Here is a 116257-nt window from a genome sequence, read left to right as displayed (position 1 = left end):
TGCTAAACCAGTCTCTTCTGGAAACAGTTCTTGAAGTATGTGTGTACGTGAACATGTATCTGACCTTGAAGCTACGGGACCTTGTTTTCAGGTCATTTAACACTGTGCCCTTTAGACTCCTGCAAGGCGTAGCTGTATGAAAATGAATCTTGCATTGAGGCTTGGCTGTAGCTACTGACTTGAGACAATGTCCTTAATATGGTAGCAGACACACACATATCAGGCTGATCTAAAAATGAGAGTTGCCTTTAGTCACGTAAAATTACTTTGACACAGGGGGAGGGCGTATTCTGCTCCATCTGAGGTAACGCTTTATGGTGGTGCTTTTTCTGCCGTTTAGTGACCACTTGCCACTTTGCCTCGCGTGGGCAGGAGGAAATTGTCTAGCTAGTTTTTGAGGTAGACCCTCATTTCTCAGAAGCAAGGACCAAAGCCTCAGTGTGTATTTAATACACGATTCTTTGCAGTAAACCTTCTGCTAATGGCATCAAAGTCATTTTGTGGAATTGATTTACCTGCTTTATGCATCTTATGTTCAAAATGGCAAATTGTGTGAGGTAAATTTCAGCTTTTGATCTGAATGCGTGTGTACTTTCTTTTATTGCTATTTATTTAACTGATTTGACAAGTCTGGTTTATAAAATGCTAAAATTCCCATAGTCTAAATTTTCAATAATGTGGATTTTTGCCACAAAGGCAGTAGGTGTGCTGAGCCCTTGATATTCTAATGAATCTGTAAGCCCTAAGAAACAAAAATACAAGTTACATAGTTTCACATAGCCACTGTAAGGACAATATCATCTCTGGTTTCTCTCTGGTGAGAGCAGGAAGAGCGCAGTAAGAGACCAATGCACAGTACACTCAGTTGGCAGGTCTTATATTTTTACCTGTAAATTGTCCTTAACAGTTTAAACTCCAAGGAAATGTGCTAGATCTTAAATCTGTTCTCCTTGCTGTCATTCTGGATATGTCAAATTGTCGTTGTTTATTCTCGTGTTTGTCCAGGCTGTAATCTCCAGGGTTTTTTCCAATTTAAAAGAAAAAAGACAAAGGACTGAATAAATCTTGTCTGTAGAGGAAAATATTCTCACTGGAATTCAATTTGAGAAGAGAAGGGCTCTTGGACTATTAAAAAATGTTGGTTGTCTTATTTTTATACTAATTACCTTTTCTTCTTCTAAAGAGAATTGCTGGCTTTGGGTTTGCCATAGTATTCCAAGCAGCTGTCAGCAGCCTGTGGTGAGTAGTGAGATGGATATCAAATTATCAGCGTCATAACTTCACTGCTGGATAATACAAGTGTGAGGACACCTGGTAACCTTCACACGCAATCCTGCAATGGCTATAAACCAGAGCTTCCAAATTCACAAGAAGCTGTGCCCTAATAGCCACATGAAACCTGCTAATTCTGTTTAGCATATTCTGAAGCATTTTAAAGTCTTTCTAGTGTCTTGAAGAGAAGTTTTTCAGGATAATGTTTTTCACGGAAAAAATAATCAGGGATTTTTCTCCTTGTGCCCACCTGTGGAGTAATGCTCAGCAGACTTGAGCTTCTAAAGCCTGTGTCATTTACATGGTTGCTAATGATATATAAAGAATATATATACAATTTTATTTAAAAAAAAAAAAGGAGGGAGGAAAGGGGCTGATAAATAACTTCAACCAGTGGAAAAAAAAACCAAAAACAAGAGATGTTTGAAAATGTCCTCTGCAAATGTAGGACATGAAGCATAACTTCAGGAATCACATGGGTTTTGGTGCATGTTTCCAGAGATAAGTTTCTGTATGTTTACATGGTAGGGACAAAGTAGCGTAAAGTCTTTTTTCGTTTCATTCCACAGTCCTCAGCCATGCCATGTTGTCACTGTGACTGTAGCCCAGCCCCTTCTAATCAACTGTGTGGTCCCTGAACGTAGTTTGGCTGTAACAGCACTTACAGAGTGCTTTTGTGCCCCTGGCTGGACACCGGGTCTCCACAGCATGCAGTTGCCTCTGCAAAGGTGCATGCTCAGGACTTGGGGACGGTCTTCCTTTGAGCAGCGTTTTCTTTGATACCAGACAAGAAACCCTTGTAGAGCAAAGTCTGAGTACATAGATGAGAAAGAACAAACCCCCTTGTTCTTGGATTGGGGTCACCTGTGACTTGCTGCTCTGTGGGGTTGCGGGGAGGCCTGACTTCGGGCACTCTAAGTGCAGGTATCTCCTCTCCTTGGTTCCACTACTCAGGAATTTGGGCATGTATGGTTTCCTTCTGCTAATGGGTGCCAAGGTGAGGCTCTGGCCTGATGAGAACTCTGACGGACTGTCCTGGATGTAGGTTGCACATGGAGAACAGAGAAGGAAATGGAGGCTGTTGCTAAAGCCCCCTTTGTAACCATAAATAATGCACCTTTGTGTCACAGTACAGAAGTTTCCTACTTGACCTTGTGTTGTAATAAGCAGCTGGTACACTTTAATCCAGGTCACTTAGAGAGGCTTCTCTTGCATCTCAAAGCTGACAGCGGAGCACCCAGCAGAGGGGGAGGGATGATGATGGTGTGATTTGACTGGCACATGAAGAAGTCCGATGGGCTTTGTGCCACTTGCCCTGTGTAAAATGGGGTGGGTTTGTGCGTGGCCATGTAGCAGCCTGGCACATATCACAGGAGATGGGGGTAAGAACATCTGAGCTCCAGCCAGTGCCTCACAGGAGGCAAAGGAGGCGTTTATAAGAGTTATCCCACAAGTGCAGCAGCTCCAGCCCTTCCACTACTGGATCTTTTTAAGCTACTTGCATTATTAGGCCATACATACACACAACTGTCACAGCTTTTAAAGTATCAGGGAAGACAGTTCAGTACATTTCACTGGACCAGCTATTTTTGGGAGGCCTGTGTCAGAACTGGGATCTGTCTGGTTTTATTCTGCTGCTGTTTCCTCCTTGTTCCTCTGAGCTGGTGCTCATCACGCGGGCTGGGCTCCTGCCACAAGAGCAGTGGAGAGCAGCTGGATGCCAGGGCTGAGGTTTGTTCTCTGAGCTCTTTGCCTCGTTTCTGCCTGTTTTGTTCCAGTACTCACTCGCTAGTTTTACTTGTCTACTTTTTATTATCCTTGTTAATCAAGCCTGTTTCACGGTATCAGGAGCTGGATAGAGCTACTTTTTCCAGCTCAGGTCCTGTCCAATGTAGCATCCAATTCAGGTACCTTCCTCAGTCTTCCAGTTCCACAACCTTCTTGAATGTTAAATATGTAAGCTGCAAATGCCGTTATTACCTGTAGAAGGCTTCCTACTGTTGGTTTTAAGCCTTCCATACTGAAATTTGACACCCCTCCCCCCCTTACTCTTTGTCCATTCTGGGCATGGAGAATAAATTTCTTATCTCTCTCTCTCTTTTTCTCTTACATCCTTGGCAGCTGAGACTGCTTCATGTTTCCCTTCAGGCTCCTTTTCTAAACCACCCCAATGAGTTCAGCTCCTCTTTGTGCGGATGGTTTGTCCCATGCATGTCCTGGGCACAGAGCTCCAGCTGATGCCTTCCTACCCAGCTGAGCTGAGCCTGAGGATGACATCGGCCGGCTTTTACTCGGCATATCCTGGTAAGGGATTTACCTCTTAAAAACAGGATGCCACTTCTGACCCAGGAGAATGCACTGCAAGTTGTATAAACTTTCTATGGAACTGTCTAATTGTTCCCAAGCCTGCACTTGCACTGTAGTGTAGTGCTGACAAAATGTTAAATCCTGTATTAGAGTGACTTTGGTTTAATTGTTTTACCATCTGTTTCTGTGTTTAGTCAAGTTGTTTTGAACTCCCGTTGTGTAGTGTATCCAGAGCCTTTTCTTTACCTTTTTCTGGCACCAGCACAATTCTGCTGATTAGAAACACTGAATGTCAATGGAGCATGAAGAGACCTCTGCAGAATCTTGCTGCTGCCGAATGATGAACTAGTGATAAACACTCTCCAAGCAGGATTTCCAAACAAGATTTGTCAACTGCTCCAAGCAATTTCAATTTGCACTTTGTTTCCTTAGTTTGAGAATACCAGTATCAAAAGCCTCATGAAAATCAACATATGCGGTATCTGCTGCTTCTCAGCCGATGGTGTATTTACAGTGTTGAAGGGAAATGCGCTGGTTTGAAATGATCTGACAAATTTATGTTGGCTTTCATTTGTCATCATGCTACTCTTCAAGCACTAAAACATTAAAACACCTCACATACCTAAGTACTATGTGGCAGAATCCCTGTGAGTCCCTACGAAACTGCTGGTGGTAAATTTGGTAGGGAAAATGGTGGGTTTATGCTGCTGTGCTCTGTCTTTGTATAGTGTTCTCGTAGAGAAGGTTGATATGAATCTAGTCAGAAGCTCTCAAATGTGTTGGGCAAAGCCTTTACTAATATTCCTTCAAGTACCTCTTGGGGAAAAAGGAGGAAAGTGCTAACCCATCACCAGAGCCGATGTTTGTCAAAAGACCTTAAGGAGAAATAGGGAAGAAATTAGATAAACCTCTGAAGTGTTTTGTGATATCCTAATGTCCAGTGCTGAGAAACAAGAAAACAAAGTCCTGTCGAAGTTAGACAGGCGAGGTGGTGTCCCACCATGTCCCTCAAACACAGGGTGAGGGCTGCAGCTCTCCCCGCAGCCCAGTCCACTGCTGGCTCAGCCATAGCGAGCACCTTGCAGCTCAGGTGGTGTTCAGGCATCTAAAATGTTCAGTGAAGGGACTCCCTCATATTTGCTCCTGTCCACCCCTTGGATTTACAATAAGGACCTGACTTCTTCTGGGTCTTAGACTTTAGTCCAGATCAAGCTGTTACTCTCTTCCTCACAAATGTCACTTAAAGCCTCCCCATCCTGGAAAGCAGGCAGGCAAAGAGGCTTTCTCATCAAGAGGATTCCCATCTTCAGCTCATACAATGTCATCCTGTGCCTGAGGGTGACAAAGCCATATTGGGAACATCATCTGTGCACTTGTCTCCAGGACTCATTTGGCTCTACCTGATCCTTGAGCAGAAGGATTAGGGTTCACAAGTCTAGAGCAACTACTTTGACCACTACTTTTTCTTCTCTTCAAGCCTTTCCTGGAAGTACCTTAGTTCAGCAGTCACGGTCACTTGGTGAGTGACCCCTGGCTGTTGTCGTGCCTCTCCAGTGCTTCTGAGGCTTGGGTGCCAACAGAGCCCCCATCTCCCAGGCAGAAGCCCTTCTGTCACATCCAGCTGAAAGCTACCAGTCCCTGCTGCTTTTTCCTTGCAATGGTGGCTGTGAAACTTGGTGTTTAGGTGAGAAATTTGACATTTTCTGTAACAAAGAGCGAATCCTTACTTGTGGGCAGGACGTTGGAGCAGCAATTTAAACCATCCTTAATCTGGTGGCTGCCTGTTAAGAGCCGACGCAGAGGAAGCCTGCAATATGTTCATTTTCTTTTTCCTTACCCTAGCAGACAGAGTGAGCAGTGAATCCCTTTCTTCATACCAATATTTTTGGTATGAAGACTATTACCATACCTCTTCTTGGTTGTCTTTTATTCCTAGACTAAAGAAGCTTCACGTTCTCTCCTCTGGACTCTCCATCTTTGAAGTGCTGTCCCCAAGAGTGAAGGCAGAACTTCTGTTAGGGCTTCACTGGGAACAAAACCAACAGAATAATCATTTCTTTTCCATGTCATGCTCTCGTTAATGTACCTTACAGTTGATAAAGCAAATCTTCAATCAAGTTGCCTCTGTCAGCATAAACTTTGGCCATCTCCCACACAGCAGCATGGCCAACTGCACCAGGCCTGGGCTAGACTTTATGAAGGATTTAGATGTTAATGAATTTTATTTAGGCACCTGAATAATTTTAGAAAACTGATCTCTTGAACATTCTGTGGAGATTGTCACTTTGTAAAGGTGTAATAGTCATAAAAATGGCTTAATGGTTTTTCTTTAAGACCCTGATGCCTTGATTACAGATAATCAAAAGCCACTTTTTTCAAGACCTGAAGCAGGCAATTAAGATTCAATATCGGCTCCACTTACAATGTCACTATCTTGACATGAAATCCTAGATGTAGCGCTGTGAAGGAGAGATGAAAGGCGCAAGCTTTTCCCTGATTTCCTTTGCACTTCAATAATCTTTACATTTACACTTCCAGTGAGGTGTCAAAGATTTGGATGTTATATTTTTGGATGAGAATTGAAATAAAATACTTCAGGCAAGAAGTTAAGTCTGTGAGCCTGTATCCTCAGTGGAATATCAGCAGACCACAAAGAATCAGAGACATACTTCACCCCAACAGGTTTCCTGTGCAGTGAACATATTTTATACAGTGCTAATTCAGTGTAAAGACCCCACTCTTGTCTATAACTAATAAAAAATCCAAAACAAAACACTAAAATCAAATACTTGTTTAAGATAAAAAAATTAAAACCAAACAAACAGGAAAACCCAACCCAAAGCTTCACAAATCCCCACAAAACCCACTCCACACTGCCTTTTTAAGGCAAATGATAGCATTTTCCAGGGCATTTCAATTTACAGAAATCTTGAAAATTATGTGGGGCAGCTCCTCATTTCTAGCTGACTTTTCCTAATTAAAACAAATTCAATTAGTAATTCCTAGGTTGTAAGTTGAAAGCATCAATAGAGCTTGCCCTTCAATGCAGCAACATTTGAAGATACCTTTAATCTGAAGTAATTAATTGGGAAACGTACTACAGTTCCCCCTAGGCAGCTCCCCTAGCAAACAACTGGCACTACTTAAAGCCTGTGTCTGCCTGAAAGTGATATACATATTAAAACATACACTCCAGATTCTGTAATAGCTTTCACTTAAGCCACAATCCTTTCTGCTTTTTGAAATGTGCAATAAATCCCTGTGCAAACACAATGCCATGCTTTCCCATTTCAGCCAATAATCTCAGAAACAATAAATCTCAATTAAGCTTCACTGCAGAACTTTCTCCCACAGAGGAACATAAAAGGCTATTTCCGCTTCAGAAATTCATGAAATGGAGTACAGGGAATCCAGCTTGCTGACCCAAAATCTGTCTCATAGTAAGGAACAAGGCCAGAATGGCCCATAGCGCGGGTCCATCCTGAAGAACAGCCCTTCCCTGCAGCAAGGGAAACTATTTCTTTTATTGGGATTGCGTTGGGCTTCATCTAGTGAATGTGCAAAGGTGTTTCCAGCCTAGGCTTCAGGATTATTTGTTCTCCATAGCTAAAATTCTGAGCAGGTTCACCCCTCTCTGAAGCACCGTGATTGATATACACCATGAGATCTGAAAAACATGAACGTTTGAGTACCACTTTATTTTCTTGGACCTCCACAACATCTTTTTTTTTTTTTTTTTTTTGGAAGCTTTTGTCTGTAACCCGAAGAGCTGGAGGCTTTTTCTCTAAAATAAATACATAAATTGCAGTTTGTCATACAATCAGAAGACCACAGGAGTTCCAGCCTTAGGAAATACAGCAAGTGCGGGTATTGTGAGACTGGCAGGACTGCAGTGCAAAATGAGGCTTGCCACCTTAACTAAGTGTTTTCTCCCAGGGTGAAACGCTCATCTACTGCAGAGAACCCACAGAAGTAGTTTTGCATCATATTACCATATAATTATATGGGCTTATTAAGAGCAATCCTAGTTAGATCTGAAAAACTCCTAATTCCCATCTCTGTCGTGAGCACACTAGTGAGTGTTACCTCAGCTGTGCATGCAGCTTCATTTCAATGCAGCAATTAGAGGAGAGCCTTTCATGAATAGGTTTATCTGGTATTTGGCTTGCAGAACAATTTACTTTGATTGAAAAGTTGTCGTAAACTGTTGAGTTTACAGCCACATGCAGCTTTCTGTAGGTTATGATCTGATAAGTGAACCCTTTTTTTCTCTCCTTCAACATATATCCAAGAATTCTTAAAACTACGTTTTTTTCATTAAAGACTATGTCTTCCTCTTTTTTGAATCTCGTGATTTCCACAGTGTTCTCAAACAGTATGTTTAGAGGTGAGAAAGTAGCTCTGCTTCAGGTCAGATGTACCATTGATCCAAATTGAGTATGGCAGTCTAAAAAAGGTTGTACCATTTTGGTGAGGTAAAGTATATATTAATCCTGTCTACCAGTTATGTTCTGCTTGTGGCAGCAATACTGTAGTGGAGCTCCTCAGTTCATCTGGCAGAAGTGTAGTAGAAAGCTAACAGCAGAATTCAGATTGGGTAAGTATTGAAAAAACGTCTTTTCTGTATTCTCATTCCATTCGAGCAACATCCTCCAAAACACATCAATCTGTATGTTTGTTGCCCAGTCCTGGCCTAGAAATTGTTCTTTGAAATGTAATGAAATTCAGCACTGGTCACATGCATGGAGGATGTGCTCTGAATGCATTTTCCTCTCTAGCAGGATTTCTTGTTATTTGACAACTACAACTGTACTGAGTCAAGGCCACGCACTGTGCTACAGGCCAGGTCACATTGTGCTAGGGGAGCTACAAACATGTGTTGGGAATATCATCACTGTATAGACAGTTGAGGATAGTAATTGATGATCTGGAAACCTGAGCTGAGCGAGTACCATTTGCTTCCAGCAGCTTTCATCTGCAGATGTTGACTGGGAATATGAAAATAAAATGACACAGAAACATCTCTTGTGCTAAACCAGGCAGTTTTCATCTCTTCATTAGTCTATTAAAGAGTAAGTCAAAACTATCTAACTCAGCTCTAGTTTGGAGTTTTGGTATTCCAATTTCCTTCACAAACTAATTGAGCAAGTTTTAGCTCAAATTTATTTGTTTTCAATAAAATTCACAAAGTATAAAGTGAACACTTATGTTTCAGAATCCAAATATTATACGGCTGTGTGGTTCTAGCGCACAAAATTGATCAAAGGTTTAGTAATATTGCTTGAAACAAGTGATGTTTCTCAAATGTTCCTGAAGGCAAGCAAACTAAATGTTCCAATTAATTTCAGAGGGCTTTATTAGGAGGCTTATTAAGACAGTCTGAAAGCAGAGTAATGCTCATCTTCATTGTCTTGGTCATGATAATGCAATTACAAGCCCCAGAGCAGCAAAGGTCGTTGTGCAAATTTCATGTGGGAATTACTTAAAATCTTCCCAGATTTCACCTTCGATTGCTGCACAACTGAACCAAGACAGTGAAAGATCAGAAAAGTCTTCCAAACTTTTTTAACTGCAGGAGGAAACTGCACGTGGATGCATCTTGAATATGATCCGGCTTGTTGATGAGGACTCTGGCGTCACTGAGCTGAACTTGAGAAAGATCAAATGGGATGGTGTTTCCTTTCTAACATCTTGTTGGCCTTGCGGCCCACACCCTGGCCCAGAGCCCTGTCTTCACAGACTTTCTTTTAGGGTCCTGCTACATGTGCTTTTGCAGCTGTACCTGTGGCTTCCTCTGAGTTGTTTTTCCCTCTCTTGTGCTCCTACCTACCCCTACTTAAGCAATACCCAAGTGAGATTTCTGGCTTAACCTTGCCCTTAATCAGATTCACAGGGGGCTTCCTCTTTAAACAGATGCCGCTTCCCAAAACACATCAACTTTACTACAACAGTACTCTTCCCTTGTTAGATTTGTTTTAAATGGGGTAAATCCTGGTAACTGATGGAAAGAAATAAAATAAAATTGTTAAGGCTTGCTGGGGGGCTTCACGTGCACTTTCCTTCTGAAACTGTGCCCTTCCTTTTAACGTCCAGCCCTGCATCTCAGTGTGTTTGTTTCCTGGTTCAAGGCCCTTCTAACAGCCAAATAATCTCATTTAACCTAATGGTATCCTATTTAACTCAGTGGTTCCCACTGTGGGTTTACAGGAGAGCAAACCATGGCAGAGAACAATGATCATCAGATAAAAGAGCAGTGCCAAAGCACACCAAACAGCACCTGCCTTTCAAAGAAGACCCTATTTCACTGGCAGTAGTGAAGAGATGGAGAAAAATGCAACTGTAAATTAGTGCACAAAAAGGGTTTTCAAAAATGTTTCATTTCAAGTCACTTAGGACCACTTTTGTCCAGAACATCTGTTGTTGATTCTAATAATCTCTCCCTCTTTAATTTTCCATTTTTTTTACCGTGTATTTGTCTCTCACACTATTAGTGCGAATTGTTTGTGCCCTTTTATGACCACCGTATGTTGGAAACCTGAACTCTTTGGGGAACCTCAGTCAGCGCTGCACAAGCTGTGCAGTGTTTGAACAGAGCTGCTGGAGCTCTGCCAGGGGAGGCTGCTCTGCACCCGTCCTGTGGGATTCCTCTGGTTCCCAGAGCCAGCAATGTTCCTGATAGCTCTAGTGATCAGGGGAGACACTCGGGCACACACAAGAAAGAGTCAGTTCATATAATCTTCACAGATTTCCACCAATTGAGAGACTGAGCTGGAATCTGATATCTGTGAAGTACTCCAGGGAGAAATTTTCCAAGTTTATGTGCTGCTCTGTCCAGTTGTTGTTTGATGTCCAACTCAGAAATATAAAACACTTTTTGTCACCAGAAATTCTTTTGATGAATATCTGAGAGTTATTTCTAGCAGAAACACTATTTCCTCTGAGGTTTCTATTAAAAAAAAAAAAAAGGCAAGTTATTCAGAAAACAAAGTAAACCTCTTGCATGTTATTTTAATCTGAAGCCCCGTCAACTCCCAATGTTTTTGTACATATTGTGTCCTGAAAAATTTTGACTATTTGCATCTGGGATGCATGATTTTCTGCCAGGTAGCTTCTCTGTTTTCAGGCTACAGTTGCCCTGCGGGTGATCTCGTGCAGCTCTGTACAGCCACAACTGTCTGAAGAAGCCTTGGACCCCTTTAAATAACAGAGACCGTAATTCTGCTCTGCCAAAGGCTGCACAAGCTCTGACTGTCTCTTAGATGAAATGTTTGACAGAGGTACAAATAGAGCACTAGGGTGATGATTTTGGATGTCAGACATCCCTTCATGTGCATCTTCTTTGTGATGAGTGCTGGCAAATAAAAGGTGTGGCAGCCTAACAGTGGTGTTGACACTGCTTCTTTCAATGATCTTGCTCAAAGCTATCCTCACTTTGGCCATTTGCATGGACAGGCTCAGAGGGTCTGGCCCCATTGCATGAAAAAAAGGCTGTGTAGAATGCAGTTGTATAAAAAGAAGGGGTTCCCTTGGTTTTGAGAGCATGAAGGAGCTCATCCTGACCAACAAATGTCATAAGGAAGGCAATATTCACCCCTTCTGAATTACCAGGGGATGTTAAGTGATCAGGGCACAGTGTGATATGGACTGTCACATTGAGTGGAAGTATCACATGAGTGCAAATAAAAATCAAACTTCTCCAGTCAACCAAATTGAAGGTAGAGAGAAAGAAACAGCCACAGAAGGTGAGATGCCAAATAGTTCAAATCATTTTTTTTCTTTCTCATGGCATAACCGGGTACATCCAAAAAATACTGAGAGTATGCTCCAGGCTGAACAAAACCAGCTCCATTTCTCTGCAACTGCAAGTTAAAATAACTGATTTTTGGTGTGCCTTCAGGGTGCGTGTTGCTCCAAACCACAGGAGGGAGGATGTCATCTTCCCCCTTTAAGCTGGCTACAGACTGGATTGTGAGCACTAAAAACAAGACTCTATTGCAGCATGATCCAGCTGCCAGCTTGAAGAGGGACATTGTCTTTTTTCATATTCTTCCAAACAGGTAATGAGAGAGGTTTCAGATCGTCATTTGCGGGGGGGAAGAAGAAGTTCCTGCTGTGGAAGAATTCTTGGGGAATTGCATGACTGACACTTATTCTTTTTTTTTTTTTCCTTTTCCTCCTTTTAAACATTGTTATTTCTGTGCCTTTAAGCAGCTTTGCACTGTGAATCACATCTATTTTGAAACCCAGAGACTAAGTTTTGTATCAATACTAGTTAGGGAACCTGAATCCTTATCAGCAAGACTCAAATCCCCTTAGTATTGCATTTTGCATAAAATATTCAAAATGAAATATATATATTTTGTAGGGCAAAAGAGGAGTAAATTAATAAATAGGCAAAAAAATTATGTAGGAAAGCATGGCCTGAAGTGTGTATCTGAGACTTGGGAAGTTACACATAATTAATGGGTAAGTGTGCTATTGAATTTGTATATTTTCTGTAGGTAGATGACAGAAATTGCACAGCACTGATGTGTAAATAATGTCCATACACTTACTAACTCTGACCCACTGCTTCTGAAACAGAGGGAAATGTACCAGGAAGAGCCTGGCAATAATGCTCAAAATAAGTCTCTGCAGCACATGAACACATCCAGCTCCCAGCAGCCATGACAAAGGCAGACTGACAGTTTGGGAGTCGTATTTTGATTTCTTCTCCCCTCCCGTCCTAACCCTTCACAAGGGGGTTTTTGTGTTTGTATGGATGGGGGCTTCCAATGCATGACTTGTTCAAATACTGAACTTTTCAGTTGCTAGAGGGTAAATTCACATAAAATGTGTGTCCTCTTTGTGTGCTACAGAAAACAAGTACATATGCGGTCTAATTTGTTTATAAAATCTCAGAGATGGACATGTGCTGTAGATGAATCTAAAAGAACAGCTGGCTCAGGCTAGATGCTGTGGTTTGGAAATACTAATTAATGTTTTTCTAAAGGCTGTATCTCATACTGCAATTCAACCCAGGACTAGGGAAAAAAGATATTCACAGCAAGAGACAACACATTGCAAGTGTTTGTATGCTACGGAAATCTTCACTCAAAAGCAGCACACATTTACCCTGAGCAGTTCCTCTCCTTCCACATCCCTAAATGGCTCTTTGCTATAGATCACAGTGTTTCTATCTGGGACAAAATGATTGTAAATATAGAATGCAATAGGCAGTTAGTTTTTCTGTATCACAATATCTTATCTGCTCTGGTAATTGCAGTGGTCTGGGCAGTGGAGGAAGCCCCAGGTAACCCTACCCAGCAGGAGTATGAAGAATTGTGCCTTCTCAAAGCAGGACACCTGCTGGGAAGTCTTGCTTCAGCCCTCTCTTCCCCCTCCATCCCCATATATTTTGGTGAGTAAAAGTAACCAGGTCTTGTGAAATCCAGAGAAAATAACTCCTCTGCATATTTTTCCAATTACAGAGGAAAAAATAAAACAACATTTTCCTTGTCTTTGATGTCCACAGATTAACTGAGGGACTTAGTTGAAGCCGAGAGTCTTCGTCCAGTTGACAGCAGTGTTCTGGTCTTTATTTCAGCCTCCAGCCTCCGAGGCACCAGGACTCCTGCCATCCTGGAAAACCCATCCCAAATAAAACAATGCTGTGGCTTCGGTAGCCTCCCATCAGGCTCTTTATTGCCTCATGGGCAGAGTGTCCCTTCCCTGCTGTTTGCTGAAAAAGCGTCAACAACCTTTCTCTTACCGTGTGTTCGTAAGACCAATGGAAGATCTTTCCACAATAGAGAACCCAGAGCTCTGTCCCTGTCCAAAATGCTGTCTAAAAAAAAAATAAGGAAAGAAATCTTCCAGTAAGCATCTTAAATAGATGTGATATTCATGTTTGGAGATGAGGTATGTTCTGCTCAGGATATGGAAAACTAGCTCTTGTCCAGTGCATTCAGAATGGATAAACAAGTTGTCACACATAACTTTAATGGTGAAAATAACTTTGCGTGGGTGACAATGAGGATAAATGCATTTAATATAAAATCTTGCTATATATATGGACTCATAGGCTGTATTTCTCATATACAATAGCATAATTTCTAAAGCATTTTTAAAGTTTTTATAACTCCATTTCTGCTCAAAAGGGAATTTACCAGACTGTGTGGAAACTCTTTCCCTTCTTCAGTGGCTTAATACGCGGGCAAAACAGGCAGTTGCTGAAGCTAGAAGCCTGGCAGGGACAGCAATAACCCTCTCAGAGGCAGCCACCACCCCCTTTGCCTACAAGAAGGGGACTTGCTTCTGTTGGTGAGGGTTTTGGCTGTGTGGGGTGAGGTTCGGGCAGCTCTGCCCCCTCTCTGCAGTGGGGGCTGTATTGGGGAGATGGTCACGGCTGAGAAACAGAAGTTCAGCTTTGTCTGCTCCATTAAGAAGGCTTCCATCAGCCTTGTCCCATCCTGACCCCTGTGAACCTGAACCTCTGTGCAGGATGCGAGCCTGCCTTTGTAACACAGCACTCTGATCTCAGCTGAGATTCTCCAGTGTTGTGGGGGGAGCAAATAGAAGCACAAAGTGGTGTCTAATATATATTTGGAGTCTTCTGCCCTAATGTCAATGGCCATGACAGCTGCACGGTGTCATGCTGAAGGCAGCTTTCTCTCAATCAAAATATGACGAGAAGAAAAAGCTCTCAGCGATGCTGATGCTGTAATTTTACTTCTAATGGGTATTTTATTATCTGAAACAAAAGCTCAGCACTGCCAGAGGGCTCTTGCATGGTTATGACTAATATAAATAAGTATTCAAAAGTGATTCTTCCTTTGCAAGCTGATCCCATGCTGTATTTACCTAAGCCATTTTCTTCTGCGAGTAGCTTGGTGACACACTTCAAGAATAAGAATCACTAAACTAGATTTAGTCATGCATACTTGAGTCACAGTCTGGTGTTACTTAATTTAGTACAGGCCATTAAATATTTTTACCTCTGTATTAGGGTCAGGACAGGAGAACTAATCAAGTGAGATTCACTGAGGCTTTGTATGTCATACAAAGTACTCAAGCTAATCTTCCACACTCAAACTTACTCCCCACTACATATGACTGAGACAGAAATACACAGGGGTTGCGTATTTTATGTAGATACACAAATATTTAATTACAAGTTTGGTGAGACTAGTGTGCATTTGTGCAAGGGCAATATTAAACATTAAAACCATCTAAGGTGACAATAAAGATGTTCAAGGTGACAAAGTGCAAAACCCCCAGCCTGGTCTGAGCTGAAGATGTTTTGTTGGCATGGATACACCAGGAATGCACAAAATACTGCTTACTTCAGCGTGGCTACCTTGATGCAGGATATGTTCATTGGGGTTTCAAAGCACAAGATTTATTAATATGTTAAGAGATAGTTACACCAGTGGAAACATACTTGCTACACAGAGGCCTGAAGTAAAAAGACACATTTGGCACAATCATTTTAGAAATCTTAATCTATTTAGCCTCTTTAGTATTCATCTTGTTAAACATGTACAGCACTAAATAAGTTGGTGCTACTCAAATATTTATCAGATGTCTCTCTGCATGTTTAAATAGCAAGCAGGCAGGCAGTCCTAAACATCGACATTTTTTTTAACCATCCCTCCAGGTTAACCTATATTCCTTCTTTTCCCCTCAAAGGCTCAGCATCACAGTCACTCTGGTCCCACTGGGCAGGGTCGGGCAGGCTGTTCGGGAGCCATCTGGAAGGCTGGGACAGAGCCTGGGACCTGGCTTGGGGCTGGAACCCAAAGCCACGTCCCAGCAGTGGGTCTCTGTCCCAGCAGTGGCTCCCTGTCCTGGCTCGGCCGCTTGATCGATGCCCCGGTGGTGTTCGCAGCACTGAGCAGGCATTTCAGCACATCTGTGTTTGGAACAAGTTTTGTTTACCTACGCAATTCCAAATCTTGCTGTGGCTTCAAGCTGTTGTATTATTATAACCTTTTGCTGCAAATAAGCTTAAAAAAAATGGTTTGTATAATTGCCCGGAATCTTAAAAGAAGAAAGGGAAGAAGTCAACTATTTTAATCTGAATTACAAAATCATAGCAACAACCATTAACACAGATTCATCCCACACCCCATTTCCACCAGTGACTTTGGTACTTTTTAACAGTGCAAAAGTTTGTGCCAGGTGCACAGAGAGAATTGTGATTAGAATTTGTTTCCTGCCATGTTTCACACAGTGCTGATGCCGGCCAAGCACAGACACATGTCCTGCTGCCGAACGCTGGAACAGGAAATCGAAGCAAAGGGTCCTGCCAAGACAACAGCACAGTACAGATCTGGGTTCTGACACCAAGAGTGTGAGTCCCACAGCTTCACTGGGTTCAGCAGCGTTAGTTTCAACTAGGATGAGTGATGACAGGGCCACATACACAGTCATTTATATTCTGCACTTCAGTAGCATCTTGTCCCTGAGAAGCCATCCACTTCACAAGCTTCTTTTTTCCCTTTTATGGACAAGGAAATCAATGAAAAGAGAGGCTATAATAACTTTCTATCAAATATATTAAAAGTTGGGGACAACATGAACAAAGAAAATCAAAACTCTTTGACTCCTAGCTTTGTACTTTTACCATAAACCATGTTTAACCCTGCTCCACATGCAACCAAGAAAACTAATGGCATGTTGGTCCTTTCATTGTATCCAACAGAGCAGTTAGATACCAATAGTTCAGTGTCAGCCTCTGAAGGCACTTCAAGCGGGGTTTTCTGGGACCCAGTTCTGTGCCTTCCAATACTTTCCTCAATTATACAGATAAGGGAGTGGAGGCTGTCTTTACAAAATATGCAACTGATGCTATTTTGAGAGAAACAGCAAGCATTTTGGAGACAGAATTATTCAAAATAATCTTTGTAAACTGGGAAAGTCCCAAATCAAATATATGAAATTAAAGAAAGCAAAGCAAAAAGGAGAAAAAAAAAATCAAACACATACACAAATAAATAAATTAAACAAGTACTTGCCTGGGCATCAGTACTGTGCAAGGGATTCTTGATATTGCAAGGACAGACACACACACATTGAGTATGCACTAAGGCGCTAAGGATGGGATGCTTTTACCAAGAAGGCAGATTTGGCAGCATGTGCAGACGAGGCTGTGCATGGTATGGGAGCTCATTCGGTTGCCTGCCTCAGGAAGGGAACCCTCAGCTGGAGTCACATGTTTACACAGGGAAACTGCATATTTTAAAGGACACAACACAAATTGGAGGTCACAAGACAGAAATGAAAATGTGACCCTTAGGATAGCTTTGAAGAACTGGGCTTTGATCCAGAAAAAAAAAAGACCAGGGGAAGGACATGGTAACATGTTCCAGTGCATGTTCCAGCATTTCAAGTACTGTTATAAAAACGACGACAATCAATTACTCTCCATGTCCACTGAGGGCAGGGTGAACAGAAATGAACCTAATTTCCAGCAAAGAATATTTAGGTTGCATATTAGGAAAGCTTTCTCATTATGAGTGCAATTAAGCATTGAACCGGACTGCCTGAGGGATGCAGTGAACCTCCCTCCACGGGAGGTGCTGGACTGGAGGTTGGGCAAGTGCCTCAGGATGCTTTGGGCAGACTTTGCAAGTGGGACAGGGAACTGGGAGCCCTTCTTACCCTATTTCTATGCCTGTGTGGCACTGCTGAAGCTCTGAGATCCAGTGCCCAAACAAAATGTAATATTCCTGACACTACTATCTGTCTTAACATTCACCTGGTCTTTGTAGCAGCTTCTAGAGTAAAAGACAGAAATTATATGTTTGCTCCAACTGGTTAAGCAATTGAATTGATAAGACTGAATAGAAGTGCTCCAGAGATTTTTTTTGTTGTTATAAATAAGTTTAAAATTACTTCATATTACCATCAAAGCACCATTAAATCTGTGCTAAACCTCTTCCTGCCCACCGAGAAGAACTGACATTCTGCAGATTTGAAATACAGCAACTGAGGCAGCCTGGATACAAAGGTTAACCTAGACAGATTAATATTAGCTCACATAAAGCTCTTAATGCTATTCCAAATGCTAATAGTGACTGACATTATAGGGTTTCCTGGAACTGATTTAGAAAGACGAGAACTGTTTGCAATAAAAAGTCTGTTTATCTAATAAGATGAGCAAAAATTCCTTAATTAACCAGCAATTTAACCAGTTATGACCTCATTTAATAGACAAATAATTTTTAAACATGGCGTGCATCTGTCTGATTTCCCAAGACACTGCAGTGTACCTTACAGTGCTCTTCGAACAGGGCTGAAGTACATGCTGACAGGAATCTGTGAAAAAAGCAAGTTTTATTATGACCATTTTGCCAACGAGTAAAGTGAACTGCAGCAAGTACAGTGTTCTTCTCAAGATGAGAGAGGGAGGGACAGACAGATTCATAGAGAGGAGTTTCATCTTCACAACGTCCGTCCCCTGGTCTTTTGTTCCCAGCCTTGGGATATGCGCCTCCTGGTGAAGCGGTAAATGATCCTCTGCCCTCTTTAGCACGCAGGTGCTCTATGGAGATGCTTTTGAAGATTTTCAGCTGTGCACATACTTTTTCTTTTTTTTTTTTCTTTCCTTTTTATTGAGATAACAAATGTGAGACTATTGTGAATCTGGCAAAGGCATAACAGGAATTTTGAGAACCTCAGGGAGCTGAGTCATTTCACTGAGAGTAATCTTAGCTCACAAATAGAACAGCAGTCCCTGCTAGTATTGCAAATCCTGCTTCAGCAGCAAAACATCTTAGAAGACTTTTTTCCCTTGTTAAAACCGGTGAGAAGATGTATACTTAAAATCTTTAAGCATCCAATTATAAAAATACTATTCCCTCTTCTCCATCACAGAAGAACTTCAATATTAAAAAGTGAAGATCAGAAGGCAAAATATTTAATTTATTATCTTTCAGATGTTGCGAAGTCACTGCAGAAAAGAAATATCAGAATAGTTTAATATACACAAACTTAGGCTGGAAATTCAACTGTAAGGATTTTTCAAGTGCATGTGGTATGCTGTGTCACTAAGTACAAACTAATAACATTTGATGTATACCAGAATTCAGATTTGGCTGACAGCTGCACACACATATATCTCCTCTTGATGGGTTCAGTGTAAACTGTATTCCCATCCCAGGCTAGACTTTGTTTCCTAGTTGTTCTGGGAATTTTCAAAGATTTCACATAGACAGGAAATATTTTTCATGTGATCTCTCTGCTCTTGTTTTGGCAACTCTTGGATGGAATTACTGTGCGCACTTTTTTACAATGTTTTGCTGGGTTTTGCTCTGTGTATTGAGATATTCTGCAAGCTACTTAAATCCAATTACAAAACCACTCCAATGTGGATGTTTGGTAATATGAAGCAGCTGCTGAAGAAACCTTAAATACATCTAATGAGGAATTTTTAATTGCATGCCTATATGCATCAACTCTCAGATAGGTCATATAGAATACATAGACTAATACGTGTTACTGCAGTCTGTTGTGGATTACTGTATATGATGATTGCTTCTACAACTGAAACATGATCAGAGTATTTATTTCTTTTCCTTACTACAAATAGCAGAGGGTAAATACTACAAATCTGCAAAAGCAAATATTTAAGCCTGTACAGAGGCAAATGCCAGGATAAGTAAAGTAGAACAGAAATCAAGATCTGGTAGTCTCGAGAAAGCTTTACCAAAATATGGTGAAAATTCCTATAATTTGGACTTGTAAAGTTAAATACAACAAAAAGCCCACGAAGTCTGTAAGTTTGTAGGAATAATCTGCCTGGCAGGTAGCTGCCCTTGATTGTCCTGTAAGGTCTTTTAGTGGGTGCGTGTTCAGGTGGGCAGGATGAAATGCAGAGGAATTAAATGAAGTTTCCATTTAGTAGGAGGAGTGGGAACAGGAGTTTGCAATCTATTAGGCTATTAGACCTCTGGGACTTCAAACGTCTGTAATTCAGTGTTCAGAGAATTAAAGAGACGAAAGACTGCCACAATATGAGTTAAGTTCAGATTTACAGATAAAGCATTGGAGTAACAAACAGTGGCTTCCAGATTTGTCAAAAAAACATTTATCATCTTAGCAGCTGTGGAAGATTTGCAGGTTTCATACACTGAAGACAATACTGCTGTTTTCTAGTTGGACTTGGCACCAAAATCCCCATCTTTTATCTGTCACATCCACTTTGGACCACTGCCTCTTCCAAGCACAGACCCTCCTTTTCTACACTGCATAGCTTGTACCATACTTGATGGCAGGGAAAGCCAACAACGTTCAACCACAGGCCCTATTATAATCAAGTGGGCAGGCAACACCAGCACGGGTGGGTGCTAAACCACGTTCTTTAATATGGTTCTTTCTAACATTTAGTTCAGAAAATGAGAGAAAAGCATGAAAGCTATACTTCAAGAATGATGCTACACTATCATAACAGCTTTAGTTTGTGACACCAAACAGAGCTGGACCAAGATATGAAGGGTAGACCTGAAGATTAGTATCACCACTGAATGGTACCACATCTAATTCTTTGGTACTGCTTGGTTCTGGGAAGTCACAACATTGATCATCACTACTGCAAGACTGTTCGAAATAGTAGAAAAGAAATCGCAAGCTGAAGTTAGACAACTCAGATGAAGGCTAAAATTTTAATTTTTAATACTGATAGATGGCCATTCAGAGAGTTCACAATCCAACAAAGATCCATTGCCACCAGAAACCTAGGTATCTGTCTGCAGAAGTCTGCCATACCTGATGAGCTTGTGAATCTTCATGGTTTTGTGTATGTTGTGCATATGAATCATGCGCAAGGTGATCAGAACAGTCCTCTCTCACTTAAACAAACCAAACCAAACCAAACCAAAACAAAAAAAACCCACCTATGAATCAAAGAGCTTATGAAACCACATTTGATCATTCATTTCTTCATTGGATGTAGAACAGATCAAAGAGCACAGGACTTGCTGCAGTCCCTTTTATGAAAGCCAGTGATGAGCAAGTACAATAATGAAACTCGGGCTTTGTTTTGCTCAGATTATGTGTGCAATGTCTCTGTTTTCTGTGCGTGTGTGGGTCTACATCCCCAGGCCGAAGGGTGCAGACTGTGGGACATGCTCAAGTGAGCGACCTGCACCCCAGGCTTCACTGTCCCTTGAATTGTCCCACCCTGGAGACTACACGTGAACTGATACTCACACAGCCGGAGGCTGGAAACCTGAGCAAGGAGCAAACCAGCACGACAACATGGATGGGCCCCCAGCGCCACTCACTAGCACGGCTGAACTCGAGCACAGAGAGAAGCTGTCACCTGCAGTGGGGCAGAACTGAGAGGTGCATGATAGCTCTTGGAGAATGAGGCTGATTGTTGCTCTGCTGCCTGCACAGATGCCACTATGGACTACCTCTTACTCAGGCTGGATTTTAAGACTATGGTTTAACTTTAAAGCAACAAACCTCAGGTATCCTCCAACACCCTTCTTGTTCTCAAATGCTTAGTGTTGCCATTAAATACTTACAATATGGTAAAACATTCAACATTCTGACGCGAAAAAGGCAAAGGAGCAGAGTTAAAGGTCAACTTCTGGTTTTGTGTCTTGCATGCTTCAACAGTAGAAATATTTTTCCCTTTTTTTGTCTCTCATTCTTTAATCAGCAGGGAGGTAGAATTCAGGAAATAATAAATTAGTGAGTACCTTAGGGGGAAGAAAAACAATCTCCTCCATAAAACTCAGAAAACTCCTTCCTTGACCAAAAAAAAAAAAAAATCAATCCATTATACTACAAAGGTAAAAATGGCATTTTGCTTGGAGTATGTTACCATCAGGGCCACAGTCTTCTGCTCAGCTGTAATGAACATTTTTGTTCCAAACCTGAGAAGACCAAGGAGGGAGCTGGAGCTCTGAGATGGCAAATGTGAGAAGATGCAATTCTGTTTTGCATGATAACAGCTTGTGGATAGTAGGCTGCCATCCCAGCCATTCAACATGGAGGTTTGGGACGGGGAGGGACAGAAATAGTATGCTTTTTTAAAATGTGCAGTTTAACATTAGGAGAGGGAGGGAAAAGTTCACCACCTAGACAAGAAGCATGGACAAGATAAAAATAATAATTGTTCTCTACCCACTCTTTAAGAAACTTAGGGATCAGATAGTCAGCACATCTCTGTGAAGGGCATATAAAACCCAGGCCTCTTACTATCCTGGTAATAAATTTTCAGCTGAAGTACAGTTTGTGTAAGATAAATTGTTATATCTTCTATAGTTCATTTGAGGAGACTTGCATTAGGTGTAAAGTTAATAATAGAAACTAGAGCGAAGGGACCCTGTCAGGTTAATCCTGCAACGTGTGTTGTTTATGTGCCTCCTGCGAGATGTTCTAGGTGGTGGTGTCATTCTCCCTGAACATATAATGAACGGATGCCTTCCTTTCTTGTATCTTGTTGTGCTACAGATTATTTTATATGATATTAAAAATAACCTTCTTCCAATCTTCTTTACTCATGTCAGACAGAATTTACTCCAGAGCAAGCAGACAAAAGAAGGTCACTGCAGCAGCTAAGCTCCTAAGGTAGGATTACATTTTGTGGGAAGCACAGGAGAGTTAACCTGTGCTGAAGGGACTTCTGCTTATCATAGAGTCACAAACAGTGATGAAAACTAACTTTTTTTCTGTTTTCCTGACAACTGAGTACTGAGATCAATGACTCTGCTTCTGCGCTAGCTTTCATGGGTGTACTTGGTTTGACTGATTAATTATTTCTGTAGTGTTTTGTTCCTACTGACATACAGATAGTCTGATTAGATTAATAGCTCATTTCAACTGTATATCACAGCCTCTTGGACTGTTCATGTCCTAGCTCTCAGAAGAGGTGAATAAAAGCGTTGATTAAAACAAAACCAAATCAAATAAATAAGCTACAAGAGAGAACGCAGAACCTACCAGTCCTAATCTCCAGGTGTCCACGACTGCAGCCCGAAGCGAGGCAGCAGGCTCGGTGCTGCACTCTGCATAGCTGCTGCCACTTGCATCACACACATACAGGTGACATCACTAGCCAGGACTCAACTTTGTGACTGTGCCTGTGGGACCCAGCCTGGATGAAGCCCCTCCATGCCTCCACTAGATACCAGTATATCATAAGAGACAGCCATGGTGGTAGTCAGCAATTAACTGGTCACAAGCAAGAAATCATGAGTAGCAGAGAACAGAGGTGCCCCACGGCCATACCCTCGTTTCTGAGGGGAAAGGCACCAAACTGTATATGCAGGTTCGGTAAACAGGAGCATCCTTATTTAAAATCTTTCTTTCTACAAGGTGAAAATACACTTGTGCAGGAGGATTTCAGGACTTCATTTGAAAGCATTTGTTTGAGGCCACAAGTTGGTTTCTAACGAACTGACAAGCCCTTGCTGATATGGCCACATCCTCTGTCAGGTGGCTCATTATGTACAGTTCCCACAGAGGGAGAACCTGGGAGCTGCTGTCCATGTCCTTTATGTCACCAGAGAAGCATAAGGTGCTGGAGCTGAAACCAAAATCTGGGGTGGTAGTTGGCCACTACTCCCCAGTCTGATATCAAACAGCATCAGAACCAAGCCATACTCCTTTTGTTCCAATGTCAAAAAGAGACATGCCTTTCTCATTTGAATTTCAGGCGTTCCTGACATGGTAATTTATCAGGATGACAAGCATCAAAGCTTGTGAGTGGAAATAAAACACAGAGATGATGGAAAAATTGGGTGGCGGGAGCTCATAAAAGAAGCTACAAGCTCCAAGTACATGCATCATGTAATCCCTGCCATTTTGTATCTTTGTTTAGCTGTGGAATCTGTTATAGCAACTACTAGTGGTTTCCTCAGATAAAAAGAGGTGAATATAATTTTTAAGTTCTTTGACGAGTTGTCATGCAGATCTATCACAGTCACGAGAAGGGGGCACAGCAGAGTGTAATGGCAAGACATGTGTAGCTGACAAAACATCAACTCTCTGAAGGCATCCTAAAGTGAAATACAGCAGGATAAATCTTCTGTTCAAATGAAGGCAATCCTCCCTGAAATCATATCTTAAACTGGCATGAATCAAAGGTCTACAATGAAATGTCATGTTGTTCTCTAAGTTTGAGAATGAATGTAAGGTTGTCCATTTCCTTTTATTTATTTTCCCTCAGGAGTAAGAAGTTAAGCAAATAAATGGCAGGCTATAGAATACAGCAATTGTGCTGTTTCCCACCATTTTTATAGATCCTAATTGTTCTTTCAAATTTTACTTGTTTTGTGTCTAATATACCAACACATTCCTCCTGCCAGCTGTAATCCCAGTCCCCTGCTCTCCCAGAGCCTGGGCTAGTCTGGCTCCAGCCTAGAAAGAGATCACAGCTCAGAGCTGGGGCTGTGAACTCGCACAGCCCGTAATCCCTTAAGCCTCACATCCCACAGGAGAATTAAGGACAAGGAGGGATGCAGCTGTGGATGTCGGAGAGAGAAGAAACAGTGCCGACAGGGAGCTGAGCAGAAGGAGGGCACGGGGTATGCAGGGAGCTGGTGGGTGCTGCTGGGCAGCATTAGCTAACTGGGGGGGCTGGCAGAATGCACAGTCCTCATCCAGACCAAAGGGAAGTATGGCATCGGGTGGCAGGAGGGAGGGCAGAGCTAGGCAGGTGCACAGTGGCAGAGGCAGGGAAGGACTGGGAGGTTATAACCCACAGAAAACTGGGCAAAGTGGGGAGGCAGTGGGCTAAAGAGCAGAGGTAATAAGAGGGTTAAGCAGATTGGCTGGATTTTGGGGTGTTGGCATAATGCAGTCTCAGCCTTGTTCTTGGCAAAAGGTGTAAATGGCTTTTCTCCATAGCCCTGGTGCAGGGAAGGCACGCTGCTCCTCTCCACCACTTCTACGCACCCTTCTCTTCCTGAACGCATGCTCAGGGAACAGCCAGAGGAAGACAATGCAATATAAGAGGTTTTCTACCTTGACCTTTTTCTTTCTGGGAGGTGGAAAGGTTAGAGTTATGATTTTAGATCTCTTCCGGCAATACTATGCCTGGTTTAACTCCAACTAATGAAAAAGGCTATTTATCTAATAGACCTTTAATCACAAGCTCTACTTAAAAATCAATTACATGATACAACCATTATAGTTAAGCTCTAAATCTCATGTATCTTCCTGTTATCTGAGGATTTTCCTCTGAGATAACAGAGATGATGGATATGCAGCCAGATTTTCAAATACTCACCACAGAGTACAGGCCAGGTTTTTTCATCCAGCTGTTCCTACTTTCGATGCTTATAAAACAGGTTTTCAAAGGCCTTAGCACCTACTGCACTGTGGTTTGGAAGAGCGCTTCCTCATTTATGTGAGCAATTAGGGGTTTAGCTGTCTCAGGAACCTGACTGCAGCTCTGAGTGCCGGGATAATTTTAAAGTTTTGGCCACAAAAAATAAAGCTAGAAGGCCTCTTGATTTATTTTAGCCCAATCGCCCTAAGGCACAAAGGACCACAGATAAAAGATGGTACAGGCCCTGGAGGACAAGGCTTTTTTATGCTCTCTGAGCCTGCTAAAACACCACTCCATTTTCATGCGTTCTGCTTCTCTAATGTGACTGTGTTACACTGTGCATGCAAACCACCCACCAGCACATCGTTTGCAGTGCCCTCAGCCAAACGTCAATCAAGCAGGTGAGTGTGCAGCAAAGCAAGCCTGGACACAGCTGTGATTGGGATGGCAGGGAGAGCGGGATTGAAGAAAAGGGCTGCAAACTGATGCAGTGTTTCCCAGTTTGAAGTTGTCCACCTCCACCTGACATGTAGTTAGCGGAGAAGAAACATCAAGGAAAGGTCAACAGCTGCTCAGAGCAGTTTCAGCTTAGACATATACTTGGCATTGCCAGTAATGCAATGAGAGGCAGCTGAAGAGGTCATGCTTCCATTTAGCATCTCACAGTGACAAGCTCTGACATTTTAACTAGGTACTACTCAGAGAACACATTTTCAGTACCTAGTACGATATAAGTTATCTTAACTCAGTCACTTCCGAAGACCTTAGGCAAACTGCTTGTATCAGTCTGGATGCCAATAGTACAAAGAAACTCAGATGTGACTGGAAAGCTTTCTTGTACCTATAGCATCATCCATAAAAAGCAGAAAAGCTGTTACACATGGATAATACTGATGAAAAAACAGGTGTTGGCTTAGTCTACTGAAGAAATGCCCCCATTAATAGTGTTGGTCTTGATTTAGATTCAGTTCTTCTCTGAAAGTTACTATCTTTTTCCTGTAACTCTAGTTGCACATTCTTGTTTATGCAAACTACAAACATTTGTCACCTAGAAGTCCTGTGGTAGCCTGCCATAAACCTCTTACTTGTATAAATGGGTAATACAAAGGAAAATGTTCATGTCTCTGGCTCCAGCAAGGCAGGATGTCCTGAAACTTCATTCCATGCTGTTCTCTTCCACAATTCTACAGACTATTCCACACTTTCAGTTATTTATCACTGTAGCTATATGTCTTCACTCTGCAGTTTAGAATCAGTCAACGAGGCCAGTGAAATTTGGCCTTTCCGTTTTAACCCTGTATGGAAGTAAGGGAATCAAATCTACCAGATCACCTCATTAGTAGCATTGAGCACTCACAACCCATTATTTGGAAGGAATATTCTCTTGTATTTAGAACAATTTCCATCCAATGCTTAAGACAGGAGCTGTACTTCTGGATTTGAGGGTTATCTGGCTAATTTAACACATTTGTCCTTTTGTCAAGATGTTGTGTGTTTTCCCCAAGACTACAGCACTCCACCTCTTTGACACATGGCTTAGGGTGCATATGTGAACTGTAACAACCACTAGGGAAGGAGCCTTCCTTTGAGCTGTGCTGCTCCATTCTGGGTTGTATCACTACATATCTTCCTGCTGAAGAAGACCAGGATTAGCTATGGTCAGAATAATTGTTCTTTCTGTGCGCAGCCAATGTGGCAACTTGCTCTTTGATATGCATTGCTGGAAAATGCCCTGAGCCTAAATACAGGTAGAGGTCAGCAACACCAAATACCATTTGTGGGAAAACTGTTCGATGTTTGGCCAAAATTGCATTAGCAATGCAGACTGCTGCTGTAGCTGTAGCCTTGATTTCTTTCTGCCTGCCAAAAGGGAGAGCAACCCATCTTCTGCATCAGTGTTTTAAGGACTTCCAAAGAACCAGCATGACCTTGGATCTCCAGAACAAATTCTTGCTTTGCCTTGATCTGTGATGCTGAATTGCGCAGGGCCTAGTAAGAAAAGTAAGAATCATGTTTATGTTTTAATATTGCAATGGGGGAACCATATGAAGATATCAAAGCTGCAAATAAAAATCATGAAGGGCAAAAGGAGGAAAGTGCAGTAGCCTTTGAAAGTGTATGTTACTGTATTGCAACCTGTAGGAAAAGTGCTTCTCATTTTAGCAATAAATCACTGGCCCTCACAAACAAAACCCACTTAGGACAACAGACACCAGCCCTGAAAGAAATTATCACCCCATCAGGAAATAAGGACATCGCTCAGGAAGGGCAAAGCGTGATGTTTTTCTAGAAGCTAATGGGGTAAGTCACCTTGATGCCAAAAGCAAACCCGCCTGAACTCAAATCAAACGCTAGGAGAAATCGCGGAAAGATGGCACGGCCACACTGCGGGGCGAAAGGAAGGATGTTCCTCGGTGGGGGCCGCCCGGCGCTCCGGGACACCTTCCCGGCCGGGACCGGGACCGGGACCAGCACCAGCCTCGGAGCCGGCCCAGTCCGGCTAGCAACAGGTCGCCGATCGCTGCGTGCTGGTCGCCGCCTGCCCGCACGGTGCAGACTCAGACTGACCCGCTCGGCCGCGTTTAAATAGCCACAGCACGAAGCCTTTCCCCCCCTTCCCCAGCTCCCGCTGGCCCGGCGGGTCTCTCCATGGTTAAACCCCTCACGCTCCTCCTCCTCTTCCTCCCCGCTCCAGCTCCAGCCCCAGCCTGCCGGGGTGGTCCCGCGGCCCGGGCCCGGGCCCGGGGCAGAGCCCGCCCTCCATAATCCATGCGCGGGCGGCACCAGTCCGGCAGCCACGGCGCTCTGAGGTGGCAGGCGGAGTGGGCAGTGCTGTGCCGCGCCGTTCTGTCTCGCTTTCCCCCCTGGGCCGGTGAGTGCTGCCGGGCGGGGGATACGTGAGGTGGGGTCCCGGGCACCGCGGCGGGGCTGGGGCGGGGCAGCAGGTGGGGGTGGGGCTCGGGCTCCTCCGCCTTTCGCGGCTGCTCCCGCTGCGGGCGGCAGAGGGTCCTGGCGGGAGAACGCGGCTGTGGGAAAGGAGGGCCCCTTCCCCGCGGGAGGAGAACAGAGGTGTCGGCGGGCGGGGGCTGCTGTGGGAAGCCGGGGATGGGGGGGATGGTGGCCGTCGAAGGAGGAGGCTGCCCGAGGGAGCGGGGCTGTCTGCCGGGAGGGGTGGTCGGTGGGGATCCCGGGGGAGCTCAGTCGGGGCTGGGAGAGCGATCTGTGTGAGCGGGGACTGATGGCATGGAGGCACTGAGAGGGGAGTCCCGGCCCTGAGAACGCGGGGGCAGAGGGGCCGGCGCCGGGCTGGGCTGGTTTGTGCTGAGGGAAGCCGGGGGAGCGGGCTTGCGAGCAGGGGCTCTGCGGAAGAGACTGGTTTGGCCGGGGGGAAGGGGCTGCGGCACAGCGGGGTGGTGTGTGGCGGCCCGCGGGGAACAAGGGAGGGTCCGTCCGCTGAGGAGAACGGGGCTGCGGGCGCGGCCGCTGCGAGCCAAGCGGGTTTTCTCCCCGGAGGATGCGTGTGGCCGGCACGGCCGAGGAGGGGTCGGGGCGGGGGGGAGGCGGCCGAGGAGGGGTCGAGGGGCGGCTGTGAGTGTCTGGCCGCTGAAGAGAGAGGAGTGGCGGCAGCGGGGAGAGCCCCGGACATTTCCGGGGAGAGGGGAACCTGCTCCGCGGGGAGGAGGATGCTCGCTGAGGGCACCTGCCCGGGGCGAGCAGGGGGAAAGCGGGCGGTAGGGCCTGAGCGGCGCCGAGGAGGCGGAAGGGGAAGGGGGCACAGTAATGGGCTCCTCAGGGGCGGAGGAGGCGGGGAGGCGAGCCCTGCTCCGGCTCTGTGGTGGAACCGCAGCGGGGAGAGGGGCCCGTCCGATCCCGCGGGGTCCCCGCTCGGCACGGCAGCGCGCTGCGGCGAGCGCCGCCTCGGAGGAGTTAACCGAGGCGGTGCTGCTGGTGACTTGCTGCTCAGCGTGTACCTGCACACATCGCGCCAGCCCGCCCCGGGTGCTCAAGGCTTTTTCTCGGCAGGGATGAGCTCCGCCGTGAGCTGGGGACCCCCTCCGAGAGCGGGGCAGAAGGGGCAGTGGCGGCGAACAGGGGCTGTGCCTGCCTCCACACACACGGGCAGGGCAGCGGCTGAGGAGACCACCGAATCGGTCGGTATTCCAGCAGAGACAGAGCACCCGTGCAGTTGGCAGCGTGCTAGAGATCTCTTCAGTTCTAGTAATTGGAAAGACGACGTGGGAAACACTTGGTCTCAGCTGCCAGTGGGATTATGTGGATTCGTCGTTCCCGTACCTGGGTACTGGGACAAGTACACAGCCCTCATCAGTTCACATTTGTATAAAAAACCTGCCTGTTTATGGGCTGGCTTTACTGTGTGTTAAAATTTTCTCTGTGGTGCTGGAAAATGTGCTCACAAGGAAAATTGTCTATGGACGCCAGGGTAAATGCACCACCTAAAATCAAGTTATATATTTATACTTCTTTTTGTTCAGTTAGTGAAAATATACTCTAAACATTTAAGGAGACATCTGAAAATCAGACTTGCTGATGTTCTGGGGAAGATACGTGGAATTTTTACAGGTCTCTTATTGTTTGCAAACTGCTATGACTTATAAAACAGTGCAGGTTTTTTGCTGTTGCTTATTTATTTATTTTAAAATTATTAAGTAGCCGCTCAAAGGCAACCTGGGTTCTGAATGTTCAGTTATTCAGACCTGAGCACTTACTTGTTTTGAGCATGTAGCAAGCGTGTCAGTTGCATCCTGAGGCTACATTGTGTGGAAGATTCTATTTGTTTTTTGTCAGTGCTGCCAGACTCTGTTCTGCAGTCCCTAGTGCTTACTAGCTTTATGTGCTTTCCACTCCATCTATGGCAACAGGTTATAATTGTTGGTAGGCTTAGGACAGTTTTGTAACAGAAAACTGTACCTTTTTAACTTGCCAGCACTGAGCTTGGCTTTGCTGTATTATGTCTCTTGAGTGGGAAGATGTTGTTTGTAGGTTGGGGTTTTTTTGCATGTACCTAGGAGTTGTAGTCTACCTGTAACTATCTGTTTTGTGGCTGTTTTAATTCATTTCACTCTAGTGGTGCTTTGCTCTCATTGGAGCAACCTCACTGAACAGGATTATGGACTTGCATTTTCAAATGGCTGATTAAAAATTGTAACAAATGTAGCCAGATTCTTTGTGCTGGTTTCCTATGGACAACGGCATCTTCAACCATCCCATCCTGGTTCACTGCTCCAGGCTCCCACACTGAGTTTTAGTAGTCTAGCCTCTGGTTGACTGAATTTCAGTTCACAGGGTTAATCATCGTTGTATCACTGCACTGCACTGTTGTATTTGCATGGAGTGACGTGAACAGGAGGAGGCCAGTCCTGTGAAACAAAGAACTGAACATCATGCTGTTCCTGAGCTCTGCTATTTAGAGTTGATGTATCATGGAAGCAGTTGCTGAACTTAGGCATCTCTTTGTTTCTTCTCCCCTTCTTAAACTTAGAGTGCAGTTCCTAAAGCTTTATTGTTTTTGGAAAATATTACACTACTTTCAATAATAAGTAAGATATATCAGAGAGATGATAATACTGCAACATACTTGATAAAAGGGTGATGGTGTTCTCCACAGATAGTAGTTAAAACCCCAGGAATTGTTTAGTGACTTGTATGTGTAGATTAGTGACAGCTCCAGAATAAAAAGCAAAAGATCTAGTCTCTTAAAGATGAATACTTGCAAACCACACAGAAAATAAAATAATGCTTTCATTATTATGTATCTTATTAAGTACTTAACAGGGTTTGTGGTTTGTTTTATTTATTTTTAATGGAAACATAGTAATGAAAGGGATATATTATTTGATAATTAATGTAAGCACTTCAAAGGTTCACTCAGCTTCTTTTCAATGGTTGTTTACTTGAACTTGAGGAGAGTTGTACAGGCAGTTACTGTAGCTCACTGACTGCAGCGATACCACGCTGGTTCTGAGGAAATGAGATGGCCACATGCTGCAGTGAAGAGCACCATGAACTGCTATGCAATTCACTTTATATGTGTCACTCTTGTGTATGTCATTCTTGCAGCTCTCACAATTGCAAATTTCATGGATAGATTTTTTTTTTTTAAATGCTGTTTGTCTAGCATACTTCACTATTGACATGCTCCCAGCTAAGTTTATTTTAAGATAAGGATAACTACTGGGGGCTTTTTGCATCTGAGTTATTTTTAGAAGGTTTAATACCTATTGAATGCTCAGGTATCCTGAGTTATAGGTTTATTAGTTTAATTAATGTAATCTTGAAAATATATCACTGTTTTATGTAGTATAGGGAAGATTTGGTGTCAGCTTGAAGGAATTGCCCAGTAAGGTCATATATACCACGTTTATCGTTTTATATGTTTGTCAGCAAAGGAGGGGGAAGAGAGTGTGGTTAGAATTCTGCAGGTTCTTTGATTTGCAGGAAACCCACCTGCTTTGCTGAAAAAATTCTTATCTTTATAAAAGCTTAACTGAAAATTATGTGGAGTTGGAGACTTCAGCAGTGTCTTTGGAATTGAAAGCTGTTTTTTGCCTACGCTGAGCAGGATGTTTGTATCTGCAGTACAGGTAGTGTCCTTGCAATTTCAGTAATGTCCTTGTCTTAAAACTGGCAACTTTCTGTCTTGGTTAGTACATGACTGCACTGTTCTAGCAGGTGTAGTGATTGTTTTCGTAGATTGGGAGAACATTTTGATGGTGCTTTATTTGCCTATTTGTACAATTAGATACACTTTGATTGTCCTTAACCTAAAATCTGAGGAACATTTTTTAAAAAGTTGTATGTACTTTCTCTTCTGCCCTCTCTGTAATACAGAAGAACACACTACAGAAAACATGGTGTCTTCTAACTTAGCCCTAAGACACCAGTTAGGGATGCCATCTTCCTCTCAGTTTCATCTTTCACAAACACACCAAACGTTTCCCTGTATTGTGTGCTTTTGTACCTATTTCCTTAACTCTTGGAATCAAGGCTTTGTCACCATGTATTTAAGAAATCTCCAGAAAACTAAATTATATTTAGAAAAATCTTCAAACTTTTTTTTTTTTTCCCCTAAGAAAACCAAGTTGAACTGTATGGTATCAAACTTGCACCATCTTCAGTGTTACGTCATTAGTGCAATTATTTTTTTCCTGTTATTTGTGGTCTTGTGATGTTTGCCCTGTAGAGTTTTTGTAGATTTGATAATAAACTGCAGCTTAAGCAGTCTTCAGTTTCTGACTGTTTCTACACTCAGCAGTAGAGTGATAGGTGCTTAAAAGAAAATTCTACTGGAGAATATATTTTAGGCTGGAGAAAACTAACTAGTCTCAAGAAAAAAAGAATAAAGGAGGAAAAATAATATTTTGGAGCTGGACTTTTTTTTTCCTTTCATTATTCTTTAACAAAACATTCTTTTCCACATAGGAAAATACTCACAGTGTGATGTGTTCTAAATTTTTGTGTTCCTGTGTTGAGCATTGTATTTCAGAGTGGTTGCTAACATTGCCTTTTTGAATAAGGCTTGGATAATTCTGCTATTCATACCATTATTATTGTTCATTCTTCTTAATTTTCAATAGCCATGAGGGGCAAAGATTTGAGTTTTTTTCGTAACTCGATTAGACTTCAGGGAAACTAAACTGTCTATAGCGCTTTGATCTGCTCTTGTATTCCTTTGTTCCATATTTTTCTCGATGTATCCTTTGAATGCAGCACAAACTACTAAACAAGCATGCAGCATGGTTTCTTGCAAGTCAATACCAATTTTCAGAAAAGCAGCCTGTATTTTACAGACACTGTAAAGAATGGGAGAGACTTAAGTCTTGCCTTACTACTGATTTTAAGTCTTTCGTCTTTAGAATCTCTTTGACTTGGAAGCAGCCTGGAAGTCAGGGTGTTGGTGTAGCAATGTGCTGACTGAGGTTGTGAGGTGCTTGTGTTATTTTCCTGTAATTCTTGCAAATAAATGGTCTGAACACCAAAGTGGAGATCAAAAACACTTATTTTGGATAATGGTACTGAAAAAGGCAACAGAGGCACAACTATGTGAAGCAAAGGCAGTTCGTGCTGGATGCTGCCCAGTTTGAAGTGGGCAGCTTGTCACGAGCAGCACATTCTCAGGCATCTCCACCACTGGCACTCTGGTGGGTCACCAAAGACATTTCAAAGATAAGCCAGTCTGATGGGTGGGAAAGTCAGGGTGGTGATGGCTGGCACACTCATCAAGTGTGTGTGACTTCCAAAGTCAGACAGGCGCAGCAGTTTTTCTGTTGCCTTTTGCTTGGTTTTGTGCTCTCTTTCCTTGGTGGCTACTGTGGCCTGTGCTGAAGTCATACCTAGTCCCAGTTAGATGAAGAGGTGGTCACTTGTTTTGTTGGAAACTTGGGGTGGGTTGTGTTTACACTTCTTAAATGCTGGTTGATTAAACCGCTGTGATTTTGTAGATTCTGAATGTTCTTAAAAATGTGTAAACATCTAAAGTCATCTTAATGCCACTCAGCCTGAGCAAGCTATGAATAAAACTCATGGAGTTGACTTCTCCAGTTCCTAAGGAGAGCCTTGAGATAGTTTGAGTTAATAGAAAGTAATTACTGACACCCACTGTCCCCTGTCAGGAGGGTGAAGTTTTGTTTGGTTTTTTTTTGTTTGTTTGTTTGTTTTTGTTAACTTTTTAGTGATTAACAATTTCCTCAGTCTTGGCAGATGGTGGAGAGTAGCAGACCTAAGTTCTTCCTTGAGGTGGAATCTGTGGCCTTAGCTGTGGAACAGGTGTCAGAAGTGTGTCATCTGCTAGGTCATGCATGAGGAAGGAAAGCAGAGTCCTGTCAACCAGAAGGTTATGAATTAAAACTGGAAGATTTTACTGAAACATTGAGATGCTACGAGATATGACTTATAATGATTGCCATCAACTATGGTAACTTCAGGTGGCTGATTAGATGCATTGTGTGACTGTTGTGACCTGACATATTGTATTTAGTCAGAAGTGCAATTCATACATTGTTCCTTTAGTTTTGTTTCCCTTGGAGCTGTCCCAATGCTTTGCTTTGTTTGTTTTTAAAAACTCGCTGACCTGGAACTATGCATAATTGTTTCCCCCCTTGCTTTCAAGTACAGGGTATATAATAGACCATATTATTCACAAATCTCAATTTTTTTTCATTTCTATCCTATCTGGCTTGCTTTCACAACTATTGATATGTTAAGTTTTCGCAGAAGATTGCAAGTTATCTTTGACTCTCCTGTTTACTTGCACAGACATTAACAAACTCTTCCTTGTTTTTGCCAGAGATGGTGCGCTGAGTCACTTCCATGAGAGGCTTCTGTACCACTCCAGAGCACAAATCCATTAAGGAATCAGAGGCGTGAGGGTGTACCAGTGTTCTCCCGGCTAGAAAGTGAACCCCCAAGTGAATGTATTGAAGATTTCTAGACTTGGTGGGACAAATATCTCTACCTCCAATTTTATGAATACTGCTAGCTATGGCTGTGGAACTCTGTCTGCTGCTGCTGCTGTTTTGTGGAAGTACTATTTCAGAGGTACAGACTATATACAAACCGCCTCCTGGGACTTTGGATTTTGGATTTGTACCATCCAAGACGTATGATACAGGTGCATACCATGAACCTGGGCCAATAGGAATTTTGTTTAAAATAGTACATGCATTCCTGTACTTGGTGCAGCCAAATTCTTTTCCTCAAGGTAAGCAGATAAACTACTTTTTTAATGGAGTTCTGTTATTGATGTATTTGTCCTATTGTAGATATGAAGACCATAATCTCGAAGTAAATGATATGAAGGCGCTTGCTGGTAGCACATGTTATGACCTGGAAATGCATGTAGTTCCATATGAAATAACATTTTTCTGCTAAGCATAGTGAAGGGGAGATTGTTTATGAAAATGAAATGTTGATGATGTTCACAGAACTTTGCTTACAAATATCAAAGCTGTCATTGATGCATTTGAGGCTTTTTTTTTCTGAACTGAAACTTTTTCCTATGTGTGCTTAGAAGCATGACATAGGAGTAAAGGATAAACTGCTTTGTATTTAATATTAAATCCATCAGAGACAGCTCTCTGAGATTTGCATATTATGATAGACAGGTGGTTATAATATTGTGAGATCTAGCCTGGAAAATGGAAATTTAGCAATTTGAAAAAAAAAAATCATGTGTTTCCACATTTGCACATCCAGTTGAGTTTTATATAAGGGCAGTTCCATTACACAGCCACATGTAACTTGTTCCTTTGTAAGCTGAAGTTAAGACTTGAAACTACATTTGTTTTATTGAGGGTTTTGTTTTGTTTGGTTTGGTTTTGTTTCTGTGCCTTTCCTACTAAGTTGTTCCTCCTTCGAAAGGAAAAGTTGAGATATCAGAAGTGCGTGCTCATTGAGGTTGCACGGATTAAAAGGTGGTTTTGGGAACTGTGTGTTTGTTGATGTGGTAGCTGTATCAACTTAACTTTCCAATATGCTTTTTGTTTCATTTAGCTCTTAAAAGAAAATGCTAATGTGTTTGTATAAGATTGGCATTTAAAATTATATTGAGGTGAAACTTCAATAAAATCTAAGAATGGTTTGTTATTGATTCCTTCTGGTGGTTTAGCTGTAACTGTGTGTATAAAAACTATTCATATAATTTTATAGTACATCTTTCAATTTATATATTAAAACTTTTAGTAATTTAAAGTTTTAAATAAGTTATTAGCTTGTGTACTGGTATGATATTTGCTTATATTCTTGACATTTCTTCTATAGCTGTAGAAGAATGAGCTCAAATGAACTTGAATGAATGAATTCTATTTAGACAAGTGCCCGAGTCCTGGGTCTTAACAGGGAGAGTAGAAGCCTGGCCTGTTCCCTGAAGGATCTGTCTTCTGAGCAGGTCTTACACAAGGTGTAATGAGGGCAATTGCAAGAAGCTAACAGTAATGTCACCTTCTGGAGGAAATGTTTCCAGATATCTCTACTTTTGTGACTTCTTTCCTTCCATTAGATATGCAGATGAACTGTTTGCCTCTCTGTGAGACCTGATATGTTCAGATTGTCATCTGCATTCAACTCTTAGAAACAGGCCTTCATTCTACCTAAAGCCCTGCTTGAATTTTTTTATTGTAACATCAGAGGAAACTTTATTTCAGTGAGATGTTAACTGTGTGTTTATATTAACAGGAATTACGTCTGTAACCTTGTAAGTCAAACTTAATATTGTATGTCTTAAGCATGTAAATAATCGTTTAGTCTAGAATTTATGATCAAGATTATAGTACACCAGTAGGTGTTATGAAATCCAGCATTGAACAGAAAGGAGACATCCAGTAGTAAATCACTTGTTCACTTTGAATATTTTATACTTCTCCTTCCTTCCTTGCACATATTTTTTTGCTAAATCAGTCCTTTTAGAAGTTTGTCTTCCATTATTTGAATTAGGTGAAGTCCTTCTTCATGTCCCCACATACCTCACTGCAAGATTTGACGGATCATGTCTGTTTGAGTTATACCATTTAATTGGTTAATCCCTATAATCTCTTTTGCCATATGCTGTTCTATTTTCACCTTCAGTGTATTGATGGTGTAGTTACATATTTGAAATGTTTGGGGTTTTTTTTAACCGCCAACTTGAAATAGAGTTAATTCTGATTCAGAGATGAAAATAAACATAATCACAAATGGGCACAGAAAGCAAGCCTTTTGATGTTTCTGACTCAAAACTTCATCATTCCAGTTGGGCTGGTGCTTCAGAAGAGTTAGCTCCAGGTCGATGCCCTGGTATATTGCATATAACCATAACATACAGGAGAGGCGTGACTCATGTGCAGGAATTGGTGTCAATCACTTAGAATTTTGATCTTAGTATTTTTATTTTATTTTTTTTCCTAATACTTGGAAGCACTTGTGTAGTTTTCCAATCTACTGTTAGTACTCTTAGCTGGGAGGAAAAAAGTGACAGGATTGTCTAATTGCATGTATATATTCCTGCATTTGCAAGTCATTTTTGTGCTTGCAGTAGTGCTCTCATGGAGCTGAATATGTTACAGTATAACATTCATACTGCTTCAGTCCCGAAGAAAGTTAGTAACATGAGGCAAAATGTGAAGTTCATCAGTCTTTAGGAAATGTTGTTCTTGAAGTATTCGCATGCTGCTAAGCCTTAACCTTTATTTAAAGGTTCTTAAATGTTACTTAAAAGTTGAAAGGAATCACTTCATTTAAAGAAAAAGAAATTAGTCAAGAAATATTTTGTAAGTTTTCTTTTTGTGTTAAATCTAAGCAAGTAATTTACTCCTAAATTTGTTCACGCCATCTGGTTTGTGGACATACCTGTTAAATCTAAACTTAGATTCAGTTGTAAGTTATTAATGGTATTAAATATAGTGATTTTGTGAAGCACAGTAGCAGAACCAGGGCAAGGAACTGTAACTCATTAAGTTTTTTAAAATTGCTGAATCTTTAAGACTAGCACTGTGCTATTTGGATATGGTGAGAAACTAGTTTGAAAAAAGTGAACTAGGATATCTGATTCAGGGAGCATAAATAGATTTTACTTTCAACTCCCACCAGACAAATATTTTGTCCTCACTAGGTGAAGTACTGGTGTAAATGGGAGTGAATTTATTCCCAAGCATAAGGGAAGCAGCCTCCACTTTGAGTTCATAATACACCACAGTGGAAGACTGTTTGATCACTAGTTTGCTACCTGAGGCTCAGCAGGTCTTTCATCTTATTGTGCCCTTGTTCCTCCAGTTGTACCATGAACATGATAGTGCTACTGCTCCTTTTTTTGAGGACTGTGTAGGATAGGGAATCATTAGTCTTTCCTGTTAAATAGCACCACTTACAATAAATAGATGATAATGGGAAAATGACAAGTTATTTCTGTTGGTCAGCCAAGGGGACATCTAACAAAACAAATTGTCATTTTTTTCTCTTACTTAGTATCTATATAAACCAAAGTATTAATTTATTAATGAAGTCAGTTCATGATTGTGACATGGTGCATGTCACCTGTTGTGTTGGAGACCTTCAGATGTGAACTTGGTGTAGGCAGGGCATGGTCAGTATGATCCTCTGGTTGCTATGAATATCTTATCATGGCTTTGTCTTTGTTCCCATGGAAACCAGTTGTTAGTTGCAGTAAGATGTTAATCTGAGATTCCACTTGCCAGCATGATGTGCACAACAAATCTTTGGCTTCACAGCTTGTGTCTTGTAATGAAAATATTAAGAGTTCACAAAGGAAATAAGCTGGCAATAAAGCTCCTACTCCTATTTTTTTAAGTGAAATAAGACAAAAATTTACAGGCCTGTTTCCTTTACCTGAACGTATTGCAGGACAACTGTGCCACTTATGTTAAGTTACAACTGCTTTGTTGCAGCTTCTGCTTTTTATTATGGATCATCTTGTTTCTGCTGAAGCAAGAATAAAACTTTAACATTAAAATCAGCTGTTGAGTGCTGGTACTTCATGGGGAAAATTTATCATGAAGAGTTGAATGTACTATTTACCTGTGGAGAACAAGAACAAAACTGGTTGTCAGACCTGGAGTAAGTCCCTTGATTCTTTATGTTTGTGGAGTCTCACTTGTTGAACAGCTTGAGTGTAAGACTGAGGATCATAACTTCAGTGTTTTAATGCAAAGTCCTGTCTCTGACATTGATTGCTGGTCCTTTCTCTGTACCTGGGCAGCCTGTAAAGCAGCTGCAAATTGTGGAGTTCAGCAAGTTAGTCTTGTGTTCCCCGTCTCTGCGATTAATATCTCATGTGAGCGTATTCAACAATTAAAACATTTTGAACATTAAAAACAAACAAAAACCCCACATAACTTGATGTGAAAATAAAAAGTGTATTTCTAGCTAGTATAGCTGTAATAGAAAATGCATATGCAAAACCCTGTTGTAGGTAGGTTTGAGCTTCTGGGATATTGACTTTTTTTTAATGTTAGCTGTGTTGGATGTGAGGTTCTAAAGCAAATAATGAAAACACTTTATCACCCACTCAGTTAAAAACTCAAGAATTTTTTTTTTTCCTAAAAAAGCCCAACTTCTTTGCCTTTAGTAACTATTTAGTTTTTGGTTGCCCATTTTTACTTTAGTGTTGCTTCCTGTTAGTAATAAATCTTCCACAGCTCCCATACAAAACCAAAAAAAAAACCCCAAACAAAAAAACCCTCACGTCTTGGATGTTGCAGCACTGGAGCTAAATCAGTTATGCGTGCCTGGTAATGTTTTTTTTGTTTTTAAACTAGAGACTTTCCCAGGAACATCGGGCATATCCACACCAGCATGCGGTGAAAGGATCGTGCTCTGGCTCTGACTTGAGTTCTGACTTACGTGCAGATGCTGCAGTTCAGCAACATCTCAACTGCTCAAGTACCCAAAGCAATTATGACCTTTTATAAAAACATAAATGGCAATATCCTTTTTTCCAATTGTGTGAAGTCTTAGTTTTAGTCTGAGTGTGAAACTGCACTGATGGGGTAGACTGCTTTATTGAGACAGTGTTTGACAACTACAGTTCTGTGTGTGTGGGTTGGTTTTCTGAAAGCTTATGTCCTGGAGCTGGGTTGGAAGTACATCAGCCATTGCTGGTACAGGAGCTGAGAAGTGGGGAAGAAGAGCAAGACCTGCCCTTCAGTGAATTAGCTGTTGGATTGGCTGAGCCGTATTGTGAAATTGCAATTTCACTAAGCTTTGAGTCAGTGCCTTCACCACATCCCTGTAACTGTTTGTGGGGTTTGTTTGTTTCCCCAGCACTGTGGCTAAAGCTGTGATGTGAATTTAGAGTAGGATCTGAAGTGTGTATATAAAAAAAAAAAATGCAGGTGTTGGTGACAGGTTTGATACGGCAAGTAGTGGTGGTGTCATCTGGGTAGAACTGGAATGAAAGGGACTTATAGTGCTCCTTTATTTGGTAATATGGTGTACACATTGAAAGAAATGCCTAGTTTCTAATGTTGGAAATACTGGGGAAGATGGGGCAGTAGGAAGACACAAGATAAATCAGCCTCTTCTGTTCTCTGCCCACTTACATACATTTAAGGAAATAGTGTTTAAAAAAAATCGTTGCTCATTTCATGCTGGGAATTCAAGAGATGCTCTGCATGATGACATACCCATGTAAACAAGGAACACCGAGAACATTTCTGAAGCAGATTTAAGGCCTGTTTTTTTATTTTCTTAGGCATCAGAAGAGTAATTCCTTTTTCTCTGAACTCTTCCAAACTGTAGATTATCTAACAGGTTGCCTGTCGAAAAGATGATTTTTTTTTTTTTTTTTTTTTTTTTGTGGACAGGGAGGAGACAGAGATTTTACGGAGGGGAGTCTTATACGGATTATCCACTAGAGGCTACCACAGAAAGCTACAGAAGACTACAGTTGCAGACTTTAACACTTCTCTGATGTATTCTTGCCCTCTTCTTGATTATGTAAACAAGGAATCTCTTTTGCAGACAGGTGTTATGTGGAAAAAATGGAAGTCAATTTTTAATCAGTGTAGCAGAACTGATCATTTGAAAATCTTGCGCTGTATGCACATCTGGAATCTGTTCTCTACAATATCCTCAGTGCTTACCCTGAACTGGTTTAATACTGCCTACCAGCTATACCTAGGAGAAAAAAAGATGCCTTGACAGTGACTGGAAAATGACAATCCAGCTTCACAATTTCAACACTGTCAGAACCAGAAGGGGGAAGGCAATGAAAATTAACCTCAAGCAGAGTTTGAGGGAGACGGATTCCTTTCTGTGGGGTGTCCCAAAGTGTCATCACCACAGAAAGCTGTGCTATGGGCTAGAGCACCTCAGGCAGTGCTGCCTCTTGGAGGTGAGCTTACAACAATACATAATGTGGGCCTGCAGCTGGGTGCTATTGAGACCCTACTTATGTTTCCCAAACATAAACTGCCTTCCACCACTTCCAGTTTAGACAGCTGTGTCCTTTCTGTCTGTTTGGAATGCTTCTTGGCAAGTGGGTTGGACATTTTGGGCATTTTCTGGGTGAGGTATTGAGCTGGCTCCGGAAACCTACTGATAGTTACAGCGTGGGCAATGTCAGGCCAGTGCTTGAAACTGCCTCGACCCCATTGTCTTTGTGGGTGTTAATGGGAGACACAAGGTACAACCAGAGCTGATCAGCAGCATTCCCTGCCTTGGTGCGTAGGGGATGCGTTCTGGGCACAGCTAAATCCAGGGCTGCCAACTACAAGGAAGGGAAGGGTTGGAGATACAGGATGGTGTTGTGATAGAAGGTGGCCTTGTTGTTTGTTTATTGTTTTAGGTAAAGAAGCTTCATTGATAGGGTTTGTATATCTTTAAAGAAAAAAGCAAAGGTACCATATCCTAAAAATGTGTGGATCTAGATAATTAGTACTACTGTGTGGTGTGTGTATTGGGGGTGGAGTGATAATGTCAGATATGCTGAATGTAGCGTGGTGTCTGTGTACTAGAAATTACGGTAAGACACTGATTTAAGCTCTGCGTGCATTTGTTTTTCTTAACTTCTCGAAGAGATTGGCCATCTCATTGAGTATCATCTCATAGCAAAGATAAGCAACTCAGGCTTTGACCAAACTGATGCCTGAGTTTTGCCTTTCAGATGCCAGTGCACAATCACAGTCAGAGGAAGACAGTTCTTTGTGTCCCTACCTCTGTAAACAAAACTAGTCATGAAATGTAAACCACTAAAAGCATGAAAGCTTCTTGAAGACTTGCAGAACATACCTGCAGCATCTTGTATGATGAGAAATGGGATGGAATAGGTTTTAGGTCAGCTGTATTCTCTGGTAACATATTGTTTGTGAACCTCTTTGCAATTTATCTGTGAGTGCAGACACCTTATGGGTTTTCAGGCTGCTCTGCTGAGGCTCCATGATTTTTTTCTGATTTAACAATGGCAACTACTCTGCTGTCCATCCTCCCTCTTCATTTAATTTTTACAAGCTTATCTATCCACATAATGTTGAACCTCATTGTCTTTTTTAACTGGTAGTTCATGGAACTGGTGGGGAGAGGGGGTATGTCACTGACCATGCTGGAATAATGTTTTAAGAAGTCTCTAAGGGACCTCTCAATTCCTTCATCATCTTGTCTGTAATGAAGCATTTTATGTTAATCATGTGAGATACTGTACAGATACTGCCTCTTATTGGAAAAACAGTCATTTGACTCTTGTCTTTGCTATAGACCATCATAATTAGATAACACTAGCCAAGCCCTCTCATTTTTTGTCTGACAATTTACTTAGGTTGTCGTTTACAGAGCAACAGGCTCCTAGGTCTTGTTCAATGATAGCTTCTTCTTGAATGATGTCAACCAAAGTATCAAGAATTTGATAGATCTTCGTAACAAGTTTTTCTGCAGTCCTCATATTCAGCATTTAATACATTTAAATTTATGAGAATTAGAGTTTTTTACTCTCCTTTTTCTCACTCTTGTTTTTTTCTTTGCTTCTCACAATACTTTGTGTAACTTTTAGATCTTAACAAAAGTGATGTGTTTTTTTTTTTTCCCTCAGTGAATATGCACTACTGAAAAGTTGCTGGAGCAAAATAAATGTACAAGTATTAATTTTTGTTGTTTCTGTCATCCTTTTAACAGTATTAAATCTTTCCACATTGAAATCAAAGCTTTTGACTGTGCTACTTCCTTTTCCACAAGTGAATTATCATCTTGCTAGAAGGGAAACCAGTTGCCATGAACATCAACTATTGTAGTTTAAGCTGACTAATATATCACTATACATCTTAGTGTAAAACAAACAACAAAACCACAAACCTGCTTTGACACTTTTTTTTGCAATATGCAGATACATTTCTTCTCATCTAAACCCAGTTCTGTGACTAAATTGTTACCTATATTGGATTATAACATAGTCAAAATCCCTTGTACCAAATTGTTTTGGTTTTGTGAACTTCCAACAATGATTAAAGTTGTGAATGTGAATATGCTTACTACTAGTACTACTAAGTGTTGCTTTGGCTGCTTAATTCAGCTGAAAGATGCCTGGGTGCTCCTGTACGGAACAAATATAAATTGAGGCCTAATTAACTTTCTTCAGAGTAGTGACATTTACTTCTGCTTTGGTTTTTTTGAGATAAGTAGTGATCTCTGTAGTACCTTGAACCAATATGTGTGCCACAGTTACTGAACATACGTGGAAAATTGTGGCTCTTGCAGAAATGGGAAAACAAGGAGAGGGAATTCTGTGGAATCTCAGTGAAGCTGCCAGAATGCCAGTCACTGAGGTAGTTATTAATAAAAGCTGGTGCCAGCAGGGCTCCAGCATGTCACTCCCAATTATTTCCAATAACTCAAGTTATGCAAATGAGAGAGGATTTTCTGTGCTTTCCTCAGTTTACAGCAACTTTTGAAGAAAGGAGTAGGAAAAATGCTGTTGTTCATACAGTCTAAATATTTGCTGCTTCGATCAAAGTTGCAAGTCCAATATGTCTACACAACCCACATGACCAAGAAGTTGCTCAGACTCTGCAGTGTGTTAAAACAGACAAGCATGTACAGTGCATCAAGTTAAATCTTTGCCCGTAATCTGTTGTAAATCCTTACCAGATGGTGGCCTAGAGAGAACTTTAGGTAGCTACTGCAAACAAAGTAAGTGGCAAAAAATAGCTGCCGTGGCACAATGTGCTATGGAAGTTTTGTTGCCTTCAGAGAATGAGAGAATGTGGTTTCTGTGTGGAATACTTCTTCAAAGCTTTCTACTCGACTTTGTCCCTGTGTGATATATGCAAATTTATTGCAGCCTCTTAAGCAAAGATTTTTCTAAAGGCTTTTTCTCTTTTTGTTCTTTCTCCAAAACTTCAGCAAGAACAGAACTTTCTTTGTAGCAAAGAACAACCCTGCAAAGGTTATTTTCAAAGGAGAAATCCTTCATTCTGGGTGTCCTGTAACAGTCAATATTGCGGCAATTTCTTTTTTTCTTTCAACCTTTTCCTGAGGAGGCTCTTTAATGTGGTCAGTGTACGTTGATGGAAAGCAGAATGTGCCTAAAGAGAAAGTGTGGCTACACTAAGAGAATGAACTCAAGTTTGGGGCAGCTGTAAGATGTGAGGATTTTCTGTGGAAGACTTAAATTACCTGTTTGGTCTTCCTGACTAATAACCTCGAGGCAGCTATAATAAAACTTCCATTGTTTCATCCAGATTTGGAGGAAGTTAGGGAACTTTTTGTGTGTGCAAATCAAGTTCATTGACTGTTACTATTATCTGATCCACTGGTGTGTAATTTCTTCAGTGGATCAAAGGTATTTTCTGTGAGGAATGGTGCAAAGGGGATCTCCTTAATTTCGTGTTCTGATTACTGTTGCCTGCTCATTCAGCAGCTGTAGCTGCTCTGCAATTCCTGCTCTTCAGCGGTTGCACCGTGCTCAGTCCTACCTGTGCTCTAGTTAAATCTCAAGCTGTTTAGGCCATTCCTACAGTTTCAGTCCTGCTCATAGCTGCTCATCTCTCCATTACCTATTTCGTATTGCTGCTCTACTCTCTCATTGCCCCTCCATTGCACCCAGTATAGGTGAAGATTTATTTCTGCGTGGTCTAGTAGCTTGTCCTTTCAACTATGAATAAAGCAGTATGTGCTTAACAAGTCTGCCAAGACCATAAAAATGCGTCTACTATGTTTTTGCTGGTGTCAGATTGTGTTTTCCTGGATTTTGAGACCAAGCCAGAGTACTGTAGGATAAGCAAATTTCTCTTGCTTTTGATCAGCATGTGATTAAAGAATGTGAAGTCAAACTGGAAATGGATGATGATTGTGTTGATGAGAGAAAACAGCATATTGAAGGCAGAAGAGGGTGAAAAGGCAGATTGCTGTAGCAGATGAGATGAGAAGTTAAAATACTTAAACAATTTAGTATGTATTTGTCATTTTTTACCTCTGTTCGAGCAAGTTCTTCCAGCCATTGTAGAATGACAGGCTGTAAGCCTTCATTTTGTATATCAGTGGTGAGGTACAGCGGCAAGGTTCATTTCTTGCCTTTTTTCTCATCCAGAGGCATGGCTGATGGTTTAAGGTTATATTTTTTGCCTATTATTTCTTTAATGCAGGTCAGGTGATTGAACAGATAATTTCCTTTCACTGTCTCTGTAGTTTAACTACTTGATCTTGGATGTGGACTTCAGCAGCGAGGGAAGGTGATTGTCACTCAGGAGTTGTGCTTGAAGTGAAGGCCAGAATGGCCTCTTGTGAGGAGCAGCAGGGTGGAAACCAAACCGGCCTGATGTTCTCAGGAACTCAAGGAGACAAAAAGGGGAATTATATAGAGAAATAGCTTGCCTAAAAATTGTAGGGAGAACTTGGCTGAGAAGGCTGGGGTTTTTTTTCTTAGTTTGGGGATAAGGGTTATCGCCCAAGTCTCTCTGAGGGAGATGTGGAGAGAGGAGTGAACCTTTTGAATCTGGAGGTGGAAAGGAATGGTCTAGACTATACAAGTAAATGCATGGATTAGACTCCTCATCTGTGGACTGAAGTGGTCTCTTACTGTGTGGGAAGATCTCTACACATCTGAGACTTCCCACTTGGCCTACAGAATGAGTTTTCTTCTTGCTCTGCAGAAAGAGGACAGACAACACAGGGTGGGCAATCTGGCAGGGCCATTTCTGCAGTCTCTGCACGAGTGTTCATGGTGGATTCTTTGGTCACAGCTTCACCAAGCTGCCAACCATGCTCTGCAGTGGAACCAGAGCCAAGTGATCCGCTGTGTCATTAGGAGCAGGGAGAGTGATTGGGGCTGGTCAGTAGGAAAGGGGAGTACCCTGGGTTACCTGCTGAAGGAGACCGTACTAAAGCCTAATGGCTGGAGGCTTTCTAACCTTGGGAAAGCAACCAAAGCCCCAATCTAGTCAAAGCAAGTGTTTTAAAATGTCAATAAACTGAACTTGCAGTAAGACTTGTTATAAGATTTTTGTCTGTGATGGTAAGTCTGAAATGCTAATAAAACCTTCCTGTTTTTCTTGGGCTTGCAAGAGTTATTCATTAGTCTGAGCCATAATTAGAGAGGAAAAAAACCAAGCTTGAAGTAATTTTAATTCATTGATTTCAGACTAATTATTGCTGCTTGTTTATAACACTAAATGGTCAGACTGACCCATATTCAGAAGGATGCTGAACTGTTCAGTGTGTGTATAGTCCATTGACTCTATGTTACAGATGAAGGGGAATGGGATGAAATACTATGATATGCATTAGAATGAGATGGCATTAAAGCAGTTATTAATTTATCATGTATATTATCTATGTAATTCCCCCCTGTTGTTCCAAAAAATCTCCATTCAGTGCAATGTGAATGCTTCGGTCATGGTTCTTATTGGTTTGCTTGAAGTCCTTTTCATGATAGAAGCCTAATATGTTATATTATGCATAAAAAGATAAATTAATTTTTGGCATAATTAGATTAATGCTGGAGTTGCACTATAACTTAACAGGCTCAATGGAATTGTTTGAGTGAAGATGAAGCATAGCATTCCCAAAGGTTTTACTCCAGCTGTTTTCCTGTCACCTAGATTTGAAAAGCTTTCTTAGCAGAAGAATTTGTAACTAATTTATGTTGGTACTTAATAACCAGATAGCGAAAATAACAGAGATTCAAAAATAAGCTATCCTTTTCTGTAGATCATTTCTAAGAAGCAAGCCTGGTGCTAACCTCATTTTCTTGTCTGGGTAATGAGATATTGAGTGTATGCACAATACGTGTGCAGTGCAGGAGTTGGTGATTATGTTTTCTTAACTGGGGCTCCTCAGAGGTGCTTAATATTTCATCACAAATTGCATTGGTAAATTAGCAGTTCATCTGGCTAGTTAGATTTACTAGGGCAGATGGCATTTTGCATATGTGATGAGGGCAGGAAGGAGACAGAGCAAAGCAGTAATGTAATTAGCTGTGTAAATGAATCTCACAAGGTAAATCTCTTTAACCCCAGTGATAAAATGTGTTCTGTGCTAAAGCTTTGGATTACTGGTCCTGTAAAACAATGTGTGCAGCTGGTCAAGCTGAGATTTCAGAAGTAATCCTGTTAATTTGAAAATAGAGGACACCACTTTTTATCCCACCTTCCCAGCACTTTTATGTTTGAAACAGAAATCAGCCTCAAGGGGGTACTTTAGCAGTAAAGCCAAAGAGAGTTGTGTGGACTTAGTTCAACTTTAAATGAAAACTTGTTTGAATGCTGGACATGAGATGTTCTAGCGAGGGAGGAAAGATACTTCACTAAAGCAAATGAAAATCACAGGCTGAATTAAATGTGAACTGAGGTGTCTCTGCACTGTGCTACAGGGAGCAACGTAGAAATAGGTGAAAATATGATGCTTGTGTTTCTGCCGCACCTGGCACAGGACATTGCCATGCTTAACCCTTAAGTGCTGCAGTGGTAACCATGATTACTGTCAATGTAAAACCTAACAGAATCACAGGATACTTTGGGTTGGAAGGGACCTTTAACAATCACCTAGTCCAATCCCACCTGTAATGAGCAGGGAGATTCATGATGCTGCAAAACCGCGTGTTTGTGCTTACAGATGGGTGGGTGAGTAACTGCAGGTAACCTCACATTCAATTATAGCCAAATGTATTTTGTAATGGGAATACATATGACTTCCACATTTCATTTGTGTCATGGTTGAAGTCCAACTGGAGACTCAGCACCACGCAGCCACTTGCTCGCTTTTCCCCAGTGGGACGGGGGAGAAAATCAGAAGTGTAAAAGCGACAAAAGTCATGGTCTGAGATAAAGACGATTTAATAAGTAAAGGAAAAGCCACGCACGCGAGTTAAGCAAAACAAGAAATTCATTCATTGCTTCCCATTGGTGAGCTGGTGTTCAGCTGTCTCCAGGAAAGCCAGGCTCCGTCACTTGTAACAGTTACTTGGGAGGACAAACGCCATCACTCTGAACATCCCTGCTTCCTTCTTTTTCCCCAAAAATATATACTGAGCATGATGTTATATGGTATGGAATTTCCCTTTGGCCAGTCAGGGTCAGCTGTCCTGGCTGTGCCCCCTCCCAGTTTCTTGTGGACCGGCAGCCTTCTTCCCAAATGTCTGTGGCTCAGTGCGAACATTTGAGGTTCTCAGGGACATGGTTTGGTGCCAGAGTTAGGTTATGGTTGGCCTCAATGATCTTAAGGGTCTCTTCCAAGCAAAATGATTGTTATTCTGTTGCTTGGAACAACCAAAACATCAGTGTATTGTCAACATTATTCTACTACGAAATGCAAAACACAGCACTATACTGGCTACTAGGAAGAAAGTTAACTCTATCGCACCTGAAACCAGGACAATTTAAAATGAATTAACTGAGATTATGTCTAATCCAGTTGATACTGCAGGCTATTGAAACAGTATTTTTGTGGCAAAGACTGGTCAATCACTGTGTGCTGCCTGGTGATTAGAACACCCTTTTACTTCTAAAAAAATCATTACAAAGTAATAGAAGTAGTAGATCCTTATTCAGCAGGGAAAACTCACATTCTGGAAAATTAAGGAGGAAAATGGCCTGTGTAATACTGGCTATTGTGCTAGGTATGAAACCTGTATTATTGTCACTGTTTGACTTATTCAATCCATGTGGGAAGTTTTTGTACTTCTTTTCAGGCTTTCTTGGTTATAGTAAATCTAAAGGTGTTTTATTTTCTGATGAACAGGCTTTAGAGCCTCTAAATTTCAAAAGCACATTGAAAAGGCTTTTTCCCTCATCAATTTGTTATAGTGTATTCAGGTTGATTTCTGTCTTTTTTGTTTGTTTTTTGACTAGCAGGCTATATATTATGGAAGCAGTATAAATAAAAACAGTATTAGGAACATTCTTGGCAAGTAATCAGAGCAGGATTTTGTTTTGGTTTTGGATGAAGTATTGGATGTTCTCCTTGGAGATACTCAATATGTGACTGGACATGGCCCCAAGTAACCTGCAGTAGGTAACTCTGTGCTGAGCTGGGGGTTGGACTGGATGATCTTGTGCGTCCCTTTCCCTGTCCTCTATTTCTCTTAAGTAGTTTACATATGTGTACACATACACATACAGATATCCCTAAATATACATGTGTTTACAGATGTATGTAAAACAATGTAAAATGCTTTTTTGTTTCATTTTCGTTCTTGTTTATGAGGGGACAGACACTCAACTAGAAGAATGGATACAAACTTTGGACTTCTGTTTAACAGGAAAGGCTAATGTTTTTAAAATGTTATCTTGTACTGGTGCTTGACAGTAAGAAATGTATCAAAGGAAGCTTTTGTCAGTAATAAAATTTAGCTTTCTTGCATGCTTCTTGGCAGTGCTTTCTCTCCTCTATTAAATAATTTATAATAAAAAGTCAGCATGATTATAGGGTAACTTGAGAATAATTTAAATTAAAAGAGACCTCTGGGGGTCATCAGGTCCAATGCTCTTCAAAAGCAAGATGAACCTCTGAGTTAAGAGGAGGCCGGGCTTGGATTTTTTGAGAGGCGAACAGCCAGTTTGGAACCTACAGGCCCTTTATTGATCCCCAGGATAGGTAACTTACTGGATTTCCTCAAGTATATTCAGTTGCATATGGGGAGACTAATGTTACGGCAGTAACACCATGAAGTGCACCTCTGTATGAACGTGGGAAGCAGAGTGCTCCTCCTTGAGGTGTGCACTGTGTAGTGTCCTCTTCATCAGGGGAGACCACAAGTTCAGTCTGTCACTTCTCCCAAACTTCCAAACACTGCTGCTTTTCCACAGCCCGGCTCAGAGCATTCAGCGCTGCTCATGGCCCTCAGAGGCTCTGCAGAGCTGGGGGTTCCTCCCTTCACATGCAGGGGGGTCATGGAAAGGGGTAGGCGTTCCCAGCACAGATCCCATAGCATTGGCAAAACCTCGATAAGGGTAGGCTGCGGACATCCCTAAAAGGGGATGCATTCGTTGCAGCTGCTGGTGTTTACTGAAAGGAACGGGTGTGGTACAATTATATTTATAATGTTAACTGGCACTATTTGTGTTAAATTCCTACTTTCTTCTTTTTTTGGTGGTTGCTGTATTTTGTCTACATTGTGAACAAGTTAGAAATGAGTGTGTTAGATGGAGATGCATGCACAGTAAGTTGGCACGTGTTAGGCTTTCTGATTAGTAAAAAAAATATTGGGGTAATGTTGGCAAGAATAAGGACTTTCTTCCTTGTAGTCATCATTAACATTCTTGTTTTACACATTTTCTATTAATTCCGTGTGTGTGTGTATATATATATATATATATATATATATATATATGCATGTGTGTATGTACTTGTCATAAACATGAAGCAAAGCTGATATCTGAACTTTGTTCAACTAACTGAAAACGTTTGGGATTCACTTTTAATAATGATGCTATGGTACAGAGGATGACTTCAGAAAAACGTTCACTGTATTTCAGCAGGAATTCATTGATAATCTGTGTATCTTCCTGTCAGCTCATAAAATATACAGTTGGTTAAAAATGTTGCTACTAGACAGGTTTATGGAAACAGTTATATGCTTACCTATGCTGTTGATATTTGTTCTTAGTATCATCTTGCCTGCCTAACTGTAGAATTCATACTATCATCTTTCCCCCATTTTTATTATTTATGTTGTTTAAAACTCTGGAATATTCTTGCTTATTTTCAGATCTCATCAGAAAATTAGCACAACAGAAGTTTGGAAATACACAGGGCGATTATCAAAAGGTAAATTGTCTATCTATATCTGCATAAAATAATGAAAACAATTACTTTGAAATTCAGTTTTGTTTCTAAAATAGGAAATAGTATTTTAGAGTTATAAAAACAGGATGCAAGAGTGAAATTTGTGAATGATGTGTTTGATGGTTTTATGCAAAATTTGGGACCAAAACCTTTCAAAAAAATATTACAAAGAAAATTTCTTAAACCACTGTAAAGAAGCTACGCATAGTTAAGGCTCACTTATAAATTCTAGCTGTAATGTGATTGTGGTGTCTGTTGCGCAAAGATTGAAGACTCTTTGTATAGAAAAATACTGCTTTTATTTAAAAATGATTAGAGACAACCATTACTGCTTAGCTCTTATGTTAGCTTCAGTTATTGTCCTCAAAAAGCAGAATTTGTATGCTGATTCTGGTGGCTTTGTAAAATGAAGTTTCCATAGCCTACTTATAAAGTATATTTTAGTTTACATAGTGTGATAATCACATCAAGGGTGTTTTCCCTTCTGTCTTGAGGTTTGTGATTAGCCTGTAACAGCTGAGATTCAGAGGGTAGCAAGAGAAGGTAGAACGTAGTGTGGATCTGATTTGAAGTAGTTCTTAAGGCTGGTACCCCATTTTGGAAGCGGTGTCACAGGCTGAGTGCCTGCAATAGGACCCTTAACCAGGCCCACACAATGGACGTGTCCATTTGTGTGAGCTACTTGCTTGTAGTCCCTGCAGCATGAGGTACCTGCCAGCAAGATGCATATGGAACTCAGCATCCAGGCGCTGATCCTGGAATCAGGATGACCTTGAATGGTCTTGGGATTTGAAGGGGGAAAGCCTTGTGCTTCCTTGTCTTCCTGACAATGAACCTGTTACTCCAGAAGCTCAGTAACCTCTGCATGGCCTCCAAGCATGTGGGTCTTGCCATTATGCTGCAGCAAGTTACTCTTGCTGATCCCACACGCGTGTTTGATGGGTTTCGGTGAGCCTGGTGCATCACGGGGTGTGCCCACACAGCCAAGGGGGAACACAGGGTGGTCTTGGTTGGCGGAGTCTTTGAACAAAACTGTTAGACTGTAGGTGGTATGCATGCGTGCGAGTGTCATCTTTAGTAACTACTATGAAAGTTGTGAGAAATTTGATGCTAATGACAACTGTAATCCTGTGTAGTGGAGATACTTGTTAAAATACTGTGGGATGGCAAATACAACATTAGGTGTGCTTAGGATGTAAAACAGACACAGGCCCTGATTTTGACCTGAATACAATGCAAAAATTTAAATTTGGAAAAGAAAAATCTATTTAGACAAGTAGGAGAGTCACTCAGAAGACAGAAGCATCAATGAGAAGTAGCTGTGAAGAGGTCAGCAGGACTGTAGATGTGCCCCTGGAGGGATTTCCAGTGGGGCAGGGAGATGTGAATGTCACTGAAGGAGGCGGGTAGGTAGTTAGAAGTGTTGCCTGTGGTTTTGATCACTCAAATTCAGAGAGAATTAGCTCAGAACAGAATGGGTTCAGAAAATGTCTATTAGAATGATCTGGGAAAACACATGGGTCTTCAGAGGAGACTGGAGGAGTTTGCTTAGTTTAGCAAAATAACTGATAAGGGAGTTGGTAACTCCTTATAAATACATATGGAGAGGAAACACCAGGAAGAAAAAAAGCTGCTATTTGGGCAAAAGATGGTGGTGTCACAGAGGCAAAGGGGCAGAAATGGGCCACATGTACATCCATGTAAGAAGACTCCGCTCTGTGTACAGCCCTTCAAAAGCAAGAACAGGAAATCTATTTCTGATATGTCCTGTTACATTTCTACTGTTGCTCCTCTGTACCTTTTTTTTTTTTTTTTTTTTTAAACGTATTTGTGGAATGTTAGTGACCCAAGAGGCCCTTAAGCACTTCTGTGCTACATGTCCCAGTGTGCCCAGTTGGACTCCTACCGTCCCGGTCCCCCTGTCCCCGGTCAGGGGCAGCAATCTGCCAGGCCAGCCCAGCAGCTGCCGTGCCAGCCCAGGGGAGCCAGCTCGCTGCTGCTGCGGTCGCTTCACTTCTGCAGGGACACGACCTTGCTCAAAACGTTCAGAATCATGCTCTCTACCAGATTTTTAAGGGAGGGTAAGCATTTGTTTTTCTCCTATTAAAAGTATAGTTCCAAACATGATTTTGAACATTTTAAGCATATCGTTCAGTAGGAGTTTCATAAAGGTGTCTGTGACACTGAAAAAAAAAAACAGACAGGGTTTCTGATTCTGGGGTTGAGGGGTCTTGCTGTCTTTGGCTTGTCAACTTTTTCTGTTTAGGAGAGAAGGGAAAGCATTATCAGCTGTCAACTTGTCATACAGTGATGAGGGTAAAAAAATACAAGAAATTCTGTTTCCATTGTGGAAACAAAAGAGAAGTTTGGTTCTTCTGAAATTCCTGTTTAGTTTTCTGTATTTTTCCAAAATTACAGATAAGAAATCAGTCAAGAACCTGACAAATAGACTTATTAAGTCTTTCTTGAATGCTTTTTCTTTTTTACTTTTAAATAATTTAAAATAAACCTCTGCATAATTAGTTTAAAGTGAGGGTGAATTTTCTGTGTAATGTGTTAAGGTCCCAAAACTGTCACTAAAACTGCTGCTTTTATGCCAAAATAGAATAAGCCTTGAAAAGAAAAAATTAGAAGTATCATGAGTTAGTTATGACAGGTGGAATTTGTGGAAAAAATTGCAAAACCACGAAGTAGTGCAGCCTCTGGCCTTCTGTTTGTGAGATGTGCTAGGAATTATATGAAACAGATGCTCAGCGTAGAAGTGACTGATCTGTTGTTTTAATATGGAAATATGTGTGGGTCAAACCCTAGATTCCTTTCATTTACCAAAGAAACCAGAAATTATCTGCTATGTATTTTATTGTAAATAATTTTCCATAATTATTTAATGGTACTTCTATGCATTATTGTACTTCAATGGCTTTTTATTATTGTTTCTGTGTTGTTAATTGTTTTGGTCATGGTTAATTGTTCATTATTCACGTGATTTGTTTTTGTGCATGCTGCCTGTGTATTATACACGTTCTCCATTTGTTTTGACTTCCACAGCCAGAAAATGTTGTCCTGACTCTTCAGGTAATGTCTTATGGTTGATGTGCAGCTTTGAGATGAACTAACTGTGTCTGTCTGCACTACTTCTATTAAAACATCCATGCCTACTTTTAATTTATTTAAAATGTGTTTTTCCATCTAACCTATTTTAAAATTTGTTATAAAATAATTTCTGAAGTGTTCAGCTAACCAGAAAACAATAGTTCTTTTGCAAAATCTAGCCAAGTTCTTCTAAGCATCTAGTTTTTATTCTTCAGAAGGGATAACAGCTTTTAACCACCAGTTAATAATAATAAAAAAATAGGTTTCATCCTGGAATTGGTAATTAGGTCAGAAATTTGCAACTCTGCTAATGGTGATGGTTGCTGTATTTGGATCAGTTGGTAATTAGGGATTGTGAGGAAGGACATCAGCAAAGCTGGAACTGGAGCATGATTGATAGCTTGTGTGAATTCGTAACTTATTTTGCAGGACAATATACGGCCTCAATTTCATCCTTTCACTGCCAAGCTGCCCTTGCACTGGCAGATTAGTAAAACAGAAGAGGACTCAAAGTACTAGTGTGAGAATTAGTTCTCCTAAAACTGGAAAAGGGAGAAAAAGAGATTCATCAGGGAGGAAAGACCACTGGGGCCTGCCCACGTTGTGCTGTGTGCCCCCTGGGCAGGCACCTGCACGATCCACTGATGGATGTGCTGGGTGCACTGGGTGCGCTGCCTGGTGCTGGGTGCTGGATGCGCTGGGTGCGCTGCCTGGTGCTGTTTGCTGGATGTTGTGCCTGGTTGCTGGATGTGCTGCCTGGTGCTGTTTGCTGGATGTTGTGCCTGGTTGCTGGATGTGCTGCCTGGTGCTGTTTGCTGGATGTTGTGCCTGGTTGCTGGATGTGCTCCCTGGTGCTGGGTGCTGGATGTGCTGGCAGGTGTTCGCAGCAGAGTGGAGCAGCGTGGCCAGCTCACAGCTTGTCTCCTGGGAACCGCATTGCCTCGCATGGGGCTGTGCCAGGGCTGTCTGGCCCAGCTTCTCTGTCCTGGGGCACTTGCTCTGCTTCCAGTGTAAAAGCTAGTTAGGGTATTGCATTGCATCCTTCCCTTTCATGCCTGCCAGCTTCTGAAAGCATCCTTTTAGTTGCTGCTTGCTTCACTGTTTGGCAGCAGAATAAATGCCTTTACCTGAGAGAGCTTAAAACCCACTCCTTCATGCTTTCCAGTCCCTGAACCGTTTTTACTTCAGCCGTTTGGAGAAACCTCTACCATTGTAATCGAACATCCAGTGAAGTGTGTGTCCCTTTGCAGTTCATATGAGTCTTTGCACTGCTTCAAAAGGAGAGCAATCTAAGCTTCCTTCCTCACTCCCAGATGCAGGGTTGTTCTAGTCAGCCTTGCTGACCTTCCTGAAGCCTTTTTGGAAACAAATGTGAGGAACAGTGAATTTGTGGTCCAGGAAATCAAATATGTTCATTTTTAACCTATTTCAGTTGCACTGATTCACGTTTGTTTCTTGTGAGCATAGTTTTCTCTTAGCACTCACTTCTGTAGTTTACCTAGCTAATATTCTAGCTAAATATTTATTAGCATTAGTATCTACAATGTTACCTATCTTTTTGTTAGAAAAGTTGTCAATTATTGACAAAATACACAAAGTCCGTAACCTCAGTAACTTAGTAGATAGTTTAGTCTGTAGTTTGACTTTTTAAATTATTTGCTCTTTTTTGATTGCAGTTATTGTGTGATATCTGCTATTACCACTATTTTTGTCTGAATTACAGGCCATCTACTATGAAATCGGTTTTATAGTCTCCGCAGCCTTGGGATTGGTATTTATTTTATTACTGCCTCTTGTGGGACTTTGCTTCTGTATGTGTCGTTGCTGTGACAACTGTGGTGGGGAAATGCATCAAAGACAGAAGAAAAATGCTGACTGTCAGAGGAGCTGTTTTGCAACATTTCTTTTTGTTGCTTCTTTAATAATAAGGCAAGTGTAATAAAGAGAACATTATGAAGCTTGGTATAGCATTACGTTTGCAGTGTCATATGACATGATGTTACTGTATTAGCCTACAGGTGCAAAAATGATTTTATCAGACTTAAGTAATATTGCTTATTAATGAAAATGTGACTGCATTGTAAAAACGCTGCTACCATTGCTATCCACGGGTCATTATATGCACATTAAGATGAATCTGGGTGTGGAACAAAATAAAAAAATCAAGCTTGATTTTGGCAAATGAAGTTTTTGCCAGTCTCAAAATGGCAGTTGCAGAATGTTACGTTAAACTTACGAACATAAGATACTGTGTCCTATGTTCAATGAGGATCCTATGGGGAACTTGAGGTACAGCATACTGCTGTTTTCTGGATAGTGTAGTAATGATGAGAAAAGCAATTGTGTGACCTCCCTCAGTATTTACCGTCCTCCAGCTTTTCTTATTTGTTCAAAACAATGGGTTTTCCTTTGGGCACTGATTTGTTTCACCCTTATGTGCACTCGCTGCAAAATCCTGGAGTTCGTTGACATTAGTGTTAGGAATGCGCTCCTGTTCTTTGCTGGGTGTGTAATGGCTGATGAGGCACTACAATCCAGACTTTTCGCTGTAGGTGCTTTTCAAATACTTTGTTTGCTTTCAGCTTTTTATTTTCCTTCAAATTCTTAATATTTTCACCTGCCTACTCTTCTTATTTTGTGATTGTATTTTTTTTAAATTCAAGTCTTTTGATCTATACTGTGTGATTTTCAGTCAGGTGAGACTTTAGATTACAGTGAAATGATAAACTTCAGTTTTTTTCATTTTACTATTGTTTGTCATGACAAATTGAGACCTTGCCCATGCTCAAATGTAGACCACCCTAATGTCAGGTGTGGGAACATGCTCTTTTCTCCCAGGCATTACTAACAAAAATGATACTTATGTAGTCTGACGACCAGAAAAGCAAAATAGTATTGTAGGTGATAGGTGCATCCCTGCCATGATAACAGGACAAAAGTTTCTTGTAGTACAATGGTGCCTCAAAGAAAGTAAGTTATTAAAATAGCTCTCAGGATGCCAAAACTGAAGGTAGCTCACAGAGTTTGCCAGGCATCTTTACACCATGTTGGGGGATGCTGTGTTGCAGGACACTATGTTGTGTTTATAACGGCTGAGGAACATTGTCAGTCAGTGGAGAAATTAAGAAATCGCCCACCTTGTTGGTCTCTTTACCTTGTGTATTTGCTGCCAGCTGTTCTTGGCATATATAGCATTGGAAAAGGCTTCTTCCCAGGTCAGGACTGGGAGATCAGAGATCCCTAATAACATGCTTTTCAGGATAACGGAAACTGCCTCTTTAACTCTTTTTTCTTCTTCTTTCTTTTGGGTAAGACATCAGGAGTATCAGTTGCTTACCCAAAGGGAGGGCTTGGCCTGAGCTCTGCCTGCAGGTTTCCACAGGTGGAGATAATCTCATATGACTCCCCAGCTAAGTCTCTAATGCTGTGAATGCTGTGCAAGGCCAGACAGGACTTTACAGGGCTAATATTGCTGACCCCTGCCTGCCCGAGGGCTCAGGTCTCCCGTCTGCCTCTGTACAAAGCAGGATTCTGCTGCCCTTCCTGGATCGTCTTTCACGAGGGAAGAGGAGATGCCAGGCCTGGGTCTATTTAAGCTCATGTCAGCTTGCTTACTGCTGTGCTGAAACACGGAAGGACAGTCATCTTGATAGCCATTGCTCCAACAAAAAAATTGGAAAAAGCCTGAGATTTACTTACAACTGTTTCTGTGTTTCTTATACTATACTCATACTAAATCTCCTTGGGGATTTATTCCCTACTTTTCTCCCAAGTTACCATGCGATTTCAGCTTAGGTGGAAGATTTTTCTGTAGTTGTACTTCCCAAAAACCACACATCTCAAGGACTGTGCCACAGCTCCATACATAGAATGTGACAATAATCAAGAGTTTAGTCCCATGCAAGTAAAATGCTTATGGCTACTTGCAGACAAAGCCAAAAGAACAAAAACTTGAATGGTCTCTGCTAATACAGGGTTACATCAAGATGTGCCATGAAACCACCAAAGTGGGTCCTGACATTATTTGGGTGTATTTTGAGGTTCATGCAGCATTGGGGACCTCCTTTAGGAGTATGTCTCACAAACCCTTGCCCGGTGACTGGAACGCTGTAGACTCCTTCACCAAGTGCTGCGCTGCTTCAGAAAATGCATTTAGCAGGGCATGCATCCATCAGAGCACCCCGAACCCACATCTCTGCCAGTGGAGCTTTGCTTTAAAGACCTGTACGTGTGGAACGGGAAGGATTTCTAGGAGATGGACTTCTTCAGGGTGTACCATCTAAGTGTGTGTTCTGCATCTCCTCTTCTTCTTTCTTCCCCCTCTTCTTCTTTCTTCCCCCTCTTCTTCTTTCTTCCCCCTCTTCTTCTTTCTTCCCCCTCTTCTTCTTTCTTCCCCCTCTTCTTCTTTCTTCCCCCTCTTCTTCTTTCTTCTCCCAGGGGGAATGTGCCCAAGCTATCTTTCCTTGACTGGGAAAGACAGGTCAAATGCATGTTAGAGAGCACTGGCAGTGGAAAGGTGCTGAACACAGAGCTTGTGGTAGGTTGTGTGTGTATAGGCAACAACTCCTGAAAACTCTGGTAAGATAGGGATGGCTTTTCTGTGTGTCATCATGGAAGTTCACACTGACATATATATGCTGGTAATGTAGATTTTGGAAGATTTCAGCTGGTAGTTTTTACTCCTGAGGAATCTTGTTCCTTCACACTTCTGCGCTGATTCAGTGCTCTGGTAATTATGATGAGATTTTAATACTAAGTTTACTGGTGATAGAAAGTGTCCTGGCTGTAGGTAAACATAGTCAAGTTTTCTGTCCTTCCAAGGCAGTTTGTGTTATCCACAACTTCAAGAAAGAACTTACGTTACTGTGTATGAAGCTGGGGAAAGCCAAGTCTGAAGGGATCTGGGCAGGTACCTCATGCAGGATTCACAGACAGCCTCTTGGCTTTCTGAGGTTGGTAATGCATATTGGTCAGAACGTGGCAGTTGACATTACCTGAAAGAATTGGTGAAAAAGTTGATATAGAAGTCTCAGCCCGTTATTTTCTTCAATTCATTAGCTAGTAGTGAGGAAGGTGGAATTTTCCCAGTGTGTAAATCTGTTCAGGGTTTCTGTTCTGTGATTTGAAATTTTTTGCACACACAGCTAAAGGAAGAGCTTGAGACCCCCCCCCACTGCAACTGCATTAATATCATTTATATCGGTCTGTGAAACCTGACAAGAAATTAGGTGTGGAATATATGCCTGCTGAAGAGACTGTTTAAACAGTTCTCTGATCTGTTACAGAAAAGGCTTGTCCTTTTTATTCTCACTTTATGCTTCTCTCCTTGTAGCTGCTTATTGAGTGTTGATTCAAGGCTCAGTTATATAATAAATTGATTTTTTTCTTCTATCCTTTTGTGTATTTGTTTAGTTACGTTCAGAATGTAGTCAGAGTTGTTCTGAGTACCGCGTCTGCTTAAAGCATCTCCGCTATCTTGTTTCCTCCCACTCCTTCCATTTAGGAGACTGAAAGGAAAAATGATCATGCTCAAGGCTTACAAAGTACTGTTTTGTTAGCTTCCAATTGACCTTTCTGCTCTGTGAGCATAACATTGAAAGGACATAAAAATACTGGCTGTCCAAAGAACAAGTTTGTTGTTATAAACTCTGAACCTCAGAGTAATATACCCATGTTTACTTTTCCTGATAGCTTGAGATACTTTGTATTTTTTTCTTAAAAAAAAAGAAGTTTTAAAAACAATTATCATCACTGTAGAGTGAAAATAAATAATATATTGTGTATGTCCAACATGAAACCCCTTGCTGCTGCTTTTGTTGAAAGTTACTGAGTTTCTTGGCACCTTAGGCATTCACATAGTGGCTGCTCGAGTGTTGGTCACAGTGGACATAAAACTATGGTATTTACTCATAGTTAAATAAGTAGTAAGATAAATTTTGATGTCCCTTCTTTCATTAGTGACTTCTGGGAAGGTGGTTAATTGCCAGTTTTGAAGACATAGCTGTGAATTTTAGGGTAGAGAAGTAATCTCTTTATGTCAAACTCTCTCATCGTGTTCTGAATCTTTTTTGATATTGAGAAAAATATTAGTGAAGCAATCCTAACAGACCAGCACCTGTGGTGTACGGGCTTGCTGTCTCTTCCTGTATCATGCTCTGAAATCAGAATTTTCCTGCTGAGAGTGTTTGTCAGAGCAGCAAAAATTCTTGTGCTTGAGACCAGTTTTACCAGGAGAACAAGCCTTTACCTTGTTTGGGAAAATTGAAAAAGGAAAAGCAAAATAAAGATGAAGGTTTTGTTTTGGGTCGCTGATGAGAGGAGATGAGCATCATCAGAGTGTTTGCTCCCGTCTTGCCAGGGTATGCAAACTGTGATATTCTAGGTGCCCATGTGCTCCCCACCATCTCATTCTTCATTTTTGCGGCTGCATTATGACTTCCTTCAAACATACATTCTTTGGAGCAAGAATTATGCTTACCATATAAGTTTTGTCCATAAGGGAGCCTGTATGGGTTTTCTCTAAGTCTTATTTAAAAATATTAGTATTTAGGTTGTCTTGACCCCCCAGCTCAGGAAGCTGGCCAGTCTGGGAGGAGGACAGTACCGTTTGTGTCAGTGACTCCCTTCTCCTGTCATTTGGATGTCTGTGATGGCCTGTCGCGATGCTGCCTCGCTGATATTGAGCTGTTGCGCTACAATGCAAAATGAGAGACCCAACAAATGTGCCATCCAGGAACTCCCTGTGATGTTTTTGCCCTTGGAGGATGTCTCGTGCCTCTGCTGAGCACGTCTGTGCTGTCTTCCAGTTAAACCCATGGAAAGTGAGTGGGTTTGTAGTCAGCCTGCTTTTGAGGCTGTTACCACTCTGATGCTTACTCTTGGGGTTTTTTTGTGCTTGTCTGAAAGGTCAGCCGTTGTGAATGTGAGATGTTTAAGACCAAAAAGTCATCCCTCTGTTTAAGTCTATTTTACACTTAAACTACACAAAAAACATTTGAAGCCTCTCATGGGACTTTTAATTGCCTCTTTACTTACTGTTTGTGCAGATCTGCTATGCTGTAATTAGAATTTTATAGTGGGGAACAATCAAATAGAAAACAGTCAGCAACAGTGCTGACTGGAAGTCTAGCTCGCTTTACACCTTTTGTTTTACTCTCAGGAAATGCTTATATATAATTTTAGCGTTAATAGGGACTATTCTTGTGCTTTTAAAAGATCTATGCCGTTACGTAAATAAATTGGGCCGCTACGAGTAAATGTTGCTGAAGTTTTCAAATGTAAAATATTTCTTTATACACTTGTTTTATGAGCATTTGCTTGTAGCTTTGTCTAGGTTAATGTTACATGTAAAAGAGCCTAACATTTCGAAGTATTGTAAAATTTACCTAGGCTATACACATTTGCTGGCAGTATCAATGCAAATAGGTAGCTGTATGTTAATAACTTCTGAATACTTTGTGTTAACATCACTTTTTCCCTTATTTTTTTTTTTAAGTAGTAGCACAATATTGGCCCTTATGGCAAATTCCTCTACTCTGCCTTGTGGTGCATGTGAGAACTTGTAGTAATGTTTTGATAATGGTGATTTTTTTGCTGTAATGTTTTGGTTCTGTTTTATGTCAGAATGGACATTTACAGTAATAAAGAAATATCTGTTATCTATGTTTTTGTAGTGTTGGAGTCCTGTGTGCATATGCTGCCAACCAGCATTTAACTAACCAAATCCGAGGAGCAAAGAAATTGGTTAACAGTAATTTTAAAGATCTGAAAATTTTCCTTAACGACACTCCAGCGGTAAAGAATTTTTTATTTGTGCGGGATGGGGGTGGGAGGAAAGATGTGCAAGTAAGAAGTATTGCAGGAAAGAATGGTTACTTTCTATTTGGTATAAATCACACTTGCAGTATGTTGTTTATTCTTTGTGTGTCAGCCTGACAAAGTAGCATAAGTGATGCAAGGTAGGATGTTTTCACGTAGCAGTAAACATTTGGAAGTTATCCTGATAGACTGGCTTTCACTGACCAACTTTTGAGCTGCACTTCTGGAGTATTCTGTGGTGATGTTTATAGGCCCTTTTCCTCCTACTGAACTAGTGTAGATCACTAGCAGAAGGTGAATCATTTGGAAAAAATATAGCTTTAAAAGGAAAAAAAAAAAAATTACATGAAAACTTGGATTCCTTCTTGCTCTTTCGATTTCCTTATATTTTGAACTTAGTTGTAATGGCTCTGGGAGTGAGCTACAATAACTTCTTTTCCAGAAGCATTTTTGACTGTTTTTTCTTTAAACCAGTGTCACACTGTGCCATACTGAACAGGAAAGATTATCTCCTTTCTACTTTCAAACTTTCATTTCAGTCTCAAAAGCAGTCCTCAGCTTACCTTCTTGGCATTGGAAGAAATGCTACTAAGGAGGACTTGTAAACTTTCCCATATACAAATTTCAGTTCTTTATGGATCAGAAGGAAAAAAGGTCCAACAGGAAAAAGAAGTCCCATCTTGTCTTTAATGAATTTTAATTAAATTTGATTTAATTAGTCAGTTTTACTTGCACAAGACTGAAAATTAGAAAAAGGTGGAATTAACACCATTCTGTGGGATCCTCAAGTGTGGCAGCATCCCAGTCACCATCGCTCTGGGCTCCCGTAACCCATGAGCTGTTTTCCTGCTGACAGGACTGTATGAGAACACAAGACATCTGGGGGGTGCCATTGACTGTTTCCATTTCTGGAGCCATTCCCTGTACAATTATTCATTTGCACATGGTGTTGTGACAGTCCGGTGAAGGAGATATATGGCAGGAAGTGGAGGTCCTGCCAACAATCTCTCCTGACGCAGCGTGTCTTTTGTCAGGCACATAAAGATGTAATCCCCTTGCACCAGAAACCACTGGGCTCCCCTTCACAGCGTGCTGGGTGCTGACAACTGGAAATGTTGGAGTAGAAAATCTGTTATGCAGAAGTAACTATCTTAATAGAGGAAAATATAGATCCTAGCTAAAAAGTTACTAAAAACAAGTGAATTATTAAGTTTAAAAGTGTCAGGACTTGAATGTTTGTGCCAAGTGTTCCTCAAAGTCTCAGTTAGGTAGAAGGCTTTTAGTCTCTGTGCGGGATTATCAATTTTTCTTTTTTAAGGCTTGATGACACTTAATGATGCAGTAATCAGATATATCTTCCAAGTCGCTTTGACAGGCGAGGTCCATGGATGTCATGTATACACGCATATTTGTAAGAATTTCTTAAAGATAGGGGAAGGACTTCAGCTTCTTGGAAAAGTTCTAGAAGCCAACTAATTAGCTCTAAAGCTCTGAAATCCTAACTGGTGTCCTTGACTCATCAGTGTAAGGTGTACAGCATATAAGAGGATTTGTAAAAAGAAGTCACATGTTAAGAGTACATGTCATAGAAGATTTGCAGACTATGAGTAATGAGTGATAACGCTATTAGTTATACAGAATCGCCTTTTTTCTGTGACATTGCTGGACACAATGCAAAACCTGTAACCTTGCAAAATTTTAATCCTTAGGTTAGCCTAGGATGACAAAACAAACAAATATACCCACAGCCTTCTTAGTAAGAAACTCGAATTCATTCTACTTTTTTAGAAACAGGAGGTCTGCTTCATACTTTGTCACTTAATTGCATCCACTGCTGTATGATCGATAGGTAGGTTTAGGGTGGTTTTTTGTCTGTTACTTCTTAATTTACTCCACAGAAAGTCTGAGACTGCAAGCCTGATACACTTCGGTACACATTTGAGTCAAGTTTAAGATTGGAACCGCTTTTGTCAAGTGTGTTAACCTTTACTTAACTCCATCAGGGTAGGATTCGTAATGCATTGTTTCAAACATCCAGAAACCAATTTAGGTTATTTGATGTCTTTTCAAAATTAGTATAGTAAGATTTACACTTGTCATGGTTCTTTGATAGCATTTTGTCCAAACCCAGCATCTGGTGATAACTAAGTTGCTGTTTTCATATTATTGTGGTGTCTTGGTTGAGCCCAAGTTGTGATTGGGCCAAATCGGCCTGGGGGCAAGGAAACCATTGCCACTGAGACAGACCAGGCAGCTCCTTCCTGCAGGAGAAGCTCTGAGGGGCTGCCCGGACACAAACCAGTCTGCTTCGTGAATTGCTTCCAAATTGCCACCTCAGCAACCTGCTACGAGTCTCTCCATGAAGGAGGAATTGGTGCCAGTAGAAAAGCAAGTAACTGAGATGAAGACGTGCAAAACCTTATTGGCCTGACTGACTTGAAGCCTTCATAAGGCCACAGTTCCTGCTTCTTAGCACTTTTAAGCTGAATAATTGACCCCAGAGGTGTTCCAATTAAGTAGATTTCCCAGTTAAACACATCTTTTATTATGTGTGGTTCTGCCAAGCAGGGTTTTATAGTACTTAGTTAACTGAAAACAATAGAGAGCTAGGATTTTGGGGGTTTGCATAAGTATTTTGATTGTTCCAAAGTGGCAGTTTGACTCATTATTTAAAAGCATTACTTTTTTTTCCAGTTATTTTAATAGGGTTTTTGTCATCTTATTTTCAGCAAATTGACTACTTGGTGAGCCAGTACAACACAACTAAGGATAAAGCACTCTCTGACCTAAATAGTAAGTACTTTGATTTAAAGGGGGTTAGCGATGTGTATTTAAAGACTTCAATAAGATGATTTAAATAGCTCTTAATGCAAAGTAAATTTTTATTTTTTGAGAATAAGGTTTTCAAGCAGAAGTGCTGTTCTCAGTGGTAAATGAGACTAAAACCGAACATTCTTTTCACGTAAAATGTCTCAGAGCTGGTGTAGTGTTTATTATTTCCTGAAATAAAAATATTTTATTAAATTGTTTATACAGTAAGTCAGGCTAATATTTTATTTTCCTTTTTATAGTTCAGTAACCACTAATACTTAGTGCTTTTTTAGAATATTGTTCCTGAGTTTTTAACTGTAGAGCCAAATGTCAAAGAACAGGGCTACTATCTGTTTTGATGCTTCCAGTGAGTGAGAGATCTGTGTATTTGTTTACTTTTGTTGTTATACCTTTGTCCTCTACTCAGCTAGAAGTTGAGGTACAAGCTTATCTTCATTCTAAAGCTGCTTAACATATTTGCTGTTTCAGAATGAGCAGTTGAAGAGCAGGAGATAAAACTTGAAATACAGCTGCTGCACTTTCCCCTTCAGCACAGTTACAGTAGGAGGCACCACCTTTTAAAGCTCTCAGTAAACAGAAACAACCAAACCACTGTGTTTTTTTCAGAATTTAAGCATCGCTTTCCAAAACTCATGATAATAGAGAGGGCTGACCATATTCAGTGCAGATTACAATTCAAGATGCACTATTAGGAGGTGTTAATAAACGTGTACAAGCCTGCTTCTCAGACTGAAGTGAAATATACAAATAACAAAACAAATTTTCAACAGGATTATTGCTGGGATTGAACTATGCAACTGTGGCAGCATGCCACTTATCATGAATTGGCTTATCGTGCCCAGAATCCATGCTTCTGTCTAGGTTTAAAATGTATTTTAAAGGTAGTTCTCAATGCAGCCAGCTTGGCATACCTTGAGGTCAATGTGTCCTAGAATCATAGAGTTGAGCAGGTTGGAAAATATCTCTAAGATCACCAAGTCCACCTCTAAACTGTGTCCCTAAGCACCTCTGTATGAGGCTACTACAGCACATCGGATGTGGTTGCAAAGTAGTAGTCTTCCTCCTTAATTCTAAGCAGCAGCACTCTGGTCTAAAAATGTGTTGTCTTTAAGTCTGTAATAACAATAATAAAAATAAATTGACATTTGCATTTCAAGTACTAGCTTGTAGCTTCCCAGGCACTCCAAACAAAATTTCAAATCAAATATTCATTTATTCTCAATGCCAATTTAAACATGCTAGCTATCAGGAACCTAGCTGTGATGAGAGTGCTCATCAACACATAACGATAGCTTTGCTTTTCTTGAAATACCAGAATTAAGTGTGTGACACATGGGTGCAAAAGTATTTCATTCTAAGGGAATCAACAGTAGAGAAACGTAGATGAGTTCAGTTTGTCCACCCTAAGGAAATGCTGAAAAGTGTTTTCTACTTGATAAAAATTCTCATCCCAAGCCAGACAAGACAGTGCTGACAGTAATGGATGCTTCTGTACCATACAGTATTCCCATCTCATCAAGAGCAAAAAACTCAAAAAGCTGTTTACCGTGATCTGAAAATGGAGGGGACCCAGTGACTGCCTGCAAGATTTGTTACATTAAGATGCTTCACCAAACTCTGCTCAGCATTTGTCTGACTTGTTGCTGAACTGAACTGCTTCTGTTTGTGGGCAGTGAGAGAGGTTTGGAGGTGGGGACAGCAGTGGGTGAGCATGAAGGCAACACTGGGAGGATCAGTGCGGAATTCACGGCCTGAGGGGATGAGGACTGGCAGACATGTCTCTAACATGCTTAAGGGATTTCAAAGAGATGACTGGCAGGTCTGGGTTGTGAGTGACCTTGACATTGCTGGGTACATGAGGAATAGGAGAAAGGAAAATAATTCATTTTCTTGTTTCTTTTGCACTACAAAAACATAGCGTGTAGTGAGAGTATGCCAGAAAATTCCTGTCCGGATGTGGGAAAAAAAGTCTGTTTCCAAAAGTAGTAGTTGCAATGAAATACGTATTTTGGAGCTTGTTCAAATGTGATGTGTCTTTACTTATATGGTCAAGTGCTAGTGAATATTCTCTGCCATATTTTGTTTTGCTTCTTTCATTCATAAGCCTATAACTAGCTAAAGGAGAATGGCGTTCCTGCGTTATCTTCTGTCACTGAGTTCTCACTGCCAGGTATAAGAGAAATTTTAATAACATATGCATACTTCAAGTAGGAGTCTGATGGCAGCTACGCTAACAGGTAGTTCAAACTGAACTAGTGTGTAATGGGTCCTTTATCTCTCTATACTACAGATGTTGGACCTTTGCTTGGAAGTAGAGTTCAAGAACAGCTGGGAAAAGAAGTGCGTCCCGCACTTGATGCAGCTCTGACAATGGCAGGAGGTAAGGATGGACATATTGCTGTATTATTGTTCTCTTGCCACGGTAAGACAGGTATCGTCTTTCTGGTGCACAGCATGGGATGGCTTTATGCAGTACTGTGATTCAACTTACAATTTTTCTACATGCCTTGTTTGTTTCTTTTAAATTGGGGATTTCAGATATTTTAAGGCTTTTAAATATATTTAAAAACTAAATCAAGATTTATGTGCCATTGTTGATACCTAATTTAGCAGTCACTGAAGAGAGAAGAAATCCAAATTCTCTGCTCCAGGTGGTTGTCTCTTGTCATTGAATGTAAAGGAGACCAGAAAAACTGCTGTAAGAACTGCGCATAGGTCTGTGCAAGTCAGGGAATGAACATACAATGGCCTGTTCTATACACTGCCAAGCCTGAGAGTGCTGACCAGCATTTCTTCATTGCATCTTTGAGTTTAGCATTGCTCATGCTTAGTTCTGTTTCCATTTAAAGAAAATATTATTTTATTATTTTTTTCTATTAAATGGTTTTTTCAGGAATCAGATACAGTTTATAGAGCAAAGGGAAAGGGATCCCTGAACTTGAGTCACTTTGTTGTTTGTTGTTTTTTTTTTTTTACCCATGAATTCTTTCTCATTCACTCGTCATCATTTTCCTTTTTTTTTGCTTTATTTCTCTTGTTTGTCTTGAAGTCAAAGTGGAAAGGGCTATCAAAGGTAAAAATTACAGTAAAACCTTGTATTGTGTGAAGTGCACTTTATTTTTGTAAGTGGCGTATTTTTTGTTGTATCCGTGTCTTTTTCTGTCTGGTTGTGTTTTTTGGTTTGGTGTGTTTAGGATGAAATTTAAAGCCAGTGAATGTTGAAGACTCATTAAGGCTTGCTGATGCAACTTGATCTCTTTCCCTTTCATCTTCCAGCTACATAATTTCTGAGTTGGATTATAACCAAAATACTGAAAATACTGATTTGTGGGTATGGGCTTTCTTTTAATTACTAATGATCAAGTGTTAAAAGTTCTTTACTGAAACCACTGGGTAAGCAGATGTATGGAAAGGGTAGAAAAGAGTAATCTGGAAAGCGGATAGACTAAGAATGTTTATATCATAGCACTCCCACGTGCACTTTCTCTTCATATCTGTATCTATAGACTGGTTTCTAATTAAAGTTTTTATAAAACTTTGCACCTTGCAGCCATCAGAGAAACGAAAGAAGCTCTGGAAAATGTGAGCGTCTCTGTAGAGGTTTTGCAGGAGGGAACAGAGAGGCTTCATGCAAACTTGACAGATGTTAAAACACATCTAAGCAACACCCTCAGTGATTCTGCGTGCTCTGCGACTCAGGCTGCCTCGACTTGCAATATCATCAGGAATTCATTAGATCAACTGAGCATCAATGCCAATTTTAGTGGGGTAAGAGAATATTTTTTCAGACTCTTAGAGTGTGATTGCCTCAAATAAGCAGAGTAGTATCTCTGCAACTTAATGGGTCGGTGTGTGCTGTCACTTGTGAGATAAGTGACCTTCCCTTATTCTGAGTTTCTGCGTAATTCCAGTCACTTTTTTAATCTTCTGTGTAGCAAAGGATAAAAGTGTGTGTCAAGCAGCTACATTAAAGTGCCGCTCTGGGCAGTGAAATAATCTACCCTCTCAAAAATACGAAGGTTAAGTGTCACTTCAGTACAACAAAGGTTTCGAGAGTGCGCTAGGAAGATTCTACTACAAATTGTGCTTTTACTACTGTCTTTGAAATATTTAGTAAATTAGTAAGACTTACTACTTTGATGTGACTCAAGAATGCTTTTTGCTTCCTAGCTGCCAGGAGTGAGCTCACAGCTTGCCAAGGTCAACGATGTCCTGAAAATAGACCTTTCTAGTCTCGTTCAAAAGGTATGATTCTTGACTGTCTTGTAGACTGTTAATTAGTAACCTGGGATGCTTACATATTGCTTGTTTTCCCTTGGCTTTCTCAAGCAGAATTCTCTTGTTTCCACCTCATCCTCCTCATGGTGGATATCTCCCCTTATTATTCCTTTGTTTGGGCAAGATTTAATATTTGAAAGTATGAATATAGTGCTTTATATCCCCAGGATACTACAGATCAAAAAGGTATTGCTAATTGTCTGCTTGAAAGAACAATCCTTAAAAACCAAAACAACAGAAACATGGATCTACTAGCATGCTTTATATATTTTGGTTCAAACTAAAGAAAAAATATCCATGCTTTCCTAATTAGTTGTATTCCAGCTATTTTGAAATATGTCTTTCAAATTCTTAATGTGCAGATTTTATATTAAAACTGGTGCAATGGACCTAATGTAATTACTGTTAGTATCCTTGCAAGACTATCCACAAAACACCATGATTTTCACTTAGAAAAAAATGGCTTAGTTTGAGCAGGTAAAACATCTAGCAATCTGAAAACATTTGCTAGGAATAGAGGAGTTTTCTGAAAGCCAAGACTGTGTGCAGGGGCCTGGGACCCCTGCCTGCCTCTGAAGCCATCAGGCCTGCAGGAGGGAAGGCACCAAGCATCCGCTTGAGGGGCTTCTCCTTTCTGTCCAGATGGGCTGCGGAGCTGGATCCCTGCAGTTTAGACCCTTTCTTTACCCTTCTCACTAAAGCAAGCATTGCAGTGTCTTCAGAGGCAGCTGGATGTCACTGTTTGTAACCAGGATGTGTTGACCAGTACACAGTGACGCCCTCCACTCACTGAGTCTTCATTTGTGCACTCTGTTTTGTGCGAGAACTGACAGGCAACAGTCCTATAAAGTTTGAGATGATTGTGAATGATGCGTGTATATTTAAACGTGGATTTTTTTTTTTCAAGGAGTATCTTGGAGAGCAAACTGAATCTGAAATATACTTGAGTTCCTATTTTGCTTTGAACTTTTCTAATGTGCATTGATAAAAAAAATAGTATTACCATGTGCATTTTAGCATGTGTATACTCTTACTCCTTGTATAAAAGGGAAAAATGCAAGTAATTTGGCAATGAGAAACTTAGTATAATTTTTCTGACTTTTGTTCTAAGGGTTATGCAGCATTTAATGATACTCCAGACTTAGTGGTGAATCAAACCAGGAACATTTTATCAGGTGAGGACAAGCTATCTTTTCACTTTGATTATGGTCATGTTTTTACATCACTTACTGATGTTTTTCTCATGCTTATTGATAATATTTTTTTCTGGGCTAAAGGTCGGTAAAAATGGAAATGTAAAACATAACTCTTTTTTTAAATTTGGTGCCACAAAAAAACTATAAAAAGCAACTGTGTTTTAATGAGGACCCAAAAGTAAATCTGAAAATAGACCATATGGAATGTTATGGAGGAATTTTATTTGTTAGGCTTTTTACTGCTGAAGTAATGAGAAATCTTGGGACCCCAACTGCACATTGATACTTCGTCTCTATTTGGTTGAAAACCTAGTTTTCCTTGGCCGATGTGTCTATGATGTATTTAGGAGTGTGATGTTAAAAAATTAAACCTGCTTGCTGCTGTATTAAAATGTAGTGGATGGCAAAGAGGAGGTAAAAAATATGCTTTAAGGATAATTTAGATGTTTTCATTGTTTTGTTACTTGGGCTTTAAACTGTTACTCTTTGGCGGTACCTGGACATTTGACATTTGAATAAAATGTAGTATAGTATATGTATACTAATCTGTTTTAATTTTTGTTCTTGCATTGTGGACCTGTTCTGCATATATAAACAGCTGTTCCTTGTAAGTTTTTCTTATCTTTTTTTCCCCTGGGCAAAATGAAGCACAGTATGTGTACAAGCATAGTGTACTGTGTGAACTTGCCTAAAATGAGCCAGTTTTCTGAAACTGATGTTATGCCTTTCATTAAGAAATCTAATGCAGTTTTACTCATTTTCAGTATCTGCTGATAGGCATAAACACAAATGGGCCATCTTAATTTATCTATTTATAAATTCTTGGGGTTTTGTTTTTACAAAGACTGAGTTTGAGTTACAAATCAAATAAAGATACAGTTTTACTAGGAAAAAAAAAAAGCATTTATTCGTAAACTTATAAAAGAAGAGTGTTTTGGTACCTGTTTGAATTTAGAAGAGTAAGCATCAAAACAGCCAAAAACTTGTCCAGTTGTTGTTTGAGAAGGAGGGAGGTGTTGCCTACTACCAAGTAGCAACCTGTAGTTTTGCATCCTGCTGTTTCAAGTATGTTCCAAGTTGAAAGAAGGGACAGAGTAAAGAGAAATTGTGTTTTACAAATAGACAATGTGTATAAGTGGTGAATTCATCATGTCTTTGTGTATCTAAATAGTGTGTATCTAAACTGTATTTATAGGGTAGCGTGTTCATTCGTAATTTGAAGAAAAAAATGGCTTAATTGATCATTATCTCAAGAGTGTTACTAACTAATTGGAATGTATTTAAGTTATCTTTTTTAATAAGATTGAAAATTACTAGTATAGATTCTCAATACAGGCAGTCTAATTTCTTTCACAGTGTTGTGTTCCCAAGGGATGGAGTTTGAATAGATTTTGATCTTCTCCTTCATAAACTTAGTGACTAATTGTCTTGCTCTCTGTTACCATTTGCAATATTACATGAAAAGCGAGATTTAAGCTGGCTAGATAAAAAATGACACGTTCGTTGTGACGAAAGGAGAGAGAGAACTCTGGCTCAACATCTACATCTTTCATCATTAAACTGAATGCTAAAAATAAAGTATTTAAAATGCCATTGTGTTACTTTGAAGCTCAATGTTTCTGTTGCGTGCTTGTTTCTTTCTCATGCTTGTCTTCATGGCTTGCTTGTTACGTGGCAAATGGCTTAATAGCATTTCATAATACATATGTGGAATGTAAATTTCTTCTATGAATCTGTAACAGTGCAATGTGTTTATTCTTTTAGACATCAAAAATGTGCTGGATTCCATTGGTTCAAATATCACTACCTTCACAAAAACACTCCCCGTTCAGAAGATTTTAGCAGACCTGACAGTATATCTTACACAGAGTGAAGCATACGTTCAAGATTATTTTCCGATAGTGGAGCAGTACGATTTCTACAGGTACGTACAGGAAGTAAGGCAGGAGTGAAGTGCTACCTGTTGTTAGTAATGTATAAAATTTTAATGTCCTGTAAAGTTAAACTATTAATGGTGTTTCACACAGTGAAACGAAGACAGTATATAGCAATTGTTTGTTACAGCTGGGTGCTGTTTAACTGCAGAGCAAGAGGTAATTTCTCCTCTGTAGGCTTTCAGGTCTTTTCCAGGAAGGACAGACGTAGGTAGATGTTGAAGAAGTCATGCATAAAGGAATGGGTTGTTTCACAATGCCAGGCTGACTTCTTATTTGGGGCTTGTTTTTACTGAGTTGCAGTTAAGTTGTGAGACCGTGGGACTGGAGAGGCCTTGCAGCCAGTCCCCTTTTATTGCACCCTACCGGAGAGGAGGAGTAGCAGAGATACTGCTTCACATCTTGTTAATCTTTGCACAGCTCTTCTTGTTCCTCAAGGTGTAGTACTTGTTCTTGTGAATGGATAGGTTTATTGTACCTTGAGAAAAACACATTCTTCCTATTTGAGACTTGTGTGACTCCTGTAGTTGAGTAATAATCTCATATTTTGAAGCATTAAGGTTTTCATTTCATGCCTTTATCCAGTTTTTGTCATTTTAGTACTTGAGCTCATCAAGTTCTCCCTGCAGTTTGACACTTAAGTTGATCCTATATTGATAGTTGCTTCAATCTTTGTGTCATAATCAACAGAGGGAATTGGGAGAGGATGAAAGGCTTGAGTGAGATATAAAATGTGTGAATAGATGGATGTGCTCCAGGGGTCCTCATGGAGAGCAGGATGACCATGAGCCAGCACTGTGCCCTTGTGGCCCAGAAGGCCAATGGCATCCTGGGGTGTATTAGAAGAGGGGTGGTTAGTCGGTCGAAAGAGGTTCTCCTCCCCCTCTACTCTGCCCTGGTGAGACCATGCCTAGAATATTATGTCCAGTTCTGCGCCCCTCAGTTCGAGAAGGACAGGGAACTGCTGGAGAGAGTCCAGCGCAGAGCCACAAAGATGGTCAAGGGAGTGGAGCATCTCCCATATGAGGAAAGCCTGAGGGAGCTGGGTCTCTTTAGCTTGGAGAAAAAGAGACTGAGGGGTGACCGTATTAATGTTTACAAATATATAAAGGGTGAGTGTCAGGAGGATGGAGCCAGGCTCTTCTCGGTGACAAGAAATGACAAGGCACAATGGGTTCAAACTGGAACACAGGAGGTTCCACTTAAATTTGAGAAGAAGCATCTTCACAGTGAGGGTGACAGAGCACTGGAACAGGCTGCCCACAGGGGTTGTGAAATCTCCTTCTCCGGAGACATTCAAAACCCACCTGGACACCTTCCTGTGTAACCTCATCTGGGTGTTCCTGCTCCAGCAGGGGGATTGGACTGGATGACCTTTTGAGGTCCCTTCCAATCCCTAACATTCTGTGATTCTGTGAAACAGAACTGCTATGTGATTTATTTATTAAAAATGAAAGTTGAATTCCTGTCCAACATCTTTCTCCTGATTAAGTTCTATTAATTGCCTCATACATTGAAAGCATTCCAGCACAGACACACTAAACCTAGATTTTAATAGCCTTAAATACAGTTATGTAAAATTATAAGCCTAACACACTGTGTGCAAAGAGTAGTAAGCCTTCCAGTAAGAGCAATTATGTACTTTATAACCAATGGCCAGTCCACATTCATAAATTTCTCTCTTGCTTCTTGGATAAATTACTGTTTGAGCATCAGTCTCCTCTGAGTTGTTTGCTCCACTTGGAGCATTTTAACTCTTTGATAGAGTCCACCTGCAGGGAGCTGGGAACAACTTGATCCTGTGATGTTTGTTCCCCAGCCCTTCAGCAGCAACTGTCTATGATCCAACAGCAATTATGTTCTGGTCCAACATATGTGCTAGTGTGGGAAAATAATTTTTTCATTGCTAATGTTATTGCTCAAACAGAAGCAGGAGTGGGCCAGTTGAGAATGTATTATTGCCTGATGGACTCTGCAGGTCTCCAGTGTGTTCTTTGCATGCTAATAACCGAGCACTTTGACTTTTTGTTCCTTAGGTGGCTGGGTTGTCTCATTCTGTGCTGCATGTTAATCCTGATTCTGGTCTTTTACTATCTCGGACTGCTATGTGGCACCTGTGGTTATGATAAACATGCTTCTCCAACAACCAGAGGCTGCATCTCCAACACTGGAGGAAACTTTCTTATGGCGTAAGTTTCACTTACTGGTGAAAAATAAAATAAAGGTACCTGTAGAAGGTTGCTTTTATTGATTTTTGAAGGACGTTTATAAAAAGAATTTGTTTTGTTAACTGTGTATATACGCTGAAAAAAAAACAAACAGCTTGCGTACTTTCATTAAGGGACCAGGGTATCTGGGGTTGCTCTTTCATTGAGGATCATAGCTGAAGGATACAGCCTCTGAATCTACAGTTTTAAGGCAAGTGCTGTAGCTAATGAATTTCTATTTAAGCCCATTTGGAAATAACTGGGAATGGATGACTGAAAATATAAATGGAATTCATAGCTCTTAGTACACTTGAGCACTTGCCCAAAAAGAAAAAAAAAAAGCCATGAGAGGAAACACGAAACACTTGACTTTCTGAGAGCACTTTAGGGGGCTTGGGGCTGATCTTGAGAGTTCCCAGTAGTGGTTTAATGTAATGGTTTAATGTTGGGTGCAAGAGAAGGTTGCATCTAAAGTCTGTCTAAAACTCTTTCTAGAGCACAAGGCTAGAGGGTTGAATCTGAACAAGAAAATAGTATGCTTTTGTGGCTCTTAACTCTTTTAAGAGTTTTCGTGCCCAATGCAAATGTGAGAATTTTAGATGCCCTTTAACTGATGACTCTACAGGGCTGAAATGTATGAGATGTTTTAGAGGGCAAGAACACATTTGGAAAACAGAATATTTCAGCCATGTGCCAGTTTTCTTATCTCTGTTACAGCTGATTACTGTTGGCTTCACTGTTGCCCAAAGTATATATATTTCGATGTTAAAAAGCAAAACCTTACTCAACTTTTCTTTTTCAGTGGTGTTGGATTCAGTTTTCTTTTCTCCTGGGTGCTGATGATTGTAGTGGTGCTCACTTTTGTCACTGGTGGAAATGTAGAAAAACTGGTCTGTGAGCCCTTTGAAGATAAAACTTTATTCAAGGTGAAGTTATTTGAGTTATTAAACAATTAATAAAATCCCCATGAGTCCCGATGTTCTTGTCAGTTAGGTATGGCATATTATTTATTACGTGACACTTCAAGTGAGTTTGGATCTGGTTTTACTTTCCCCTTGCACACTGAATAGAAACATTCATCCTTTCTTGGCTTTGCAGAGTAAATACTGCATGCCTGTCTTCCTTGGGAGATAAAACTTTCTGTGATTCAGCATTTCTTGGTGATGTGAAGCTTTAACATTCACTTTCTGCACCAGAGGCTGAATTCACTGTTTTGCTTGTATTTCCATTAGTGGGTGATAAGCTTAAATATGGGTATGTGTCAAAAGATTGCATATGAATAAATTCATTAATTGAAAACTTGGAATTATAGTAACATTACTGAATTTTGTCTTCTAGATTTTGGATACTCCTTACTTACTAAATCAGCACTGGAAAAACTATCTTTCTGGCATTCTGTTTAAAAATCCGGATATTAATTTGACTTTTGAAAAAGTGTACAGGTATTGAACTAGATCTTGACCATAATTTTAATTTGTACATATTGTTTTTGTGGTATCTTCCATGCTTCATATTTCAAGCACATGCAGAAATCACACGTGTTTCAGAAGACATTCTGATTTTCTGGTGAATTACTAACAAAAGCAATTTTCTCCTATAGATGAGTTATTAGAGGTAGTCTTAGAGTAACATTGTATAGAGATACTACTTGAGCTCTTTGAAAAACTATTTTTCGTCTTTGAGACCAGCAGAAATTGTTAACTACTTGCTTTCTTATAGACTAAACTTCAAAAAATATATCCAAAACTCTTTTTTTAAAGGGCTGCTTTTCTTAGAATATGAAAACATTTTTAATCATTCTCTCATAACACGTGGTCCTTGGGGTTGTTTTTAGGCTGATATACATATTTTTATTTTTATAGTGATTGCAAGGAAAACAAAGGAATTTATACTTCTCTTCACCTAGAACACCTGTTCAATATCAATGAATTTTTAAATATTAGCATGGTAAGTAAAGAAATAATGAGTGAATGAGTGATTGTTTTTGAAGGCTGGAGAGGTGCTAGCACTTCAACACAGTGTAGCATGACTGGGTTTTATGGGATTATTTTTTATATACAGTGCCTCATGAAAAGTGGCAGGAACTGTCCAAACTAATTTGAAAGAAAGAAATCTAGAATTCAGATGTTCTTTACTGGTCTCAGTGGGCATGGAAAGTTTTCTGAGTTGGTTTTTTTTGTTTGTTTGGTTGGTTTTTGTTTTTTTTTTTTCTTTTTAATGGGTGCTGATGATAATGTTGTTTTTCATTTTGAAGCTTGCATAGAAGGTTCAAGTCTAGTATCTTCCAAAGGTTGCTTGCAATGTTTGAGAGTCTCATTCTTTATATAAATGCCTTTCCTGGTGTGTTCTTTTCTGATTCTGGTCAGATTCATGTTGATCCAGGATACGCTGTGCTGACCTCCTAAGAGTGGTTCTGATTTCAGTAGAAGGGGGTTGGGATAAAATAAATTCTTTTCAGTTAAGCTGTAATAATATGTGACTACACTGTCATTACATGACTGTTCATTACAGCAACTCCTAGGGGACCCTCGTTCTGTTCTCCCAGGCACTGTGCTGACACTTAATAGATGCAGTCCCTGCCCCAAATCACATACAGTTAAAATGAACAGGGGAGGTTCATTAAGAGGGAAAATTATTTTGAGTTTCCACAACAAACTAATGGTGGAGGCTTGGAAGGAAATCAGGTTTCCTGATTCCTCATCTATTGCTCTATGGCCTGTGCAGGACATGTAACATTTTAGATTTGGGTGCAAGTGCAGGAAGACTTCAGGTAACAATAAGTGAGTCACCTTTAGTCACCACTGAACATATTTAGAGAAGCCTTATCCAGTCCCGTGGCCAGTACAGCAACTACACTACACTACCCAGACACTACACTACAGCAGGCAGTGCCTGTCCTGGCCACAGCTGAGATGCTGAATTCTCTAGCTTTCCTTGATTAGGAGTAGGGGTAGAACTTAAAATTTTTAAGGTTAACATTTCCTGGAGGGGGAAGACAACTTTGTTTTATCTTAGTCTGCTCTTAGGAGAGACTAACACCTATTCAGAGAAACCTGCTTAAAACATAACGGGAGGCAAGTAATTCATTGGTGTGAAAGATGTAGGTTAGAGCATGGCATGGCTGGACTGTGTGGATGCTGCAGAGAGGAGGAGGTTACCTGGTGGATTCTACCCAAGTTAATTGAATTAAACTGATATAAGCAAAAGTCAATGTGTTCTTCTTAACGGAAGTGTTCAGTCAGCAAAAGCACGATGCTTTATAGAGGGAAGGGCTATAGAGGAATATGCACTGGCTGCAAACTACTTCTGTGCTATATTTTGTTTCCCTTTCAGTACACAGAAGATGTAGCACTGAAAATTGAACATATTCAGATAAACCTCAGCAAAATCATTCTGCTGGATGAAATTGGGAAGGAGAATCTTCTGAATTTCAGCTCTTCAGGAATAGAAGGGATAAACTTTGCAGGATATCTGACAGAGGTGAGACTGTAGTAAACTAGACACAACTGAGAGAAAAATACAATTAAGTGTTTCTCTAACAACGGGAAAACCAAAAAGATCTGCTTTTATGTGAAAGGGTGTGTTTTGAAGAATCACAAAACTTAGGATAGAAGCACTTCAGAAGTTCAAGTCAATAAACATGTAAAGAAATAAAGGGTAGACAAGTAGGCGGTGTGGTTAAGTGCAAACTGTCTATATATGCAATAACAACGTATTCCCTTTCCCTACTGTTCACATCTTGTTTCAGATCAATAAAAGTGTTACCAAGGTTGATCTTCTGTCATTTGCTAATGACTTAGAAGCAAGAGCAGACCAGCTGGTAAGTTTAATTAACTAATACAATAGTACATAAAATTTATCCTTTGTACATCTATAATTATAAATACGTAGCCAACTGTTTAGACTTCCTGTGGGAGAATTGTTGAACTTCAGACACTTACATACATGATGCGTTGCTACATAAGGGAAAGCTTTAAAGACCAATGTTGCAAATGAGCTGTATTTTAAATATTACTAATTACTGATTTTTGTATGCTGTTGTATAATTTCTGCTTTAGAAGTGTAATTTCTTAAATTCCACTGTTTGCTTAAGAAATTAGAGGAATATTCCATTTGAGTATTTTCTGTCCTGTCTATATTTTAGGGTCTCAGCTGGAAGAAACATTGGTTAGGTTATGATGGAAAAGATTATTTGAATTAATTTTCTTTCAGTTAGTGATCAGAAGATTTTGCAATTAGCAATAAAATTAATACTGTGGCAGCTAATAAGGGCTCTAATGAGAACTGGGGCTCCATTATGGAGGGAGAATGCACAAAAGAGATCCCAGCTACTCTGAAGGGCTTTTTGAATGCAGACACATGGACAATGGTCAGAGGGTGTAGCTACAACATTGCCTGCAAATGAATCTGCAGAATGACACAGCTGTATTAACAGACAGTGAATATTCAGTTGATATGTTGGTATGCATGTCAAGGTCACTTTCTAATTATTTTTCAAAATAAGAGTCATAGGTTGGACACCAGCCCAAGACGGATTCCTGCATTGCGATGTGGGAGGCAGAGTTATGCTGCACACATAGTAAAGTCACTTGGATCACTAAGGGACACAGACAGCAGACTGAGACCATGCCGATTAGAATTTATCAAATATCCATCCCTCCTCCAGGGACAGGATGGCACCAGTTAGAACCTCCTGGTGTTTACTCCAGCTTTTTGCATAATTTGATCACACCTGTTGTATTTGTTTTTTTCGGCCATGCATGCACTCCTGTCAGGGTTGGACTGCTTGTGCTTTCGTTTTTGTAGTTAGCATCCTCTCCAAGCACCGAGAGCTGCACATTGCGTTTTACTCATATAAGTTGTCTGCTGACTTAGGCAGATACCAGTAGCTTCAGGCACACTTCACTTCCATTTTCACTTTTTACTGTGCCATGTTGAAGGTTACATGGGTGAGGAGATTTTGCTGTTGTTTTGGGGCTATTTTCTAAGAAGCAGCTGAGGTTCTTCAAATATGTTGTATCTTACACAGAATTGCCTCCGAGATGTCTCTTTAAAGGTATATCCTATATAGCTCCATAAAGGAAAATGTATTATGCTGGTAGATTTCTTTTTTCTTTTTTTTTTTTGTAATAGAATCTAAAGAAAGCATTAGAATTTAAAATAAAGCAGGTGGAGTAGTTTCTTCATAAAAGAAGACAATGAAAGGTGTAATACTAAATGTATTCTCTGTCACAGAAGGGTGTGTTTTTATTTTTGCCTTGTAATGCTATTAGTGTAATCTATGAAATGACAAACAAATACCCACAACAATGTGATGTATTACAAAAGTTAGATTGTTTCTAACGATATTTTATAATCCTACTTTGTTGGTGATAACTCTTAAAGTTCACAAGAACAATAAAAAAAAGCCTAAAAACTTTTGGTGTCAATTAGCTTTGGGTATATAGTTTGCATTTTCTGATACCTTACACAAAACTGAACATATTGAAGGAGCAAATGGAATGACACTTGTGAGAAACCAAGGGGGCAGGGTATGGAGGAGGGAGCAATACCACCCCCAGGTGTTATTAGGTAGGTGGATTCTGAGCACTTCTGTGAACACTGCACAGGAGGGAGATGCGTCTCTCAGCACTGAGGGCTGCCATCGTTCCACTTCCAAAACAGAGTTAGCAGTCTGTAGTCACTCCATATTCAGTGAGTATGCAGGGAGCCAAGTGGTTTTGCCACCAAAAGGAAATGGAAAAGAAATTTACTTGGGAGAGTAAAGTCAAATTTTACAGTGTTTTTGCCACGAGTGTGTGAGTCAGGCAGACATTTGGACCTGAAAATCAGGGCACAAATTATCTTCTGACTTAAAGACAGGAGCCACAGCAATGAAAAACACCCTTCACAGGCACCTTTTCAGGTTACTGGCTGAAAATACTTTTGTGCTCCTCAGAAAGCAGAGAGTGCCTCAGGGTGATCTCCACAGTGCCCAAAAACACCCAAGTACCCATGCCTGGGAAATGCTCGTCGTAACTGGGGTGCCGTGCTGCGGGGCTCTTGCGATGAGGTCTCGCTTGTGGCAAGTGATAGGGGGACGTGCTCATTCTTCTGTGTTTAAAATGACTTCGTGCACCATGTGAAAATTCTCTTCAGTTAAGTCTGTGCTGCTAATGCTACAGCCAGAAAAGCAGTATAATGTATCTGTTTTGTGCTGAGGTTTGAATTATTAATATGGTGATTTTTCCCCTACTTGTGTTGAGGAATACAATTTGCCGTATCCCGTTGTTAGCATCAGCTGTTCTGCAGTGGATGATCATAACGTGCAACTACATTGTTTTTTGCTTTGTTGGAAAGCTTGGAGACTACTGAACAATACTGCATAATTGCTTTTTTTGCAGCCAAAAGGAGCACTGGAAAATGCCTTAAAAGGACACGCAAACAGCATTCGAATGATTCATAACCAGCAAGTCGTTCCACTAGAGCAAGCTATGGTAAAATATTAAAGTCATATTAAAACATATTTGTAGAAAATATTAATCTAACTCTCTTAAATACAATTTAGAAAGGTGGACTTTTGCTTTTATATAAGCACAGATCACATTTGCATTGTGTCACTGAAGATTCATCTGGTCAAAGTATGTGTTTAATAGTTTTCCTACTTGGAATACTATAACATTACTTTATAACACTGCCTAAAATCAGGACCTTTCTCTTCCCTACTTTTTTTTTTCCCTGTATCTATTTGTGATTATATATGAATAAAAGAGGAAGCAGGGGAAAACTTTAGAATGAAGTCTAACCCTAAGTCACTCGTTTTCTTTTTTGCTTACCATTTGTCTTCAGTAGTAGAAGCAGCTATTACTTTTACGCTGTATTTTTTTGGAGTTAGCAATCACCTAACAGTATTGGAATTGGAAGCTCCTGACAGTGGTATTTAGAGCCAAAGAAAAATCTATTTTATTGATGCCAAGAGAGATGTGAAAGGGCTGCTTCTCCCTGATTTCGTCAGGCATTAATTTGTATAGTATCAAGCTGTGCATCTCATACATATTAGGTGTGCTAGGTGCTCCTTTTTCCTCTACATGACATGAAGACTTTTAGTTTATCCTGGCATCTGAATACAGTATTTCTGCCCCTATCAAAGTCCTCTGGTAGAAAAGGGCTTCTGTTCCACTCTAATTCTATGCTGTTCTTTCCTAATTAACTCCTCATCTCTTTTTTCCTTTTTACAAAACTGACTGTCAAGAAATATGTTAAAGCTAGGGTAAGTGCTTTTTCCCTTCTTAAATTGCACAATATACAATTTTCTGAACACTTGATTTTTTAACTGTTACCTGTTTCCTCCAAATAAATCTTACTCAGTTTATTGTTACAAGCTTTAGTTGAATCTGAAGTCTTCCAGTACACAATTCATAACTACTTAGTGTTGTTGGTGAAATACTGATTCAACCATTAAAACTACAATGCATTAGTTTTAATACAACTGTTGTTACTACACGTAATGTGATATGATGTTATTAAAACCAAAATAATCTATAGAAGATCAAAGCATGCATATCATGTTAAAACAAGTGGGCTCTTACCTGTGTTAATGACTAAATCTTTTTTCTCTCCTTTCTAATAGAGCACTTTAAATCAGAGCATTAGGTTACTGAAGAGGACATCATCTGAACTTATGGTAAGCTTTTCTTTCAGGCAAAAGGAACATTTTTATGTGTTTTAAATCCATTGGCCACGTATGTGGGGCATATATTTTTCAGTACAGCTTTTTCTATTTCTAGCTGTTACTGGAAGAGATAGTAATGCATTGAGATAGCAACGGGGATTTAGATCTGTCGTCTGCACAGCTTTTTCTACCCTGGTTTTCCCTTCCTTACAGAGGACAAAAAAAATAAAAGTTTGAGATATTTTTATGAGTATTAATTGTAAACTGAATTGCCATGTGATAAAACAGACTTCAGTACAGTTCCATATATTGTGTTATTCATGTTCCTAAAACTGTAGTTGATTTTTCTAGAATCTTTGAATGCAAAACTTGAAGGGGGAACAACCAAGAAACAAAAAGCAAAAATACAGCTGATAAAAGCGAGTGTTGTGATTCACATCCTTAACCACCTCTTGTCCAACGTCCAGCTTGCACCAGGGCCTGTTTCTTTGGCATTATTTTCATTACCTTCCTGCTCCTACAGCACCAGCCTCACTGTGGGAGCCTGGTCTGGGTAGAGGCTTCCCCAGGGCACGTCATGTCCCTCCCAGCAGCAGTTGGTGCCCACACTGCAGCGTCACTGGCTGCTGCACGCTCTGCTGGGCTCAGGAGAACAAGTGACAGCATGTTTACTTTTCTGGCAGCAGAGCTTTCTGTGGCCACCAGCCTGTCTTGGCTCTGGGAGCAAGAATCCAGCCACACCAGCTGGTGCTTGAGGGTCAGTCACCACAGCTTGATGGGCCACACCAACCTCAGTTTTCACCCATCCGCAGGCGCAGACCAGCTAGGTTTCTTTTAGAATCTGTGATTTGACCCTGCATGGGGAGGTAAGAAGCCATGAAATAAGATGTTGATAAGAAAAGGATGATGTTAGACCCTTAAGCGTATTTAGGAGACATCTCTACAGTTTCAGGCTGTATGTATGTTATCCTTTCTGTGTGTTCTTTGAGAGACTTTATGGGATTGTACATGTAGTGAAGGTGTGTCTCAATTCTTTTGGATATTGATTAGCAACATATTCTAGCTGTATAGAGTCATACTCCAGTAATAACAGTTGTGATAGTATATGGCCCGCTGTTTTCTTCCTGTGCCCTGTGTACATCTGTCCTGTATATACGTACATTGATGAAAGTATTTCTACACTTAAGGAAAGAGAGTGCTGATATAGTGTATAAATTAGTTGCACAGGTTCCGGGAAAAGATACTATTTGTAACCACCAATACCCTGCTTTTTTAGTAGCGAGAGTTTTGTCAGATGATCCTGAATCCTTAGGCAGGCTAATGTTCTGTCTGGAATTGTGTGTTTTTTCAGATTTTGGCAGGAGAGTGACACTGGTTTATCAAAAGAATACATTCCTGACAATGGCTGCAGAGCTATTGGAACAGCCTGAAAGGGGTTTATTTATGTTAAATACTGTCTCTTCCTCTCCAGGTTAAGGTGAAAAATGTCATTAGCGCTGTTAATGCTGCCCAGCTTCTCATAAATAACAATGCGTCTCTAGTTATTGTCCAGGTAAGCTTTATTTGATTAAAGTACATTAATTTATGATGTCCTGGAGATAGACATTCACTTACTTTTGTTCACTTTTGTCTGTTTCTAGGAGACAAAAAAGTACATGGATACCATAGTTGGCTACTTCGAGCAATACATTGAGTGGGTCAAAGAGTCGGTAAGATGCATTTAATGAATCGAGAGAAGCTGTGTTTAAAAAACAGAAAAGAAAGCACACTAAAAAGCTAAATAAAATATCTCAACAAAGTTGTAATTATTGTTATAGTTTCAGTTTGTAAGACATTTGTATTTATTATGGAGGGGAAAACTTGTCTTCTATAAATAGTTTTGTTGTATTTTAAGTAGAGTAGAAATGATGAGTTGTGTTGTTTGGAATAAAATGCAAGTATAACATAGTATTATTTTTCCAAGGCTAGCCTGAAATCTAGCATTTGCGCTAATGTTGCCATGAGCCTGACTCTTAGTTCAAATTGATGTCATTAGCATCTTGTTTTATTTTTCTTTCTTCAGCTGCAGCCTTTGAGAAAATAAGCTGATGTTTTAAAGATGTGTATGTTCAGTTGCTAGTGTATCCCACTGGAATTCAGTTTGAATTTGAATAGGGTGAAATATAGCAATTTAGTAAACAGTATCTGTAACTCTGAGCAGGTTTTGAGATTCTTATTTTATTCTGTTAGATACTTCAAACTGTATTTTTTTAATGTGTCTTTCAGATTGCTATGGAGGTAGCAGCGTGCAAGCCTATTGCCAATGTGATAGATACAGCAGTAGATATTTTTTTATGCAGCTATGTAACTGATTCTGTGGTAAGAAATATTTTCTATTACTTAAAATTGGGGCATCAAGTGGAAAATTCTTTGAACATAAATCTGCATTTAATTATTCTGACCAGACTATGCCGAAGTATTATAGTAAAGTGTCACATCCAAAGTTATGCAAGGAAAAAATGCTCTGATCTGGATCAAGCCTAAAGCCAAACCAGCACTGGACTTGTTTTAGGTTCCCATTAAGCTTAGGCTTCTATTAGCAAGAATGCTGTAAAATGAACTGTTCTTACTAAATTTCTTCCAACTTGAGTTGCAAAGTAAATACAGTACTACTAGTTGGGAATAAAAATTCCAGGAAGGGCAGGTTTCAGTTTGATTGAGTCTGAACGACCTTGAAATGGAAAAGCATAAAGATCTGAAGTTTCAGGTGTAACCATTTCTAATGTAAGGGGATGGGGCAGAGGCAGAGAGGAGTGAGAAATACCAAGGAAAAAGTTTCTCAATTATCTTGCCTGGAATCTAGAAAAACCAAATTAGGTTTTATCACTTGACTTGCAGCAGGCAGATCTGGATTCATTCCTGTACAGTGGAGACACTGAGCATAACTGGTAGCAGTATTTAAGGGAAATATTGGCTTTTTCATCTTGCCAAAGGAGCTTGGAAAGAGGATAGCGTGTCTTAAAAATAGAATGAGAAACCACATGCCTGGAAATCACCTAAAACATCTCCTAGCTATTATCTAGCTTTATGGCACTTTTAGCCAGGTTCTGATCATCCAACACTAAATGCATGTGATCAGTCAGAGTCAAAGCACTCTAACCTTGGTAACCTCCTAACCTTCCAGAATTATGTTGTGCTTATTGATTATCTCATACGTTACAGAGCTTCTGTTCTCCTTTGGGTAGCCACTAACCACCTGGTGGGAGATGGACCATGATTTTCCTGGTGATAGAACTTAGCTGAGTCACTTATAAGTCAAAATACCTCCAGCCAATACAAATCAAATTTGAAGTATCATCATTTTAACATTTGGTGCTAGCTCAGTTCAACTGTATGATAATGGAATTAGTTACACAAAGAGGCTGCAGTTAATAGGTTAAAAAGTACCTTCAGAAAGCCCTGGAACTTCGGGTTTTGACAAGAACCATGAGAAAGACAAATACTTTAAAATATCAAGAAAAGATAAAGAAATAATGTTGCTAGTAAATTAGTGCTGAGACACAAGATTACTTTCTAGACGAAGGTAACTTAGTGTACTAGGGCTGTGTAGCTTTGAGCAACTTTGGACACATTCCTGTTTGGTTACATTTGTAAGACAGCAGTGTTCTGATTTAGTTCACATTGACAGTGAAGAATGCTTAATGTGCCACATTCCACACTAGTATAGGGAACCACAGATAGTCCACGAGATCAGTGCCGCTAATTTCTACTTTGTTCTTCCAGTAACAATGCTTAGAATATAAAGGATTCAGTACTTGTCTGATAAATTTTCTCTGTGATTTTTTTCCTGGATTTTGCTTTGTTTCAGAATACCTTCTGGTTTGGTTTGGGAGGCTCTTCAATATTTTTAATTCCTGCCATAATTTTTGCTGTAAAACTCTCCAAATACTATCGTAGAATGGATACAGAGGATGTCTATGATGAGTAAGTATATACTCCTAAGTGAGCTGCATGGCAGATGGGTTGAAATGTTTTTCTAGTGTCTCTCATAAAGGCACTATAGTCCTCAAACCTTGTGTGCTGTCAGATTAGAACTGCATGTTCTTGTGAAATATGCTGCAGGTTTGGGTGGGTAGCTGCAAAGCGCTTTGTGCAGGTGGGTTTGGTTGCCTTGACTTGCCGTGGTTCTGTGCAGAAATTGCCAGCTCTGACTTTGAGAAACTTAGTTCAGAGTGAGGTCTTTAGAGCTTCATGTACAGCATTTATATAAATATCTTCCAAATGTGCAAGTGATTAGCTTCGCTGAGTAACCTGTTAAGGTGAATTATGTCTGCTTTGTAATCTCCTTGAATTAATTGTTTGCTTTCTTACTGTCTTAGTTATTTCTAACCAGTCTTTCCTTTTTCAATTGCAGTTCCTCTGTCTCAGGGACTTGGCATTTTACTTTATGATAACTGTTCTTACGTATTTTCCCATCACTTTTTTGGTTTTACTGTTTTCCGCTCTTTGTTTTGCTCATTGCTCAGGCAGCCTGTGCACTGCATTTCTCAAATCCCACACTGGTCGTTTTTCATTGCACATTGACAAGTTGGGAGAACAGAAACAAACATGTACAGCTAAAATTACTCACTTATTAGTGTCTAGTTAATTACTTCTCCTTTTCTGCGTTTTTTGGTGTCAAAACTATACCTATGAAAACATAAGACATTTTTGCTGGTATTTGTTAAAATTATTTTATTCAGGTGGGAGGGTTTATATTTTTAATGTAACTTTTCACTTCAAAAGTAGTAACATGATCTGTTTCACCAGACTTTATATTAGAGTATCCAACTCAACAAGAATAGCAAAATACATCACTAATTTTTGGAGAATATGAAAACATTAAAAATGAAAAATTATAATTATGCTGTAACTCCTGAATGTTAGAAAAGTTATCTTCTGTTGTACAGACACACTTTCTTTGCATATAATACCATCATCCATGTACATGTCTTAAAATCCATACTGTACATAGTGCATCTTATAGTTAACATGGTCTTTCTTGGTGTATTTATTTTATTACAGTACAGAAAATGGTAATAATGGTTATCATAAAGAGCATTTATATGGTATACACAATCCTGTTTTTACAAGGTAAACCAAGTCTGAAACTGCATGCCTTCATGTGTTCTTACTTAATCTACTATATTAATCATCTATCCAATCTTCTGCACATTTTAAAGTGAATCACTTAATTCTCTGTTTTTTGCATGATTACTCACTATAGCAAATGCTGTATGATTTATATTTCTCAAATATTCTTTACATAATAGCAGATATTGTAGTAATTTCCAACAATTTAACAAAGCGATTACCTAAATTTGATTTTAAAACCCAGGTAATTAAGTATTTATCTAGCACAGTGGGTGGTCCTAAATTGATAAACATATTAAAATACTCTGGTAGCAGTTGAAAGTAATAGGGTGGGATGGATTCTTACTGCTGAGTTGTTTTATTTTTTAAATGGTGAGAAGAGCTTTTCCTGTGCAAAGGGCAGGAGATCCAGGGTGTGCAGAAAACATGGACAGCAAAAATGAGCCTTTTTGCCTGGCTAGAACTAGTGTAATATCACAAAACAAAAAACAAAAACAACAAAAAAAATCAAGTTATGTTGAAACAGGAGGAGATCTGGGTTCTTTTCTGTCTCCACAACTTTTATGCTGTAAAACCGTAGCTAGTTGTGAGACTTTCTATGTAGGATGTCCCACAACTTCAATATGTGGATTTCCAAAATATCAGAGTTGCTTAATGGTGCATCTAATTTACAACAGAAATCCAAAGCTCACTGTGCATCAACTTGCAACTTCATGACTGAAAGTCTAGACTGAGTATTGGCAGAGAAGTAAGATGTTGCCATTGTGTCAGTAATGGGTAAATACCAAGAGAGCTCAAAGTTGGGAAATCTTGCTCCATCAGTTGTATATTATTATTTACTAGAACTGTATTTTACAATAATTATTTACTGACAAAATCTTATTTCCTTCAGAGGCAAATGTGGAATCATTCATATGTAACGATGTTTTTAGCGAAATTTGTGATCACGTATGTCATGGTCTGTTCTGCAGCTTAACGGCACTCCCTGAATTAAACTACAAGGTGTTTAATTCAAAAGTACATTCCACTGGTATATCTAAAGATTTTCAGCTTTAAGGACTTTTGATATTTTACATTAGAGGCAACTAATAATCGCTCAGATCTTAGAAGTCTTTCTGATCCTTAATCTTTAACATGAATGTTAATACTCTTGAGGTCCACAGCATGTTTTCTGTGATATTTCAGTGATTGATGAATAGTTCCTGAATATGCTAAAAAACACTAACAAACTAGTTTAGTCATGACTTCTTTTTCCTAAATTTTAAGTTACTCAAAATGGGCTTTCGTAATAAAATGTAAGAATTCTGTTTGAAGCAATGCTGTCTTCTAATGTGCTGAGATAATTTGAAAAACTGCTAATAATATGAGATATATGCTTTGAATTTCTTAGTCTGATATTTCTATAGCAAGAGTCTTGTTTTGCGTTTTCATTTCAGCAAGGTCTTTGCTTTTATGCGATCCTTGTTTTTTCTTAAATCCTTCAATTTTTTGGTGAGACACTTTGAGATATGGGACTTTGAATAGGTCTTTGTACACCTGTCCTATAGGAGTTTTTTTGTCCTTTGAAATCAGCTGGATTATTTTGCTGGAAAGAGATGCAAATATCTTTCTTTATAAATATAAGATATGTAAATACAAGTATGAGATCTACATGAAGTGTATTTGGTACAGGTATCTCACACAAGTGCTTTATATACATGTTGAAGATAAAATTAATCTCAAATGCAGCCACCATTTTTGTGAGAGCAAAATCGGAGGCTGGATTCAGTTCTCAAAGGAGTGGTGTTGAGTAGGTAATCCAAGAATTTCTTTCTATCGTGAAACAAAGATAACCAGAAAGGCTGGTGGTGAAGATCGTGAATCTATTTCCTCTTGTTTGAAAAATTCTTGATTAAATGAGTAAAAGTTTGAGAACAGTTTGTGCCAACTGAACTTGTCTCACCTTAGTTAAACATGGTGTTTCTGTTCAATTTGTGGGCAAAAGAAAATGATGGGTTTGGTTTGTGTTTTTTTTCTCTCATATAGCTCTGTGGAACAGTGGTAACACATACTGGAAACATTAAGGGGTAAGTAGTAAGCTTTTAAAGTCAATTTAAAGTCTATTACTACTTTATTACTTTTAAGAAAGCTGTTCTGCTTTCTATAACATGATTGCTTTAAGATTTAAAAATAAATTATTGAACCATATTGATGTTCATATGAAAATCTATGCCTTCATTCTGCTTAAATTATATTCAAATTTTCTGTAATTGTTTTTGTGATTATTTCCAGGCTGTGTAAATGAGGCTCAAGATTCTTCTGTGGGAATATATCATCCTTCTTCCAGGTGTATTGGCATTTGCGTTCATCTCACAAATCCTGAGCCACTTGTTTTATGTCACCTGTACTGTAAATCCCAGATGTACTATTGAATGTTATACCATAAACTACTGTACAGAATATTCTGTAATCAGGGCACTGCCTCTTGAATACCACTGTTCAAGGCTTGAATTAAAATGGGTTTTGTTTTTTACTTTTTTTACACTGGGCTTTCTACCTTACATCACAGTATGTAAATTATTTAGATTAACAGCCTTTGCCTAGCAATCCTCTGATAATTGGTCAAGTCCTTATCTTAAATTGTTGATTTCTGTTAAATACAGTACTTACACGTTTACATAAAAACACATTTTGTATACAGAGACTTTTGTATGTACATTTTTCTTAAAACTTATAAGTGTTTAGTTAAGATTTTAATATTGTATAATATTCTTCAAAATGAAATTACCAGCATGATCAGTGTTGCTATTTGGTGCTCCTGAATGACCACTTAAGACTAAATTTGAGGTGTAATGGGATCCACAGTGTCTCCTTGTGTCTCTGAAAAGTTGCAGTTTTGTTTTCTCCCTCTTTTTTTATTTATTTAATATTTAGTGGTTTTTGCAGTAGAGACCTAAAAGAGATTTTCTGGAGAAGGCTGGTTTAAAACTGTGGGTGGGAGGGTTGGGGGTGTGTGTGATATATAATATAGTGAAAAAGCTAAGCTTTCTAGAGTTCTGTAGTACTCAAAAAGAGCATGAGAGACATCAAATGTTGGTGATTTTTAGAATGCTTGACATACTCTGTCTCCCTTTTCCTCATTCACACTCACTTCTGTAATGTCCTTAAGAGTATCACTGTTAAGTTGTAGCTCTTTCAGGGCGCAGTGATACTGTTTTGCTAAATAATTGCAAAATATGATTTTTAATATTAAAATTCAAATGTGTTTAGCAATTGGAACTAGTGTTTGTACTACTAGAGTTATTGCCTTGAATTTAGGCATACACTTGCATTGCTGAATTAGTTAACAGCAGAATTCATCAACAAGGCCAAAAGTATCTGTGTTACATTTTGCTGGATGAAGTAATTTGGTATATTGATTTAAAATAGTGTCTATTCATTTATCAGTATTGCTACCTTTGTTTCCAACAAGGTTAATTGGCTTCGAAGTAGGGATAATCCTGTAAATTGTTCATATAATCCTAAAGAAATGCTGAAAAGTTATACCAGTCTTTAATCTGAAATAACCTTAATTATTTCATTTTTAGGTCATAAATTGAAACATTTCTAATTGACATTATGTAGCATATGTGTATATGTAATGTTCAGAACTGCAGATTTTTAAAAGTTTCTATTTTTAATTTGAGAAAATGTTCCCAGTTCATTTCAATAAAAAAGAACTTGCTGAACTACCCCATGTTTGATTCTCAGTTGTTTTGTTGTGTAGACCTGTCTTGGAAGGGTTGCACTGAGTTAAAATCTTATGAAAACGTATTTTTTTACCCTGATTAAAAATTTTGGCTGTATTTGACCGTTACTGATGATTTTAGTTTAAGGAAGATAAGACACCAAGAATTGGACCAGGAAGGACAGAAAGAACATTGACTCTGGGTTGAGAGAGCTTCTGACTTCCCAAAGGGCGTGATTTGTGCACAGATGGTAGGATTGGAGTTAATGAGTTGTGGAGGAAATCCACATACCTGCACATGCTCGAGGTTTCACCATGCGCCTCTGTCCTTGGAGCACTGACAGCAGAATTACGTGTTCGCCAGTTCTTCAGCTGCCACAGCTAACTGCTGGCATCCTGGCCCCACTTGTAAAAGGACAATTGTTTTCCACTGACAGACCAGACCGGGAGCTGTTTCATCCGAAGTGCAGGCAGACAGAGGACACAAATGTCAGATGGGAGTGAGACAAACACTTGGCAGTAACAGATTAACTGTGATACATCAATATACCAGAGCTCTTGAGTCCAGGCTCTGCTATTTGTCCTTATCCTTGTCGTCTGATTTGTTTTCATGGTTACACTTTAGAAACTTTCAGAACAAGATATCTGAAACTACTAGAAAGTAATTTAAGTAGTTTTGAACTCTTTAACAATTATTAGAACACAAGAGATGAATGCTTTTAGTTTCTACTGTAGGAACTGTCAGTGCCATTGTGCATAACCAAATGTAAATAATACATTTGAGGTCTTTGAGTGCTTGGAGTAGAGATTTTGAACTCCTTGAAATGAAGTGCAACATGGGCAACAAGATTCTTCTGTCTGGCTGGATGACAGGTGAGGAGACGTGCCAGAAAACAACAGAAAACAGAATTGTAAATCTTAAGTAGGCTCGTACCGTTGCTGTTTCTCCTAAGGCTTGACTGGAGAGCCACGCTGCCCGAAAGGGACGGTCAGGAGGGACAAACAGCAAGGAGCCAGAAAGGAGACCTCTACTAAAAATGTTACTAACATAGCCTTAGAGAGAATGAAAAGAAAACAATGTTGTTCTGTCCATCAAATGGTATTTAGTCGTAGGGAACTTTATGACCTGTTCACAAGGTTCAGGCTGCTCAGAATGGCTGTTCTAGGTGGTCCATGGTCAGGGAAGCAGCTCTTGGACCAGCTGGGTGCCACAGCAGCTGGGGGCTATTGTCAAGCATTAAAGAAGCATTTTTTTTTCAATTTTATTTTTTTGTTCTGCTTCACTGTTTGGGTGAAATTAATGTTTTTGCCTTTGTATTTTCTTTAGCAATACTTAATGAGCGGCTAAATGCACAAAATGACATTCCATTCCATTATGCATGGCCATTCTTGAACCTAGGATTTCCAGCACCCCACAGTTATTCAGGTATACTTAAATAATAGATTCCCCTTCAGAAGCTGTTCAGGTCAGGGGGCTGTAGCATACATGTCTTTAAAAAAAAAGTCTGTTGGGGTCTTATTAGCCAGAAAAGTGCTGTGGCTTGTAACAGTATGGAAGGGATTTTTCCTCACAACCTCCTGGATGCCCAGGGAGTTGTGATTTTCCATAGTTTTGCTTTGGGTTAGTGCAGCAGAAACTACTAGTACAGGATTCTGCACTGAAATACTTCTCTAGCTTTTTTTTTATGGCATTTTTACAGCTCTTTTGTTATGAACAGGAAAATATCTATTAAAAAAAAAAGAAAAAAGGTGAAAAGTGATGAAGCACGAATATCTGCCTGACATACTCCGGCATCTCTTCCCTGCTGTTGAAACCCATGATAAGGTCATTCTGTTTTCTTGCTGTTGGCTGATATGACAATGATGATAAAACTTGCAAAAGTTTGGTTTGTATTTAGGCCAGTAGTACCTTATTTTGCTAAAGCTTTATTCCTTATCTTGCTTAAATATTGCCAGTCTAAAAATCTTTCATAGCTCAAAGAATGTGCAGTTAATTCTTCCATGTGTCCCCACCGCATGTTATGTGCTGACAAAATGAAGTGCTAAAGTTGCATCCTTACTGTGCAGATCCACAGAAAACTCATTCCACAAATCAGCCTTTATTGGTAGGACACATTTATAATATCACCCAGATGTAGCTGCATAGATTGCTTTGGCAATTTTATCTTCTTTAACTTGCATATGATCTTACAAACTCTGGCATGAAGATAGCTAAAAAGCAGCTGGAGAATGGAAAATATCTGTTAAAAATCAAATATGACATGTTCATTCTGGATAGGAATGTGTTTCTCGGTTATACAACCGTCGTTCTGTATTTAACTGCATTTACAAGATTTGTCTTGTTACCTTCTTGTGAGTTCACAGGTTATTTGACACTCCCTCAGGCCATAAATTACAGGCACATGCCTACTGGAGTGTGATTTATAATTTTATTTAAAAAAAAACCCAGACCTCACTTTCTATATTTCACTGGAAAGAGGCTTCTTTGTGCACCAAGCCTTTAAATTGTGAGCAACCACTTCCTCGCTGCTTTCACTTTTTCAGATCACGTTGCTCAAGGATCTCAGTCAACTTCTCTCGCCATGAAGAGTTTTGCTCTTCTTTTGCTAGTACTGAGCTGCTGCAGCATGGGAGGATTAGGACAGAAGCTGAAGCCAAAGAAAAGAAGCAATGGTGAAGAAATCAATTTTCGAACTAAAACCAAAGATGTTTGCACAATGAGCATGAGTGGGGATGAGGAGATGAAACTTAGAATTGAATGCAGAAGCCAAGGCATGTCCTACTGGTGTGAATTCGCTGGCAAGCCGTCAGTCTGTCGGGCTTTCAGGAACAATCCAAAGATTTACTGGAATCAGATCGCCGTGGAACTCAGAAAGCTCCCACACGCTTGCGAATCCACGCAAGTGCTGAAGACCACCATGTGCCAAAAGGCTCCCGCGGAGGCTCTCATGAAGCAAATAGCTGCTGGTGTGGAGCCAGAAGATCTGGCAAACCAGGACAGATCAGTCCAGAAAACTTCCACTTCTATGAGGGGGGCAGAGAGAAGCTCCGTTAATAAAATAGGGAAACCTCCAATGCTACCCCTTATAAAACCAGCCCAACATGGTCAAGGGTCTGAAAATGAAATGGAAGCAATGAAACTGGCACAGGAACATTGCTGGGAACCCCTGCATGATGTCTGCTCCTACATTATTGGCATCTTTAGAGGTTAAGGATTTGCTTCAGGTAAAACTTCCATCTTGAAGCACAGCAGAATGTACCCAAGTGTAAGCCTGTTGTAGTTTGGATTTATTTTGATCTTGGGGGTCTCTCAGGGGTGTGGACATGGAGATTCTAGACTTGCTTACTAAAATCTAACATCTAACACAGCCTGTACTGTGGCTTCTGAGGGGCTGGAGAGCTTAAACCTGGTGATGGCTACTAGTTCAGGACTCCCTGGAATCCTCCTGTGAGGTCTTTAGTATGTACTGAGATGTTTGTCCTATGGGTTATCAATCCTGTGGTATTTCACTTCTAACTGTTTAAATTGGGCTTGTTTTCTGCCTACTGTCATTCCTTCTCTCTTGTGCTGACTTCTGGATTTAAGCCAGTGAAGTCTAAGATAAATAACAAATACATCAGCTCCAATAACAAATGCATCAGCCAGAATGATTTAAAACTCCATTCAGAAATCAAAAGCATAAAGCTTGTACATCAAAACTTCTAGTTAATAATTAACCATCTTAATTTTTAAAGTTAGTTCATAGACGATCTCTAGAAATTAGTAAAACTGAACGGACTGTCTTGGTTTAAGGGTCTGTTTCTGTAGAGGTGACAGGGATCACAGGCAGGCACTTGTCTGGTAAGTCTGGGGTTTTCAGCCAGGATTTAAAAAGGCAAAGCCCTTGGAAGTGGTTGGTTTTATACCCACTTCCACTTTGATTCGGAGAGAAAGGCAGGAGCTGCTGACTAAACCTGGCAAATTTTTGACATAAATGGGAATATATGGAGCATGAGGCAGCAAGTGTTTAGACTGCTAATTTTCTTGTGCTTAATACAGCAAAGTGACTAATTTTTTTTTTCTTTTTTGTTTTGCAGAGCAGAATTTTTACAGCTGAAGAAGGGTCCTTGCAGTAGTTTTATAATTTAGATGTAAGAATTTTGGTTTAAAAATGCATCATCTCTGTAGATTTTGTATCTCTTTTCTCTCTGCAGCCCTAGAATGAAACTTTTTAACAGCCCTGAAACATGCATGAAACTGGAGTGATTGTACTTAGTGTTAGGATGATGTAGCTGTTCCTAGGTCTGTTACGCGTCAGGGTGTACTGCATTTGTGTTACCAACATTCCACTTCAAGAGTTCTGACCTTCAACAGGTTTTTGTGTGTTCTGATTTCCTTCAGTTTGTTAGAGATGAAAGCTGTAAATGGTGCTACAGTTGGTACAAAAAATAAAAGCAAAATTTTTGAAAACGTACTCAGTGTGCTTTCTTAAAATTCAAAATGGTGCTGCTTGTATCAAGTTATGGTATTTGATACTTGTTTCAGGTCTGAGTCATTACTTTCTCACTGTGAACATGTTTTCATTAGTATTTTTAAAGTAATTATCTTTATATTACAATGATAAGTTTCAGCCAGCAGGGGGAAAAAGAAAGATTGGAGAAAAAGAAGATTAATATAAGAATACATTTCTGAACATAGCAGATTAGAAGTGTTCATCTGTGCTGCATCTGCAGACTTCAGTGTTATTAGGATCTGTTAGTAGTTTTATTAATGTTTGGGTTTAGTGAATATTCTGAAAGGTAACTCATATCTATGCACTTGGGCACTTGCATAAATCTCATCAAAACACAAAGCAGGACCTAATAGCCTGTTATCAGAGATTACAGCACATTTACATTCAGATTATTTTTTAACAATGACCCCCTTTGTTCTCAAGTGAGCTTTGCAGCAGGGGTATTATTGGAAGAACTTCGTACCTTGTAAATTAATGATGTTCTGTATTTGCTGTTAAACAGTTTCTGCAAAGCGTTGTACACTTCAGTACTTCTCAAGTTTTACTCAAGATTTTTAATTCTCACTTTGTAATTCCAAATCGTGACCATTCAATCAAACTTGAAATATTTTTCTGTCACAAACTTCTTGAAATATGTGGAAAGGAACAGCAGGTGATGAAGATGGGATCTGTGCAGAAGATTGTATGTACAAGGCAGAGATACAACTTGAATGCTGATGAAATGCAAACTCAAGCAGGTCTGATTTTGTCAGCCATAAATCTAATGTGATTAATCTTCATTTGTAACTTCAGACATCCCTGTCAAGCTCTTGTGCTGTGGCTTTAAAATGTAGTAGTACACCTATTTGCTTATTTCTGTCATAGAAATTAACATAATTCTTTGATTTGCAAACATGCAAAATGCATTAAAGTGATATTTGGCAACTATTTGGAAATGTTAGGGGGAGGTTGAGGGTTTTCTTGAGGTGTGTGTTTTAAATATTTTAGAACTCCTCTTGCGTGTGATGCACAATCCACACTGCAGAGCCAATATTTTGCAGTAGTATCCACTACAATGGTAATGACCTCAAAAATGAGACATCAGCTTGCATTTAGGGAAGTTTGGGAGAATCAGTCACCCACCATACTGATAGCAGGAGAAAAGAGGAGGTTGCACCAGTTCACCAAAAGAAAATTTTCCCCTTTGTGCGTTTTTCTGTGTATATGCACCGAGCACAGAAGGCAGCAGAGTTAGAGTCTGCTTGGAGATAGAGTGTGAAATGCGTGGCCATCATTGATTCTGCTCAGGAGAGGACAGGTGTCACACAGACTTGTGAGTGCACAATGTCCTAGGGAGCTCATCCCTCGTTTCAGAGGAGCAGAGCTCTGTGCCAGAGGGGTCCACGCTTGCACTGTCTTGTCTGGAGTGACCACCTGAAACTTCATGATTGAAGTGGAAACTAGAAATCAAATAGTCTTGTGTCAAAGGCCCCTCTTTTATGAAATGCTTTTTGTAAAATATCCAGGACCCAAAATACATAGCTAAGGACTACATTTTACAAAAAGGTGAAGATTCTGGTACCAACGTGATGCATGGCTTGAATTGCATTTCACTACACAACACTATACACCCTCAACAAGTCAGTCAACTATAACGATCTTGCTTTCAAAATGTTTAAAAATTGGATGTTAACTGAAGTGCTGCACCTTGTGTAACAGCACTGTGATTTATCAGCTACATTACCATTTAATTGTGTTTAGCACTAGAAACATACAGTTGTGAAATTTCAGCTACCCTCTTGATATGAAAGTGCTATTCATTAATCAAAGGATGAATTGAGAAGTGTTTGTGGTGAGTTTAATGCAATCTTCAGGTACCTTGTGAATGAATGAAACCTGCTGTTGAATTCATTTCAGGTTAACGTGTTAGCCCCCATATTTGTAAATACCTCAGGAAACTCACTCGAGTGGAGATGGAATTTGTCTTTATTTTCTTGACAGAGGAACTGCAAGCAAGACTGTTGGGATTCCTGCAGCGAGGGAGACCCCTGACATCCAGGCCTGCTGCTCCTGCTGCTGATTGAGTACACCAGCAGGCAGTCCCCCTGCCTCAGGATCCTCACCTTTAGCTTTCCACAGAAGCGCTGTGAGTATTCCCTACTTTGACAATGTAAGCCTGCAAGAAAAGCTAAATGATGCATTTGGAGAACCTGCCTGTAAAAGGATGTGTATTTAACACACATAGTTAAGACCCAAGAAATACTGGGGCGAGTCGAATGGAGAGCCACCAAGATGGTCAGAACTGGAGCACAGTCCCGTGAAGAAAGGCCTTCTGACCTCAATGATCCTATAATTTACGATGGAAACACAGAAGAAAGCTTAAAAGGTCTGGTTCTTTAATAATGAATACCTCTGATAGCATCTGCGTCTCCTCAAAGTGCAAAATATACTCTTGGAGTAGCCATTCTAACTATATCAAATTGCATAAGACAGTTTCCTCAAGTATGTTCTGATGGCAGTCCCCTCATTAAGTCAAATACATCGTCTTGGATAAATAACATCATGTTAAGCGCCTGTCTTTTGGCACATATTTTTATTTAGCCTAGTTAAATCAACAAGAAAATCAGGTGTTAAGGAACAATGAACATTCTGTCTGTTTGCCTTAAAATCAAGTATCTGAAACTAAGAAAATTGCCCTTTGCAGTGCATAGGTTGTGTTAAAGTAGACCCAATCTACACCTCAATAATGATGATATTGCTTAGTCTGCCTGTAACTATGCAGTAGTGCACTCTGCTGTTTTCTGAGAGAATTGTTGTGTTCTCTGGCCATTCTTGCATGGTTTGCAGTTCTACATTTTGCATTCTTGATTTTTCAATAGATGTTGTAGTTGATAAGGCACAAATTTGAGGAACAGAGATCTTCCACAAAGTAAGAAGACAAAGGAAAAACTAAAATTTCCCAAAGTTGCCCCTTGCCAATTCCTGCTTCTTTAGGATTTTTATGGTTGTTGATTTCTTTTTTCTGTTTCTCTTTATGTTACATTTCCTAATCTCTGCTTTCTGAAGAGAAGTCAGATGCAGCACAGGAGGTTCCTTTGGCTCTCTCTGCTTTCATCAAGCTTCACAGATCACTTTACAATGGCAAAAAGTATGTGATACATATATGAAAACAGGAATAAGAAAGCAAAGCGGCAGAGATGCAGACAGTATGATGACAAGACATTGGCGTTATCTCAAGGACATGTCACATCAGACATCCTGAGAATTTGTTGATTTCATTTACGGATCTTACATGCTAAGTTAACTGCAGAAGGCCAAGTGCTGAATTTCCAGAGTAGCTTTATTACAGTGTGTACAGACTAAGAAAGAAATGAAGCTGATATCTGATTTGGAGCAGAAGTTTGTGTTCCCTGCCTCCCTCTCCTCAGCAGGTTACAGAAGACTTTGCAGACCCAGCGCTCACCATGGGTATCCAGCCCCAGGACTCTTCCACTGCTGCCGGCCTCACAATGGTTGTAGTCAGGAGGGGAAACAGAGGTGTCCTTCTGGCTCTGCTGCCTGCAGACCTAAAAATCTGTGTTACTCTGTCGCTGCTGCCCATAAAAATTAATGTGCAAGCGTGAAACCAGTTGCCCCTTTTATTTGTCTTACCAGTGTAATGTGGTGTGTGAAGGGGCCCTCCCTTCAACCGCAGATGTATTGAAATTAAGAATTTGCCTGGGAACTGAAAAAGGCCAGAAGCTTCTTGTGGAAGTAAAGGGTGAGAAAAATCCAAGCTCTGAACTCTGGCAGAGCCTGGAGAGACACTGTCATCTTTCACGTCGTGTTGGTGACCTTGGGCCATGTGGTGGTGGGTTTGCGCCAAGGGTGGACGCTGGAGCAGGCTGTGGAGATGTGGTTTGTCAGGACAAGGTCTCTGTCTTTCCCCAAGACCTCCTTCAAATACTGCTGTCCCCCGTGACCTATCCTGAGCCACTTTCTCTCACTAGAAAGATGTTCCAAGACCTGTTGTTAGAACTTGTGCATAGAAATCCACGCTGCGCCTATCATGAAGGTAAGCTATGCCAGGGTGACAGAAGATATTTTTCACAATATACCAGACAAGAAAAGGTAAGAGTCATCAAGGAACATCATCTGTAACCATCTGTTTCCTCTGTCTTCTTGGGCCTGAAATCTTTTACATAATTGAAATCAGTTCAGCTGCTTTTGATTTTTCTTCACACCGATTGCATGGCGTTTGGACAGCTTCTTGGCACAGGGTTAGTGAACAACAGAAAGAAATCAGGATAACTGTTTTCCTTCAGCTTAGGGAACTATAAAACTTTTTACAGACCACTACATATTTCACCTCAACAGGAGCAGTGTCCTTTGGCAGGAACACACTTCATTTGAAGTATAATAGGTCAATCACAGTGATTTGATGGAATGGGCAAACTTATTTTCTCTTCCTCACTATTAATCTTTTTGTTTTATTTTGTTTTGGGGTAGTTTTGGTTTGGTTTGGCTTGGGTTTTTTTTACCTTAAATCCTTACCACCAGAAGACAAGTTATTTGTTTCGATATATCATGGTCCCTTTTAAACATCTACATATTAGCTGAACTCAAATTGCAAAGAGAAGTGTATGACTGCTTTGCAGCTTCAGAATAATTTACATGAGCAAAGAAATATGAGCAAATAATTTACATGAGCACAGAAAATATACTGTCAAAGCTAGAAAGCAATGTAGAAAAGTGACTGCCTTCAGCATCTGCGAGAAGAAAGGCACCTTGTTAATATCTGAGAGAGGAAGAGATCCAGCTGAAAAGAAAATCCTGGGGCAATTAATTTTCCATGTAATCATCATGTCTGTGTTTTCTCTTGCATTACCTATAAGTTATTCAAAACAAAAATAATTGTTGCTATTCAAAGAGACATAGGACAATTTAATTGCTAGTGTGCTTTCTACAACATCTTTGTGTAAGTGCATTGCTTGTCAGCCTGTAGACCTGGAAAGTAAAACTGAATACAACAGAATACTGAACTCAGCTAGAACTTAGGTTCTCAGTTGTAGATTTTTTTTTTTTTAATTGAAGTACGTTTTATTTCCACATTGTCTTCTATTTGTACATTTCTGGATGTTAAAAAACAAAACAAAACAAAAACAAACAAACAAAAAAACACCAGAAATATGAAGGTAACTTTCTTGCATCTTTCTGACATAGGCAAGTATTGTTACACACCTCTAAAAGGTTGGGAAACAGAGGCACATAAGGGGACTTCTGACAGCAGACGTTTCCACAGAAGCAAGTGTAGTAAACAGTACAAGGTGTGTATTTAAGCAGGAACAAGAAATTGGGCTTTTAGTGGTGCTGAAACGAGGATGGACTAAGGTTTCTTTGCTGAGCTCAACTATACTTCAAAAAGCTATAAAACACTGTTCTCGAAAGGAATTGGCTAGCTCCATTTATTTTAAGATCTGAGGTCAAAACCTGACCTGAGCTAATACAAAGAATCCCACAACCATCCCTACCTTTTCTGAGACCTGGCTTAAGGAAACACTTCATAAAAGCATCAGGAAAGACTGCTTTACCTTGGGTGAGATCCTCTCTTGTACTAATTGCTAGTGGATGTGAGTTCAGACCGTTGGACACATTAAAAGAGGGGTTTGCCGGCCAAATCTAGCAGCATATGAAGTCTCTTTTCCTTCCATATTTTCTTCCATTTCTCATTCAGCCTCAAACCTCCAATCAAAAATGTTCAAAGGTAACTTTTTCTAAGTTACAGACATGCATTGGATACCCTTGTGATGACTGAAAGCTGTCTGAACAACCTTTGAGAATACTGGCTGTTTCCAGTTCATCTGTGAAGGGACAGGGGAGGTACATTCTCCCTTCAACCTGTATTTGTTCCTCCTGGAGGGGTGCGAGGGGGTGGTGAGTGCCAGCGCCTGCTCCCCAGAATCAGGTCATTCCTTATCTTTTCAGTTTGCCACAAGCTTCATGCTTATTAGTGTTTAATGAAGTCGTTTGCACTGTGTCATCAACACGAAGATAATATTCACTATGTATTAAATAATTGTGAGGTAACCAGGATATAGGTCATCTTTACCAACATATAAGAGAAAATCCCCAAATTCCTTCATGGCGTGAAGTAGGATATACATGTGAGATTCCTATACAGGCACACAGGAACAAATAGGACTAAACATGAGTAAAAGGTTAGTTTGTGTAAGTCATGTGATAACAGAGGAAAAAGGGTAATTTAAATCACAATTGGAATTGTAATGCCACAGCATTAGCAGTGGCGTTCTGATGTGTGGAATTACTGTCCTGCTTTTCACCTGTTTTCAGAAAATGGGTTTCTGGCTGAACAGGACTGAATACCTCTAAAAAGTTCCTAAATATTTAGAATACAAACCCATTAAAAAAAATAAAATAATAATACCCAGTATTTAAGATTATTAATTTATTTTTTGTTAATGTTCTCCACATGGAGGAGCTGTAGAGTTAGAAATGATCCAAAAAAACCTGTAAGTTTTGAAAGAACTATATAGTCATAGACATCATATCTTGTTTAACTGAGCAAACCCCAAATCTATCATAACTGCTGAGGAGTCTGTGTCCTTTCAGCTTTTGCTGACCATAACAAGTTGCACTAGAACTTGGAAAGATGGGTCAAGAAACCTTTTTCCTTGTTAGTGGCTTCTATTCACTGCATACCCAAACACACTGATCTCAGAAAAATGAAAACGGCAAGTAAGATTTGTCCATTCCTTTTGTCCTTTCTCTGTGCTTTCAGAGGCTTATGTCAGATACGAAAATGCCGAGAGCCACCATGCCACATGGCAGCTGTGGAGTGCAGACCTTTGCAATCACTCTTCTGACTTGCTGAGCTTTCAGCAGGGCTTTTCAGAGCCCCCTCCAAATATGAGCTCTTGAGTCGTAGGACCCAAGTGCATTTTAAGGATGCTTATACCGTGTTTCAAGGATAACCCAAAGATTATGGAGGATAAACCTTGTAGCTAATCCTGTAAGTTATAGGTCAGGCTATGATAGCTGACACAACTTGTGGAGACACAGCTTGTATTAGCCCAAGATCACTTTTTCGATGTAGGTGAAATAGTTTCTTCCAGTGTAGTAATGTACATGAGCAAAGGATTTGTCACAGCTGTGACTGTACCTTCTTGTCTTTGCTGTGATAACTGTCATGGCTTAGAGGCATGGAGTCAAAGTGGGATCAGTGTAGCTTGACCATCAGCATTTTTAATGAAGGGGAAGTTCTGCATGTGGACTGAACTCTCTGTTGGTTTCTTTCCCAGCTGGAAGCCACTGTAATAACAGTTTATGTTGGTTATTTGTAGGATTGAAGTCTCTGTGGTGGGTTGACCCCAGGCAGAAATGAAGCACTCACCAGCCACTCACTCCTTCTCCCCAGTGGAATGGAGCAAAAGAGTGGGAAGAGCAAAAGAGAGGAAAAAAAAAGTGGGTTGAGATAAGGACAGCTTAATAAGTGAAGGGAAGAGGAGAAAAAACCCACCGAATGATGCAAAGACATCCAGTCCACACCTCTCACAAGCAGGCTGATGCCCAGCCAGTCTCCGAGCAAGGGCTACTCTAGAGAGACCACCCCCAGTTTTCTTGCTGCATGAAATGTCATATGGTCTGGAATATCCCTTGGGTCAGCTGTCCTGGCTGTGTATCCTCCTAATATCTTGCCCACCCCCAGCCTACTGGAGAGGGAGCAGGGTCAGAAATAGAAAAGGCCTTGATGCAGTTTAGCAACAGCTAAAACATCAGTGTGTTATTAGCACTGTTCTAGTCACAAATTTGAAATACAGCACCCTATGGGCTACTATAAAAACTGAATTCCATCCCAGCCAGACCAAACAGTCTCCTACACCATAAATTCCCTGTTTTTCCATTCCTGGTTTCATTTTCCTGGAACAATTTATTGGTTCCTGTTTCCAGTTTCCCTCTGTGTTTAAAAAGTGTATTTGAAATGAACACTTACTCCATAGCAAGTGCTAGAAACATCTTGCTGTGCTTGGAGCCAGTGCTAAACTCCACAAAATTACCGGGCACTGATAAACTCATAAAAGTTTAAGCATAATACTTTCTTAGTCACAGTGGGTCCACCTGTTCTTTTCTCTCCACACATGTATATGCACCCTTTGTTTCAACAAACATACAAATAAACCCACTAATATTAATGAACTTTATTGGAAGGGAGAAAACTATTCAATACTTGTATTATATGATATGGTATTATATATACATCTGTGTATATATGCATATGTGTATGTGGTACCGCTTAATTTATTTACAGAACAGCTTTAAGCTTTATGGAAAGGATGCTGAAAACAGACAAAAGACCAAAGCTACCATTGATATGAACAACAGACTTTCGAAAGTCCATCTATTTTGACCAGGACTACGTGAGGAAAACCTAGAAAGGAAATTGACGTTGCTTTGTTTTCTTAAAGTAAAAAAGTAGAAAAGATAATTCCTGCATCTTCCTTGATAAAAATACTGTTGATTACATCTGTTCAGATCAGATGTGGTTTACAGAAGCCCAGGCACAACCTCAAAATAAGCAGTCAGCAGCTAGAAAGGAATGTCTCTCTAATACACCACATCTTGGCCCATGTATACTCTGTCTTCAACTCCATCTGTGTTCATCCTGTATCACTGCAGCCACACCGACCTGTGGAAGAATTTCACCACTGATCTGGTCAATATTTGAAATGTTCTGAACTACACTATAACACTCAGCAGATCTTGGTTCTCCTCACCTATGCAGGATCAATTTGTATTTTTGCTGCATGTATAGGAACTAATACAGTGGAGACCACTGTGTGTCCTTCAGGAAAAAAAAAAAAAAATAGAACAAGTGCCTAAGTAATTTAAAATTCCCACTAAGAACAAAAAATCTTACCTTTATCAGAAGGTGGATTAGAAGCAGAAACTAATTTCTTAACCTTGTCTGCCTTTAGTAACTCCACCAGTATTGCCTTAACACAAAGGCTTTTTTCAGCTATTCACCTGAATAAGCAGATGGGGAATTTTTTTAGTGCAAAGCTTTAAAGAGAAATAAGGCATTTGTGACAGCTGGAAGTGTTTTTTGGTTGGAGCATTAAACTCAGTGCTTATGGTAAACAGTGCTGCTCGTAAGATGATCCCTTGTGTTCTAGCAATACGTGTCTGATGATTTCTTTCATGAAACATGTCAAATTCTTCCTTCTCATAGATATGTGTGACTTGCTATTACCCTGAGTAGACTCCAGTCTAATGGCAAGCAGTAAGTTACAATGTCATCTTTTTATTAGTTTGCTCATTTTATCTTTCTGTAAGAGAGCAATCCTTTGCCTGATTGTATTTCTGAAGCTGTTCTCGTCAGACAGGCAGGCTCTTGGATTGCTCTAAGCTATAAAAATCTCAGCAGGCTAAATAGTTCAGAAGGCAATTAGTCAATAGTTGTTTCCCCCAGCTGCCAAAACAACTTGAGCATGCCTTGCATATAGTGAATCTGTGCTAATAAATCGAGCAGCGACCCTGCTCAAATAAAACCCCAGGACAATGAAATGATTGTGCTTGGAGTATCTTTAGCTGTGATTAAGACAGAGAAGTGACAACTTCCATTAGAGCTAAAGTTAAAAGAAAATATGTAAAATTCAGATGTTGAGGTTAAGTTCTTCTTAATATTGAAAAAATCAGTATGACACACACAAACACACCTTTCAGTATACTATCCCTCTGTTTTACATTATTTTTCTTTCAAGTTTGGATTTGTGGCATTTGTTTTGTTTGCTTTTTTGTTACTTTGTTTGTTTTACAAAATGTAGCCTTTGTATTCTGTGAAAGCCAAATTCTAAAGAAAAGGAAAAAATAGATATATTTTTTTTTCCTATCTATCTAATCCCATCTCTTCTTTGGTGACTCTGTAGCATTAATCTACAGGGACCAAAATCCTAGGATCTGCTTAGATTGAGATATGTTTTCCACTAACTCTTGTACAGTAACAATCATCTTTATCATGGTGTCAACATTTAACATCCCGTGTAGGAGAGGGTAATCATGTTTAGTTAGCTATGGCAATTATTTATACTTTAATTTTTTTCAAAATCAAGGCAAACTTTCTTTAACATTGGTTCAACATAATTTCACAATAAAATTAAGGGAGAGGAGTCCTCTCAAATTTTCCTATCCTTGTTTGAATTTGGAAAGTCTCCTCCTGCCAAGATGGAAAACTCTTGTCAACTCCATTTGGCATCGAAGTTTTCTGTCTCCTGTATGCATGTGGTCTGCAGAACTTTCCTCTGTATTATCTAATGAAACAAGAGAGATTTCTTTGTCATTTCAGAACCATATTCCTAATGGTTGTGCTTCATCACTGACTTGGATCTCCTTGGCTTAATTAAAACCACTTCCATTTTTCTGAAAACAATGCTGTCCTTCCCCACCAAGGAAAAGGAATACTCAGAAAGTTTACAAAAAAACCTCTCCTCCTTCTGACGGCGTGTGAGAGGGTGTTCCATAGGATGAACCGGATGGACCGCTGCTGACTGCCAGGTATGAGCTGGGAGCCAGGAGGGTCAGACCCCTGCTAAAGAGAAACTACGCTTCGGCAGTAATGAATTTCAGGATATTTTAATCAAAATGTTACCAATATAATGCAGCAAGTAAATGAAGAATAACACTGTGAGTAATAACTACTGAATTCATAGATGAGGAAGGTAATCGGTACTACTAGGGCTACGAATGATGGATCAAATGATTAAGCTGTTAGTTTCACTTGTAGATAACCACTGTTTGGAGGAGTATAATTTACTGAACTTAACTTACTAGCGTTTCAGGAGTATAGTTCTTAATGGAAATGTCTGAGCATCTGCAAATGGGAACCTCAGCATGGAGTTTGCTAAATAATGTTAGCATTTAGTCTTGTAAGGTGCTCTTATTTTTATTAGCTTATAATTAATATACAGAAGCCCTATGGTTTCTGTTGTTCTGTGATTATCTTAATGTCAATATTTGTTTGGATTAGATTGTTTCTTTATTATTTGGGTTTCATGATACCAGTTTTCACTGGGATGCTGTTCTGCCAAGTTCAGTCATCAGTTCTGGCCAGTTTAATTAGACACTGTTAAAGACTCAATGAAGAGAGAATCTGGTGCTTTTTTCATAGTTATTTAATATGAATTTAACTGTAGGTCAGAAGCAACTGAAAATTATTGTTAACTAATGAGTTTTCTTCAATGTTCTTTCAAATAATTATGCCTCCACGTAAAATAGCTGGTAAACAGATCTCTGTGCAGTGAAACCATCACCACATATTTAATTGACTAGTCTGTTTCAGAGAAATGCCAGTAGGCTGTGGAATGTTCGTTTGAAGTATTGGGCACTGGCGGCGATACAGAAAGGCTGGCGTTGGTGCCACTGCCCGTGTGACAACGTTTGTGTTGCTGTGTAAAAGGGCTTCGGCATTCAGGGCTGCCTGCTCACTGTCTTTTGTAGACACAAGATTCACAGAATTAAAAAGAAAATAAAGTCAGGATTTCCTTGCCTGAAGCTTGTTTACCCAGGGATGAAAGGTGCCAGAGAACAACCCACTGGCACAGTAAAAACAGTTTTGCACTTGGAGGTGCAAAATGGTGTACACCTACATCCTGTGTGTGATTACATTTCATTAGTAAACAGTACCTGAACAGGCTAGTCTGTTTTAATTATAGTAAGAATTTAATATTAAAAATGTGTGTACCTGTACACTCAAAATGTCTGATTTATATACATCGATGGCATTCTTTTACTCACAGTGAACACCTGGAATGCTAGTCACATTACAAACAAACAAACAAACAACCACAAACAAACAAACAAACCACAAACGACCCCTCACCCCTGGAAGTAACTGCAGCTTAACATCGTCCATTTTTTAGGGCTGGCAATTTTTAAAGGAACTCTAGGTACAGAGTGCCTAATATAGTTATTTCTTCAGGTCTTGTAGCAAATATATATTCACTTCTGGTGTATATGTAAAAGTAGAAAGGCACACACGTGCCACGTAACACACGTGCCTGATCCTGTTCTTTTACCCAGGTTGTCAGCCTCACTCTAGAGAAGTGCAGCGAGGGGTGGTGTGTGCCAGGGACACAGTTTTCAAGGCAGCCTGTGTGCAAACTGTTGAAGCTAAAAGGAATATTGTGACAGAGGGACTGATTCTACACACGTCCCTGGAGTCTCATTAAAATCAAGTTCTCCTTTCATACCCTTGGAACATCACCTGATGCCGTGAGTCACTCTCCATCCTCAGGACTGCCTGAATGCTGCAGAACAGTACTCATGGATGTTCATTTGAAGTGTAAGCAGCTGTTCACTTTGCTGATGCTGGATCTTTTCTAACTCCCTTTACCTGGGCATATGCAGAGAACTGCATCCTGGTGCCTACAAGTATGACTAACAAATAGCTGATATTCTTACACAGTGATGTATTTGTAGGTGGTCAAAGGAATTCATTGATCATTTACTATTTCTAAATTAAATTATGTTTAACTGTTTGTATGTAAAATTAACATTTTGTTCTGTGGGGGGAAAAAAACTATAAATGAACAGAAGCCTCACATTGTCACATAGATGACACCACAACCATACTGCAGCTTGCCAAAAATGCACCAATGCAATTTCCTATTTACAAATCTGTGTATTTGTGAATAATATATAAGCAGCAATAAGGACTAACTTAGAAGATACTGCACTTCTTCCACATCAATGAATCATAACTAGGAATAAGGATAAAACCTCTTCCTCTCTTTGCTTGAACATCAGAAAGACACCAGCTAGATTTAATCATAGTAGTTCTAATTAAAATTTTAAAATGCTGGTTAGCTGTCTCGTTTCAGTCAAAAAGCAGCAGGAATATGTCTGGATTAAGATTTTCAATACAAAACTCACATTGAGATTTGGGCATCCACGTTTGTAAATGTCAATGATTCCTTTTATTTGGTAATGTTGCCAAGTATTTTCTGTGCCTTTCTATTTTAATAACTAAACAGCACCCCATAAATCTGATCTTGCCAAACTAGCTGTTCGGGTTTGCCATATGTTGCACAGACCAAATTGTCTTTCAATGACTATTCTGCACTGTTTGTTCTGTGGTAAAATCTGTGCCCACAGTTTACAAGGAAACAGCATTTCAGCTCAGCAAAGGGCATGATATAGGTGTGCTTTTAAATATGCATGACATAAAGAAGAAAAAAACCACTTCATTCAAAATTTTATTATAAACAAGTTTTTGCAGCAATTTTTGTTGACAATTAGGTGCTAATTAAGCACCTAAGAAATGGAGATCTGACCTTAATTTTGTGTACATTCTTTTCAAGATGAAAGTTGAAGAAAAAAATGTGTTCTGATCACCTGGCGACAGTGATGAGGCAGCTCCCAGCGGGATTATTGGGGTACAGTATGTATATACACTATATGCCTAGGTAGGTAAAAGGCATCCATAAAATATAATTTCATGTCTAATTAAAATGAAAGAAACATATATTAAAAAAAGAAAAATAAAAGGAAACCCCACAAAACAAAACAGAAATATATCCAGGCCAGTCTCCATAGACTGAGACTAAATTTTATGTACCTAAATAAGTAAATCTTAGTTTACTGTGATTTTGAAATCATCTAAGCAGGTTAGGAAAAGGTTCCAGCTAGGTCGTGATGGATTGTCTCAAAGATGTAACCATCCATATCAACAAGCACTTGGCTGCAGAATTCTCAACAGAAGTTTCTGGATGCTAAAGATGGGAAGAGCTGACATGTGTCCACTCTGCCACAACCTCAGGGAGGGAATATTGAAGCGGCAGAAAGGGAAATCTTCTCTCGTGCAGCCTTTTCTCTCCTTGTCCTCCCCCATTTTTATGAAGCAGGAAGACCACACAGATATGTCCCATCGACAGTGAGGCAGCTGAGCTGAGACTGACATCGAAACTTATTTTGCAAGGCAAAACTAGGCAATTTTGGAAGTGATGAATGATGGAAAGTTTAAATATTTTTTAATATTTTAAAGTATTTTCAATACATTGTGATTAGTTTCACCAGTAAATGGTATTTTGTAACCATCAACAAAAAAATCGTTGCAACATTATCTAAAAGAATAAGCATTATATTCCCTTTCCAGGAAAAAAAACCATCTGGCACTTCCTAGTGAGTATCTCTAAGAAAGCCTGTGGCAGAGCTGGGACAGGAACATGCAGTTCCTTACTGTAAACCTTGTGCTTGGTCCCATTACCTCAGGTTCCTTACATACTTCTTGTAACCTTTCTTTTTTTTTTCTATTTGTAGAAGTTGTTCAGTCACAGTAGTGCGGTGCATTGGTGGTTTGGTGGTGGCATTTTTTTGTGATAGGAATGAACCAACCGCCTAATCTATCACGCAAAAATCAGTTTATAGTATGCTTACACAAGATAATGAGGCATGATAAAGCCATACCTGAATTAGTGCCAGAACCTGAGGTAGTATAGCCACTTCAGCTTGATGCTGTTCCAGAAGTTACTAGCCCTGATGAGAGATTCCTTAGCTAGGGCACACAGCCACACTAATGCAGCTGCAGCTTGGAGGATCCATGCTAAATACTAATACTCCAGATGATTCTGTGGATACTATGTGGAGTTGAGGATTCCTGAGCAAGGCAGTTCCTCTCTTACAGTATCCTTGTTCTCTGATTCCCATCCAACCTGATGAACTGCTAAGCTTTTTCTGATCCCTGAGCCATCCTTGCCCCTATTGATGAGCCCTTGCCAGTGTTAACTACAAGTCTTTCACATTTAGTGGACTGTTACAAATAGTTTCATACTAACTCATGCCAATCAAAGGTGCACAAAGCAGATCGGATGGTTCAAGTTGATCAGAAAGCGTCAAAGGTAGCTGAACATAAGTAGATAAATTAGGAGACAGTCCTGGCACACAGATCAGACCATTAGTATTTCAGATAAATTATTCCCTTTCCTCACACTTCTGTCTTTCACTCATTGCAGAATTACACTTTTTCTTCCCTTTTTGGCTCCTAATTTTTTTACAGAAAGTTAAGTCTTCTCATCACCAAAGCAGTCCAGACAATGCCTTGCCTGTAGCTTTGTCCCATTTATGTCTGATGGGAGTCAAAGAGGAAGACCTGCCTATATCTTACACCAATTTCTACATTCATCTCTTCTTGCCTCCCACCTTTTATCCTTGTAAGTATTCCCCAAGCATTTAAAACAAATGTCTCACTTACTTTTCTCCAGTAAAACCACCTGAAGCAACTGAGCTACAAAAGCACTACCTGCTCTATCCATTCTTTAAGGGATGCCTATCCCAACTTTAAATACATGTTTATATTTGTCTAATGCTTGTTCTTTCACTGCCATCATCTTTTTCACATTAAGATGCGTTAGACATGGTCCCATAATTAAATCTTTTGATGTAACCCACTTCTTTGCATACACAAAAGCTAACAGAGAGTCAGGAGCACAGATCAGTGCTGTGCATCTGATCTCAGCTCTTAGACCCCAGAAGCAAGGTGTCTGTACCCGCTAATTCTGAAGGAGCTTGAATTTGTTTCTGAACTTTGTGCTTATGATCATCTCACCATAATGAATAGCTGTCCTTAATGCAGAATAATTACTTATTTTGATTTTTAAATGTTCCCTGATATATTTTTGTGACAGGAGGTAATTCAAGGTTTGAGAGGTAATGTTGAAATGCTTTTGGTTTTCATTTCACAAAAAAAAATCATTGAACCCAAGTTCTGCTAAACACAATGGTATTGCAACTTGTTGAGGGCGTTGCAGGACACGTCCTTCAATGGCTGGGATAAGCTCTTTCAGAATGGCTCATGATCTAATAAAGTTCTTATCACTGTTTGTAAAGAGGGAAGGACTTGACTAAAGCAACATCTAAATTGCACAAACACATCTTACCACCCCATCAAAGCTGCGTGTTTTTTTTTCTTTTCATGCTAAGAATGCAAACTGGCCCTTTTCCAAGGAGGTGTGTCAGAAGTGAGCGAACATGGCACTGAATATCCTATTGTGTTGTAACAGCCTTCCTGGAGACCTGAAGGTGTGTCTCTGCCTCTATAAATACCATGCTGCTTCTACAACTTGCTCTGATTCTTTTGATAGAGACGAGTTGCGTTTGGGTGTCTCCAAGCCCCATGCAAGGTATGTCTTTTGGTTACCTTACTTTTGTCCTGTTCCATTTGCAACAGAAAGTTACTGTCACATCATTATTCATTTTAATGTTCTTAGTTGCTGTATTTGCAACACAACCATAAATGCTACACAGATTTTGCTGAAGAGGGTTTTAGTATAAGGTATGAAGCAAGCCAAGTTAGAACCGTGCAAAAACAGGACCTGCTCACTGCTGCTGCTACCTATGTATTCTAGATCATGACTCTATGTAACTAAAGATATTTGCAGGTAGTTAAATGTTGAAATAGGTCCTTTATTAGCATGCCTGCACATTAATTTCTGCTTTCTAACATGGAAGTTTGGCTACCGAAACAGCCATGGTGGAAACATCTGAAAAATATATTTAAGGATTTAATCAGCCAAACGCCAGATTTACTATTATGGTATTATTATTATTATGGTATTACTTAGTATTATTTACTATCATGGTGTAACTGTTATGGTATTCTGTGATCCTGAAAGCTGCTTCATAAACACCTACAGAAATATATGTGCTCTGTGCAGATGCAGGGATCAGCTTGATAATAATTTGCTAACTAGGTACATATCAAAACTGAAGTTGCATATTTGTCCCTTGAATTTTTTAGCTTTAGACACAGCCCAGTATACTGTAGGTGTCTTCAAAAGCAAAAACATTATTCTATCTATTTATCAGTCAAGGCAGCAAAGAATGCATCAACAGGTACTTTTCGGTGCCTGGAAAGACTAATATTGTTATTTTTTTCTCAACAGAAAACTGAAATATAGGCATAACCAGTGAATTAAGACAATATTCAGGATGCTCAAGAAATAATTTTGCTTAGCTTTAGCCAAAAGGTTTCCTTTCTGTCTGGCACATTTTTAAAGAATAGCCAGAGGTTAGAGTCAAAATCGCTTATGTGCCATTTACAAAATGGGAGATCCTGGGGAACAAGAACTGCTTTATATATTTTAACTACACATATCCCTCTGAGACTGAATAATCCCAGGTTCTTATTTTTTTGACAGCAGAAGAGATTTTAATTAAGGTAGCAGTAGCATGTCCTGGGGATGACTCTGGGAATGACATTACATAGATAATTAAGTGTTGGATCATAAGGACTTACTCCACAGCCATCTACAGTTTTCAAGGATAGTATGTAATGGTTCTCAAAACCAGGTATTATTCACACAAAGAACAGAGGATTTTACTGGTAGCACCATTTTAATAGGTATCAACGAGCAGTGCAATACCATGTCTGAAATGCTGCTGAGTCAAACATTAAGGGAAAACGTTTAAATATTTTTGTTTGTTTTTGTTTTGAAGGCAGATAACAAGCAAAACAGAGACCATGAATATCAAAAGCTTTGGACTTCTTTGTGTGTTGATTGTGGTCTCCCACATGCTACTAGCCAACTGTGAAAGACAGAAGGAGAGAAAAAAGGGAAGACAAGGCATAGAAGATGGCAGAAAAAACCAAACTGAATCTAACCAGGGAGACGAAAAAGGCCGGAAGTCGAAAGGAGGAAAATCATCTCCCAAAGGCAAGTTTAAAACCAAAGAAAACGCTGAGTGCACCTGGGCAGTGACCGACAGGAATGCTGCGACTGTGCACGTGGAGTGCAAACACAACGACAGCGAGTTCTGGTGTGAGTTCTCTGGAGACCCTTCTGCCTGTCCACAGCATGCAGCAAACCAGAAAGCCTTCTGGAAACAAATCTCCCGATCCCTAAAGAAGGAGAAGCAGATTTGTCAAGACCCAAAAAGTGTCCTAAAATCTAAAATATGCAGGAAAGGCCCACGAAGCGCTCATCTCAAGCTGACCCGCTCGAGCCTGCTAACGTCAGTGGGTCTTGCGAAAGGGATCGCAATTCATCACACGAAAGAAGTTGTTCAGACTCCAGCAGCTGCCTCTGTGACTGAAAAAAAGCTGGAACACAGTCCTCAAGATTGTGTTGAAGACATAGATTATATTGATCAGAAAAAGGTGGCTGAGGAATACTGTCCAGAAGGCTTGCTTTCTTTGTGCAACTTTTTTATCACAATGGTGCAAGACAGAAAATGCTGACAAAGTGTTTCTAAAGCTCTCTATCATGAAAGTCCAGTCTCATCTAAGCTACCACAAACTATTCCAGATTTTATTATCATGTTATATAGTGTGTATAAGAAAAAAATGGCATATATTTTTTTTCTGATTTCGTATGTACACAACAGACTACACTTTACACAGTTGAAGATGTTACAGATTTTATTTACACATAGATTGCTACACAGGTGTCACTAATGGATGTTACATGCTCTATACAGAAGTATATAAGTAGTCTCCTTGCCCCTCTTTGAGCTGTGCTAGCCAAAGCGATAAATTCAGTGCCATGCACTTCTTGGTTATGTACAATACTTTTGACCTAAAAGGTATTAAGAAAAATAAATTTCAAAATATATTCAAAATATGCTATCTCTGTGTTTAAATTGATTTCTCTGTAAGCACTAAGCCTTTATCAAAGTCCGATCTTCCACCGGATCTCAGCAAAGTGTTGCTTATAAAGCAGTTGTAAAAATACTTCTGCAGCTTGTCAGACACCAGCTTTCTCAGCCAGTGCAAGCAACATTTTAATAGGGAACTACAGCATTAATATTTTTTGTCATTGTGATAAGGAAAGACAACAAGATTTTCAGATTTTTTCCATAACTTTGCAAAGAGTCAGTTTTCCAGTTTCATCCAAGTGTTTTAGAAAACTTTGCAAACTTCAGTTCTCACTTTTCTTCTGTAGCATGAAGCACGTTACATTAATTTGCTGGCATCTAAACAGAGATGGAGAGATAAAATCACTTACACAAGTTGGTACATATGCCCAGGACTCCTTGCTCAACCAGCTACAGCACTTGCGCTCAACACTGCCTGCATGCTCTTTTGAAGTTCCATTTTCTCTTATCTTTATGCATAGACTACACTAATGAATATTTTTCTACGCATCAGACTTCACCTGTACTAAAAAAAAGATAAAAATCCAAACTCTAGAAGAATAGAGATTTTAGAAAATGTACAGCTACATAATGACAGTTGAGCTTTACTGATATTTGAAACTCTAGCTAGAAGAAATGAAATGCACAAGTTATGTTTTTCTGGTGGCATACAGCTGGGAAGGATGGTCTCCTACCACAGCGGCCCACTTGGAGAAACTTGAACTTTCTTTAAATACAATTTTCCTGAGCATTTCTAGCAAATTAAAATAATATTTCTGTCTCTTGAGAAAATATAGGCAGTTACCTTCTGTAATTATCTCACTGCTAGAATATTTCAGAAAATATTTTTAAGATGTTATGAGTAGCTAACCTTCTGCAATTTCCCTCTTTTCCTTCATTGTCACATACTTACTTGTTATTTAAATGAGTGAGTCTGGGGAGGGCATTTTAATGCTACTCTGTCTCGTTGCTACAGCAATAAAGGCCCCTGCCATTATTTAATATCAGGGAGTATTTTCTCTGCAATGAGGAATTAACTTAGCAAAAATACTTACATTTAGATGGAAATCCTCAATAAGAGGGGAAAATGCTACTAGACTCACAGCTTTGGGGTTTTTTTTGCTTGTTACTAGGAATCAAGCCTTCTTACACACAGTTAAAATTATTTTGGTAGAGTTGGGAAGAAGGCATGGCTTCAGCTTGGACATTACCTGCAGTATTTTAAAGAGGACAGTATTCTGGAGGCTCCCATAAGTACTTAATATGATATTAATTTACATTTCTTTGCTACTTACAATATTGCGATGTCTATGTGACTAATATCTTGAATGCGGGCTGCTGCTATTAGTCAGGCAAACTGTGTTTGAGAAGGGTTCAGCTGAATTTTACCAAGTCTGAATGCTAAAAAAGAAGCAAGTTCCAGTCCCCGCATGCCCTGTGGAAACACTGGATATCCCAATGCTGTGCAGGATGAATTCAATTGGACTGATGCCCACAGCAAAGCGAAATTCCAGTAAAAATGGGCATCAATACTAACTCCTGTGGAGTCTGGAAAACACAGCTGTTCTGGTGCCAAGCAGGGTGGAAAACCAGCTGCCAACTCTTTATTATTGAGGCAGATAGGTAAATATTGGAAGTGCAGGTGAGTTCCAGCTGCTAGATACTTTGTGTGTTGGCCTACAGCACTTCGCATGAGGAGATTGTTGAGATAAGGAAGTCAAAAGGTGCAGAGGAAGGATTAGGAGCACACATTTGGCTCAATCAATCACACACTGTAGCAATTAATTATGAATATCTAATCCAGTCTGTGGCCACCTATATATCAGTCCCAGGTCACAACCAGAGCACTGGGCAGGTCTGGCTTAACAGGCTCAGTTGCTCCAGATGTTTTGGAAGATGTCCAGCCCTCACTGCCCTCAGCAGCTGCTCCCCTCATGAGTACTGCGATGAGTACTTCATTGCCTGATGTGTGGTCTGCCCTGCTCTGAGCGGCCAGGAGGTTCTGCTCCGCTGTGGCTGCCAGCCAGCCAGACACAGCGTGCTGGCAGTGACACATCCCAGAGCAGCTTCCAACTCGGGATTCCAGAGCTGTGAGTTGCATCTCCATGTGCAGGACTGGCAGCTCCTGGACTCACGTGTGGGATCTGCACGCTCCTCTCCAGGGATGCTTTACCTTTCTGCTGCTTCATCTTCTTGTTTTCTTTCAGGACTGGCTTAAATTTTCATGCATGGCTCTTTGCAGGAGTAAAACATGCTCGATCTCAACAGCTCCTGGGCACATTTCACCTGTGATGCATGCAGTTGTGCCAGTATCCTACAACAAATGTGTGGACCATCAGGAGAGAAAGGAGACCTCAGTGCAGTCTTTTTCCTTGGAAGGTGGGCTAATGTGAGAATGCAGATCTCAAAACTGTCTCAGCCAAAGCATGATACTTTTAATGTCTGTGGGTATGTGGTTTTGACTGTTTTTCAGAAGAGCACATTTCAGAATAGTAGGGTCCAAGGCAAATATATCTGGAGTCTTACTTCATAAACAGCCTTTTCTGTAATTGTACAGACCACAAGTTGACAGCTAAGTGCATTGCACTTACCAAGCCTTGTGTTTGAGTCCTACATCTACAAAGCAATCACTCGACAACAAGTAAGTATGAGTTGCTTTCTTCTGGGCATTTATAGAGCCAGCTAAAGCAAATGTCACTCCAGTCTTCAAAAAGGGCAAGAAAGAGGACCCGGGTAATTACAGACCAGTCAGCCTCACCTCTGTCCCTGGGAAA

General features: G+C 40.0%; 3 protein-coding genes across 19 annotated transcripts; all 3 read left to right on the top strand.

Moving 5' to 3' along the window:
* The first annotated feature begins 27563 nt into the window (after positions 1-27563).
* On the top strand, positions 27564-90395 carry PROM1 (prominin 1). 15 transcript variants are annotated; one of them, XM_065837183.2, is made up of 28 exons: positions 27564-27719; positions 34152-34565; positions 50487-50545; positions 53612-53638; positions 55380-55585; positions 61330-61450; positions 64204-64267; positions 66597-66686; positions 67857-68074; positions 68477-68551; positions 69696-69759; positions 71545-71704; positions 73751-73903; positions 74724-74847; positions 75260-75363; positions 75784-75868; positions 77255-77401; positions 77670-77741; positions 80305-80397; positions 81153-81170; positions 81531-81584; positions 83044-83124; positions 83213-83281; positions 83838-83930; positions 85420-85535; positions 86616-86684; positions 88710-88750; positions 88956-90395. In XM_065837183.2, exons 2-27 carry the CDS (start codon positions 34346-34348, stop codon positions 88726-88728), a joined length of 2601 nt encoding a protein of 866 aa, XP_065693255.1. In that variant the 5' UTR covers positions 27564-27719; positions 34152-34345; the 3' UTR covers positions 88729-88750; positions 88956-90395. The 15 variants fall into 15 exon arrangements, with proteins under 15 accessions (XP_065693255.1, XP_065693263.1, XP_071663418.1 ...); XM_071807317.1 differs by having other exon boundaries at positions 27569-27749; XM_065837184.2 differs by lacking the exon at positions 27564-27719 and adding an exon at positions 27810-27916.
* A 2462-nt stretch (positions 90396-92857) lies between these two features.
* Positions 92858-94822, top strand: FGFBP2 (fibroblast growth factor binding protein 2). 2 transcript variants are annotated; one of them, XM_071808347.1, is made up of 2 exons: positions 92858-93615; positions 94473-94822. In XM_071808347.1, the coding sequence occupies exon 1, from the start codon at positions 92973-92975 to the stop codon at positions 93600-93602; it is 630 nt and encodes a 209-aa protein (XP_071664448.1). In that variant the 5' UTR covers positions 92858-92972; the 3' UTR covers positions 93603-93615; positions 94473-94822. The 2 variants fall into 2 exon arrangements, with proteins under 2 accessions (XP_071664448.1, XP_065693846.1); XM_065837774.2 differs by having other exon boundaries at positions 94468-94822.
* A 15125-nt stretch (positions 94823-109947) lies between these two features.
* FGFBP1 (fibroblast growth factor binding protein 1) lies at positions 109948-113468 on the top strand. 2 transcript variants are annotated; one of them, XM_071808346.1, is made up of 3 exons: positions 109948-110062; positions 110912-111031; positions 112347-113468. In XM_071808346.1, exons 1-3 carry the CDS (start codon positions 109974-109976, stop codon positions 113086-113088), a joined length of 951 nt encoding a protein of 316 aa, XP_071664447.1. In that variant the 5' UTR covers positions 109948-109973; the 3' UTR covers positions 113089-113468. The 2 variants fall into 2 exon arrangements, with proteins under 2 accessions (XP_071664447.1, XP_065693583.1); XM_065837511.2 differs by lacking the exon at positions 109948-110062 and having other exon boundaries at positions 110880-111031.
* The last annotated feature ends 2789 nt before the right edge of the window (positions 113469-116257 follow it).

The sequence above is a fragment of the Patagioenas fasciata genome, chromosome 4 (genome assembly GCF_037038585.1).
Source record: "Patagioenas fasciata isolate bPatFas1 chromosome 4, bPatFas1.hap1, whole genome shotgun sequence".
Taxonomy (NCBI): domain Eukaryota; kingdom Metazoa; phylum Chordata; class Aves; order Columbiformes; family Columbidae; genus Patagioenas; species Patagioenas fasciata.
This window is presented reverse-complemented; position numbering and strand designations above follow the sequence as displayed.

Excerpts from the sequence above, each read along its gene's own strand:
- PROM1 (XM_065837183.2), top strand. The coding sequence starts at position 34,346 with ATGGCTGTGGAACTCTGTCTGCTGCTGCTGCTGTTTTGTGGAAGTACT. Across the intron at positions 50,546-53,611 it reads CACAGGGCGATTATCAAAAG|CCAGAAAATGTTGTCCTGAC; the intron begins GTAAATTGTCTA and ends TGACTTCCACAG. Across the intron at positions 64,268-66,596 it reads AGCACTCTCTGACCTAAATA|ATGTTGGACCTTTGCTTGGA; the intron begins GTAAGTACTTTG and ends TCTATACTACAG.
- FGFBP1 (XM_071808346.1), top strand. The coding sequence starts at position 109,974 with ATGTCTGATGGGAGTCAAAGAGGAAGACCTGCCTATATCTTACACCAA. Across the intron at positions 110,063-110,911 it reads GCCTCCCACCTTTTATCCTT|CCTTCCTGGAGACCTGAAGG; the intron begins GTAAGTATTCCC and ends GTGTTGTAACAG. Across the intron at positions 111,032-112,346 it reads GTCTCCAAGCCCCATGCAAG|GCAGATAACAAGCAAAACAG; the intron begins GTATGTCTTTTG and ends TTTGTTTTGAAG.
- FGFBP2 (XM_071808347.1), top strand. The coding sequence starts at position 92,973 with ATGAAGAGTTTTGCTCTTCTTTTGCTAGTACTGAGCTGCTGCAGCATG.